The 122,026-nt window shown below is 41.3% G+C and overlaps 2 protein-coding genes across 4 annotated transcripts; one reads left to right on the forward strand and one right to left on the reverse strand.

Annotated features, from left to right (window-relative positions):
- Positions 1-17,277: 17,277 nt before the first annotated feature.
- Positions 17,278-95,972, reverse strand: GRAMD4 (GRAM domain containing 4). 3 transcript variants are annotated; one of them, XM_054178152.1, is made up of 20 exons: positions 95,683-95,972; positions 71,390-71,600; positions 61,391-61,511; positions 51,308-51,428; positions 44,256-44,317; positions 41,963-42,095; positions 41,496-41,521; positions 39,667-39,758; positions 36,159-36,250; positions 35,051-35,099; positions 33,672-33,743; positions 32,343-32,386; positions 32,136-32,245; positions 30,741-30,895; positions 25,679-25,696; positions 25,001-25,148; positions 24,474-24,567; positions 23,458-23,542; positions 21,729-21,797; positions 17,278-18,344 (listed from the first exon to the last, which is right to left on the reverse strand). In XM_054178152.1, exons 1-20 carry the CDS (start codon positions 95,709-95,711, stop codon positions 18,243-18,245), a joined length of 1,833 nt encoding a protein of 610 aa, XP_054034127.1. In that variant the 5' UTR covers positions 95,712-95,972; the 3' UTR covers positions 17,278-18,242. The 3 variants fall into 3 exon arrangements, with proteins under 3 accessions (XP_054034127.1, XP_054034129.1, XP_054034128.1); XM_054178154.1 differs by lacking the exon at positions 95,683-95,972 and adding an exon at positions 84,141-84,225; XM_054178153.1 differs by lacking the exon at positions 25,679-25,696 and having other exon boundaries at positions 95,683-95,971.
- Positions 95,973-96,141: 169 nt separating this feature from the next.
- Positions 96,142-115,674, forward strand: LOC104308941 (histone H2B 5). Its single transcript, XM_054178572.1, has 2 exons — positions 96,142-96,310; positions 112,774-115,674. Exon 2 carries the CDS (start codon positions 112,803-112,805, stop codon positions 113,181-113,183), a length of 381 nt encoding a protein of 126 aa, XP_054034547.1. The 5' UTR covers positions 96,142-96,310; positions 112,774-112,802; the 3' UTR covers positions 113,184-115,674.
- The last annotated feature ends 6,352 nt before the right edge of the window (positions 115,675-122,026 follow it).

The following is a 122,026-nucleotide window of genomic DNA, read 5'->3' on the forward strand; positions in this document are numbered from 1 at the left end:
AGATGCTCACTGATGTACCAGAAGAGAAACTCATAGACAGAATGCTCATTTTTTTCTATCACATCTGTTCCTGCATGGCTGAGCCCAGGGTTCTGATGGATAATGTGCAAAGTCTTTGAAAAACCCATTGTCCTCCATCCTAGATCTTCAGCCTTGTTCTCACCCTAGCTCCAGTACTTCTCTGCTGTATTGCAGAGACTCAGAAACTTCAGAAACCTTTTCCATGGCTAAGGACTTACAGGCCATGACCAAGGCACTTAAGCTTCTTCTAGATAAATTATATTGAGCTCTTGGCATTCTTTAAGCTTTTCCAGACTTCAAATCATTCATGCAGTACTTTTCTGAATCCTTTCCAATGTATCAACATACTCTTTAAAACAGGGATCCAAGAAGTGGTCAGTTTTCCAGTAAGGTTCTTGGTAATGCCTCACAGAGAGATAAATTCTCTTCCCACCTCTCATCAGTACTTTATTCCCATGCAGCCAAGGATTGCTTTAGCACTTTAGCCACTTGGCTAGACCGGGAGCCCACCAGCGGTCAGCCATCCATTGTGAAACCGTTTCTTGACCATTGCTTCTGAAATACAGTCTTGAGTCCCATTACCCACATGAAAATATTTCAGCAACTCAGTTCTGACTTTTGTAATTCAACTCAGTATTAAAAGGCACTTTATCCAAGGATGCCCAGATTCTCTGCCATCAGATAGCTCTGAAGGTCTGCCCTTTATCACCTACTCACTGTCCCCATTTTACAGGCAGGGCCAGTGGGGTGTATTAGCACCCAAGTTGTGAGGGCTGTTACAGGAAGAGGATCATAAGTGAGCACTTTCTTGAAATCTTGGAGAGCACACTGGGAGATTGTATTCTTACATATAATTGCTTTCTGAATCTGTCCATTAGCCAGTTTCTGAGCCTTTTGGATAGAGGTTTGTATTGCCTTGTGTACAGAGATGGGTTTTTCTTTGTAACAGAATGTCATGAGTTATCAAGTGAAATACCTTGCAGTGTCACGTTCAGCAGCGCTGTTGCTTTTATCAGTCAAACTGCATTTCAAAGGAAAAAGAAAGAAATACTGTTCTGTCTTCATTTGCCTATGCATTAAAAGAAAAAGAAAAAAAGGCAATCATCTGCAAAACCTCAGCAAATAAGAAAATATATTCAGTTATTTAAATTTTCAAAGAAAAATCTTCAGTTCATCTGCTTTGCAATATTCCTGAAAACAGAAAAGGTTTTTACTCCTTCCTGATATTCAGCAACTCCCACAACATCTGAGACAGCTAATTTCACTCTCAAGCCATTTAAAGCAGATGGATTGTAGTCATGCACAAAACTCTAATGAATAAGTAAAACTACAGTTACTTATTATATTATATAATAGCCATTTGTAAAGAACTGATCATTGAAGCAATTGAAGTTTTCAGTTAATTGCCTTTGTCTGCCTCCGTGTGCATTTACTGCCATCCAGCGCTCCTGCGAGATATGACTCTACCATCCGCCAGTAAGAGCTAAGCCAAAGCGATAATATTTGGCTCTTAAGGAATTCACTGACTACATTTGCAGAATAATGCTGCAGGTATTTTACAGCAATAAGCTGGCGCATCGCTCCGCTGAGGGAGTGTTTGAAATGCTGCGGTATTCAGCTGTGCTGACAGCTTCCTAGTGACGGGACTGATTTTCCAGCCCTGGGGGTAGGGCTCTGTCTGTCCGGGCTTGGAGGGGGCTTATTTGAGCTGCTGTTTTGCAGGTCTCATAGAGAAGCAGTGTAATGAAAAATACTCTAATTAATGGCTTGTTATGGTTTTGAGATGTTAATCTTTTGCTTGTTTTATTTTAAATCCCCTGCACACGATTGGATTTTGCATTTTGTAGCCTGCAAGTATTCAGAGAGTGTATTGCTTCTGCTTCACTGAAAGATAAAGCTCTGTACACTTGAAAAATATCTATCTTACTGGGGTGATTTTTTTTCTTTTTTTTTTTTCCCATTTTTTTTTGGGGGGGGGGTGGGGCAGGAATCAAGCTTCATATGATCTGCACACATTTGTACAATGTCCAAGAAAGTTAAACTAGCAAAGATGGGGGAAGGAAGGAAAAAGAAAAGAAAAGAAAAAAGAAAAGAAAAGAAAAGAAAAGAAAAGAAAAGAAAAGAAAAGAAAAGAAAAGAAAAGAAAAGAAAAGAAAAGAAAAGAAAAGAAAAGAAAAAAGAAAAGAAAAGAAAAGAAAAGAAAAGAAAAGAAAAGAAAAAGAAAAGAAAAGAAAAGAAAAGAAAAGAAAAGAAAAGAAAAGAAAAGAAAAGAAAAGAAAGAAAAGAAAAGAAAAAAGAAAAGAAAAGAAAAGAAAAGAAAAGAAAAGAAAAGAAAAGAAAAGAAAAGAAAAGAAAAGAAAAGAAAAGAAAAGAAAAGAAAAGAAAAGAAAAGAAAAGAAAAAAGAAAAGAAAAGAAAAGAAAAGAAAAGAAAAGAAAAGAAAAGAAAAGAAAAGAAAAGAAAAGAAAAGAAAAGAAAAGAAAAGAAAAGAAAGAAAAGAAAAGAAAAGAAAAGAAAAGAAAAGAAAAGAAAAGAAAAGAAAAGAAAAGAAAAGAAAAGAAAAGAAAAGAAAAGAAAAGAAAAGAAAAGAAAAGAAAAGAAAAGAAAAGAAAAGAAAAGAAAAGAAAAGAAAAGAAAAGAAAAGAAAAGAAAAGAAAAGAAAAGAAAAGATAAAAAGAAAAATAGTACATCATATTATACTGGGGCTGTGAGCTGCAGAATCAATCCTAATCCTGGCCAAATTGTTCACATTTTTGGAAGCTCTGTAGATACACCTTAATTTGGGTGGGTATGAGATACCTAAGTAGCTTTATGTACCCATCCATCTTCCTTTGTACTTTCGAGGTTTACCAGCTAGTCGTATTTTCCATAATCACAATGAGCTAATACATTGTGGTTAAAATTTACTTAAGAAGAAATGTGTATTTGTGTATATTAACTGATGCCTATTTTGCCACTGTATGGTTATTTAAGAAGCTGTAATACACAGCGCTCAATTACTTTGTGTGTGTGTGTGACAGAGACATTGATCCAACACTGGAACAGGCTACCCAGAGAGGTTGTAGGGTCTCAGTACTTAGTGGTATTCAAAATATGACTGAACATGGTCTGGAGCAATCTGCTGTGACTGCCTCTGCCCTAAGGAGAAGATGGACTAGACAGTATTAATTATGTTAATGAGCTAACTACTTTTTATTTTCTATTATGATAATGAACATCTAACAACACAAATATCAGCATTCATAAATACCACATACTTTAACTTCCAGAATACTGAAATAGCCAAGCACATGTGTAAGTATCAGAACAAGCCTGCTGGGATGGATATTCACATTAGGCTAAGCACATGGCAGACAAATATAGAAGCTTTACCTCTTTTAACACAACCACTGCCCTAGTATCTGTGATACAGACCATGAAGTATGTTTAAAAGTGACAAAATGAAGGTTCTATGGATACTACAAGATGCTGTGTGTCCAGGGGAGATAGAAGTGAAAACACCTTTTGGTACATCCATACATTCCCCACGTAATTCAAGTGCATGCAGTTCAGCTGCTCCATATATCCCATGTAAGTTTGGCCTCAGACTGGAAATAGATGGGATGTTATGTTCACTTCTACATCTTTGTTTAACCATGTAGGCTGGTGTAAATGAAGCCTCTTAGCTATTATGATCCAGTTGGTCCTTGTCCACCCCAGAGGAGTAGCACCCCAGAAGTCCCCACCGTTCCCAGGAGCACACATCCTGGCAGGCAGAGTGCCATGTACCTACCACAACCATTCCTTTCTCCTTGAGAAGAAAATAAAACACCTCCATAGGTCTCACTTGTGTGACAGGACAAGGGATAAACTAAAAAAGGGGTAGACTCAGACTAGCTGCAAGGAAGACTATGAGGAACTACTGAATGCAATTTTTCAGTGTTAGATTTCGTACTACAGTGTTATATTTTACTTTCAAAATCATGTTCATTAAAAATGTCTGCCTAGCATAGAGAATTTCAACTGAACCTTATAAAAACATTTTCACCTTTATAATTATTACTGATTTTTTTGTTTCTTTCAGAATAGTGAGTCAAAGGGGTTTAATGTGATTCATTTTGTTTTTCAACTGATTCTAAATCCAGATGGTTTTACAGCCTTCAAATGCCTCAAACACAGATGACAAGGAAATGCAGATCCATTCTAATAATGAAAAGCCTGTCCTGAAGACTTCCACCTTCATATAAAGAGAAACATCACAAACATATTAAAAAAAATCTCTGACAGGACTTTGCTGAGAACCTATATAGAAGACTGGAGAGCAAACTGTCATTTTTTTAATCCTCAGAAGAAAGCAAAACAATTTATTGCTGGCTTTCTTTTTTAAATTACTTTTCTTTACAGCTTAGGAAATATCATAGGTGCATAAAAGAAATGGCTTGAGCTTTGCAGCTTGTGGGAGTAGCGGGGAGGATGCTTGTTGGTATCACTTTTTTAAAGAAAAGGTAGAGTATGGTCCTACAGCTGGAGTCAGCAGTAGCTTTTCCACAGTCTCAAACTGCACCAGGGGAGTTTTAGGCTGGATATTAGGAAAAAATTCTTCACAGAGAGAGTGACTGGCCATTGGAATGGCTGCCCGGGGAGGTGGTGGAGTCACCATCATTGGAGGTATTTAGGAGGAGACTTGATGGGATGCTTGGTGCCACGGTTTAGTTGATCAGATAGTGATGGATGATAGGTTGCACACAATGATCTCAAAGGTTTCTTCCAACCTGGTTTATTCTATTCTATTCTATTCTATTCTATTCTATTCTATTCTATTCTATTCTATTCATGTGTGCCCTTGTATGTCTAAATGATACCCTTAACTCTAGGCTGGCTGCAGATTGTCCTGAATGAAGTACTGAGAGCCAAGTGAACTTTGATACTCTTTCTCACTTTGATACCCTCTGCTCACGGCTCAAAATGGAAAACTGGTTATTTAAGCCCATTTAAAAATACCAAAAGGAATATGTAACACAGGGAATGCAGCTGAAACACAGAAAATAGGTTTCCTTTTGAAGCATAAAACGAAGAATGGGTTTGTGTTTTTCCACAGATGTCTGTAAAATTAGGTAAGGAGAAACCCCCTTGCCTTTTCAGTGAGATTTTTATAGAACCATGTGAAATTACATTTCTTCTGAAGTTTTACCTAACCTATAGAATAGAATAGAATAGAATAGAATAGAATAGAATAGAATAGAATAGAATAGAATAGAATAGAATAGAATAGAATGGTGCCAGAATAGACATAAATCCCACCAAACCTAAAAGTATTAATTGGGCCTTATCTAATGTGAATGGGATCTGAGAGTCAACACAACTCCTGAAAGTAACATGGCAGAGGTAACTTCATCATACAGAAATGTGATGGCTTGCATGAGTCCTCTTTTTGAAGTCTGGAGCTGGGTACCATTACCAAACAAGTTTGTGAAGCTCACCAGAAGATTTCTATCAAAAAAAGTTTTTTTTATTTAGCATGACTATAGGTAAATGATGTGAGACACAGTCTCACCAAAGAGAGGACCCTTGGACCCTCAGTCTTTCATATATTCTCAGGAAGCTGACAAAGACCAACAGAGGTAAATTAGAGAAAGGAAAGTGTGTTGCTGCCTAATCAGCATTCCTTCCCTAGGATTTTTGGCTATGAGGTAGAAAAGCCTGAAGACTGATGTCACAGGGGGAAATGGGAGCAAAAATGACATAAAATCCTATTTCCATGGATTGCAGCTTCAAGAAAAGATACATGCTATAGGCTGCAGCTTGAAGCAGAAGCATCTAGATGCTTCCAAATTAGATGGTGATTTTTGAACAGTTTGTTCAAATTTTTATGTGTGCTTCTGTGAATATTCCATCTTGCATTAGGACAAAACAACAAATGTTGAAGAAATAAGTTTTCTCCTGGGATGAAAAACCTAATTTCTACTTGGCTGTAGAAAGTAAACAATCTGCAGTAGCTTAGAGGCTTAATTAAAAGCAGACTATACCTGTGGTAAGAACCGGCAAACATTGATATTTTAATGGCTTCTGTAAGCAATATAAAAAAAGCACAAACTGAAACAGAATCAAAAATCCACTTGACTTTGCAGTGTAAGGAGGAAAGTAATTCTGAAGATCAGCAAGGCTTTGGGACTCCAGCCTTTGATGATGGTACCCTTGGAGATAAACAAGACTAAGCCAAGCACTTAAGTGATGCACTGGATAGAAAATATTACCTTAATGAGATGTATTTTATAGAGTTGTGTGGTTTTACTACCAGGCCATGATTAAGACCTAATGAAAAACAGAAACAGAAGTGCTTCTGAGACAGGGGAAACAAAGTTTATTGCCACCATTGACCAAACAGCAAACGGGTCCAAGCTGCTTTAACAGGACTTGCCATACAGACAGGGAGCTGCTGTGACAATGCAGATGGCCACTGTGGAAAATGCAGTAACACCCAGTTGAGATTGCATGGATAGGATCTTAAAGAAAATACACTAACCCCTGCAGAGTTTAGTTTTATTTTAAAGCATTGAACCTCCTAAGAAAGGCCCTCACTTGCTGTAAGGGCTGGCTCACCATAGAAAGACATCACTGCAGTGCTAAATAGGATTCACAGTCTAGTAAGAAGGAATAATTAATAGCCTTTAACAGCAGAGCAGGAATTTGAACAGGAATATGTTTCATGTTCCATGAACAGCAAACAGTTCCTATCAAACTCTCATCCTTGCTACTGCTCTAAAACACACTCTAAGACTCATCCTATTTGTGTGAATAGTTTCTAAATGGCCCATTTGTTTAGAAGTTCCTTTTTGCTCTGCTTAATCTTCCTCCTAGAATGAGAGTCACATTTCACATTAACGGTAGCACCACAGCTCCTGGACCCTCTGCAAGCGTTGCTCTCCTTGCTGCTGCCTTCCCTTCACCAGCTTGCTATGAAGTTCATTCCACACTGATTCATAACTAGGGAGAAGATGCAATAGCAAATTCTTTCAGTCTTAATGATTTGTTCGTCTGTTAGTAACTTAAACAGAAGGGGAAGCTGGTTAATCTGGCAACAGGAAAGCTTTCCTCACTGAAACCTCACAAGCAACAAAGAACTGTTCAGTGAGCATTCCTTTGTTCTTTTGATGATTGTAATCCTCTAACAAAGATAATTCATCTGGGGTTATGTTTAAATGAAAATAAATAAACAAACAAATAAATAAATGTTCATAGTAATTTGTACCACAGTCATACAGGAGAAACCTATGGTGTTTGTCAAGAAAGATTATGATGGAAAAGCAGAACACACACAAATTATAACCAACTCTAATCCTTTTTCTCCTTTATTTTAGACAAGCTCATTCCAGGAGAACTGATTTTCTGCAGTAGCTGCCTTCACTCACAGGGCTCTGATGAACAATCAGCACTGTGCACTGAAGCATGTACTTTCAATGTGTACAGAAATTCACAGTTCAAGAAATTCCCCAGATCAACCTGGAGATGGAATAACAACGGAATTAGATGTGTTATTACAGATAGTGACCCAACACCTTCATTCTTCATCTTTCATTTACCTTTCCCTTTGCCTGCATCCAAAATGACAAGCTGAGTCTGTCTTCACTCGTTCTCTTCTGTGATACAGTGTTTGATGATATTTCTGCAGGCCAAGAATATTATTACTCTCCTTTTAATTTTGATGTTTTTCTCCCCTTGCTGTTCTCATAGAAGCCACAAATAGACGGAAGAGATAAACAAAAAATTCACAGTGTGCAGGCTTTGAATTAAAATAAAGTTCTTGCCTCCCATTTTTTTCATGTAGGAAAACACACAAAATAGACTGCATTTCTTTAGCTTTTCCAAGAGGAATCATTAGGTGATTTTGCCTTTGGCAGTGAAAGCAGCAACAATTTCAGACTGCAACAGGTGGGATAATTTTAGCATCTCTTGTTGTCTACAAAGCAAACTTTTCATCCTAACAAACTTGTCATCCTCATGAGCCTGCCACGGTGTCTTTGGTCATCGTGATCTCCAAACAGCAGCTTCACCTGCCCTGTGCTGTACAAGTCACAGTGACGGAAATCTCTGTTACACCAAAAAGAGTGAGCCAAAACATCGGTGTTTCTGGGCCGACCCAGCACCTGCAGCTGGCGCAGAACACAGCATGCTGGTTCCTGTCAGAGTGGCCAGCAGTCTGCTGGGATAGGAAGATATTCAGGTTAAATTACAAGGATTTATGAAGTCCAGCAATTTTAGTGTATCTTCACTTCCCTTCTTCAAACTACTCTGCAAGGCATTAACTTATTTCTGTGGCACTGAGGCAAGGAACATCAATGCTCTTCAGCTTGTAGAAAGTGAACCTGAAATCCACAGAAGCCTATTCATTTAATAAATGGCAAAGTATGTTGCACACACAAGTATATTCTGAGGCAAAGTAAGGAAAATGTAGCCATCTCAGTTTGGATTTGCTGAAAGCACTTGAAGCATCTGTCCTGTTGAAGATGAACCTGGCCCCAGGTCTTGGGTTAGTAAGGCATTGCTGGGCTGTGATAATGCTGGAGGAGTTTTCGGGAGCATGCTACCTGACACCCAGCTTTTCAAAGCCACGCAGGCTGTCAGCACTATGTGTTCATGAACAACTAACCACAGGTAAAGAAACAAAGGTCAATATCTAGCTGCCCTTCTCCAACACCCCCCCCACCCCCACCCCCCCCTATTTATTACAGCCAAAACCAGTGGCAGGCAGAACCTAAAGTCAGGTGCTGGGACGAGTATTTTCAGTTGTGCCTCCTGCCATGCAAAGGCTGTTGCAGCAGCTGTAAGCAGCAGCCTCCTGCCTCCAGAATTATTATTTCCTCACTTGTTGGGTGACACAGGATATCACAAGATCTTCGTATCAGATGTAAAAAATAACTTGTTCTTGAATAGCAGGTGATATATTCATATTCTAGTTCAAACTTTTTTCTTAGCAGGCAAATGAGAGGGCTTTTTTATTTAGAATGGAAAAGAATCAACCAGGTTGGAAAATACCTTTGAGATCATCGAGTCCAACCTATCATCCAACACTATCTAATCAACTAAACCATGGCACCAAGCACCCCATCCAGTCTCTTCCTAAACACCTCCAGTGATGGTGACTCCACCACCTCCCTGGGCAGCCCATTCCAATGGCCAATCTCTCTTTCTGTGAAGAACTTCTTCCTAACAACCAGCCTAAACCTCCCCTGGCGCAGCTTGAGACTGTGTCCTCTTGTTCTGGTGCTGGTTCATAAAAATACTCATAGTAACTTTACTTTAATAACCACCTTTACTTTAATATCACACCTAGGACTTCCAACTCCTCTCACATCATTCAGGTCTTAAAGGTTTATCAGCAACATCAGCAGCACAGAATTTGTCTGCATGGTGCCATCATCTCTTACTGGTGCTGCCTGAAAGCTCTTTTTGTCCTTCTGCATCAGCCACCTGCCCAGTGGGTCATCCTCCACACTCTCCTGCATAGCCATCAGTCCTGTGGAGCTCACCAGGCACTTTACATGCCAGTATTAGTAATGGCTTTCATTCATTTTAAGTCCCCTAGCAACAGCATATGGTCTAGCACGCAGCAAAGTGTCTTATGGTGAGTGCCAGGGTTGTCTCCCTGTCTATTTAGCTTTTGAGCCCTGTAGTTAATTTCTTCATCATCCTCCCTTCAGATCCCCAGTTACTTTCCCAATTCAAAGCTATTGTCCCACAAGTACAACATTATCTCTGCAGTTCTCCAACTGAAGTTCCAAGAGTGGTGAAACATGGAGTCCCATCACTCAGCTTTATAGCTGTGAGGACAAGAGCCTAAACATGTGGGGAACCAGGTTAACATCTTTAGAGACTTCCCTTCCCTAACACTAGCACAGTGGGTACAGATTCCTCACAGAGCACATTTGATGGTGTGCCAGTGACAGAGGATGTCCCTGAAGGTACTTTAATTAGTTCAAGCTGGCTTATTCTACCACAGGAGAGCACAAAGGTCTCATAGATTTATTGTCACAGAGCTCTGAGCTGATGCACCTGATAGCAGCCTGCAACAGATCTGTTTGCCATTAAATCATTAGCCGGCCACAAAAATTGAAAATAAATCCAGCTGCTGTTCACCAGACTTTGGCCATTTCGTAATCTTATGAAACACAAAAATAGCTATGCTAATGACATTGTTATGAATCCAGTGTTATTGCTAGTCATTACCATTTTAAAGTGTCTTAAATGGACTAGTAATCACCATAGCAACAAAGCAGCAGTCAGGAGGAATACTATCAAGAGAGTTCGATGTCTTTAAAGGGAGTATGGCTTTTTACATATTTTCAGTGAAATCTGGGTTTCTTCTGATTGTGAGCCTCATAACAGACCAGAGAATATGAACATTCCCATGAAAGCACTGAATATCCCCAGTCAACACCTCTTATTTATTGATGCCATGTTGCAGGGGCATAAGTAGAGAGGCAAGCAGGAATTAGTACATCAGGAAGGATCTAAGTATGCATTAGGGTAAAAAACACATTACAGAAACAAAAAGGAAATCTTGCACCTGGGAAAGCAAATAACTGGAATCTAGAAGAAGACTACAGTGTCCTGCTGTACCTCAGGCTTCTGGAGGTTTTTTTATAATGACTTTTCCCACTTCTGCCTTCTCTTTCCATAGGTAAACACTCACAGAGCCTTAAAATGACCTGTCATGTTACACACCACAGTCTGAGGTCATTATTTCAGTTGTTCCTTAGACACTGGCATCCACTGCTAAATATATTACAGATGAGATAGAAACATTTTCAAAAATCTGTGCTACTGCCTGGTTTTAGAAGTTTACATCTGTCTAAAATAAATAATGACACTGAAATAGCTATTGTCTCTTTCCTAGATTCTCCTGTTTCTGGAAAAATTGATGGCTCTCAGGAAGAAGCAAACCGAGTCAAAGAGATATAACAAAGATGTTTATTATGTTTAATAACCTTTTAATTAAATTGCCCTTTTTTTTTTTTTTTAATTTTTAACCATACTGACTCATATCTGCACATATCCCTGAAAAACTCTCAGGATAAAAATTCCTCCTGTGGTATTCATAAAAAGCCAAGTTCTTTTCTTGTTATTTTTAGGAGAATGGGTTGGCCTGCAGATGACAAATTTTCGGTTTGTTCAGCACGGATGCAGCTCCCATACCTGCCTCCAGCTTCCAAGGGGGTCCAGCTTGACTCAGTGCAGTGCTTTTCCTGTGCACGGCGCTGTCAGCAGAGCTGCAGTCCCTGAAGCAGAGTGCTTAAATGGAAGGCCCACGGCCTCCCCCGGCTGTGCTTCCTACAATGGCACAAAGAATAGATGAGCAACTAGCACCCCCTCCTCCGCTTCTTTCTGTCAGGTCTGGTTGAGGTTTTGAGAGAATGAGTGGAGAAAAAGTGAGCACTTGAAGGAGCTGCATGTAGCAGGCTAAGCACAACTCTAACAGCAGCATACCGGCTCTCTAAATGTTTGCACGGGGGGATTTTATGTAGAGCTAACTTGTGCACACAGACACTTGGTTTAGCTGTTTCTGTTCATTAACCTTTAATATTATAAACTCAGGAGTAGTCTTTAATGTTTATTGCATTTCTGTTCAAAAATTACCTTTAAAATTGATGGGCATTGCAAAACTGGAAAGGGGAACATGGAAGCAACTGTATATATCAGCTGCATTATAGGCACCAAAAATATGCCTGCAAATGCAGATGCAAGAGGAGCTAAACCAGCATGTAACAATTTGCTGTCCTAGAAAGGAGAATGTACATTGCTCTTCTCACTGCCCTCAACTCCTCTTCCAACCTTGGGGATTCTGTGATTCTGGCCTCCTGCATTGCCATTGCAGAAGGCAGGAAGCTCTTAGCTTGGTGCAAAACCAGTCAGCTTAAAAAGTTTGAGCAGGTGAGAGAGTTTAGGCTTTTCAAGGAGGTGTTTACCCAGTTGGAACTGGGGACTGGCACACCTATAGAAGCAGGCATTAAAAGGCTCCTGTCATCTATAAGTAAGGGGAAAGCTGTATGGTGCACGGCGAGTGTACATTAAGCAGCCCAGCTTGTCAGGAATATAAAATAATAAACCTACTGAAATAGTGGGAATAAATTTTAAGTATGAGTTAGCAGAGCAGCAAGTCTAGGTTGTTTGCTGAGACCATATGATTTTTTATTTCACTCTAAAGTCACCAAGCACAGCTGATATTTACCACATGGTGACCTCAAATGAGGACCGCAGTGCTCATGTTTTAAAATGGTTGTTAGGACAATATAATAAATCCACATTCTTCCCAGAAAAATCCCATATACATTTCTCGATATCTGAAGATAGCATCTCCCCTCCTTTTCCAAACACCCTTCTGAACCCTGTTTCAGGCACAGATGGTGGAAGAAGCACTAAACAGCCATCATCATTCCAATTTTGGACTGAAGCTGCTTGCCCCCGACATCCCATCTGTCCTCCCTTCCTGCAGACACCACTTCATTCTTGCACCACTCAGACCAAGTCCAGGGTTTAATTCCTCTCTGCTGTGCTTTGCTTTCCTTGGAAAGTGCCCAGAGCCACTCATCTTGCAGAAGGACTTGAGCACAGACACAGCTGCCACCACTCCAGGAGCTAGGCAGTTGGGGTTACTTATTTTGGGAAGTTGTAAGGGTCAGCACACCATGAGAAACAGTGTGAAGCTCCACCTGTTAGCAGAAGATGGCTTCCTGAGGCAGCTCTCCTGCCAGGTGAACACTGTGAGCAATAATGATGACCTGTGAAGCTTTGGGAACTTTCCTAGAGCACATCCACTAACCAACACCATACAGGTTTTTCCTGCAGACACCCAAAACACAGGGTGCTTGCAAAAAACCCTCTCTGAATACTGGACAGCTCTGCATTGATATACTAAGCCCTTCCCCCAATAAAGGTGAAGGCTACTATTATGCACATATTCCAGCAAAATGTCCCTATCACCATCCCCCCCTCAACCTTTTTTTGCAAAGAACTTTTCTTCCCAAATGCTTCTCAGACCATAAATCTGCACGTTTATAGACTTGCATGATGTTTTTAGGAATCCTTTTGTTTAGAAACAGCTCTAGTGAGTGTTATTCCTTATTCCTGTTGTGTGTCTGATTAATACCAATACTAATATTGTTATCAATATTAATGTCAACATCAATATTTGTGTCTAATGATGTTTCCAGTCAGACTAGACCATTTTTCAAAAAGCAAAAATACCTCTGTATATAGCTGTTTGATTTACAGATTTTGTGCTAGGGGCAACCCTTCCCAAATACTTCTCTGACCTAAAAAACTCAGGAGAGGATTTTTAGAAGTTCTAATTGTGAGAGGTTACAACCTCAACCCTGTGCTCAGGAGTAGCTTGGAGATACCTAAGCAAAAACTGGCTAAGGTTCAGACCTTCTCAAATACCATTTTGCAGTAGGCAGCTAGTTCTCTGTTATTCCTCTGCAAGCATGTTTTGCTTGACATAGGCTTTCAACAGAAAGAAAACTGGCTTTGTCAAGAAAAGATGGACTGCTTTTCAGTGCTCACTTAATGGTTTCAAGAAGCAGCCTCTCCTTTTAGTTGTGCAACTCATCTGGGGCAAACACGCACATCAGCTGGAGAAAATGGAAGCCACTGAGTGTTGCAGAGATAGCAATTTAGCTCCCATTTACACAAAATAGAAGATGCAAAAGATACAAGGCAGCTTTAGTGAAATGGGGATGCTGATTGACAGCTGAATGAACACAACTCTGCTCAGCTGGCCAGGAAAACCAACAGCATCCTGCTCTGTATCAGAAATATTGCGACAAGCAGAACCAGGGAAGTGCTTGTCCCCCTGTACTCAGCACTGGTGAGGCTGCACCTCAAATACTGTGTTAGTTTTGGGGCCCTCATTGCAAGAAAAACATCACGGTCCTGGAGTGGGTACAGAGATGAAGCTGGCGATGGGTCTTATGAGGAGCAGCTGAGGTAACTGGGGTAGTTTAGTCTGGACAAAAGGAGGCTGAGGGGACACCGTATCACTCTCTCCAACTACCTGAAAAGGAGGTTGTAGAGAGGTGGGTGTTGGTCTCTTCACCCTAGTAACAAGTGGTAGAACAAGAGGAAACAGCCTCAAGCTGCACCAGGGAAGGTTTAGATTTTATATTAGAAGAAGCTTCTTCACTGAAAGGGTTATCAAACACTGGAATAAGTTCCTCAGGGAGGTGATTGAATAACCATTGCTGGAGGTGTTCAAAATACAGACAGATGTGGTGCTGAGGGACACGGGCTAGCACCAGACTTGGTAGAGTTGGATAAATGGTTGGATTCTACGATCTTACAGGCCTTTTCCAATCTAAACGATTCTAAAAGCCTATAAATTAAAGTCTGTGAGAAGCATTAGCACAAAGCATTTTTAGTTTTATTTAAATAAAAATTATAATTTATACAAGACTTCCTAAACAAACAAGATTCTCTTAAAAAATTTACAGGGCAAATCATTTCATTATTTCAATTCTCCATACTGTATAAGTCTTTTGTCAAACAAAAGTTACACTGATAATGGATTATTTACAACTTCAAAATAGAGACTCAAACTTCAGACATAAAAATTTTAACACCCATTATATTTCAGTGATTAGTAGAAATTAAACATCTGCCAAAATGTACAGAATTCAATAAAAACTACCAGTGTTTTAATACAAGTTTATGTAGCCAAAAAACCAAAGTACATCCTTTATCTCTTCGTGACTGGGTAAAATCTCTCTTCTCTCTATCTGCAGAAACAGGGGTAGGGTTTTGCTGCTGGCATCCAGTGTGATGTTGCTACTAATAAATAGCTTATTTCATTCAATCTTGCCTCACAAAAGCTACAGAGCATGGAAAGGCATGATTTCATATTTCAGCTTTTTTTTGCCTTTTGAATTTCAGTGGTTACCAATAAAGAATTAAAGCAGTCAGTTTTCATCTCCCTTTTTTGTTTTGTTTTTAAAAGGGACTCAAACTAACCAATGTACTTCTTTAGAAGTTAAATCGAATTATGCACAAATGATCTAGCAATGAACCACAGGCATTAAAAGAATTGCAAATATAAACAGCAAACAGACAGACAGAATGACAAGAACATCACTTGCTGCTATTAGAAAGCAGCACTTTACATTTAGTGGCATGACCCAGCCTGTTACTAAAGCATGGCAGCTGAGACAGCAAAACTAGGTAGGAATATTGGAATTTAAGGTGAGAGCTTCACTGTAATTCTAAAAGTCAAGTATGTATTTACTCAGCGTTCATCCCCTTCTGCCCTCCAAACTTGGGAGGGTGCAGCAACAGGAAAAGCATGAGCAAATGCATGAGCAATTTCACCACGGTTACTCTCTGTCTCTGAAGTCATTATGCCACAGGAGCAGTTACTTAGCAGGAGGCTGGACAAGCCCATGTAAAGTGAACTTTGCAAGATATGTACATAGATATTTGTCTGCTATATTACAACTTGTGTGTGTTCGTTTTAACCCAGTCTGTTTTCTACATATTGGAATGGAAAAATGCTGCATTGCAGTTTGCGCTAGGTTTACTGCTTTAAGAATTGCTAACTATTAGGTTCACACTGTTAAAGTGTGGAGTACTTTCAAACAAACTTACTAGGTTTTGTAAGAAGTTTGTAATTTCTTTGCCCCCAAAAAAACCAAAACAAAACACTTCAGGAACATGTTGTATGCATGAGGCATTTCGGTCTGGTAAAAGGATGATGTTTTCTTGTCTCCTTTTCAGAAGCCTAGGTATGATTAGCTGTCGTGGCATCATCACCACAGGACCTATAGCTCCTCCAGGAACCAGAATCTAGGACAACCCTATATACTAGTGTCAATTAGTGAAGGGTGGGAGAAGGTAATAAGTGCAAGTCAACCGATTTCCTATGTAAACTGCTGTTATGATTAGAGCGAAGGTATAAATTACACTTGAAAAATGATACAAAAATAAGAAAAAGAGCATGCTCTCAGTAAAAAATATAGTCTTCTGTTTCTTCAAAAAAAAGGGATAACCTTAAACACACCCAAGGGATTTTTTTTCTTAAGACAAAACAAATGAATCTGATCAAGATTTATATAACATTAAGCAATTTTTAATGCCTATTTGTCAGTCACACTTACTGTTCAGGGAAGCTTCTAGAAAGGAAACCCAAATGATAATACAGAGCAATTACAAAAAGAGTTTAAAGTAGGTTGGATGAAAAAAATTAAGATCCAGGATTTTTATTTGAACTTAAAATCTGCATCTGTAAAGTGAAGAAACCGTACACTGCTAAGCTGGTTCCCCACCAGCTTCACTTATATTTTATGTTTCCAGGCCCTCAGTTCCACCATACCCAAGGAGGTTTTAGAAAAACACCCCTTTTCAGGCCATGTAGAGACATGTTCATGTGCTACTCTGAAGGGAGAACTCAAAAATAGAATGTTAGCCATTATTACGGATTTTCCCCCATTCTTGTTCACATTCCCACCCAGGACAGTTTTACCCCATCAGTGCTTCACTGTACAATACCCAAGCAAATCACAGTATTCAACAATATTTCTTCATATCACATTCATATTAAATTCTTCATATCATACCTCTTCCCAGCCAGACTGAAATAAGGTTTGAACAGTTTAACTGCCACCTTCTTCATTACTTCTGCGTTTATTGAGAGACTTTAATTAAAAGCTGTGTTAAGAGTTTAACATTTTTTTGTGTTTATCTCCCTTCTCCTTTCTTTCATTTTATGCCTTTCAGTATGAAGGAAAAAACCTACTGCTTTAAAGAAAAAGGAAAGAAAGATCCATCAAGTTAAGTCCCATGAGAATTTGCATCTCCATTACTTTTTGGGGAAGACATTCATATAGTGTCTGGAGACATCCATAATGTTCAACTCAAAAGATACAGCAAAGGACAAGGCATACGGGAAGGCTTGGTGTAACTCCTACTGTGCTTTCAGGAAAATGCAAATAAAATTCTAAACCTCTCAGTTGGGTGCTATTATATAAAGTATAAAAGCTATCTAAAGGTCAGTATGTGCTTGGCTGCTAAAAAGGCCTGAGAGAGTTTAGCGAAGGAGCACAGCCCTCCTGTGTCACCTGGTCGCTTGGTTTAACTGTTACTAATGTTTAATTTTGCAAAGGGAAAAAGAGCAACATATCAATGTCTCTCAAATTAAGCTCTGAAAATGAACTAGTGCTTTCAGCTGCTACATTATGGTATTTTATTACAAGGTAGCTCAAGAGAAAAGCCACACTAACAAAAAAAAAAAAAAGAAAGTCATGTCTCAGTTTCATTATTCCCACCTCCCCTAACACAAAAAGCCTGCAAATCTTTAATGCATCAACATACAAACACCTTGTACACGTAACATGTACAATAGTTGAGCCCTTCTATGTCAAGTATCTTCAGAAATACAAATATATGATGCCTAATATTTTAGGAACAACATTTTGGTGCCCTCTTTTATAAAAAGTATCCACTTGCCTTCCTTCCTCTCAGTTTGGTTAATTAAGAAAGGAAGATATAGTTACAAACTTTCTCTTCCAATTCACTGTACAAGCAATTGAAACATCTATGCAGGAAAAACTGAACCTAACCAAATTGGGAAAACAACCTTCTGCAATGCAAGAATTAGAAAGGAGTTATTTTAAGTGCAGTTATATATATGGAAATACTAGGATGATCATACTTCCTTTAATAAAGAATCTTAAGCAGAAACTGAGCTGAAAAAAGAGAATTCAAGCTGCTGCAGTCAGTCTCACATCTTGGGGAAAAGTCACTGATAAATGGTCAAATGCATCCTTGGTGATATGAGTGGAGTTAAAGCGATGAATCCATTTCATTTTGTTAGTTCTTTAAGTATCTTCCCAGCTTTTAATGTCAGTAAATAAACATTAAAAGTGCTTAATGTGCAAGGCTAATCGTGATGATAGCACTTTCACTGTTTTGTTTCATTTTATTGGTTTTGGTTGCGTTTTGGGTTGTTTGTTTTGTGTTTTTGTTGGTTTTTTGGTTTTGTGTTTTTTTTTTCCATTGTTTTTTTCTTTTAATTTTTTTTTTTACAAAACCCTTAAAAACAAACATGAAGGCATATATAAAATACACTTGATTTATGTAAGATAGAATATAAACCACCAGACAAGAAAAATTATTGCAAAATAGATGAGGATGTTCATTTTCTTTCACTACCAAGTTCTAAAATAAGAAAGTTTCCTTTAGGTCTTCTAGAATAAGATACTAGCTCTCACTACTTGATGATGCAGAGGTTATTTTCACATATTGGTTGAATATGGTCTCAAAAGCTTCATCTCTGTGTACCATGGCACCAAACACCAAAGGCTAAATGAGAGGAGAAAAAAAAAAAATCATGTCAGTCTGGAAATTAAAAATCTTCCTCTAGGTACAGCTTCGAACACATTAATAGGAACAGGAACAGTACTCAAAGTGCATTAATAAAGACATGAACTTTTTTTTTCTACTAGACTATTTTCTAAGATTTGGGGTTTTTCACTACTACTTGAAATAACCATGGCATAAAATGCATTGCACAGAGTATTAGCAATGGAGAATATTTCACCTCTCTTTCCATACAATCAGTGCATAACTTCCACCTGATACACTGCTACCTCCATTAAAGGTATTAAAAACCTTTATTAGTGCATCTTTCTTTCAGCTCACAGAACATTTATGTAGGTAGATGAACATTTTCAACTTCGTAATTAAGTACTTTTCAATATCAAACAATGATCAGAAAGCCTGGAACAATGCTTGTGTGTCTTGGAGAAATGTTATTTGTAGGTGATGTTGTTGCTGTGCCACTTTGCACCATTTTCCAAAGATCATAAAGAATGGGAGAGGTGCCTGAGGACTGAAGGAAAGCCAATGTCACTTCAAAAAGGGCAAGGAGGAGTACTCAGGAAAATACAGTCCAGTTGGCCTCACCTTCATACCTGGAAAAGTGATGGAGCAGCTCATTCTGGAGGTCACCTCTAAGCACATGGAAGACACTATAGTTATCAGGATTAGTCAGCATGGATTCACCAGGGAAAAGCATGCTTGACCAATCTGACCCTCTGGGGTGAGTACTGGGATCAGTCCTCCATCACTGGAGGTTTTCAGGAGGAGACTTGATGGGGTGCTTGGTGCCGTGGGTTAGTTGTTTGGGTGGTGTTGGATTGGTTGATGGGTTGGACGCGGTGATCTTGAAGGTCTCTTCCAACCTGGTTTATTCTATGTATTCTATATATATTCATGAATGACCTGGATGACGGCACTGAACGTGCTGTCAGCTAGTTTGCTGACAACACCAAACTGGGTGGAATGGCTGACACACCAGAGGGTTGTGCTGACATTCAGCCAGACTTGGACAGGCTGGAAAGTCAGGCAGGGAGAAATTTAATGAAGTTCAACAAGGGCAAGTGTAGAGTCTTGCACCTGGGAAAGAGCAACCCCATGTATCAGTATAGGTTGGGGACTGACCTGTTGGAGAGCAATGAAGGGGAAAAGGACCTGGGGAGTCCTAGTGGATGGACCACAAGCCAACAATGTGCTCTTGTGGCCAAGAAGGCCAGTGGTATCCTGGGTTGTATTAGAAGAGGTGTGGTCGAGAGAGGTTCTCCTCCCTCTCTACTCTGCCCTGGTAAGGACACATCTGGAATATTATTGTGTCCAGTTCTGGGCCCTTCAGCTCAAGGACAGAGAACTGCTTGAGACAGTCCAGCAGAGCCATGAAAATGATTAAGGGAGTGGAACATATTCCTTAAAAGGACAGACTGAGGGAACTGGGGCTCTAACAGATTGGAGAAGAGGAGACTAAGGGATAACCTCATGATATTTATAAATACGTAAAGGATGAGTGCCAAGAGGATGGAGCCAGGCTCTTCTCGGTGATGCCCAATGACATTTCACTGTGAGGGTAACAGAACACTGGAACAGGCTGCCCAGGGCGGGTGTGGAGTCTCCCTCTCTGGAGATATTTAAGACCCACCTGGATGGGTTTTTGTGTGATCTGGTATAGGTGATCCTGCTTTGGCACGGGTGTGGTGGACTTCATTATCTCTTGAGGTACCTTCCAGCCCCTGACATTCTGTGATAGCCTTCTGTAATGGGCTAATTAGCTAGGCAGATGAGTGGAGAGCAGTGAATGTTGTGTACCTTTACTTCAGCAAGGTTTTTTCACTGTCTCCCATAACATCCTTAAGTAAACTCAGGAAGTGTGGGGTAGATGAGTGGGCTTTGAGATGGATTGAGAACTGGCTAAAAACAGAGCTCAGGGGGCTGTGATCAGCAGTGCAGAGTCCAGCTGGAGGCCCACAGCTAGTGGTGGTCCCCAGGGGCCAGTACTGGGTCCAGTCCTGTTCAACATCATCATCAACAATCTGGATAAGGGGATGGAGTGTACCCTCAGCAAGTTTGCTGATAGTATGAATCTGGAAGGATTGGCTGATACACCAGAAGGCTGTGCCACCATTCAGCAAGATCTGGACAGACTGGAGTGTCGGGCAGAGAGAAACCTAATGAAATTCAGCAAGGACAAGTGTAGAGTCCTACACCTGGGTGGGAATAACTCCATGCACCAGTACAGGTTAGGAAAGCAGCTCCATGGAGAAGGACCTGTGAGTGCTGGTGGACCATGAGAGAGCAATGTGCCCTCGTGGGCAAGAAGGTCAGTGGTTTCCTGGGGGGCATTAAGAAGACTGTGGCCAGCAGGTCAAGGGAGGTTCTTCTCTCCCCTAGTGAGGCCTCATCTGGACTACAGTGTCTAGTTCTGGGTTCCCCAGTTCAAGAGATACAGGGAACTATTGGAGACAAACAGAGGGCTATGAGGATAATTAAGGAGAACAGAACATCTCTCTTATGAGGAAAAGCTGAGAGACCTGGGGATGTTTAGTCTGGAGAAGAGAAGGCTGAGAGGGGATCGGATCGATGTTTAAAAATACCTTATGGAAAGGCACCAACTGATGTGGGCCAGTCTCTTTTCACTGGTGCAAAGTGATAGAAGAAGGGGTAATGGATACCAACTGGGACACAGGAAGTTCTGCCTTAACATGAGGAAAAACTTCTTTACTGTGTGGGTGAAAGCACTGGAATGGGTTTGCTCAAAGAGGCTGTGGAGTCTCCTTCTCTGAAGACTTTCAAAACCCACCTGGATGATTTTCTGCTTTGAAAGTGGGGTTGGACTAGATGATCTCCAGAGGTCCCCTCCAACCCCTGCCATTCTGTGGTTAGTTTAAAACTAGGTTCAGTCACATACTAAGAAAAGCTTTGTTTGCCCAAAGCATATTTGAGGCTTAGAGAAACTTAAACCTTTAGCACCATAACACTGAAACACAAAAATTGCATCTGATGATCACACCTTTCCATCCCAAAGCCTCCTCACCCAGAAATACTCTCAAGTCATTAGCTTTTCATTCCAGACTGCACAACAGAGCAGCCCTCATGCTACTGATGAAAAGCTGCTGGGGAATGGTCAATGAGGGTAGCAGAACAGCAAAATATTTCTGAAGTGTTACAGTAAAATAGTTCAGATGCAGCAGAAGCAGCTAAATGTTGAAATTAAAGTTCTGAAGCCAAATACACAGAAAACCAGACAATTCAACTAAGAACAAACAAAACAACCACTGACAAAAGGGGGAAAAGATGAGTCTTATGTTGGTGCTAGCCAGAGAAGACAAACAGGGCATGGAGTCTAGCACAGCAATGCAGACAGAGCCAGCTACTTACTTTTTGTGTAGATGGCGTCGATACAGCAATACCCATCCCTGATCCCGGGAGAACAGAGAGCACTTTATACTAAAAAATAGAAAAACAAAACAAAACAACCCACACCATAAAACACAGATGAAAGCTATCTTAATACACTGAACAATTGCAGAAGGTGCTGAGAAGATTACACAACTTGTCACTGGTGTATCCTCCCAGCCATAACTAACAGACTCCTATATAGAAACAAGCAGCAGCCAGACACCGTTCTTTGGCCATGGAGTCATTGGGCACAGCATCACCTGTACAGTGAGATGCCCGGGGACCATGCCAGCAGCTGGTTGGTGCAGGCAGGTGGTACACCCCAGCCACATGTGCATACCTGTGTGAGAGTGTGCCTGTGAGTATCACCAAAATGTTTCCCTTGGAGTAATATTCATTCACTGGAGCAGTAAGCAGACCAGAAAAAAGTTTCTTCTTCAAAGTTAAAGACAAACAGGGTATGTATAGGTTTGCTTGGGGTTTTTGTTTGGTTGGGTTTTATTTGTCTATTTGGGAATTTTGCTTGGTTTGAGTTTTTTTTAAGGCTTTGTTGGTGTTTGGTTTTTCCATTTGTTGTGTTGTGTTTGGGAGGGAATGTTTGTTTGGTTTGGTCTGTTGTTTTGTTTGTTTCTTTTAAAGAAAGACTGTAATGCTAAGAAGGGATACAGGTGGCTGAACTGGAGAATATCCCAAAGAGGAAACAGACTCCAAATCTGGTCTGTGTTTCCCACCCTCAAATAAAACCAGGTACAATACATTTTTATGCTTGGCTACATGATCCCTTGCTTATCTTCACTAAAAACCTACACAGCTGAAGAGGACCTTCATGCCACTAAAGGCCTACTAAGCAACAAGCCAGCACTGCTTCAAGTATGATGTTATAAAATCCACAAAGAGTGAATTCCAATGGGAATGTTCAAGTTATGCATAAGTTGACTGCTTTACAAACACATGATATAAATAGAAGGAACTAATTTGAAAATCTAGAGGTACTTAAGCAGTAGACATTGGGCTGAGGTGTGTCTTTACACAGCATAATTTAATCTGTAGCACTCATGGATACAAGATGTAGAAAGCAGTAGTGTCTGTATTTTAGAACAGGACAAGCTCACAGAAGGTAACAAAATGTGACATTAAACGCCACAGAGTGATACAAGACCTCAGTAAAGCCATTAGTGACTGCAGGCTGATAAAACTCAACTGGACATTGTAGTTGTCATACTTCCAGTCATCAATTTCTTAACTCTTGTTAATGACAAGATCTCAACTAGATGAAACTCCAGCCTGATCCAGTCTTACCATTCTAAGGATTTACTTTTCTCCATGGACAATCATCTCTCATCGCTCTGAGGTAGCTACTTTGAAGATGGTGCATCAACAGTCAAACAAATTATATTACACAATTCCTGCTAATAATAAATCTTCTTAATGCCTAAACAGTTCTAGTCAATGCAGGAGTTAAGACACAACACAACTTAAAAATTAAAATTAATTCAGGAGTGTAAGAGTTTAGTAAACTACTTTGTTTTTATGCTCATAGCAAGTTTGCTTGTGCTGAGTCCAAACGGCTAAACAAACAGTTCTGGGAAATATTCCTGATCAAAGGATTACATTTTACATACAAAACAACATAAGCAGAAAAGCAAAACATGACAAGCTGAATAGAAAACCAGCTTTGCCCCCTACTTGCAACACTAAACAGACATACCTTTTGAATATCTGTTATATCCGTTAGCTTTATAACTTTATTTCTTTTAGATGAGCCGGATTTGGAGCTTTCAAAACACAAATAACTGGAAAGAAGGAAAGAAAATGTTCATTTTTTATATAGTAATCTTAAAAAAAGTTCACAAAGTTCTGTCACTTCAGAGCAAACACTCGTAAATTCTAGCAGTTGGCAAACCTGTTAGAAAGCCCAGAATCAGAGTGAAAAAACCCCAAACTTGTATTTGTATTACTGCAATGAATGGTTGAACCTGACAAGCATTTTAAAGACACTCAAGCATGTATATCCTTAAACTACTGCAATATCAAATCCAAAAAAGAAGATTAATGGAAAACACTGTGTTTGTTTCACATTATTGTGATGCAGACAAAAGCCCAGATTTCTAAATGCTAGAGTGTTCTCCATCAGTAGGTGACATTGCATACAGATGAGTTTTACTTCCACTCATTCACTCCAGGAATTTCAGTGCAAGACCCAAACGGTAGTGATAATAGTTATCCAGCACTGGGAGGCTGGCAGGTAAGCATTAACAGAAATAAAAATCAAGTACTAGTTTTGAAACCAAGGCTTGATTTTCTATTTTCTTTTTGTTGCACATTGTTTCAAGGAAGCTACACATTCAGTTTGGTTTAAAAAAAGAAAATAAAGAGTATATGGCAAATAACCACTAATCACAACTCTTCAAATACACTTAGATTTTAGGTTTCTTTTTCAGTATACATATACTTAGCCTGTAATCAACATCAAGAACTGCAGCTACTAACAACTACTATTCTCCATTGCTATACAAACCCTTTCATGCCAAGATGACATTTGTTAAATGTTACCACAGCCCAGATTCATCTCTCCCCCTCTTATGGTGCCCTTTTTTTATGTTTTAAAGCACAGGAAAAGGCATTTTTGTTTCAAAATATCATTGAAGGATTACTTCTACTTTCAAACTTTTTAGTACCTTAGGTATTTCCCTCCTAAGAAATGTGTGGAGTGCAACAACTCACTTTTCTGTGACATAAAGAACTCCATTCCTGATGTAGTCTGTGGGCATCTTCCTATCTCTGTTTATCAAGCAACAACGCCAGCCATTTTCACACACTGCAAGTCGTAACAAGAAATGTTGCTTTAAGAAAGAAACAGACGTTACCCCCCAACAGTTTCCTCATAAAACAGCAGCAAATACTGAAAATTAAACCAGATCCATGAAAACACAAGTGTTGACAAAGAAGAGCCTAAATAAGGTAGGTTTAAACATCACAACATGTTTTAACAATGGTCTTAAAAAAACCCCCAAACAACCGAAACAGAAAAAAACGCCCACAGAATTATTCCCCTTGCATTACCACACCAGGCTGTGCATTCTTTGAAAGAACTCTAAGGACAGGGAATGAAAGACACTGTCTCCATTCATCCTAATTTAAAGCAAGTCCTTTCAATCAAAAGGACTTATAGCCGTACATTGCACAGAAAGGGAATTCAACTTTAAACCTTGGAAAGCGCTCTACGACTGTAGCCTTTCGCTGCACAGTACCTGCCAAAGGACGCTCATTCTCGGACAGGTTAAAAATTTCATGGAAATTGCCCCTCTTGGTGGTATGAAAACGACTCGTGTCTTCGTCTTTGCTTATTCCAGCTGGGGCACTTGAGCCCACATAACTTCTGGATGCTGCTGTTTGAAGCTGCAGAAAAATAAACACAATTCCAAAATTTGAACAGCCACGTTTAACCTGGGGTCTTAAGAGTAACTTAGATAACTATTCTTCCTAAAATAAATAAATAAGTCTGTAATGCAAAGTTAACTTTGGAATATTGCATTAAACTACTGCTACAGCGCACAAAACTCTAATGTGCTATCTGAACATAGCCTTTCAAAGTGCCAGTCTTCGGGGAACACTGTCTGCAGGGGGGAAAGCACATGGTGCTAAATGGACCTATCTTCAAATACCACTTTACTGTAGTGAAGGGTATATGCAACTGTAGCTAAGTCACTGCACAAAGCTCCAGTTATGATAATAGAAAAACATGTAACAGTTAATACATTATCATTATTGGTCCATCTTCAAGAGACAGACAAAGCACAAAATATTACTGCACAAAGTTTAGAAAGAAAAAGAAGCAAAAAAAAGAAAAAGCCACACAAAACTGCAGAAGCTCATTATGAATACAAATACTGAAATTGAAAAGAAATGTTCCACACTAAGATCCATACCTTTTCATGCCCTGACAGCTAGCAGGAAAAGAAACAAACAACAGAAATGTGACAGTGACAAAAAGAAAAGAAAGTAGTCTATTTAACAGTATAATATATAGAATAAAACATGAACTGAGTGACACTGCCAGAACTTGCTCACAAAACAAGAGACTACACATGACAAAGGCAATTAAAAAAAGAAGTTATCAGTGGTTAGAGCACACCAGTTTATTTAGGTTGCATTAGAGCTACTGATCTTTGTTTTCACATTGCACTGAATTTTGGGTGTTGACTTGCGAAATAAAATCAGAATGGTTGTCAGCATCCTTGATGGGGGGCAAAAAAGGTAGCATGGCGTTCTCAAAACCCAGTTACCTGAGTAAAATCTACTTTTACACAGTGGATACTGCCCTAGCAAACAAGCCTTGCTTCTTGAAGAACAGAAGACAGTTTCTTTTGGAAAGTTTGCTTCCATTTTCCTTTTCAGCTTGGGAAAGGCACCATATGATTCCAAAGGCTGGCTTTTGTCACTGAAGCATTAACAGCTCTGTTCTTAGCCCTACTGTACACACAGAGTTAAACAAGTGGCAAACTGACAACATGCAGATTCAGAACTAAGCCCTTCTGAAAAGGCCTGATGCTGTCAGAGGCCAATTGGCCTCTGCTGCCTTTTTTTTTTTCCCACCTAAGTTGGCAGCATTCAACACTTTGTAGGATTAGTGCTAACAAAAGAAATCCAAAGCAAGTGAAAAAATGTGCACTGCAATTGCTGACTAGAAACCAGACTGACAACAGGCACAGCAGAGGGTATTTACTGTCCAGCTTTCAGGGCAACTGTAATAGAATGATGCTTCAGGGGAAAAGAATAAAGAAAATGGACATTGAAAGCAAATGGTTGATGATAACTGTGCTATTGCTTCAGTTACTGCCCTTCTGTGGTGTCATTAGCATCACTAAGCCTCTGGAACCAAAGAAAATAACAGCTTCTCCAACCATTTGTGTGCACATTAAAAATCAGATGAATTTTCTGAAGGCTACCTTGGACAGCTTATTTAGCAGAATATGCATGTAAACAGATGAAGCTCCATGGCCTAAAACATGAAAAATATCAGGGCAAGAAGTCCAATGCTTTTTTGTATTGGAATATGAAGTATTCCTGCTTTCTGCTACAAGGCCTCCTACCTACCCATTTTATCAGTCACAGAATGTTAAGGGTTTGAAGAGGCCTCAAAAGATCATCCAGTCCAACCTATACCAGATTACACAGGAATGCATCCACAGACATTATGAAGAGATGTTTAAAACTTCAGTACCACAAGCAGTCCAATGAATGCAGGCATGAGAAAGTTCTGCTCTTTTAGTTCTAGCCCTTCCTAACACAGGCAAATGTTTCCCCTACATTTAAAATCAGCAGCTAATTTATCCATATCCACCCAGGCTTAAGACAACCTATGGTCATTACAGCAGAAAACAAAGCATTGCATCTGATTTTGATAAGGCTTAATTCATAGCTGGGAGTGATTGGATTTGTAATGCTGGAAGAGCCCTGACTGTCTAAAATGTCACCAAAAACCTGAGCACAGGAATACCTCAAGGTATTCCTTTCCACTTGAACTGACATCAGTTTTTGGCATACTTCCTTTACCCATCAGTTACTGTTGTCAGGATTATTCTCTAAGGACATGGGGTCAGAGTGGTGGTACAAGCAATTAATTGTGTCTAGGTATATGGCATTGTGTCTAGGTTTATTGCATCACATACGCTGTTTCATGATAAGAGGCCAAAGCAAATGCACATATGCTGGCACTCATGCCTTTGGGTTCTTCCATTTCTATGGAAAAAAATCAAAACACCACCACCACAAAAATCTAAAAAGCCTTATTAATTTCTAAATTTCTGTACAGAAAAATCTATTTTCTTTTTTTACTATGAGGGTTCCAGAAATATCTCACGGGGTAGGAAATACACAGGGGTGGCATGTTGTAGTTTGAGTTGGGTGCCCCCCTGGTGCATTCACTTCCTGTGTCCAGAAGTCCAGCCCAGAGGGATGGACACAGGAAATTGTGTATTTCCTACCATAATTCTTTGCACCACTATAAGATCCAGTGCGGAGTCTGGCACTTCCTCTTTCCTTCCCTCTCCGAGACTTGGTAACTGGGGGAGAGATCTCCCGGCCATGGGCCTGATTGGGCCCAAGGCCACAGGGGGATGGGCAGTCTCAGGCCTGGCCAGCTGAGACTAGCCCAGCAGAGGGAGGGGGAAGAAGGAGCCCTGGGGGTTTTGCATGCACCCTCAGGTGGGGATGGGATCTTTCTTTGTCACTGCGCTTTGGGTTTTCTGTAACATTCACTGCTTTCTATTTAAACTTTCATCACTTTTGCAATCCGTTTGCCTGAGTCGTTATTTCTGCCTGTGGTGGGGAGGGGACCTGCCCCTAACCCATTACACGGGGTAAAAAAAGTTTGTGCAAAGTGTTGTAGTTTGAGCTGGGTGCCCCCCTGGTGCATTCACTTCCTGTGTCCAGAAGTCCAGCCCAGAGGGATGGACACAGGAAATTGTGTATTTCCTACCATAATTCTTTGCACCACTATAAGATCCAGTGCGGGGTCTGGCACTTCCTCTTTCCTTCCCTCTCCGAGACTTGGTAACTGGGGGAGAGATCTCCCGGCCATGGGCCTGATTAGGCCCAAGGCCACAGGGGGACGGGCAGTCTCAGGCCTGGCCAGCTGAGACTAGCCCAGCAGAGGGAGGGGGAAGAAGGAGCCCTGGGGGTTTTGCATGCACCCTCAGGTGGGGATGGGATCTTTCTTTGTCACTGCGCTTTGGGTTTTGTGTAACATTCACTGCTTTCTATTTAAACTTTCATCACTTTTGCAATCCGTTTGCCTGAGTCGTTATTTCTGCCTGTGGTGGGGAGGGGATCTGCCCCAATCCATTACATTTTTGGCGCCCAACGTGGGGCTGGGTAATTAAGTAATTAAGTTGATTTATTGCTTGTCTCAGCCGGAGAAACGAAATGAAGGTGCTCTGGGTTTTAGAACGTTTATTCTTCTCGGTCTGTGGCATGTTGGTCTACCGGTACTGCATCGGGTTGATGTTAGACCAGATAGGTAAATATTTAATGCGTAAAATCTATTTGTGGTTTATGCATAGGATCCAGCTGTTGTATAAACACTGTTTGGGTTTTTTTCGGCTCACTAATTACGGCAATAGAACGTCTTCCTTCCTTCGCTGTCCCTCTCGGCTGGATCTGCTTCTGGGCTTCTTGCCAAAAGATAAGATACTAACTCCCTGTGCAAGGCCTTTATTCCTTTCCTGCCCTGTTAACTGTCCTCGTCTCTTCTTCTACCTCTTTTGGGGAAGAAGGGAGGTAGGGGGTGAAGGGGGGCACAGGGGGAAGCCCCCTCTGTGGGGGGTCTGGTTTCTGGTTGAGTTTATTTGCTGTATATTCCTGTATATATTGTAAAATACCTGTATTTGTTGTGTTACATAGAATCTGTTTCCTTGTACAATATACTCTCATTTCTCCGACTGGGTTTAGCCGTGGTCTTTTTCTCAGTGGGGGAGGGAAAGCAGAGCCTTTCCTTTCAAACCACCACACACTGAGACCAGGCTGTTTTCAAAGACATTTGGAAGCAGATAATGCAGTCCTGCAAATCCTTTTCAGGCAGACGATCCAAATTTGTCAACTCTGACACAGCAGTACCAAAGTCTTGTTCTAATTGAGAAAACTTAAGCCATAAGAGATAATAATTCTGTGTAAGTTTATGGATTCAATTTCAGCAATTCAAAGCCTTTCCACTTCCAGGGCAGATCAGAGACTCTGCAAGAAGCTGCCATAACCACCACAGTATGTGAAGGACAATCTGCACATTTGGGAGGCAGGGGAACTTTTAAGTCCATCTTCCATGAGCAAGAGAAATGTGGGCTATGGACAGCTCCATCTATGTGCTTATTCACCTTTCTCATCCCTTGGAAAACAGGAGCAAGAAACTCATTTTGTGTTAGAGACTGTCTTTCCCTACTACTTCCTTCTGAAATGCCTAGATTTTGCAGCAGTTATTTTACCCCTAACGACTCCATCACCTCCAGAACCTCACATTCCTCCTTCACAGGTTAACACTCGAAGTTCATGTGTCAATCTCTTTTGGTTTCCAGTTGTGTCCTCAGGCTGAATTATTGCTATATGCTGCACATTTAGTCAGGGAACTTATTACACTACTCCGATGCTAAATGAATGCAATTGGACATTATGATAAAACGAAATTTGACTGGGGTTTTATTACAACTATTTTTATGTTTAAACTAATAAACACTGACAAATTCAGGGACAGGGAAAAGAATAAACTGCTTTTCAGCTATTACACCAGGCCCAAAACAACTTTGTAAAGACATACAAAACACAACCGTTAAAGATTTAACTATGAGATTTTAACAAAAGAAAAATTTACTGCTGGAGTACCAACATGGTGATAAAGTAATCTATCATTGCTATGTTAAAAGGTCATCCAATAAAAATAATCAAAGCACATACTGCCCAAAATCTGTAAACTACTCTATTACTTCTGCTAACGCTTATCCCATTAGTAAGATATGTATTATACTTCAGCCTTTTTAATTTCTTTTTCACTAACTGTTCTTTTCCTTTTTATTAACTGTTCTTCAATATACCCAGGCAGCTGAATTTCCACTGTAAAATTATTTCTGAAAACAGAGAAGGGGAATAACAAAAGAACTAAATTTTGACCAAAAAAAAAAAAAAAAACCACACAGAATTCGTGTTACAGAAATTGATTATGAATATTGAGTGTGTTGTTTTAGTGTATGCTTCATATGATTTCCAGCATAATTTATATACACATTTTGATAATTGATTCCTTTCTTATGAGAAACAGTATCCATATAAAAGCTGTGGATCATGATAAAATAATTATAAAAAAAAAAGAAGTAACATTGACTGTTAGGATTTAATTAACCTTCCTTTTAATGTGCTCTAGTCACTGGGGAAAAGTGAAAGGGAGAAAGGGATCCAATTTTCAGATGTTGGGAACAGAGGGATAAAAAGATTTATTACCCTTACCCGTCTTGACACTGTAGCATTAGATCTGTCTTTGAGCTGAGGATCTGTTGGGAGACTTGTCCAGATGATATAAGGAGTATCATACTTAGCTCTTAGTCTGGGGCATCGTTTGAAGATGAAATCAATAAGGAAAAACTTGATTCCAGCATAGAGTCCTGAATAAAAAGTAATCACTTCAGTACACATGTCAAAGGGGAATTAATAACATCACTATTTTGATCATGTTTTAACAAGTTCACGAATGAAACCAAATTGAGTATCTTCAGTCATAGCACTGAACCATTCTCTCAGGTTTAACATTTTGATTCTTCTTCCAAAGGCAGGAAATTATTTTTCTTTTCCTCCAATGCCCAGATTCCTTCCACCCCACCCCACCCTCTTCTAAACCACTTAATGTAGCTTCGTTTTATGCAGAACAACATTGAAATAGTCCAGACATATATGCCTTATTACCAGAAGCATTCTGAAAACATTCAACTCTGCAGCTCCTTGCAAGAATTTAAATGGCAACAGAGGGCTCTCATGTACTTCATTAAACTATCTTCCAGTATATCCTCTTATCTTATGCAGGGTATTTCCTTGAATTCTACCAGATTAAGAAGGGCTTGAAATAATCTCTCAAAACTTCACTGAATCCAATTCAGATGTCTTTCTAAGAGTCAGAGTAAAGAACATAATTCTTCAAACATTTAATTTAATTTCTGTGTCAAGTGAACCTATGTTTACATTCAAGCTAACACAGTTTGAAGTTCAGTTACATGAAAAGTAATACTCATTATACAATTACTGTAATGAAGAAAAAAAATCCCCAAGAAAACAATTCTTCGTTCACGGACATGGCTTCATATAAAGACCAGACAGTCTCATGCTGTAGCAAAAGCCTTCTTTTCCCAGTTAAGAATTTAAATATCTGCAACCTCACCCACAGAAAGCTGTTCAGTTCACCTGGCCTATCCTCCAAGTTTTACAGGTAGTCCCATCAGACCTTTAACTTTTTTCTAGCCCTGCCATCTGTGTACCTTCTATCTTGTCCCACGTATTTCATTTGCAAGGATGTACAAGCAAAAAGTAACCAAAATATAGGGCGTCCTGGAAGGAGGCCTCATAGCTGCCAGTTTGAAGATCTCTGAGACTTCAAACTGTTTGCTGTAAGGACAAGGTAACACCTCATCATAAACCCCTGCTCTTCAAGGACTGAATGCATTATCCAGCCTTTTTCTACCTTATTATGTATCCAGAGATGCTTTCCAAAATGTACATGACAAACACCAAACAATGAAAGTACTTTAAAACAATTATTTTTTTTTTAACTCTAAAATCCTCCCTCTGTAGATGACATTAAGCTTTAACACATTAAGTCTAGATTGTAACAGGTCACTTATTTATTGCATTTACCCATTGCAAGCCCAATAATCCTGTAGGGTAAAAAGCAGGATGCAATAAATGCTGCCCATAGGGCAATGTAGAGCTTCTGTGTTATTTCTGGTTGGACCCACATGAACAAGCTGCAGACAAAAAGAAATATTTTATTACTAGTATTCCAGACATGGGTCAAATCTTGTTTTAAGATGGGGAGAAAAAGACTAACATCAGATAACTTACTTTTTAATTTTTTCCAGTATGTCTGCCATCTTGCCAAAAAGGTTCTGCATAAGAAGCATCAGAATTAGAACTGAGTCCTGCATTATCTGAGGTTTTTCTGTCCACACAATAGACACCAGCAGTTACCTTACTCTGCTGCTAACAAGCAATTCCCAGAAGTGATTTTTTTAAAACTAATTTTTAGCCATTAAAGTACTTCATAATTGAGTAAATAAAAAAATAGGATAGCAATATGTGATGACTTCATCTCATTTAACCCCTTGTTCTGCAATTCGTGACTGATTGCTAGAAGTGAGGAAGCTATTTGACCTCACTGTCACAACTGGAAAGTGTTTACATCACAGCAAAGATTTTAAATTAAGCTGTCAGTCTAAGAGTTAAGCGCTTCTGTCAGTAGGTAAACAAACTGGGAGTTTCTTCTCACACTGAGTACTGAAGTCTCAGGAAGTGTTTACTGAGCTCATCAAACCTTAGACTCTCAGCTTCTTTAGAAACACACCACCAGGTATTTACCAAGTACCCTTTGCATTACTAGATTCCATGTAAATCCAGCAGCTGTTGATGGAGACATATCCCTGCACAGAACTAAGGTTATTCAGCCATCCTCTCCAACTCATTCTTGCTGTCACAGCATCTGCAAACTTCATTTTCCCAATAAATTTCCAAAGGTGTTCATATAAGCATGAGCACTACTACTAGCAGAAGGAAAATGAGCATACACAGCTGGCAAGAGAATGGTAAACTACATTCAACAGTGACACACCATGAGACATGGCACTAGGTTGCAGTTCAGCTGGGTAGTGGAGTCACTCGGCTGTTAGGATACTTCAAACTGATGGAGCTGGGAGAAAACCTGTCCTCACCCTCTCCCACAAAAGCAATAAAGGATTGGGGATTGGTAGTGTGTAAAACCGACTCTCTCAGAGATGTTGTGCAAACAAAGCTGAATTAATAGGGTCTATTCACCACAGTTCTGCAACTTGCACACTTAGGATACAGATCCATACTACAGTACACTGGTAAGATTCATAATCTGATCTATATTAGCAAAAGCCCATTCACAAATGTTAAGGGAAAAAACTGTCAGAAGCTCCTTTGTTCTTCAGACCTTGCTCAGAGCCATGACTGGAGCATCTTAACTAGTTCTCTGAAACATCATGCTGTTCCCAGAAGTTCCAAGCATCTTTCTGAGATCCTTATTGCTCACAGGTAAAGATCCCCATGTAAAGAAAATACTGCTTTTTAAAGCGTCTGTTACCACACACTGCATAACAAAGTACTTTGACCGCTTGGACTATGAATTTCCTTGTCCAAGTGCAGCACAAGTACCTGTGCCTTCTGAGCCACGTCTAGAACAAGCTGAAACTTTTCAGACACCGTCAGGTCCTCTTTTGGAGGTTCCTTGGGCAAGAAAGAGAAAATTCATTAACTTTCAGCTCAGCTAAAAATGAAACTTTACAGAACTCCTCAAGACAGCATGACCCTTCAACATTCTGACAAGTCTATGGTCCTTTCTCTCTAAACAGTCTCTGAATTTGCCAATTCAGTCTTGCTTCAGATCTACTGCTTACATCTTTCATTGATGGTTATCAAAGCTTTTTCTCCACGTTATATGTAAAAATAATTGTAAGAGCTCATGAAAGAAAGTATTTAGAGTAACCTAGTTGCAATGACTACAACCACACACTTAAACTGACCTCTTTCTTGTCTCATACAGAAATGTAGAGGGTTTTGAAGTACCTAAAACTTTATTTATTTAACTGAATTGTTGGCCTTTTATGAATAACAAAATTATCCTTGAAATAAGGCCTCATTAAGTCTTAAGAGGTTTGAAATACAAAGAACTCCGTCTGGGCCCCTCAGTTTAGGAAGGATGCTGGAATGTGTCCAGAGAAGGGCAACAAAGTTGGTGAGGGGTTTGGAACACAAGCCCTGTGAGGAGAGGCTGAGGGAACTGGGGTTGCTTAGCCTGGAGAAGAGGAGGCTCAGGGGAGACCTTATTGCTCTCTACAACTACCTGAAGGGAGGCTGTAGACAGGCAGAGGTTGGTCTCTTCTCCCAGGCAACCAGCACCAGAACAAGAGGACACAGTCTCAAGCTGCACCAGCAGAGGTTTAGGCTGGAGGTTAGGAAGAAGCTCTACACAGAGAGAGTGATTGCCCATTGGAATGGGCTGCCCGGGGAGGTGGTGGAGTCACCATCATTGGAGGTGTTCAGGAGGAGACTTGATAGGGTGCTTGGTTGCACAGTTTAGTTGATTAGGTGGGTTGGATGATAGGTTGAACACGATGATCTTGAAGGTCTCTTCCAACCTGGTTTATTCTACTCTATCCTATCCTATCCTCTCTTACATTAACACAGTGCTTCCTGCCTAAGGCATGACATGGGAGTATTTATTTTAAAAATGCTACAGAGGCAACAGAATGCAAGGCTTACTGAAGATCCCACAGGATCTAACTTGTCTCAAGCTGTTACAATAACATTTATTCCAGAAATGTCATTCAAGACTGGAATATTTTACAGTGAAACACCCAAACCTACTGCTGTTACTGAAATTTGTTTGAAATTTTAAGAGAGGAAAAAAAGCTGTAGTGTCTGTATTTGCACTTGACTCTTTCTTCCACTTACTGCTACCCACATAATCACAGAAGGTTTTGAATGTGCAATTTTTAATGCAGGCATATGGGTCAAAAGAATTAAAGACGTACCATGGGTTCAGAAACTTCAGGCACAATGCTCCACTGTATTCTCCAACCCCTAGAAGTTATGGAAACAGTTAAAGGGAGCAAGTACTACTACACCTGCCAACACAGCTTACTTGTAATGCATTAAAAAGTAACTTTCAGCAGCAAGCACTTACGGCTTTAAATAAATAACTAAATCCCCATATCCACAAAGAACCCACAAAATAATGTAAGCACAGGTGGCCAAACACAGCTTTAAAGTGATATATTTTAAATATATATATATATATATTAGCTGTGTAGATTCACAGAATCCTTGCTTGCAGGTTTTGCAATAGAAATGGATTCTGTGCACAGAGCAAATAACTACAATATTTTTTCCCAGGATTTTTTATGTGATCAAAATTATATCACCTTTTCCTGGAGCCTATTTGCTACTGGCAGTTTCCAAGTCAGAGTATCACACCGTAATCATTAAGAAATAAGAAAATCATTTTAAATTAGGCACATCAAGATTCTCCTCTCACCATTTTAAGCACCTTAAAGGTGAAACACCATCAGCCTAAAAGAGCATTTTTAAATACTCATCTTAGAACAGAAAATGTTTTGGTTTGTTGTGTTTTTGTTGTTGTTGTTCTTGTTACTGGGTTTTTTGTTTTCTTTTGTATTAAAGAGAGGCTTAATTTTCAGTAGAGAATGAATGTGTAAATGGAAGATACTTTGCATAAAGTATGCCAAGGGCCACTGAAAAAGGCAGAAGTGCTGTTTTAGGCATAGGTGAAAATTCTGTCCAGGAAAAAGCAGTAGGTTTTAATATTTAAGGTGATGTTCCCCAACTGCTTTGAATACTGCAGAGTATTTTAGAATTCTGAAGTGTTGAGGAATATATCTGAGAACATGCAGCATTCCTTTAGGACAATCCAAGTCACAGGAAATGAAGATAATTCCTTGGAACAGTCAAAAATCATAGAAATCAAGCAACAAAATAAAGTATATTAGACTCTGAATTTCACTTTGTTAAACTGAACTCACAATGTTCAAAAAGGTAACACCTTACGATTCAGTGCAAGAACAACAAAGCATCTTTCAAGCAAAGCATGACAAAAGATTAATCTAGTGCTTAAGTAAATACCTGGCTATGAGGTAATTTAGGGACAACCTCAAAATTGCTAAAAATAAGAACATGGGAATGGCCCAGCCATGCCATACAGCATTCATGTATATCTGCAGATTAAGAAGGAAGAAAAACAGAGAGATGTGGATTACAAACTGCAGCACAGTGAGCTACACAAAATACCATTTCCCACTGTACTGTTGGGTCCAGAATCACAAAAGCCAGACCAAAAAAGGTACTAAATTTTAGCAACCCCATGACAGACAATAGCACAGTATTCATGAGTGTGAAGTATAAACTGAACTAAATTTCCAGGGATGACAGTTAAATACGGCTCAGATGCTTGAGAGGATTAGTATTTTCCACACTTCATTTACATGAGGGTATAAATAAAAAATAGTAAACCTTGAAGTCTGTGAATATGCTATATAACCATGATATGGTCAGACCTCACCTAGATGAGGTGAAGCAATGGCATAGTAGAAGAGTTATAACAATTATATTGGCAGTCAGTCACTAGTGACCTCCAGGGATCAGTGTTGGGCCCAATCCTGTTTAATATCTTTACTGATGATCTGGATGTGGAGATAGAGTCCACCATTAGTAAGTTTGCAGATGACACCAAGTTGGGGGCAGGTGTCGATCTGTTAGAGGGTTAAAGGGCTCTGCAGAATGACCTCGACAGGCTGGACAGATGGGCAGAATCCCATGCAGTGCTACAGGCTGGGGTCAGAGTGGTTGGAGAGGGGCCACGCAGAAAGGGACCTGGGGGTACTGGTTGACAGCTGGCTGAACATGAGCCAGCAGTGTGCCCAGGTGGCCAAGAGGGCAAATGGCATCCTGGCCTGCATCAGAAATAGTGTGGCCAGCAGACACAGGGAAGTCATTCTGCCCCTATACTTGACACTGGTTAGTCCACACCCTGAGTACTGTGTCCAGTTCTGGGCCACTCAATTTAAGAAGGATATTGAGATACTTGAACGTGTCCAGAGAAGGGCAATGAGGCTGCTGAGAGGTCTGGAGCACAAGCCCTATGAGGAGAGGCTGAGGGAGCTGGGGTTGCTTAGCCTGGAGAAGAGGAGGCTCAGGGGAGACCTTATTGCTCTCCACAACTACCTGAAGCGGAAATGTAGCCAGGTGGGGGTTGGTCTGTTCTCCCAGGCAACCAGCACCAGAATAACAGGACACAGTCTCAAGCTGCACCAGAAGAAATTTAGGCTCAAGGTGAGGAGAAAGTTGTTCACAGAAAGAGTAATTGGCCATTGGCATGTGTTGCCCATGGAGATGGTGGAGGCACTGTCCCTGGAGGTGTTCAAAAAAAGATTGGATGTGGATTGGAGCCATGGTTTAGTTATTAGGAGGTGCTAGGTATTAGGTTGGACTTGATGATCTCTGAAGTCTTTCCCAACATGGTTGATTCTGTGATTTTGTGAATTAGCCCCCTACAAGGCAAAGAGGTAAACTCTTGCTCTATTATTTCAAGATAGCTAAATCCCAAGTTTTTACCAAGCTTAAGACGACTGCAGAAAAACAGGCCTTATTTTACCTAAAAACATAGATGAGAATTACTTCAAATAGTATTCTGTCCACTTTACAACTTCTAAAGCTACAGAGACTACTGCCTCCTTGCTGAAAGATATTAGGTTTTTCACTGGTAACTCCAAAATGAAGGATTGCTCTGGCTTCAATGTTCCAGAGCTTTCTGAGTAACAGCTGAAGATCTTTCTTTCAGCTTTTATGTGAAGAATGGGTTTGTTAGGAGAGGTGAAGGAAAAAGGAGTAGATTAGAATGGAGTGAATACAGGATGTGGAGTTCTCCTTTTCAGTATTTCTTGAGCTGTGCTGTGTAACAAAATGTTAAATAAGGGTCCGTAACTTACAGAGAGGGACCACTTAATGAAAAGGTGTGTGACATTTTCACCAAACAAGCTGTATTAGGTTTGGTAGCTGGCAGGGACTACGAGGGTAGTTTCTGTGAGAAGCTGCTAGAAGATTCCTCTGTGTATGACAGAGCTAGTGTCAGCCAGCTCCATGACAGACCCACTGCTGGCCAAGGCTGAGCTCATCAGTTATATGATAGCATATATTGGAAGGAGGAAACATTGCTGTGCAAGAGCAATTGCAGCTGAAAAGAGAAGAACATGTGAGAGAAACAACTTTGCAGACACCAAGGTCAGCAAAGAACCAAGAGGGAGGAGGTGCTAGAGGCACAGGTGCAAATGTTCCCTTATAGCCCTCGGTGAAGACCATGTGCCACAGGCTGTCCCCTTGCAGCCCACAAGTTGGTGGTGGAGTAGATATCCACCTGCAGCCCATGGAGAACCCTACAATGGAGGAAGCCCACACTGGAGCAGGTTCCTGGCAGGATCTGTAATCCCATGGAGGACCCATGTTGGAGCAGTCTGTTCCTGAAGGACTGCACTTCATGGAAAGGAAACATACAGGTGAAGTTTATAAAGAACTATAGCCAGTGGGAAGGACTCACATTGGAGAGGTTCATGGAGAACTAATACACTGGTATAAGGGAAGAGTGTGAGGAGTCCTCCTGCTGAGGAAGAAGGAGCTGCAGAGAAAACACAATGAACTGACTGCAATCTCCATTCCACATCCCCCTGCACTGCTTGGGCAGAGCAGTAGAGAAACTAGGAGTAAAACTGAGTCAAGGAATAAGGAAGGAGCAGGGATTTTATTTCTCATTATCCTACTCCCATTTGACTTATTTCCCCAAGCCAAGTCTGTTTTGCCTGTGACAGTAATTGCTGAATGATCTCTCCCTGTCCTTATCTCAACCTACTAGCTTTTCATTATATTTTCTCTCTCTCTAGATGATGAGGGCAGCAACAGAGCAGTTTTGGTGGGCACTTGGCTTCCAACTAGGGTCAACCCGCACCACACAGGTTCATTCAATTCAGCTACAGCTGCTGGTAGTAATTTCCTTTGATATAAAAAAATATTTCATGATCAAAAGACTTTATATCATTTAATTGACAACTAGAAGAAAACAAATCACAATTCTGTTAATAGTCACATCACTCTGTGGTAAGTGAACCTCCTTACAGAGCATGGGAATGGTTGAATTTAGCTCATAGACCTGATGTTTCCACATTAAATGATACTCAAATCAAGGCATTTTGTGACTCATCTCTAAGTATGATCCTAATGAATGGCAAAAATGGTGAATTTTAGTCTCTTATCAAATATAGCCACTGTCAGCATTACAACCTTAGATAACAAGAGATTTGGCAGAGGCTGAAATACCATTCAATAGGACTGAGAGACAGGAGACAAGAAACAAGAGAACAAAGCCCAGATCATTCTAAGTTATTTTAACAGTTACAGAACTATGCTACATCCCATAATGGGCGATTAAAGTGGCTTTAAAATATAATGCAAGTGGTATTTTGTGTTAAATGAAATTACACTATTTGCTGTGACTTAACTGCAGCATAACCAGTTTCAGTGGATTTCAGTAAATAGTACATTTTCTAAAAGTTCTTATTACCCCTGGAGGAACAGGATAACTTACAATAAAGGCAATAGCAGAAGTGTAGATAGAATACCAGTCTGATAAGGCAGAAAGATTCTTCACAAAATTAGTTACAGGTTTGGCACCTCTCTCTAAATAGAAACCAAGAAAAAACACAACTGTTAGAATTAGCTGTCAGTGGTTAAATTGTTTGCAGGTGACAAACAACCAAATTAGAAAATGAATAGAAATATTCAAGTCAGATAATGATAAAAATGCCTATCCAAATTAAGAAAAAGGAAACCTATCAACATAACTGAACAATTAGTTAAGTAATGGATTTCCAAAAACTAAAGTGTTAAGACAAAGGTTCTGTTTAAACACTTGAAGTACAGACAAAAGTAAACATTACCCTCTACAAAGGTACCTTGGATGCTGATACACATCTCTTCTGAGTCCTGTCCATATTACCCTGAAGACCAGTTCATCCCATGTAAACCATTGACAAACAACTTGCCACTTCTTGACCAAGCTAGGCTAACAGCAGGCTAGATCCTTGGCTGCATTTCTGCAGAAGTCTGTCTATTGGTAGCACTTCACTGCTTACTATTCCTAAAGCAAGAAACCTTGCTGCCTGAAGAAATTTGTCTCTTGCCTTTGCAGACCTTTGGTCTCACAGTAACTGCATGGGATACTAATCTGTGCTGGAAGAAGCACCATGCCCATGAGCAGATGCACACAGCCAGCCAGTGACAGCAGGAGGAGATGATCTTCAGCTCCCCAAAAATCACTTATCTATACCCTACTCTTCTAAGCTATTCCACTTGGTCAAACTAGCTAGGGGACACAAGAAAACATGAGAGCACCTTTGCTTCCTCTGCTGGGGCCCAGCAAGCTCCCGAAGCATTCACCCTCATTTTCATTACATGTCACAATTTTGGAAGGCTTTCCTTAAGACAGCTTGCATCTTGCTGTCCTAGTTTGTTTGGCTTGAAATTCAGCTATTCTCAACACACTTCCTATGCAAAGTAATTAAACAACCAGAACTAGATTTACTTGAGCATCAGCAACACAGCCAAAGCAGATGAAGTGAGTGGAAGAGAACACGCAAGGCACTGGAGGAGATCACAGACAGAAGCACTTCTTCCATCTGCTCTGTTCCATTAAGCTACACTGAACCTGCTGGGAAGGTCAGTATTTGGAATCTGCTGGTGACAAGGCTCTTGAGAGCTCCAAGCAGTAATCAGGCACCCTTGGACAAACAGAGATCAAGATTTTGTGGCTTACCTAGTGGAAATTAAGAACCACTCAAAGCTTGAATTTAATGCCTTTTTTAAAAACTATGCACTTCCACCACGGAGAACAGATCACAAGTATTCTCCCAAATGAAACTAGAATGAATACCAGTATTAGAATAAGGAGAACAAATTGACCTTACACAGAGATTACAGACCCTTGTTTCAACTTCACCTTTCCCTCTACAGTAATTTAAGAATTTGGAGCACAAATCAGACTTCTGGTTTGGGTGGGGTTTCTTTGCCTGGCAGCAACTCTTTCCTGCACAGAACTTTTGGAGAACTTACCTAATTTGTTTAACCTGTCATCTTGCATCTTCCACCTCCCAAAATAACTTATTAGCTACCCAAGAGACAGAAATGCAAGACACACTCGGGGTATGCACCATCCAATAACTTCTCCTTTGAATGCTAATAGACTTAGCAAGCAAGCTACAAAGAGCTGAGGTATCAGCATACAAACACTGTTACTTTTGCCACCGCTTATGAATCGACAGAAGTATTTCAAACCACTGTATTTTAAAACACAGCAATCCTCCCAATTACTAAGAATTAAGTTTAGTTCTAGAAAATAAAATATTTCAAAGTACTTACTTAATCTTCTCATATTTTCAGTTAATCTGAAAAATAATACATGAAAGCAACTCGTTACATAGGTAAGCAGTGCACAGCTGCATATATTCGATCCCTGAAATAGTGCTCAGTTATAAATCAGATGTTTGTGCATAAAGCTTCATTCTTGCCTGTTATGAAATATGTTTCCAGTAACTAATACAGCCTACCTGGCATCAGACCACAGTTTTTGAGAGTCCTATGACAGAACCTAGTACGTACTACCACTCTTGTTCTACATCAGACAGCATATAAATTAGAAATGTCATGTCTGGCCCTCACAAACAGCTTGAGATGGCTCTGTCCTTTAGTTTAATTACCTGTTTTGAGCATGAGTTTGCATAACACGTAAAGAGTTGTGAAATATAACAGAAAATATTAAAAACAATACAAATAAAAAAAAAGCAACTTGAAGCCAACAGTTTCTCACAATCATGCTAGACATGTACCTTCTTGCACTAAGTGGTTCTTCTGTTTCCACTGTACTCTCTTCTGGCTGAAATCTGAAGTCTTCAACATACTCCCCAAATTTGTCAAAAAACCATTTCTGGACTCTCGAACTGACTGTGTGACTACGCTTATCTACAAAAAAGAAGCACTATGTATCAAGATAATATTAAAAGACATCTTCATCCAAAGCCTGCCCCTATTCCAACACACCACGCTTCATTGGGAAGCGGACTTCACACAGCTTTCCTGTCGTTTGCCAGCACTCCTCACAGAAATTCAGTTCTGCCACTGCACAGAAACCCTGACTGCACTAAACTGAGGGCGATTCCTGCTTTGCTCTAAATATGGAACATGGAAGCATCTTATTAGCAGAAATAGAGAGTTTATTTCAACATCCTAACAAGTAAGAATTTTCAGTAAACACTGTAAAAGCATTTTCTGTTCAGGAGGTTCTTGCAAACAAGATTGCTGTATAAATCTCAGTGCTCCTACTGTGCTGAAGGGTCAGCTCTGGAACAGCAAAGGTAAAGCAGAACGCTCCTGAGCGGAGAGCAGGGCAACCACCTTCAGCCACCTGAATTTGACAGCAAAGGGAGGTGGAAACGTAAGCAAAATTCTGTAAGAGAACTTTTACTACCACTTTTGAACAATTTATAGGCTGGAATAATTGTATATGTGTGATTCTGTATATATACACACACATGCATAAAACATGCTCTTTCTTTTTTCCTAAAGCCAGGCTACAGAAATTATGCTGTATATGCCACCTTCTATAGATGGAATATATAGTCATACTACTGCCTGAGAAGTCTCATGTATAGCAAAGTGATGAAATAATGCACATTTTCTATACATCAGTTTCAGAGGAAAAATATAAGCATATATATATGGAAATATATATATATATGGAAAGAATATAAAATGGAATACAAAATGGAGTATATGGAAATAATATAAGGCTAAAATCCTTAATGTAACACAAGTGAGACCAGTTCTTCTTACAATCACTTTCTGCTTTACTCACAGCTCACAAAATCACTGCCTAGAAGGAACAGATGGACCACTCTTTGGAAAGGAAGGTCAATACAGCAATGTCTCAAAGAGGACACTGGTCACAACTATTCTAGGACCAAATTTCATACAGAACTCTGTAAAACCAAGATGATTAAATAGAGGCATGAAAGATTAACCAGTTAACTACAACAGCCAAAACTGTAATTTTAAGCATGTGACAAAAATCAACCAGTGCCCAGAAAATAGAGTCAAACTATTTATTAATGAAGGACAGTGGCATCCAGAAAAACAAAGTGACAGTTTACAGCTGACAACACTTCTGTTGGAAAACATATTCATGAAATAGTTTCTCACACCCAAGTACTTCACAAAGTGACAAGAAACAAACAACAACAAGAAAAAAAAAAGACATTGAGTATCTAAGACTGAAAAAAAGGGCAGGTAGAAAGTACTGACAACATAGGAGTAATGACTTCAAATTTAGTCTGCACATTTAAAAGTCTAAGTCCCAAGAGAAGAAATCTTAAGTGTACTGAAAGATTGAGAATCTGCCTCTTGCCTTAGTTTTTTCAGAAACTACAACATTGCTGAATTCACTGTAAGCAGTAGCTTGAGAAACATAGATGATGGTGTAGATGTCCAAAAAATGAGTTATGCTTAAGCTTATTCCTTCTCCAGAATATACTTTGTTTTAGAAAAGGAATAGGGTTAATGGCTTATAAGAGATTTTTCAGTTGAGAACAAAACAGAGTTGAGGGTGGTGAGACACTGGAACAGGTTGCCCAGGGAGGTGATAGAAACCCCATCCCTGGAATTTTTTAAGGCCAGGCTGGATATGGCTCTGAGCAACTTGGTCTAGTGCAAGGTGTCTCTGCTCATGGCAGGGGGCTGGAACTAGGATGACCCTTGTGGTCCCTTCCAACCCTGACAATTCTACGATTCTATAATTATATATTACACCTTTTTTCTTGCAAGACAAGGATCAGAAAGGCATGCAAGAATGAAGTTGTTAGGCAATAGGTTTCATTACATTCTTAAATGCTTTACAGTACGTAATTCCTTGCTTGCACATGCAAAGTCAGCTACAAAAATAAATGCAGAAACCTGTTTAGAGAGATAAGAAACTTTTCAAATTATCTTTTATATTCAGCTTCTTCAGAAACCTGCTTAAGGATCCAGCAAGTTTATGGGTAAGGTTTGGTGTTCTAAGGATCAAAAGAAAGGGGTGAAGGAAATCCAGCTGAATCAAAGTGTTAGCAGAGATCTGACCAAGATTACCTGTTCCATTGGCTTGCGCCTGTGGCTTTGCAGGTTGCTGAGCTGCACTCACCTCTTCCGTCCTACAAATAAAATAAACAATGTGAAATGCTACAGATCAAGAATTTTTTCCCTTTTAGGTAAAGGGACCACCACAACCTCCATGGTATCCATAGCTGAGGTAATGTAACTGGACAATAAAAAACCAAACTATGACAAAATTCGAAATACCAACCAAGTCAGAGAAACTCCATTCACTGGAAGGAGAGATGTGCCTTAGTCATTTCCTGTCACTGACAGCTCAACTTCGTCTTACAGCTACTACATAATTTAGTATAAAATTTCACAGAATCGCACAGATTCAGAGAACGTTAAGGGTTGGAAGGGACCTCAAAAGATCAAGTCCAATCCCTGTGCCAGAGCAGGGCCACCTAGAGCAGGTCACACAGGAACACACCCAGGTGGGTTTTGAACTTCTCCAAGTGAAGGAGACTCCACCACCATCCTGGGCAGCCTGTTCAGTGCTTTGTCACACAGTGAGAAGGTTTTTCCTTATGTTTACGTGGAACCTCCTATGCTCCATCTTGTACCTGTTGCCTTTTGTCCTATTATTGGACATCACTGAGAAGATCCTGGCTCCATCCTCCCACCTGCCCTTCCTGGATTTATGAACATTAATGAGGTCACCCCTCAGTATCCTCCAAGCTGAAGAGATGCAGCTCCTTCAGCCTTTCCTCATGAAGGAGATGTTCCATTCCCTAAATCATCTTTGTGGCTCTGCACTGGAGTCCCTCAAGCAGTTCCCTGTCCTTCTTGAGCTGAGGGGCCCAGAACTGGACAGAATGTTCCAGATGTGGCCTCACCAGGGCAGAGTACTATTAGCCACATCTCTTGTAATACACCCTAGGATGCCACTGGCTTTCTTGGCCACAAGGACTCATGCTGGCTCATGGTCATCCTGTTGTCCACCAGGACTCCCAGGTCCTTTCCCCCAGAGCTGCTGTCCAACAGATCAGCCCCCAACCTATACTGGCACAGGAGGTTGTTTTTTCCCAGATACAGGACTCTACATTTGTCCTTGTTGTATGCCATTAAATTTCTCCCCATCCAACTCTCCAGCCTGTCAAGGTCTCACTGACATAGCCTTCAGGTGTGTCAGCCACTGCTCCAATTTATTGCATGACTTAGGCATTTGAGTTGTCCATACACTGCAATGCCTGTCAGGAAAACCCTTCAGGAGCCCAAACTTTTCCTTCAGCGGCAAATAAAAAGAGATTCCATACCACAAGATAATAACCACAGTACTGGAACAAACCCACAGTTTAATGCATGAACCTTGCCATTGTTGCTGGAGTCAAACACCGCTCATCTTCAGAATGAGAGGAACAGGTGGTAAAATTATTTCAGATGTTAAGTTTTAAGCTCTTCAAATGCAGCAATAGCAACCAATATTAAAAAATACCTTTTTCAAAATTTGCAAAACTGAAATAATGGTCTGAAACCCAAAAATATTCTAAAAATGGATGGCAAGTAGCAGGCATCATTGGTCTCATCTTTCAAAATGAATCAAGAATAATATTCTCATCCATTACAAGTGAGCAGATCTTGGAAAAGACAAATGCTTTTGTCATTCTGCATACATGCAAGGCTTTAAATTACATTTGCCCTATCCACAGCCTCCAACTGCCAACTTGTCTTGAGAACACTTCATGCTTCAGTCCAAAAGTTGTCAGTTACTCATGTAAATATCCTACAGAATTTTTTTGAAGCAGCAGTTTGACAACATAACACCAGCTGCAGGAAGCTTCACTTGACAGGGATTTGTATGATTGCAAAAATTACTGCTTGAAACAAAAACATGTTGGTTATGCAATTTCTTTATCACTCGTTTATCAGACAATACAGGTGCTTTCAAACATTCCCTTCATCTTTTGCCCCTCAGGAAGGCAACCAAGTAAGATGTCAGTAAATGGGGAGTGAGAAGAGGGATGGCACTGTACTGTGCTGACTGCAAGAATAAGGACAGATATGTACTTCTCTCTCCTGACAACCCTCTAAAGTACATTACGGAAAGATCTCGCTGTTACTGCCTGCACACAGAAAAGGCTACAGAAAGAACACACTAATGTGTTCTGTCTCAACATCAGCATGCATCAATGAATAATGATTGAGAAACTACAGAACTAATTACCTCTTCCTTCCTAAGCACTCCCCATATTTAATGAGCTTTTCACATCCTTGTTCATTTTTGAAAGGAACATTTAGAAATAATTTACTGATTTATAAATTATAACTGGACATCTATCAGTGTGGAGGAGCTAAATTTGACAGTTTCTGCTTTCAAAGCCATTTTTATTCACACCCTTACAGGACTTTTTCACAATGGCTTCTCTATTTGCATCAACTCATTTCAAAAGCTGTCCAAAGTTTCCTCAGTTTGTTTTTCCTAGTTAAGGTTTAACTTTTGTTTCTGTGCCTTTCCCCCAGTTTCTATACAAACCATGAGTTCCTCATCCAAAATCTCCTCTGCTTATTATTTCCCCAACACACTTGCATCTCCTCCACTTCCAGCTCTGTCTCGCTAAAGACAGACAGAAATTAATGTAGTTAAACTTGCACAAATGATTCTATAGCAATGTCTTGTTTATCAAGCTTGTTACACCATATAGGTGAACATTTTCACCTGCATTCTGTTACTGCAACCACCTTCCACCGAAGCTGAAGACACATTTAAGTGGAAAGGAGATAGTCATTCACAAACAGGTTCACACAGACAAAAGCCAATTACTCAGCCTATTCCAGTCATGTAAAAGCACTTCAGGGGTATTACACCTGAATGACTCCAGTGACAAAGCCGAGATGGCATCCCACCACTGCCAGCCTTGAGAGCCTTCAGGCTGGGTCTTCCTTTCACATGCTGGGATATATTTTCAGAAAGAGCAAAGCGTCATTACTCCCCATGATTCTTGAGGGGAAAAAAACCAAAACCAAAACAAGAATCTCATCAAGAAGCAGTTGTGGATAGCACCTCACTGGGCTCCATCAGGTGATGGTTTGGTATTCTTGTTTTCTTTTTTGGCTAAGTCTTACTTGCCATCTGCCTGTTACTCCTTCCCCATGAAGAACCTGACCTTTACGAATCATCAGGTTAATGACAGCTCATTACTGCACCTGTGAATCAGGTTATAATTAGCCACTTCAGAGAGATATGGGCCAGGAAGCTCAGAATTCATTGTTTAGGCTTGCACACCCACTGGGAAACTCCATCTCAAAACCAGGTCATGTCAAGACCACAGACAGAGGGGAGAAACTACCTTTCTTGCAGTCTCTGAAACACTCTTCATGCCAGAGATCAGTTAAAAGGCTGGAAAACATAAATGGTCCCCACAACAATGCAGCAAAAGACAGTGTTTCAGGTTAGGAAGGCTTCCTAATCGTGGCCTGCACTGAAGAAAACAAGCTGCACTGATTCCTCTGGGACCATGCTTCCAACCCATAAAAGAGATGTAATTGGTAACATCAACAGCCCTCCTACCTGAGGCTAGGTCATGTTTATGCAACTAAAGCATTTAAAAGCACAGATTAAAACAGCCAAATGAAGAAGACAAATGTCCTTTTTTTAAAAAGGATACTGCAGTCGAGAAGCATGAATGTCAGAGTGGTTCATAATCAGCATACACTGGTATACTCAATGCTGCCCAACAGAATAGCACCAAAGCATTTTTTAGCCACAAGTATGACAAAAGTTAAGGGACTGAAAGCCATTTACCTTTAATAAATACTCTGGTTTGTGCATATTAGGCCTTGAATACAGTTGCAAGTTGAGGTGTATGCAAATGAAGACCACATCAACAACTGAGATTGCTTCCAGAGCAACCTCAAGCTGAGGCGTCTTCTCAATGGACAAAGTCAGCCATGCTCTCAACATCACATGTGGAAGACAACATCATTTAACAAGAGGCCAGGATAAGCAGCACAGAAGGAATAGTGGCTTATGCAGAAGCATTGCCTACTTGCTCCTTTTAAAAAAGACATCACAATGATACTAGTATAAAGGTCTGCTTGAGCAAGAGCTTGTTGGCAGGTGGCGTTGCAAAACTTGGTTTTGTGGGTTTTTTTTGGTTTTTTCTGTGTGATGGAGCTAGCTCACAATTTGTAAAATTAAACAGCAACACCCCACAATTTAGACTGAAAAAGCATTGCTCTCACAGACTATTCCAAATTACTTATGCATTGTTCCACTAGCAAAACTTCATAAGCTTCAATTGTCACACCAAATGTTGGGATGTCCTAAAGTGGGTCTATGGAAAACTTCAGCTGAGACCGCCATGCTTCTGAATACTCATACATACAAACAAAATCCCTAAAAATGCTTCCTGCACTCCTCTATGAAGGCACTCAGTGAAAGAAGCCCACATTATTCAGAATGAAAAAAAGCACTAGGTTATTAGCTCAAAGTTTTCTCCTTGCTGAACACTTCAAAGCATGTATTTATATAGCTACATGTACTGATCTACTGCAAATAACTTTGAAGATTGCAACTACTAAAATAATTTCTTCCTTCTTACACCCCAGCATGGGTTTCCATTAGTAGCTCACTTCTGTAAGTAAAAAGTACATGCAAACATGTTTATATGCATATCTATTTAAGGATTGTATGAAAATTTACTTGAGAAGGCAGACCGAATTTGGTTTTGTTGACATAAGCAGAGACAACTTTCTGCTCTTACTTTGCTTAATGAAATTAAGTTTCCATCGGGTGTAAATTTGCCTTATTATGTATTCGACTGTGTCAGCCAACACTTTGCCTGTAGTCCTAATTACATTTTTAAATACTTTTAAGTGCAAAAAGACAAAAAGCAGTGAAGACAACTTTCACACAATGGAGTGCAAGTGCTAAGTGGAAAAAATAGACAGCCTTATTTTTACTCTTCTGGGTAGAAACTGTGAATTTTTCAGTCTTATTTTATTTTGTTTTCACATTGTGTGTATCTGCCTGTCCCCAGAAAGGCCAGATCACCTTCCCAGTGCATGGCCACAGGGATGACTTGGGAACCAGACTCCTCCACAACAAACTCGCAGAGTCTCTGCTAAGTGTGCATGAAGCTTGGCACATTAGGTCAAAACTGCACAGACTGATTTTGCATGGAGCCAGTAACTTTGGAAAACCATCAGTGAGAAACAGTAGCTAAAAAAATCCCACTGTACTGGGAACTGAGGATAAGAGGGAAGGCCTAATTTATCTTCTCTAAAGCCTTGGTAAACCCATACTGAATACTGCATGAATTCAACCTCTTTGTCTTCAGACAAAACAGTTACAGAACAGCAACTGAACTGATGAAAGGGATGGAGTATTCTTGAGGTTGCACTGGAAAAGGTGGATTTTTTCAGAAGAGAGGAAAAGACTGGTCAATGGCAGTAAGTTAACTGAATGCTGAGCAGTTATTCACTAAATCTCAGAATTCTGTAACCATGAGGCATCCCTTGAAATTACTAAGAAATCTGTTAAAAAGGGAAGAAAATAGATTGCTTCTTTAGGTCTTTTGTAATGTATTGCCTCTATAACTTCCAGTGGTAGATAGCTCCAGCACTTTCAAGAGGCAGTTAAATATATTCACGGATAACAGGTCTGAAAACATATACTGAGAAGGCAGCAACAAACCTTCTGATACTCCTAGGGTGTTTGTGGATGCTTATGAAGAGCAGATGAGGGAACAAGGGTTCCTCAGTCAGAGAAAAGGAAACTCAGAGGAGACCTTATTGCTCTCTACAGCTATCTGAAAAGAAGCTGTAGCGGAGTGGAAGTCAGTCTCTTCTCCCAAGTTAAAAGTAATAGGAGAAGAGGAAATGACCTCAAGCTGCACCAGGGGAGGTTTAGATTGGATATTAAGAAAAAATTTCTTCTCCAAAAGGGTTGTTAAGCATTGGACCAGTCTGCCCAGGGAAGTAGATGAGTCACTATCCCTGGAGGTATTTAAAAGATTTATAGATGTGGCACGTAAGCACACAGTTTAGTGGTGGACTTGGCAGTTTAACATTTATGGTTGGACTTGGTGATCTTAAAGGTCCTTTCCAAACTATATGACCCTATGATTCTATAGGAGTAGGAGGTGAACAGGCCACAGAACTCCACTAGTCCCATATTTTTCCTGACAGCTTGACAATAAAAGCATTTTTACACTTGGAATGAGTACAAAAGGAAGCAGCAGGCTGGGAAAAGTTTGTATGGCTTTGGGAAACCTCCTACCAAAGCAAAATGTTTTGCCTGTTTGTTACTTCTCAGTAACTGGCAGTGCTCATTGCATTCAATTACCAGCTCAGCCTGCACTGTCTCCTGATGACAGTAGCTGAAAGTGATCCTACTACTTAGACAAGCCATCTTAGCTTCTACTGAGAAAGTTAACATAGGCAACTATGTATGCAACTGGTCTAAATCAATGAGGTCACCAAGCTGCTGCCAAGATCTAAAGCCCATGCAGCTGGGCAGGTTTAGAAGCCACACCATCAAATGTGATGCTTTGAATCACAAAGGTGAGTGCCCTCAAGGCTGAAAGGACTGAGGGGTATAAGGAGGCATGTTTCCATTTGTCATTGAAGCCAAAGAAGGCTCAAACTCCAGTCACTCACATTTAGGGTTGTGCTGTGGTACTGGGTTATCCTTGCTGCTTCTACAATAAGAGTAACAAGGGTTGTGCTGTGTGGGGATGACACAGATTTTTAAAAGGCAAAGCATAAGCAATGTTACGGCAAAGGTTCTGGCACTCAGTAACACATACTGCATGCTGATAATTCCAAGTGAGATCTCAGAGGAAGAGTATCAGAAAAGGTGAAGTGAAGAATACCCAAGCATCAGGACGTGTCTGTGGCTAGGGCAGTATGTGCAGTCAAGTAATTCAAGTGTAAGTGGGTGTACAAGGCGTACTTTTTCAGGAAAATATAGACAGCTCCTCTCTCTGTGAGCTACTAATTTATTTTAAGAGAATCTAGGCTGGAAATGAATGCTTTCACCAGAGCTCCTCAGAGCCAGATGAAGATCTCAAATGGCTTTCAGCTTTATAGTGAAGGTCTCTTACCTTGCTTTAAGTACTTCATTGACTTTTTGTTCTAGTTCTAATCTCCTCTGTCGCTCCTTTTCTAGCTCCTGCTTTAATGTTTCAGCATTTGTTTCTTCTCTCAGCTTCCTGAGCTCCTCCTCTGTTAATTAAGGGAAAAGAAAAAGATACAGTTACTCTGAAATATTTCTGCAAGAAAATTAAAACCTAACTATAACAGATTAGGTAGTGTGGTTTTTATCTGTGCTATACTAAATATATTCACCAGAAAAAAAAAACAAAACAAAAGAAGTAATCAAAGGCTAGAAAGAGTTCACATAAAGGACACAGCTCTACCATGTACAAAATATTTAGTTATAATTCTTAAAGTAAGGAGGAAAACAACTTTAAAGCTCTCATCAAGATACAATGTATTAAAAATAAGATCCTGGCCCAAGCTACCTTTATCTAAATAAAAAGTTATATTCTCCAAAGAAATAATCTTCAGGAAAGGCTGTCTATAGCTAAATCCAGTGGTGACAAGAAATGGACCCCAAAACAAAACAAAAAAACAACCAAATAAACACCCACACACACAAACCAAAAACAAAACCACCCCAAACTGTTATGGTGGTTCATGGTTGCTGTTGTTAGTTTTGCTTTGGGGTTTTTTTGGTTTGTTCGGGTTTTTCCCCCCCATATCAATGGGTAGAAAAGCAAAATAAACATACATTCACACAGAATTATACAATGCCACATAACCCCTATCCCGTGATTTCAGGCACCTCTGTTTCTTTACACAAATCAGATGGCCCCATTACAGAACTGAGTATCTCTTAGTTTTGTGTTGTAAGACTAGGAACTTTCCCATTTCTGAGGTTAGTGTGTCCTAATAATTTATACACACACACACATTCACATACATATATACTTTTACAACAAAATATATGCATTCTCATAACTTAAAATGAGAAATCAATATCATCCATACACATGGCTTTTTTGTGGCTAGACTTCCCCCAACCCCCCCAGCAGTATTCTTATTTATGACCAGGGTCTCTTATCACTGATCAATTTTCCCAGACAAGTATACAAGAGACAAACTGAAGACTGAATCTTTTTCTTTCAAACAAATAAACAAAAAATTCCTCTACATTGTCTCCTCCACTGGTTTTAAGCTCAATATCAACAATACATAGTGGTAAAGCAAGTGTATTTCAAGAATAGTAATTCTACTATGAATGCAGACACAGGAGTTAAGATTTTTATGTTGTTTTACAGGATTCATCTATTATGCTCCAGCCTCTTCTGTTCCTTTTTACATACAGCCATGTAAATCTTTGATAATCAGATGATTTTGGTATCTGAGCTTCTCTGACTCCAATCATGTGTTTTGAGAAGGTTTGTAGCCCCAGAACAAACGCTCAGAAGAACTGACAAATTCTCTCCCCTGTGTACGGGGCAATACCTCAAATCATTTTATCTGCTGTGAAAGTTAGGTGGTGGTAGATCATATGTAATCCTGCAGCACAGAAAGGTTTAGAGCACAGAACTAGAAGAGATGGGAAAAAGACACTAGTCAAGAGGACAGTATGACAGATTGCACCATGAGGCTACAGAGTGAATTTCACCAAACAGAAAGGAGTTCTGCCGTATCCCCACTGATGCTTTGTTAGTGACACTGGAAAAAGGAGTTGGAGCACAGAAAGTTATCCTCCAGCAACTAGAACTAAAATTTATTCCCCGAGGGTAGGGTAGAGAACTTTCACTGTTGCAGCAGGCATTGTCTCTCCTGTAAATAAATGGAAAGATACGGACATATGTATATGTCTGTATATGGACCTGTTGCTAATTACATATCCACAAAGAATTTTAAATACAAAAAGAAAACTACATTTGTAATTGGTTTATCTACCTTCAAGGGTTCACCTTGTTCCAGAACAAAAGCAGCACGCAGCTGAGGGGAAACATCTGTTGTACTCCAAATGCACTGCAGCTTGTGCAGTACCATGAAGACACCACAAAAAGTTCTCCAGACCATTAAAGGGAAAAAATTCTTCATTAAGCCCTTTTTGTTTAAAAAACAAGGAAGTGACTATGTATTGTGTATACATAAGCAAACCACAAGTTATGTAAATTAACCTCAATGCCCTTGAAAGCCTACTCAGATATTCCAGCTTCCTTAATTCCAGTTGTTCTGATTGTACTACATCATGTTCTATTAAAACCAAAACAAAACCCCCAGAAACTTGATCAGTATGAGGACAAGCAGCATCAGAGATGCAGAACTTCTTTATGCAGACATGCAGAGTTAAAGGGTACACAAGAAATGAAGCAGAACTCCTACCAAATAAAACAAAATGCAGAATCTCATCAAGGATTTTTACAGTTTCACATTTCATGGCATTTCCTAACTTTCATATACATTACTGCAATTCAAATCCACCCCACTCTGGCCCCTTCAACCCTTTAAAGCAGCATTTGTTGCTCCTTTGGCAGAAGTGTGGTCTGGCATTGCAAAACCTCCGTATTTGGTTAACTAAATGCTGTAAAGCCTACTAAACCACAGAAAACTCAAAAAGAAGGGGAAAAAAAGGTAAATAGAAAAAGTAAGTTCTTCCTTGCTCTGTCCCTTGAAATAATCTAAAATTTGGCCAAGCTGAAATGAACTTATAAAGAACACTTCTCTACCCCTGAGAGTTCCTCCTGTAAAACAACTGAAGTTGACTACAAAGAGCAAAGGTCATGGAACTTTGAGAAGAACTCAGAGGAGCATTTCAACACTGTCTCCATCTACCCAGCTTCACAGATGAGTATCCCTCCCACCCCCATGATGAGAATAGAGTGCCCCTCGGATTTCATCTTCAGACAGTGAAAATTCAAATATCACCCCACTTCCACATACACATGCAAAAGAGTAAAACATAACATGTCAAGACTCAGCTCCAAGATTAATCAGCTCCCATAATTTCCCTTCTAGGCACATCAGCCACAGCTCCCTGTCTCCTTCTGGGCAAGAAGCTTTAAAATATTACAAGAGGCTCAGGGCATGTCTTAGCTGGACATGTAAGTGATGTAAGCAGTCACTGAGCTGACCTCGTTAGAAGAGGAAGAGTCCTAACAGCTGAAAATATCTCTTGAAATACTGACAAAGAAAATGCTACCTAGCCTGGGAACTAGGCCTGGGAAACAGTAGTATCCTTGAGAAGTGCAGCTGGCCTCTCTGCAGTGCACAGCCATGTACCTAGAAACTGGAGACATCCTGAGGGACCATGGATATGCACATAATTAAGAAACTGTAACAGCAACTTATCATCTGAAAAGGTGGGGGAAAGGGAAAAACTTCCTAAGCATGTAAGAACTGCCACTGTCTGTTCTATCTGCAAGAATAGGAAAATGGTCTGGGGGGAGAAAAAAAAATGGCCTGACAAAACAGAAAACATCAACATCTACTGGCTATTCTGGATGAAAACCAGAAAAAAACCATCATCAATTAGATGCTGAAGTAGTGGAGTCCTACACCTCCTTGTTTCTCCAAGATAACAAAGATGACTTAAATCTTTATTTAAAATGAAGCTTCTCCCAGAGAGAGCTTCCTGCGCTGCACATTCTTTTCCCTTCCCAAGTAAGCTGAACTCTCTACAGAAACTTTCTAAGATACCTTGGACCCTTGCTGGAGAGGGGAAGGCTTATCCTCCCACTTCTGGGATGGCCGAGTCCACCCTGGGGGATGATTTGGCACCTTCTGAGATCTGTTTAACAAACCCGATACTGATATTATTGTGAACACACATGTCACTCTGTATACATGTATGTATACACACACATGCGCATATATAATCTATTGTAACTACTTCGGCTGCTATATTATTGATAAGTCTGCTTCACTACTGGTAAGTTTGTAGCAACCTGTAATAGTATAAACCTCCTTGGCTGCTGCCATACTATTGATTATTGCCAATAATTTTTAATAGCTTTATTTATACACACACACACACACACTTGTGCTTTTGTTTTGTTTTCATATATTGATAGTTACTAGTGGTGAATTTTGTAGTATTAGTGCAAACCAGTAAGTAAGTAGAGAAATTGAGAAAAGAATCTTCAGTATCCTTGTATGTTACAGAATCCTATCAAAGCACAGTGACAATCTCTACATACCTGCAGGCTGGGCAACCTTTTCAAGCCATTACAGCAGATGTGACTCTGAACAAGTACTTTAAAATATTTCTAATAAATTCAATTTGTGTTCAAAAGCAAGACTATATCTGGATAACACTGCACTTTTACAATAAGAGAAAAACATGAGAAAAGGCAAAAATAGTGTTACATTAACTTATGGATTACTGCACTATTAACCCTAGGAGAGTTGACCCTATAGGAAAAACCAGCATCATCTCACAAGTTACCAAGACCAACTTTATCCATTTCAGGTTTTCTATACATTCTACCCTCTATTAGGTGTAACACAACTGTCAAACCTGCACTCTAAGGACTTGATCATTTAAGTTCAAAAGCTTAACAATTCAAAGTGTTTCTTGATACCAGGTAATTGTCAGAAGACAAGTTACCAGGTATTTCATTGAATCATATGTCATCAGCCACTAGGGCAAATGAAAGCATTTTAGTTTGCTCCCCAGAATACACAAGCTTGTAAGAAATGTATTTAGTCTGGGCAAGAACAGCATCTGAGTAGCATTTAGAAATGAAGGCTGACCCATCAAGCTGGGAAGGCATGGCAGCAGGTTGGATTTCTAATTCCTCACTGCATGTGCAGTAAAGCGGATGTTTCCCTTAATGCGGGGATTGGAGGTGGATTAAAGAATCTCTTAGTAGCTGTTTTACATAACAGCATTCCTTTGTAGGCCTACAGGTACCCTGCAAAATCCTCTCCAGGGATGAAGTGACAACAAAAATAAAAATAAAATTAAAAAAAGCCCAAACAAACAACAACACCACCACCCCTCAGAACACAGGTAGAGACTATGTTTCTAGCTACCAAATAAGTTCAGTGTTAAATCCAAGAAGATGAAGTTAAAAACTAGAAATGCCAAAAAGGGTATATGCACCCTGTCATATTTACATGGGGAAACACCAGTACTTAACAAGACAAAAATAACCCCTCCACGTCTATGTTAATTATGGCAAATCTCCCAACAACCCTTTGATGATCTCTGAGGTCTTTTCCAACCTTATTGATTCTATGATTCTAAGAGGGACTTGTGCCAGTACTATCTGCTTGCAGCACAGGGACTTCCTCTGCCAGGCATGTTTCATGATGCTAGGGTGTGGAATGGCAGCCAATGTTACAGCATCACAGGGAGCATGACACTAAAACTATACAAAATATATTGTGATTACAGTTTCCTCTAAGGGCACAGCTGAAGATGCCAGTGAAAGCATTAGCTACCTAGATGGAACAGAGCTATCTACAAGCTCTGATCCACCTCAACGAGCTCTAGCAATCTGTGCTACACTGAAATTCTCTACAGCAAAAGCAAACTTCTGTTGTAATTTTTGTACCATTCAATGAATTTATTCAGTGACGAGAAGCCCTGTGTGAGCAAAGAAACCCCTGCATGGAAGAAGTAAAATCAAGAGAAAGTGCAAAAAAAATCCCAACAAACCACCACCTCACATGATCTACTACTATACACAGATCAAAATGAATTGTCCACATATTTAGCTATACAATTAATCCTCAATGAACTCATTCCTCCTTCCTCAAAAATTTTTTCCTATTGCTCTAAAAGACTCATTGTGAACTACTTTCTCTTCAGATGACCTTTCCTCAGCTATAGTGTGTAGAATAAAATAGTGTTAAAAATTTTTCAAGAGTTTTTAACTCAACCAGGCTATGGATGGGGACAAAAACTAAGACATCCAAATGCTAACCAGCTGGGAGGGGGGGCGGGAACCAACCACCCATCCCCCCCAAAAAACCCACCCCAAACAAACAAAAAGTGAAACAAACCAAGTCACCAATGAAGGAAAACTGAAGAACGAACTAGAAGCAGCTGCATTTGACAACACCTTGTTTTGTCAGTGTAATGATTTTCTTTGTGGTTAAGTCTCTTGTTTTCATGAGTTTTTCATACAGAGGAAAAAAAGCAGGGAAAGAGCAGGGAGGATTTTTCTAATAGAAAAACTGGTGTCATTAAAAGCTGAAAACAGAGAGAAATACCCTTGAGTGGATATCCTTTGCTCCCCCTTACCCTATCTTACACAGGTGTTTTGGTAGAATGGAGAAATCAAGTGGTTCAATACAAACCCCACATTTGCACTATATGCTTTCTCCAGCTCAGTCTGGCTTACCTGCACACATCAAAAAGAAAAGTGACACATCAGCTTTTGAAAACGTCATGCCAATTTGCCTAAAAAAAAAAAAAAAACAACAAGAAAAAAAAACCCAACAAAAGCTAACAGTGGATTGGGCAGATAAACAATCCTTGTTTGAAAGTCAAACAATCTCTTTTTTTTTTTCACTTGTTTTGTTTCCATCATTCTGTTGTGCCTCTCCTCTTTCAAAAGCAAAGGTCCTGTTCCAGTAGTCACAACAAGCACAGCTTCTGATGACCAATTTTTAAGTCTCTTTGCATACACCTGCAGAAGGGGAAGCAGCATGGGCCCTTTACACCAACAGGAAATAAGCTAACTCTGATGTAGAAGCAGTGGAGGGAAGGCTGTGTCTGAACCATCATCCTGCTTCCCAATGCAATTAATATTCCCCTTGCAGTCTTCTCAACAGCAGAGTTTCGCATGAAGTGTTCTTCTATTTCATGTATTGAGGGAGAGTGATTTACAAAGCATATCACATTTGACAAACTGCCAACTTGTCTAGTCTTCTCTCTCACTACTCCTGTTACATCCCACTTCAAGAGGGTGAGGTTAGGAAGAATTAAGATGTCATTAGTATGGTATGTACAAAATAGTCACGTCAACCACCAATTAGTATCTTAACATTTTTATCTAGTGTTTTCACTAGATCATTTTCCTGCAAGTATTCAAACTATCTTAAAAATCTGCTGAGACAGATCCCCTTCTCAAAACATCAAGTGGGAAGTTTTCTATTGCTAGATACACCTTTGTGAGCTTGAAAGTCATGAGAAGCACTGCTGCTCTGTGAATTTTCAGGAATTTCAGAGACTAAAAATGCCAGTAGAGTTTCAGAATCCATTAAAAATGAAGGGAACTGAATAAAACTGTCATTGCAAGAACTGTGCAAGAACTCTCAATTTCTGGCAGAAGTGAAAGGCTATAAACATTTCAGTGCTAACCAGATAAGAGAGCAGTAGGCTCCTCCAAAGCTTTCATGTTAGTAATCTGAGCAGGGAAGGGCAGGATCCACATGAGGCTCCTGCAATCTCCAGCCCAGCTATACAAAAGGGACAGGCACAGCAGGACTGACTGCTGCCTTGCCTGAGCTGTCACACTGACTCTGCAGTTTATTAAGCCAAGTTGGGCATGCAAAAAAGGTAGAAGCAAGAGCACAATCCACCTACAGGATATGGTGTGTAGGTGGCATGTGCTTGAGCTGGTGGAGGAACTAAACCAGCACAATTCTGTCACCACAATTCTGCACTTTGGTTAGTGAGCCCCACAGAAAGCCAGTGTGATGGCATATCTTCTAGGTTGAGCCCTCCAGCATTCTGTTATCTTCATGCCACCATCGTTCACATGCTTTGTGTAATGATGACAACAAATTGCACAAGCCAGGCTCAGAACAGGGACCAGCTCAGGACTGCCAATTACTGTAGCTGTTTGAGCAGGTATTTGTATTTCTGTACAGAAGAGTACATAGTACAAGTTTTTTGCTGGTCACAACCAACACCATACACTTTGCCTCTATAGTTTATCACTTCTAATACCCTAGAGCTGCCCAAACCCTGTGTATGGTTTTCTAGAGCTCTACTTTCATGAGATCAATATTCTGTTAGGTCACCTTTCTTAAAGAATCATTGGGTCACTTTTGACATAAGTGGAAGCCAGAGAGAAACCACTGTGAAGACAGTCACAAGCAAGGTTTAAAAAGGCATGAGAATGAAGAGCATGGGGAAGCAGAAATGTCAACGGGACAGAAGCACAATGCCAGCTTCTTTTGTAATGTTGGTATAAAACCCATAATTGAAATCAGCAGTTTCTTAAGTCTGTAGAGACTCCTGTCAACGCCTGCTGTACAGACTGGAATGCCAAACCCTTGTGAGAGAAGACTGTATTTCCTCCTGAAGCTTTTCATGCTCACACGGCACTTCAATTTACCAGTCTATGACTAACCCTCTCCTCTCTGTCACCTGTCTTTGGTTACTCTTAGCTGCTGCTACCGCCACCTCCCTCTTCCCTGAGCTGCTAAAATTAGCACTGCAAAAGGCTTGAACATCTTTGAATAAGAGTTAAATAATACCTCATGTAGTAACCATAGGGTGCAGGCATGCTTAGAAAGCACTTTGTGGCACAGAGACCAGAGTGCTGATATAAGTGAACAAGGCACAAACAGTAACAGGAAGGTGCAAACTCAAAAAGATACTGCCTGTCATTTTATCTTTTAAATGCAAGAGCAGAAAGCAAGTTTTTCCTTTCTTGTTTAGATACAGACAGATCTTGGAAGCACAAAAAAGCACAACTAACCTTAGCATATTAACCTAGCTGCCCCATTTCAGCAATTGCCTTCCCCACCTGAACCCTCAGCCAGCACTAAGGCAGCATTCAAGTGTGTTAAGAACAAGTTACAGTAATATACAAAGTCCATTAGAAAAAGATGATTCTGATGGTGATAGCTCCAAGACAAAGCTTTTTCCATCCCCGTGTATTCAGAGGGCCAAACTAAGCACTTTTCACTCAATAGCCTTTCAAGTCTTGTTCTGCAGAAATCCACCTCAAGAGGCATGTTCTCACCAGACCCAACAAGCACAAATTCAGCCTTCTGGTAGTACAGCTCAAAAGGAGCCATCATATTACAGAGATTAAGACCATTCCCACACAGACAAGAAAAGCAACTTTAGCCCTTTCAGCTGGAAGAGTCAGATGATCTCTCCCTTGCTTAAGACATCATTATCCATGATCCCCTCCTCCACCCCTCATCCTCCTGTTAGTCTGCAGCTTAAACCCCTTGCATTTCCAGTCACATTTTATTTACATTTACAGCTATGCAACACACTGAGCATTCCTCATTTTCACTTCTCCAGATGTTTAGATTATCTCTTCACTAAGGAAGAGATTCATCTGACATCACAGATCAAGATATTTTCCATTTACAGACAACTATTTCTCTCTAGTAACTGCTTGCTCCAGATATCCCCTTAGAAAATATATGGCAAGCTCTGAACATTAAAACAACCTTCATATTCTGAAGTTCAAAAATAACTCTTTAAAATTACCATTTTGGGAAGCAACTAAGTAAGGATTCTCTTTGACTTATTAGAGAGATCTCTACTTCTATGAAGGTAAAGGAATGCTTGCCCCCCTTTTTTCCTTTGGCTTTAATTAGCTATCCTGTCTTACAAGCCAGCAGTGCAGATCTGCTGAGATAAAATCCCCAGAATTACAAGTGCCTCCAGCCACGAATGCAAACTTTGTCTCATATATACACATATAGAAAATACAGAATCTCAAACAAATAACACTTGAAATCTAAAGATACTCTAAGGTGTATTTCTCACTAATGAATAATTCCTGTGTTGTTGAGAAGTGCTTTAAGGCCTATTACTTGTTGAAACAGCAGCCAAAGAAACGCATTGGTCACCGCTTCAGAAATCTCTTCCTTCTTATAAGTACTACTAGACAAAAACACCTACTGCAACCACATTAAGGTTGAGTTGATTCTAAGGTGTCAACACCAAGGCATAAACTACACAGCTTTTGCCACGTACTGAGGTATATTCTGAGTAATGCAATGAGGAAAAAATAAAATAAATAATCTGGGTGACCCAGAAACCTGGGGCATGCTTTTACATTCCTCATGGAGATGTGTCAGCCACATGCTATGCTATGCTATCTACACATCAGCCTATGCACTATCTGCACACCAGCACACTTCAAAATTCTGATGCCAGTTTCTGCAGTTTAGAGAAGCCTTATTTCAGCAGGCTTAAGCCATTCATTTCTGCAGAGCATGAAGTTTATACTTACGTAAAAAGTGTTTTTCCAGTAAGGCTATTTCCAGGTGACCTTTGATCTCATTCAGTCTGTCAGACTCTGTTCTGTTGAAATCCTGGACTCCTGCAGCCATGATGATGGTCCCTGGACCAGCCTAGAAGAAAGTTAGAACACACTGACAGCTCAGAGACACGTGGACTTTTTTTTTATTATTTATATATGTCAGCTTCTGGGGCAGTAAAGAATCAGTCACCTGAGAAATGTGCAAGTATCAACAACTTAGCATGCCTCTTGTTCAGCATTAAATCACCAAAATAAATGAGTGAAAGCCAATCAAATGCACAGCATCCATGCAAGTTTACAGAATGCACTTTGGCAGATCTCAGGGAGCTACAGAAAACAAAGATTCCTGCCCTCTCCGCTGCCACTACTGCCTCTGCTGTATTATCATTTAGTCTTTCTTCTGCTGATTTAAAGGATGTATTTATACTATCCCTCGCCTCTTCCCATGAAATGAATGGTCAATGTAACATACAAAATTCTGCAGTTAGCAAAAGACTTTTCTATGTATTTACTAGGCTTCTAGAAAACACATATTGTACATTATCTTCTCATGGAATCTGCAATTCTGAAGACCATGGTCTCTCTGCAAGGAAGGGTTCCATCCAGCACAGACAGGTTACTGCTGAAGGATGTCACTGGTGCCAGAAGCTCACCCTGGCAGGCCACGAGAGGGGGAAGTCAGGAGATTATCTGTCTTGACAGATTTAACAACACCCCTGAAATGATCTTAGTGCTGAAAACGCTGCAAAATGCAGAAATTAAAGAACTATTTGATTAGTTAGGAAGAGCAGTGACAACTACCACCTCCACAAAGTGAGCACAGAAAAATCTCAAGCCCACATGGCAGAAGTCAGGTGATGCTGTCTTTCTCTCATCAAGTGAGCATTTTTAGACAGCAGGGAAGAGGGTGGGTGAGGGCATCTCCTGGGTAATGGTTATTCAGGCACTCGGTGCCAACCCCATTACTTACAAAAAGTTTTTCAAAGAGAATTACAGAAGCTTCTCCAACACCTTATACTCAAAATCAAAGTCCTAGATTATAGAAGCCTACATCTAAAAAATTCTCAAAAACAAAATGGGATTTATTTACCTATCATAACTATTCCCCTCCCCTTTATCCCTGAAAACATTCAGGAATTGTATAGCTTTCAAAAGTCAGCTTGCATACATTTAACCATGACAGCTTAAATTACATACATATATAAATTCAACTAACCTACAAGAGAGCTACTTAAAAGACATTTCCTGTGTTTTGGGAAAGAGGTGCAGAAAACTCACTGAGTATTTTCCCTGCTGAGAATGATTTGCATTTTTAAGATTAACAGTGTGGAGATACCTATTAAACATCTGTTTCCTTGCTTGAGCTGAACAGATGCTGAGTTTAAGCCTCAACATTTGTCTATACAGGCAAATCAGAGCTCTGTAGCCATTTTACTGCACAGTGTTCACCTGGCACTAACTCCTCACCTGGGCTTACTCAATACAGTGCCAAGCTGAGATGCTATTTCCAGTCCCAAAAGCAACACACACCCGCATAGCACTCTGCCAACATCACTGGTCCTGATAAGGAGCAGAAGTTGTTGGCTCAGCAGCATCTCTTTGCTGCTTCCCATTTAGGAGACAGCATGAATCATGCCATAGAGAAGATGGACAGATTACAGGGTACTCCTCACACAGGAGCTGCAGCACAGCATCCTCCCCACCATGCTCCACATTTCTCACTCACACCTGCCAGAGAGGTGCAGAAACACACCATTTACAACCACTCCAGCCACTGCTGAAGAGTAACAGCTGTCTGTTTGCAGATGAGCACAGGATGACAATTAACTTCTGTGTTGATTTCTTCTCTACAGAGCTCAGTCATATTTATTTATGATGCACAATTTAGTGTTATCACTTGCCAGGCACTTGAAGAGTCCCATAGAGAATGGTGTGGCTGAAGGCAAGCAGCAGCACCCCTACAACACACTCCAGGCAGGAACAAGGGAGGCATTATTAGTTTTTAAAATGCAGATTGCTGCCCAGGCATTAATGCATGCCTTTCTGCATTGCATAGCCACATCTGGAACAAAGGGACAATCTCTGGTTCCAGCATGCAGATGGTCATATGGAGCTGTCTAAAGAAACAGGGCCACTGCTTCAACGTAAACAGATAAATAAATAAAATCATGTATGGATTAATGTGCAAGATGCTGTACCCATCAAGAATGTGCCTGTGCATCGGTCCAGTGATTAGGCAGTAACCAAGCTCCTGTCCAACCAGACCTCAGTCCCCAGATCCATGCACTGAGGAGGGGACAGGAGCACAGAGACTGAGATAAGGGAGAAGAAATGGGCTGGTATATGTCTACACATATTCAAGCTTTCATCCTCATTGAAGATACTAAAGATATTTCAGCCATAGATGAGCTACCTTTCAGAACATCTAGAGAATGTCTACATTTCCATCTAAGAACCAGCTCCACTTTTGCTGCTTCTTAGATACTATATCTTTAATGAATAATCCCAGGATACCTTGACTATCTCTTAGGAAGAAGAAAAAAGCAAAAGTTGCATAGTACTGACACCAGTGGTATGAGTCAACAAGGCTCTAAGTTTCAAAAAATCTATCTGCTAAAGCACTGGATCCAAGAAGTCCAACATCATTTGACAGATTAAAAATCATGAGGTACACATCATTAAACTAATGCAAAAGGTTACAATGATCTTCTAAGTTGGGGTGGGGAAGGATTTAAAAAATCCACTAAGTCAAAATATAAGTCTGCTTGCTAAGTATACTAAGAGTAAGATAATGTCATTATTGTAGTTGTGTAAAATACTTTAACCAGAGTAGTAATACACAAAATGATGCAAGTTTGGTGGCAAATAAAGCTTTCCAAATTACTGACATTATAATGCATTAATGAATACAAGTTAGAACTGAGTTCAGAAAATTGAGCATGTCTAGGATGGCTGTATGGGAGATATGCAAGTGCATGGTTCTCTTGTCCCAGAAGTTTTTTCTCCACACCATCACAGCTGACAAGAGGTGATAAAAAGCTAAAAAAAGATAAGAAATGAAGACTATAAAGTTGCTGAAGATCAGCTATCTAGCTCTGAATTAAAACTGTCTCACTCTGAAGTTAGCATAACTGACTCAACTTGTAAGTTAACAAAATTGTATTAATTCCAGTGTTAACTGGGTAAAGGTTTCTCCTTTCTGTTGCCTCTGTAGGCTAGTGCTAGAACTCGGGTGGGATTAACTACACGGTACTGTACAGATGCCTTTGCTTGCTTCTGACTCACAGTAAAGGCCCTGAAGGCTTCCAAAGATTTCTGCTTTTCCTTTTGCCTTTCTAGCTTTGACCGTATTTGACACGGGAGACCTCTTAAAATGTTAGCAATCACTATTGCTTAGTGAAGACCATGCACAAGGCTTGGCAGTGCCTAGGAAGCCAGCAAAACACCAGCTGAGCAGGGAGTCAGAGAGAGAGGGGTTAAAGAAAGATTTCTGATGATGACAGATTGCCTTATCAGAGTTCAGATCTGCTGTTCCAAGTCACATCGAGCTCCGGATATGAAAAACCACATCTACCACAAATGTGTTTTTTAAGCTATCTGCAGTTCACACTTTTTGTAACAGCATTTCCCAACTTGAGAGTTTTCTGCCTCTCCAAATCCTCTTCATCCTGTGAGCCCTGGTTATTTTGTTTTGTGTGCTAAGCACTGACTGCACTCTCACTGTACAGCCACAGATAAGGTCTATGCAATTTCTTAATCAAGCAGATGTGGATCTGTTCTCTCCATCTACAGCACAACACATCATCAGACAGAAAAATAATTGGCCCATTCTCTCTTTCTATTTCACTTGCACTGTCATCATATGTGGATGACTTTTCTCTAGGAATATCTAACAAAACATTGATGTCATTTCAAGTGTGTAATTCACTTAGAGAGGAGCAGTTTGCAAACACTGAGGATGGGGAGCAGCAAGGACACAGCACATTAAGCCTAGGGACATAACCATCCATTGAAGTCACTTCTCAGGGCCCAGCAGTGGCCATGACACAGAGGAGAAGTAGCTTAAATACAACATTTTAACTTGCATTCATTTGAGCAGTAAGGACAAAAAAGGTCAGACTACAATGCTTGTCTAGGGAGATGTCAGGCTCCAGAATTTCTCAGCTGATTCTTCATACATGCATTTTCTTACTGGAAGTTATGAAAGGGTTTCCAGTGCATGTTGCATTTACCTGCTGCCAGGAAAGTGAGAACCCAGCAACACTGCTCAAGAATGAAAGCATCAGCATCAATAGTTAATCCCTAGCAGCTATTCTTGAAAGCACAGCCACATTGGCAAGCTCCTAGAACAGCTATATTTTACATAAATTTAAAATAAAACTAGTGCTAGCTAGGTTCTGAGACTTTAATGTCTTAATTGCAATGTCTGCATCATGCTTTGTACCTTCCAGTCATGTTTTTATTGACATGTTGCAGGAAAAGCCAAACTGTACTGGACCAGCAATTAATGTTTTCTGTACCACAATAACTTAGATTTAATCCCTGCACACCAGTATAGAACTTGCATAAGTAGATTAGACTGCTTTCAGTACAATATGCCACATACAAGAGTGCTTTTGACTTACAATTCTCACTGTCAGGTTAGTGCAGAACCTCTGTGGGCTTAAACACAAATTATTTGTTCTTTCCCTGCTCTGTCAAAGGGGATGAGATTCCCCTCTGTACCAAGTTCATTCTTATACCTACACAGAAAACTGAACATTTTGTCCTTTAAAACAATAATAATAGGGAAATTAACAATGTACATAAATTAATCTCTAGCACAAAATGACAAGACATAATTTAAAATGAGGCAATTCAAGCCAGGACTGGCAAATACTGGGATGTTACTGAATATCTTTGCTTTAAAAAGACTACAAACCATCTACAGTAAAGAAAGAAAGGAATAAGAAATAACCTGGGAAGCAATTAAATCTTAGCAAAGAGTTAATTTGTTAACCAGCCCAGCTGTCTTGGCAATGATCTGACGGCAGTGTCCAACTACCCACAGAGACCTAAGAAAGTACCCACTCTCTAAGACGTACCTGGTAGTCAGGGAACTTCAATAGGGTGAGGGGTTAAAATACCCCACATATACATGCAAGCAGACAGCCTGTCAATTGAGATTGAGACAGTTCAAATTAGAGAGTCAATTCTCCTCAGTGATTTCTGAGAATTTAAAGGAAAACAACAAATCCTTCCAATCTCAGGACCCTCCTACCAGGAACTAGCTATATTTATTATTGAAGTAAATAGGTAAAACTCATGGTTTAAGTTAAAGAGTAAGATGACCTTATCTGACCATCCTTTCTGTTCTTCTATAGGGTGTAATTTTGCAGATGCTACTTCAGTAACACATGTGAAGTATTGAGATTAAGCCCCATCTGGGGCTGAACATTCACTTTACTTGTAGGAGGTGTGCAACAGAGGATGCTCTTCATTGCAGATAGTCAGAGCTCTGCAATCACAGGCTTGCCTGACTTTTCAAAACCTCCATTTGCAGCAAGTTTTTGGATACCCTTGGTAAGTTCAGGCACATACATAAAGAAGAGACATCTGATATGCACATTTCTAAGTGTACTACATACTACTGAGGCACACTACAGAAGGGCCATTCATATGACTGTGCTGTACTGTTCTAATAGACAGCATTCTTAAATGGCTCTGTAATAATTAATACACCAAAGGGGGGGGGGGTGGGAAGAAAGGAAAAAACAACAACAAAAAACAACCCCGAAAAAAAACCAACACGGGGTAGAGATGAAGCCTTTGCCAAGGGAATGGCTGACAGTGGAGTCATCTACATATTGAAGATGCAGAGAAGGGGACCAGGACTTAAATTTTGCATGACTATGCTGTTACAAGCCACCAATCTTGCGCTTTCAAGTCCATGAGTTCTGCACTCAGATTTTAATGGAAGCAGTGAAGCAGCTATAGTGAAAGCACAGTACAGCTCACACCTATCTGAAAAAACATGCAGCATAACTTCAGTTTATGCACAAGACTCAAACTGACTTTTCTATGCTTTTAACAGTTCCAAAGGTATTGAACAGAAAGAAACCAACAAGACTTATCTTCTTATGATCAGTGTTAACAAAACTATAATATCAAGTTGCTTACAGAGCCTGAAAAAGAAAGTCACTCTCCCTAAGCAACTAAAAACAATTCAGTCACAATTCAACCACACAATCTCAGTAAGGAACACAGGGATAATTCAGGATTGCCCTGTTCACACAATCTCAGCCACTATTTCATACTGACTTAAACATAAAAGTTTTATTTTTACCCCCAGCACCTCTGCGACACACAGGATTATTTGTTCTCCCTTCATTTTGTGGATGGGCAGCAGTGATCTCTGGGGAGCAAGTGGTAATGGCCCAAACATCCTATCTGAAATTTAGCCCTTGTAAGTCGGCCTTTTTTTGCATTCAAGTTTGCTTATTTTGCTTGTAACTCTAACACAGCTGCTGCTCTCTGGCTGTTGCAGCATCCCACTGGTTTGGAGCACCCAAAGGTGCTGAGGAACAGGACAAAGCAGTAAGTCTGATGCTGCTGCTGCTTTCCTCTCCCTTTCTCTCTGCACTTAAAGAGCTACACTCAACTGGACTTATCCCATGACAGCCTACTTAGTCTGCAATCACAGAATCAAAGAATCATTCAGGTTGGAAAAGACCCTTGAGATCATCAACTCCAACCATTAACCCTACTCTACAAAGCTCAGCCCTAAACTATATCCCCAAGCACCGCATCCGTATGACCTTTAAACACACCCAGGGATAGTGGGTGACTCAACCACCTCCCTGGGCAGCCTATTCCAGTGCTTGACCACTCTTTCTATGAAAAATGTTTTTCCTAATGTCCAGTTGAAACTTAATCCTGTTGCAGTTTGAGGCCATCCCCTCTTGTTCTATTGCTAATTATCTGTGAGAAGAGACCAGCACTAGTCTCTCTACAACATCCTTTCAGGTAGTTGTAGAGCAATGAGGTCTCTCCTCAGTCTTCTCTTTTCCAGACTAAACAGTCCCAGCTCCTTCAGTTGCTCCTCATAAGACTTATTCTGCAGGCCCTTCACCAGCTTTGCTGCCCTCCTCTGCACTTGTTCAAGCATCTCAGTATCTCTCTTGTACTGAGGTGCTCAAAACTGAGCACTATACTCAACATGTGGCCTCACCAATGCCAAGTACAGGGGGACAATCACCTTCCTACTCCTGCTGGACAGTGGGTTCCTAATACAAGCCAGAATGCCATTTACTTTCTTGACCACCTGGGCACACTGCTGGCTCATATTCAGCCACTTATTGGTTAGAACCCCCAGATCCCTTTCTGCTAGACAGCTTTCCAGTCACACTTCCCCAAGCCTGTAGCATTTTATGGGGTTGTGGTGACCCAAGTGCAGGACCTGGCATTTAGCCTTGTTGAAGCTCACACTGTTAACACTGGCCCAAAACAGCTAGAAAGCAACATGTTTCTCTTCAGATTACTTTCTCAGCACCCAGAGCTCAATAATTTGAGAAAACAGTGACCATCATCACAGCCATGTAACCGTAAGATTTCCTAACTAGTCAAATGTGGAAGGAGGATTGTTTTGGGCTATCTTTGGAAGGCTACAGGGAAGATTTGCCTTTGCTTGAATTAGAGAAAGCTATGTTTTGTCTTTGACTCTGAAAAGAATGTAAACACCTTGTAACCAAAGGAGAGAAACTAGGCAGAATTTGGTTGCATGTATTAAAATATTGTTTTGTTATTTTGACTTACTCTATGCCTTAATTACAGGCATGCCAGTAGAAAATGACTGAGATGTGACACGTGCCTTCTGATAGAGTCTATAACTTTGCTGTATAACAATGAACGTCTTCGCCTGCTTACGTCTCGTCCTGGAAGCTTTGCTCAAGGTGATTCGAACATCTACATAACAACAAATGGAAGCAGTGCAACGAGAAGAATAAAAAAAAAAAAAATAAAATCTGTATTGTAACAGTCAAAACTGTAGGTTTACTGTAGGTATTTCCTCAGTCATACCATCCTGCTCCTAAATCCTAGATAGTGTTTTCTCTATTTCTTTAAGACAGATCTTTCTGCAGCCTCTAGTTCTGCCATTCCAATCGTTCTGATTAGACACAAAGAGTAGTCCCTGCTCTTTGCACATAAATCTAATGCCTTAAGCTCAATGAAAATAAGGTAGTATTTACCTACAAAAACCACAGAAAATGCCATGTTGGAAGGGCTGCAGCACAGATTAGTTCTAGTGTACACAATACACGTATCCTAAAAAACAACAGATCGTATTCAGTAGAATAACAGTAAAGAAAGGGTGTTCAACAGACTTTCTTGTCTACAGAGCTTAAGGATTTGCATATAATAGAGTTTTTTGACTGAAAACCATTCTATCATCATTATCTGCTTGTTCCATGATTACAGGAAAAAAATTCTGTCAAAAGAGGGCCATGTAAACAAGAGTGCATTTAATACCATGCAAGCCCACTTTAATTTAAAAAAACTAATAGGATACAAGCTGCCAAACCCAAAGGAGATGGTTAAGCCCATACAGTTTGAAGTCTTTGGCTAAGATGATTGGACTGTGGATTGGGAAACAGCTAAACAGAGTTCAGAGATGCGATCAGTGGTGCAGAGTCCACTTGGAAGCCTGTGGCCAGTAGTGTTCCCCAGGGATCAGTACTAGGTCCAGGTTCTCCTCCCCCTCTACTCTGCCCTGGTGAGACCACACCTGGAATACTGTATCCAGTTTTGGGCTTCCCTAAGAGAGGGAGAGACAGGGATCTGCTGAAAAGAGTCCAACAGAGAACTACAAGGATGACTGCAGGACTTAACATCTCTCCTGTGAAGAAAGACTGAGACACCTGGGGCTGTTTAGTCTTGAGAAGAAAAAGCTGAGAGGGAATCTTATAAACATCTCTAAATATCTGAGGTGTGAGTGTCAAGATAACAGTCCCAGTCTCTTCTCACTGGTGTCCACTGATAGGATAAGGAACAGTGGGTACAAGCTAGAGCACAGGAGGCTCCACTTCAACACAAGGAGAGACTCCTTTAAGGTGAGGGTGATGGAGCACTGGAACAGGCTGCCCAGGGAAGTTGTGGGGTCTCTTTCTCTGGTGACTTTCAAAACCCACCTGGATGTCTGCCTGTGTGTCTGGCTTAGGTGATCCTGCTTTGGCAGGGGATTTGGACTCAGTGATCTCTGGAGGTCCTTTTCAACTCTGAATATTCTATGAACACTAGTGGTGACCAAGTGCCGTGTTTCTAGAACGGAGCTTTCAGACAACCTGACCACATTTTGGACATAAAAACTGCGTATTTAATTTCCAAGTAGGGTGGTAAAAATTCTAACTTTTTTTTAAACAATATTCAACTTTTCCTGAAACAGTGTATTTTAAAGAAGTAAGCCTGTTCTGTTGCTTCTGTTCACAAGCACCAGAAACTTTTAGTACCTGAAGAGTTTTGATCATCCCCTGCAGAGATGTGAACCAGCTCTATAGCATTAAGTACTACTGGATACAACACTGAAGATCAAAGTGGTGAGACTGTAATGAAGCCAGGGTAAGTCTTAACCCTACAATACTAAACAGTGTCATCTGAGCAGACCTGAGCTCCTCAGACTGCAAAGTCTTTCCTTCAGATGTGCTCATCAGTAATTCAACAAATAAATAAATACCACCCCCCCCCCAGCATTCAGAAGCCCATACTAGGTTAACAAACCTGCCAACCCACAACTTCGAAAATCAGTAGTAGGGACAAGGATCCCTAATACTGAAGCACTAACTGATCTTTACACAAAATGGATGCCTATTACTGGAAACTTTCTAGTTCACAAATCTTCAAGTGTTAAATCCAAAATACAGTAACAAAGAATTATTAATTCCTCTTATTTTTATGCCTGGCAACCATGCAACATAATGATATTTAAATACTTACAGGGTCTCTCAGCTCTTCATTGTCTCGAGTTGATGTTCGAGGTATTTTCACCGGGATTTCATCCCCACATTCAGTGTCTGAAGCATTTGGAGACTCTGCTAAATCAAGGAACTCATCTCTCTTGTGACCTCTGAACCTTATTTTGTCCAACTTCTTTAGCATGTTCAGCACTGCACTTTTCTGCTTTACCTTAACATGACGATTGGAGTCTCTGCAAGAAATGGACAAGCGTACATTAGAAAACTTGTGATAAACCTAAATACTGATCACTAACTGCTTCTAACCATCTTTCAAGGGGCTTTCTGCCATTACTGGAAAACCATGCTGCAGCTTACCTCTTCAACAGACATTTGTTTCCACAATTTAACAAATGCACAATTCGTTTTCCAGTAGTTGATAATTTACCACCCTCCTGCACTACTACAGCCTCGGTCTCAAGGGCCCAATCTGCACTGCAAAGGTTGAGAAGTCAGTTTCTAACAGGTTACTTGAAACAAAAACTGTCTGGTTGGCAAGTCCAAGTTCTTCAACTTGCTGATGCTTCTTATCAAAGACAAAAATCCACTAAGCTTCACAACCAATCCTTCAATTCCCAGAAAGCCTGCAGCAAAAGAGAGGAGGCTGTGGTGGTTTTAGGCTATGCCTTTAAAATTTAGTTACAGATTTTGAGCAGAAAAGTAGGAAAAAAAAAAGTCACTCACTATTGGGCATAAAAAGGAAAACAAAAGATTATTCTAAACAAATTCATTGGATAAATATCTACTATAAAACAGGCTGTACCAAAACAATTCTCTTTTCTATCTCTCTGTGCTTGCTTCACTTGGGAGAGACTAATCTGCTTTTCAGCTGACCTTGGCTGCATTGTTTAGTTAAGTCTAACCCATTGCTTTCTCTCTGCTCCTTTCTCTCTGGGGGGGGAGAGGTGGGGCAGCAGTGGAACGGCTTCCCTGGTCTCTGACCAGGGGGATTTTCGTGTTGTTTGGTAATTGTAAATATCTGTAGAATATTGTAAATACTGTGTATTTTGTACATAGTCATTGCATTCCATTGTTGAGTGCAGTTTTTGCTTGTAAATACAGCTTTCATTTCCTTCTGAGCTGGTCTGGCAAAGTTAAAGCTGGCAGAGAAACTTCAATCTACCACATTACAAAATATTTGGCTCCCAACGTGGGCGAATTGCTTGATTGATTCCTGCTCAGATTAAGGGGGCAAAATGAAGCTGTTTGGGGTTTTGTGATATATTCTGCTCTGACTGAATGCTGTACAAGTGGTGTATGTCAGCCATGGTTGATAAAATAGGTAGGTATTTGGCATACAACTGTTCCTTTGGTTTAAATAGAAGCTGCAAATGCTGTATGACCGCTGCTTGGGATTTCTGTGGCTAAGAAGTTATAACAACTTGACTGTAACTGTTTCTGCACAGATATATGAATTTAGTATTCCTGTTACAGAGGCTTATGTGAGCAGCTGGGACCCCAAAATGATTTATTTGCTGTGTGGGGATCTGTTATTGGCAATAATAGTTGTGTGCTTGTTGATAGATTGAGAGATATGCGCATCAAAAAGGTGTTCTATTTTTACATGTATCAGATGGAGACATCAGAGGGCTAGTTCTAATTCAAATGTGATGAGGAAGACACAGAAACAGGACAAACAGCCGGAAACAAGCAGGCAGAAGTTAACGGGAAAGCAGCTCTGAGTGAGATTGGCAGTAGTACTGGTGTTCAGCCAACAGGAGGGACAGGCGCAGCCCACAGTGCCAGTACCTAAGATGGCAGCCACAGCTTCACTGGCAGCCACTACAAAGGCAAAGCCTCTTCCACCTGCAGCAGCAGGAGCAGAAGCGAGTCCCACAGCAGCAGCAGGCCCCACAGTCCTGCAGAGACTAACATTAGGATTACAGGGACAGGCAACTCAAAAGGATGAGGATGGTGAGGATGAGGATGACATGCAGTCAGCTAATGCACCCAGACAGGAGATTAGGCCTGTAAGAAAAGATTACATTACAGGAGAAAATGAGCCAATTCTGACCTAGCTAGGAAGGTGGTACGATACAGGGGCACCTGCTTTAATGGTGAGGGACAAGTCAGCATCTCAGCTTGGAACCCTCTCGAAAAACAGTGGAATAGATAGGCATCTGCACAAGTGTCTTGGCAAGGTTTCTCTGTGGATGCACCTTTTATTGTCAGCTCTTATGAGGTACCCATCCAGCAATGATCTTCCATGGAACCCTAAGCCTTGGAACACCATGGATGAAGGAATTAAGCACTTGAGAGAGTTTGCTGTGAGAGAAGTGATGTATGGAGACCATGGTACTCTGAATCCTGATGAAATGCCTGTGGAAACAGGTCTTGCCAAAAATCTCACCAAACTTGCTCCTCCTAATTATGCTACTATTCTCGCAAGCAGAATTGTGGCAAGAAATTATGGGGGAACACCTCCCACTGTTGGCCATTTCACTGACCAAATGAGACAGTTGGAGGATAGTCTCACACATGTTTCTTTGGTCTCAGCCATTGAAACTCTGTCTGGAAAAACTTAGAATTGCATAAAAGAGCTAAAGGAGGAATTTAAAACCTCCATGTCCAAACTGGCACAAGGAGCTAATTCCAATTCTTCTTCTTCCAGATGGACACAAATTTCAGCTGTTAGAAACAGATGTCCTCCAAGGAGGCCATTCCAAAATGCTTACTGCTTCAGGCTAAGAAAACAAAGTACCTAGGGTCTATCAAAAAGGCCAACTGACATATCAGTGCAGAAGACCCAAACAACAACTAAAGATTGTTGAAATAGACAATAAGCCACATTCAAATGCACTGTCAAAATCATCCTTAAAATTACCACTACTGACAATCTTGTATATCCTTTGCCAGATTTCTATTACTCCCTTTGAGATGCAAAGAGGAATTATTTTATATTAGTAATTATTTCACAATTATTTAAAACTATCATGACCACAATTTTACTGCAAAAGAAATAGGGCAGTCAGCATTTTTGCAGACTGTGCAGGTGCCATGCCATCTGAAGTAACAAGAAATTCCCAGGACATTGCACTTCAGAGACAGCATTATGACATGAGCAATATATAAATTCTAAATCACAAATTGTACTGGGAGAAGCATTTTGTTTTTTAAAATACAATAAAATAAACTGCAATTCAAGTATATAAACTCATTGTAATGGTAGCTTTTCAAGACACTACACTGTATAATTTCTGATGTAAACCAGACCTACCAAATTAATCCAATTCAATGCTCTGTGTGTATCACAATGTATAAAAAAGGCCCCCAAATCCATTTATTACTGGTTTGCTATAAACTGCCAGAGCAGTAGCTTACTGGAGTAGCAGAACTGAACTAATTTAAAATAATAAAATAAATAGTTTTCTCTCCTACAAATTCTGTTCCCCAGCTCAGAGCATTCCATTTGTAGGGTGCTACAATGCTCTCTCAAATGAATTGTCACAGCAGTGAGAAATGGAAGCACTCATTCTTGTTACTATGGGTTTTCCCCTTATGGCAAACACTGCCCTCCTCCATTAGAAAACATGCTTAGCTTTACAGCACATCATCCTAGACACTGGTAGGAGATGAAAAATCCAAAGCAGATCTAGACATGTGTCACCAAGATTATAAATAAAAAGCAAGAAAGAAGATCCTTTTCCTACTGGCTCCCACAGCCTTTACACTTGGGGTAAACCTCACACAAACCTCTTTTCCACAGAGTTTTTCATCTCTCCCTGCAGATTCTCCACTTACCCTAACAGTCTGTCAGGGACTATTCACACCAAGTTCAGATCAGATAATTTCCTTCAATACCTGCCTTAGCCCACATCTCAGCAGAAGTTTATTAAGCACCTTTTACTTAAACACAGAAGTTTGAAACTAATATAAAGACCCTAGAGTGCAGTGGGGAGAGAAAAAAAAAAAAATCCAAACAAATAGAAAAAACAACCCACAAACCTCTTCCTTTATTAGAGACACTTAAAGCTGCAGCCTTTTCTTTAATCCTTCACTTGATCCACTTGCAGCAACTCACACCAAGGTTATTTTCCATGAACAGCTTTTCATTTATTACTTGTCAAATCTAAGTCAAAAATAGAAACACTTCTTGCTCATTCATTGACTATTTGATGAAGAAACTTGTCAGCTATCACAACCAGAAATATCTCTAGGCCCTACTATTAATAGCAACTACAGAACAAATGCTATCAGGGAAGTTTAAACCTCTGATAAGTACCAGCACAACTGTGCTCCCTTCCATCTGAAAGATTTCCATCTATGTTCAACCACTTTTACATACTATGCAAGTCAAATCCACAGCAAAGCAGTTGTAAATCAAACCCTTTTGTTCACCATCCATTCTGTCACTGCTAATGATACAGCTATTTGAAAAAATGATTATCACACATGAGTCCATATGAACAGTGGACAAGCACGCTTCCAAGCCTTCCCCATTGCCCTTGTGGATGGAGCAGTTAACTCAAAGCTGCATAAGAGTATTGCTGCCCTGAGCAGAACTAGGAGTCCTCAGCTTCTCCTGTTAAAGTCATGTTTATCCACTACTCCCCAAAGACCAGGACTGCTTCTGGGCCTCTTTTTATAGTCTGGCATATACAGCACTTCGATGGATGTTTCAAAGCCTGAATTCAGTCTTCCCCTTAGTGTGGACTCAAATTTACAGATCACACAAAAGTAGTGAGAAGAAACAAAAACATCTTGAGAGTCTCTAACTCTTCTCTTCAAAGCTCTGCCTTCAGGCAACAAAGAATGAAAGACCCCCAAGGCCAGTGAAAAGTCCCAGCAGTGTAACTGCCTAGGCTGGACATTGTTTGGGGACACAAAGTTCTAAATTCCAGTCTTCTCCTAAAATGGTTCATGCATTTCAGCCCAAGGTCACAGAACAACCTGGCCAGCAGACAAACTCATTAACACTTGTTTTTTTTTTGAACCAGTAAAACTGATGCAGCTACCTTAAGTGGATTTATCACCTAGTCTTTTACAAATGCCAACCTTTCTTTAAAGTACTAACATATCACTAAAGAAAGTCATCTTAAATTCTGTAATACAGAGCCTAAAAAAAGAAGGTGATGTCAGTGTCGATATTCTTAAGGTATTATTTAGCAGGTTGGTGCTTAGAAAAGGAAATAGTAAATAATCATTTTCCTAGACATTTAAATGCTTTAACAAGCTGTTATACAAAAATATCTGCTCAGTTATAATATTTTTAGACAAAATTAATATTGTTTTTGTTATTTGGCTCCCAGATTACTTACAGTTACATTAACCTAAGCAAAAACTTAAGCTTACCATCAAGCTCCTATAGAAACTCATTATCTGGCCTCCAGCCAAATGCACCATCTAAAACAGGCCTTTTATATCAGCAGCTTCCTCTTGCAAATACTACTTCTTTCTTTTTTTTTTCAATAAGGATCAATAAATGTGGAGACATTTTGTCAGTTTCTCAACAGGTTTTGTATTATATGAGACTTCAGTGAAATTTAGATTATTTTTTAGGAAGCTTTTCCTAAACCTTAAGAGCAGAATCTGACCTAGAATCAAATTTCTTGTAAAATATAGTAATTAAGTATCAAAATACTTGGTCTACCACAACAGCTATTCATTTCCTCACCCTCTCCCAACTACACATCCACATCCTGGACTCAGCCTGGAACTTACAGCTGAACTAGCTGTTTCTAGTAGCTTCCCAGACCAGCAACATCCAACTAACGTGCAGTTTTGCACATGCAGAACCCAAGAATGAAAATACAGACCTACATCTTCTGTTGCCCTCAAACTAATCATTAAAGAAAATGTGAAATAACAAAAATAAAATATTGTTAATCCTGTGTGTTGTAAACACTCATTTCACAACACTGTCATACATGCTCTGCTCTTGCACGAGCGTTGAAGAGGCTGGGATGCAGAAGAGAGGAGAGAAATCAGGGAAGGGCAGCAGTCAGTGTATCGCAGCTGTCTGAAATCCACCTTAACTTGCCCCAGGTTCTCCTGCAAGTGGGTTATAGGTTTTGGTTTCTGTTGACGCATTTAGTTTTTATACAAGAATACACAGAATATATGTACACAGCTTGGTAGACCAGGCAGAAATTGAACAGCTAAACCTTCACATGTGCTTTCACAGTATCACAGTATAACTAAGGTTGGAAGAGACCCCAAGGAACATTGAGTCCAACCTGGAGAAAGGATTCTGCTTTGCAATCCAGCATTTCAGTTTTCCTTAACTCTCAGCAAAATGCAAACCTGACGGACAAAGTCCAACAACATAGCCCCAGTAAGTGTTTATCTGGAGCCCAGGGGAAAAAAAACCCAGCAAAACCAAAAAGTGACATCATGGATGAATTTCATCTCAGGTCAAAATGGCCATAGAAGATTACAACACAGCAAAGTAACCCTCAAAGCACCTGTGTTCCTTTTGATAGAAAAACAGCATTTCAGAAAGTTGAAGATGACATTGGAGTTGAAGCAAATCTAGCTTAGCCTTCTCATCTTTACACTCCATCTCCTTCACATCCTCCTTTCAATCTCAAAATGTCTTTCTGCAGGAGCCCAAGGTAAGAGCACTGTCTGGTACCCAAGAAAAGCCAGGCTCTGTGTGGATACTGACACAGTGTCAACACTGGGATGTTTTGGTCTCGTTATGAGCAAGGTATGGTACAGACAGAGGAAAGTAACAGGATTACATTATTACTTCTTCACTGAAATACTCCTCTGTATTATTATACAGGAGTTGACAGGAGAGCAAGAAAACAGCAAGATATACTCAGGCCATCAGCATACCAGCTGATACCGAAAACAAAGCTTGGAGTGTGTTTTTTTTCTGAACATGTCTAACTAAAACTGAAAGCTTCAGTAAATGTATCTAAGCCTACAACAGATTTACAGTCCAGCTCTATAGACTGCTCTCTGGAAAGTTCTCTCTTTCTATGTGATTTTTTTTTTTCACCCCAATTTCTCATTTTAAGAGACAGATTCTCATCTCAAGTCACTGTATGAACATTTTGTACTTATTAATATTTAAGAAACTAACCAGAGAAAGATCAACCGACTACACTTGAGAGCCCCTTGTCTGCTCAGCTTTTCTTCCCCGTCACACACATCTTCCAAACTGCTTTCCAGAAGGCTCATGTCTTACTCATAGCATCTCTTCTTGAGCAACAGGAAATGGTTTTATATAGAGGAAAGGGATGCCTTTTCAAAAAACTTTACATCAAGATCAGCTTAAGCCATTTAAGCACACAGAAGGGACACAAGCCTCAGTCAACACAGCCTTTTCAGGAACAGTGCCCATGTGAGACTTCAATCACCCAGGATTAAGCAGTATGTTTTCTGTATAGATTGATATAATTATTTCTTATTGTAATCCAAGATACAGCAATACTTTGAGTCAGGTGGACTGGTCAAGAGCAGCTTACAAACACTCGCCAAGTTACAAGTGTTGTGCAAGTGCCCTCAAATTCTGACACCCACAAACACGCAGGGCCTGACCTTCAGAGCCGAGTTCTCCCTATGCTCAACCTATCACAGGTTCATCTTGGAATTAGTCACTACCTTAGCATCACAGTCTGGTAAAGACTTCCTCCAGCTACGTCATTCTTGGCCCCAGGGTCATGCTATGACGTGATGCATATACAGAGCCAACTGTTCTCTGGTTTTGAGTAACAGCTACTAAAGGCTCCAAATTCTTTCAGGGTCAGGAGTCCTTAAAACTCTAGGTATAGATTAGACTGGACAGGGATAGACTAGGGGAATAGATTTTTTGGGGTATTTTGTATGAGAAATTACATCATCAGTGAGGCTACCTATGTTTCGAGAAATATTATGCTTAGCAATTGAGGCTTATTTTTTCCCTGAGTTTAAAAGGAGATGAACAAAAGAAAATCCCACTAGAATCACCTCCTCTGCATTACAAACTGCTGGCAGAAGCAATATTTCATTAACACAGATCAGAAACAAGCAGAAATTTTTGTTTCAGTGTTTCAGGCTTAATTAGATGCAGATATTAATTAAGCATCAACTCTGAAACAATTTAAAGTTGTCCACTGACTGAGGGAAGGAGGGGAGAAAAAAAGAACAAGTGAAAGGCTGTGTAACATGCACTATGGTACAACACAGGGACTGGAGACAGAAGTTCAACATGCCAGTCTTGACTGCCAGGGGTAATGTTGTCACAGCAACCATAATGCAGCTCCATGAATATACATTACGCTAAAATCTCTTTTTTTCCAAAAGAGACTAAATGTCATTCAGCTCACAACATGAAGCTGCATGGGAGATGAAACAGGGGTTTACAATAAGAAAAATCTCCAGCTCGGCTGCTGCAGACAGGAGGGGTTGTGGGAAGAGAAGGAAGACAGAACATGGCATCATGGGGCTGTAGGATGCCTCAGCCAGAGGGCACCTCAGATATATTCAGCAAACATTTTAAGGCAGAGGTTCTCAAAATGAGCTTCTCAATCCCTGCAAAGTTTCAGACCTGCGCAAAAGGAAAATTGTGGGTGGAGGGGCTAAAAAAAAAGTCCAGACACGAAAACAAACAGCTCCAAACAATACACATGTACCAATACAGGTCACAAACCAGTACATAAAGAAACAAAGTCAAGGGTAGTGATTATTTCAGCTGAGTAGCTATGGGAGTTGTACTTTGTACTTAATCCTCCACTTAATGTTATACCAGAAACATACCTCCAAACCACTTCCCCAAATGTGATGACACACTGTCTTTCTTCATGATGCCTAAAATTAGCAAGCTTCCTTAAATTAATTCCTCTGTAAACTCCTAAATTGTGAATTTTAACTCCAAAAAATGATAAAGCTCATTTTTCACTCAAAACACCTGTGTGGGGAGCAGGGGGGGAAACTTTTACTATGCCATCAGCAGAGCACACCAGAAACCCTGCATTAAAATGAGTGTGTCTGCAGAAAGAAGCTCAAGCAGCGCACACAGAGTGGAGGATTTATCAGTTCAAGACAGTGAGCAGTTAATCAGCATTGGTGTCTGTCAGCTACTCTACCTAGCACTGGGAGATGAGTAGCATGTCATTACAGCAAAAAAAATAACGTATCACCCTCCAAGTGAACCCCTCCCTTCCTGGTCACCCACTGGGTTGCATCCCCTCACTGCATAACTATTATGACCACAGATAAGCCCAGCCAAATCTGAAGCCCACTTGAGCACAAGCCGATACCAAAAGGATCAGCCCTGTTAATTTCTGCCATGGCCTTCATATCACTTGACCACTCATGCAGTTTACCAGCTTGTTGCTGATGCAACTAATTTTTATGTTTGTTTTCTGGCAAGGTCAGTCTAATGAGAGCAGACAGCTATGCAGCCTCACTTGTGGTTGTACAAGCTAATAGAGCTGTCCTGCCTCCTGCACAAAAAATGTTTCTGATCACAGACATAGGGAGAATACATCCTTTAACAGCAGTCACTTGCACTTAAATCAGGTTAAATGACTACAAAGGTCCACCCTGAAGATAGGGTTTATGAAGCTGCTATGATGCACATTTCTGAAACTGGTCACACACCAGAGCTTCAGTCCCACCTTCTAAAAGGATGGGGGAAGAGCTTATCACAGCTTGGCATTGACAAAAGGCCTTTTTCTGGTTCCTCGCTCTGAATTTTGTCTACTAGTGAGGGAGCTGCAAGTTAAGACAGGAAGATGAGCATCAGCAGCTCAGCAAGAACCTTCACGTGCAAGACAGTTGAGGTCTGGCTGCAAGAAAGCAGGGCACAGAGGAAACACTGCCGTAAGTAAGCACCACAAGTCCTGCCCATAAAAAAACCCAGAGAGACATGGGGTGACAGATTGAGGGAAGGAGAAAACATGACTAACATAGGCCAAGATTAGGCTATCATTGCATACACCTCTTGACGTTCAAACATAAGTGTAAGAAGCCTAGCTTGACATAGCCTTCAGAATGAAGTTGGGCTTTAACGATCTGCTTTAAAAACAAACATTGAGTCAGAAATCCATGTACTAGCATTCTGATTAATAAGTTTATTACGGAAGGTGAACACTGTTTATAAAGTGTAAGTCCTACCAACCCTAAAGAATTTTAATTCTACTCCTTCAAGTGAAAAAAGGCAAGTTATTAAGGCCAGCGCAGCTATACCTGTTTGATGCTGACTGTGTTTTTCACAATCTCAACAAGCATGGACATCATGACAAACACAGATAAATCAGATAATAGAGATACTGATAAAAAGAGACATTGTGGAAATTAACCATAATCCAGGCTTAGAATAAGACACTTTCAGAACAACCTTCCAAGGTCCCCATAGAATGGCTTGGACCTAGCAAGCATTTCTTTGAGGAGGCCCTCAACAGCAGAAAAATACTCCATCTGCTCAGGAGGACTGCTCATAGCTCACCCAGCAACCTTCAGAAACTGAACCAAGGTATACAACAAGGTGTAGTTTTGAAGAGTGACTACGCTGGGGTTTTTTGGGGTGGGGTTGGGTTTTTTTTAATAAAGATTTCACATTGCCCATCATTAAACAACAAAACACACACAAAACAAAAACACAACAAAAAACAAACAAGATAACTAAGAAGTACACACTTCAGACAGGACACAGCTCACAGCTAACCTAATCTCTGCTGACCTCCATGCAGAGCACATACCCACACTGAGCAAAGCCATAAAACATAAAGTAGTTACTCCAGTTAAGTTTCCCATGCATGCTTGTCTTTTCTCCCAAATTTTATTACTTCATTAAACCAATTTTGTTTTGCAAACAAAACCAGAATAACTCACCACTTAAAACGCTCAACATTGACGCAAATTAATTCCAGCCAGCAATCTTAACCCGCTCATCTCCAGACACATGCAGAGCAGTTCAGCTCTTCTCCTTTGTCAGCATAGCATACGTGGCTGCATGCATGACTGACAAGAGGAACTGGGAGGAAAGATGGAGACAGGTATCCATATTCTATTAGCAATTTTGAAGCGTCCTTAAATCATACATAGACTTGAGGAAAAGTAAACAAAAAAATCCACAATTTCAAGAAAACAAATGGTGTTTTAAGTGTATAAGGAAGGTACAAAGCCTCTTCAAAGCATGTAAACCAGCCAACTGAGGCTATTACCATAAACTATCCCAGTTCTTACTAATTTGCCCATATATGTAGGAAATTAACATTAATGGTGCTTGTTATATCCTACTGCCTCATAACTGTAGGTGGCCCAAAAAAGAAAATTAGAGGCAGGAGTTAACAGCTACATTTCTGAAGTAGCCTGAAGAGACTGAAACAAGGTATCTCAGAGGAAGTCTTTATATAAACCAGGACATACCAACATCCCCAGCACCCCTGTTCTGCCAAGGAGGAACCTGATGTTGGCAGCACCACTAAAGTTAAGTGGTATTTCCCCCAAGAGAAGCTAACTCCTCTCTTGATAGTGTCACATGAGCAAGGGTTCCACTGTATTTCAACAGAGAATGTACTGGACTCAAGGAAGAGGCAGAAAAAAAAATGTTATGCTTTTTGATCCCAAACACTGGATCACGTGTGAATCCAGTGGTTTTCACACTTAATGGATCAGCTCTTCAGTTTACAAACAAAGTGCTCTGTTTCAAAATAAAGTATTTTCTTGTCACAAAAGACCAGAAATACACCATGAAACCTACCAGGCTGCTAAGATGATACAAAACCCAGTAACCCTAAATAACAACCCGGCACATTGCTGAGCCTTCACACTTGAAATTAACACAAAGATAGCAGGATAGTTTAATAACAAAGTGAAAAGAAAACATAGGAGAAGAAATAAGATTACTTCAGTCATCATTTCAATCAGACAAAGCAACTAAAAAGCCAGCTACAGGATGGCATTTACATCTGCCTCTAAGACTGGGATGAAGGCCAGAATTACACTACTTGAGCTGACGGGTTTGTTTATGCAATGGCACTTCAGTTAGCAATGATAAAGGTCTAAAGGTTGAAGCACTTTAAGAAAAAGAGCAATAAACATACAGTATATCTTAGCAATTATTGTTGGGGTGGGGATGGAAGGGGCACACCCTCACCTGCTCCACCAGCCCACTTCACCTGTGCTCATTACAAAACTTCCTAAATTCACAAAGGAGATTTCTGCAGACATCCGACTTTTCTTTGTCCTGCCACTCCTAAGAAATTGTTTGGGCTTGCAAGGCAAAGCTGGAGAGAAGACAGGGGTGCCTCATGGCAGGGCTGTGAGGTCACATCAGCAGCTTAAGCCCAGAAACTACCCACAGATCTCCAGGAAAAAAAAAAAATAATAATAGTCCATATCCTACTGATAGTCCTGCCAAACACTTCTATTTATTGTAGAATACAAAAATCTTCAGAAACTAAACAGCAGCTTTAATCAAGGACTGTTCTGGGTTTTGTTGCTGTGCTCCACAGCATACCCTTCATTAGCCCTTCAATAGCTGTATTGCAATAGTGTTAGGATATATAATTGTTTTCCTTTATTATAAACAATATGGCAATATTAATCAAAATATTAGTAACCTTTATTAATATGGAAATTGCCAAACATATCAGAAGGTTTGACATACGGTTAGAATATATTTACAGTGGGAAGGTACGGTATTTGGGCAACTACAACAATTGGAACAATTTTATGCAAACCAGGAGGCACTACCAGAAAGAGAATACCCCGGGAGTGAAATGGCACTCGACCACAGTGGGGGCATGGAGACTCAACAAGAACAGTTATGCCAAAGAGGCAGTTAATTAATTACTCACAGCTGGTTGTACACAGGTAGGGAGTGCTGCTGCTGTGTATTAGAGGCTTTGGGGCGCTCTCATGCGCCAGGCACGGCAGGCCGCCAGCAGGAACGCCACGCGGTCTTCAATGGCTGGTCTGGCTTCAGCGGACAGCGTGCTGTTAGCGACACTTCTTCGCAACGGACACGGCAAAATCCTGGTCACAAGGGGAAGCAGGCTTGGTTCTGACCCCTAAACTCGTGGCTTCTCTGGTAGCGTGCGGTGTATATGCTCGTGGCTTTATCCCAGGCGCTGGACCAGGCAACTCGAGACAGTTTCAAGCCAGGCAAGGTCCAAGCGGGTTCAAGCATGCAAGGCTTGAGCAAGGCAAAGGCAAGGGTAAGCAAGGCACAGGCAACTAGAAATCAGCCTGTATATAAATCTTGCCCAAGAATGATTGGACCAATAGGGCATGAAACCAGCACATAGTTACCCAATGGGAAGGAGTTCTGCCAGGCTGTGGCCAGAACACATGCCCTTACCACAGATACACGGTTGTTTACCAGACATGCATGGTCCTGTCCCCTTTGTTCCACTTCCTGCGTTACCCTGGCTTTTTGCAGGAAGGAGGGGGAAGGAGGAGACCATGTCTAGACGCCTTAGTGTCTTTCTGGGTTTGTGCTGGGGCCGTTTGGCTCTATCATGACAAATAAGCAGACTGAAATACACAAAGAGCTACAACCACTCTTTCAGAAGAGGCAGCCACACAACCCAGAAGACACGAAAGCAAGTTTTCCTGAACTAGAAGACTGTTTCCCAGTTTGCAGAACAGCCTCTAGGTGCCCAGGAATCATGATAAGCTGGGTCAAATTTGTGTACAACCAGTCATAACACTTTTGACTAAGAGCTCACACATTTACAGAAAAAAGCCTCTAGATTTTGTATGTAAGTTAACAAGGAAGAAGAGGTCAGACTACTTCACGCCGGTGTTCTCACATGAGGGTGCATACAAGAGCCTGTGGAGGATAGAATTTGTCTCCCTTCAAGAATGACAGGGCTACTGAATCTCATGCAACTGAGTACCTTTAAATAAAGACACATTCTTTAGCTGACTGGCTATCATGTGAGCTTTCCTTTCTACCTTGCTAGGCAGAGAGCTTTACTCTCCCCAAGGTGCAGTAATAATACTCACATTACTAGTTATGACTGCATTTTGCAAAAAAACTTCTACTTTAAGAGTTGAATCTACTGTTTAATCTTTATTTAAAACTAAGAAGTTATTTCAAATCATCAACTTTTAGGAAAGAAAATCTGCATCATGATCTACTTCAAGACTTGGGGTCTGGCATTTCCTCCACCAGAAACCTATGTGCTTCCTTAGCACCATTTTTCAACTTGTATTTCAGATAACAACCAACCTGTGGTCATACAATCATCTTCAAGATCCAACTCCCTCTTAGAGTTTCCAGTAAGTATTTAACTAAGGTTTTTATCTACTTTTCTTCTGACTTTACAAGAAGTATTAACTTCATTAACAATCAAACTGCTGAATGAAAAAAACCTCTAGAAAATGACAGTCTAACTAAAAAAAAAAGGCAGACACCTTTTTTGTGTCAATCCATTCTTGTGCTGTACTTTCATATTAGCACTCAGATAATATCATGAGCTTTCAGACAGCTGAAAAGAAAGCAACCTTCAAGGTAAAATAAATACAGTTTCCTTGAGACAGTAAGGAGTACAAACTGCATGGAAAGATCTTCCATGACTTAACAAAGACAAAATGTCACCAACAATAGTCTAATGAGTCACAAACAGCTTAATACTTAAAAGTTTTATCTCTAAATGAAAGAATATTTACGTGATTTCAAAGTATTAGCAAAAAGCCCAGAAAACTAGTTTTGAAGAGATCCCATAGTATCCATCCAGAATAGCTGTATGCATGCAAGTGAAATCCAAAACAGAGGCTGCACACAACCAGGCTTGCATTTTACCAGGAAAAAAAAGATTGAAAATGCCAGTCATTGTTTCTTGTTCAAAAAGCATATGCTGTCCCTGCTCGGCTTGAACAGAGGGCTGCCAAGGGCCAGAGAGCTTTACCAGGCAAATTCAAACTGCTGAACAAAGTGAGCTCTACATTTCTCCTATAAAATATTCCAAGAAATGGCATTTCTGCCTCACTTGTTTTCAATGTGTTGTTGTAGATGGTAAGTGATACGGCATTAGAGGAAATTGTTGTTGGCCAAGCTCTCAAAATGGGGAAAAGTTGCTACTGGAAGAAACAGGAAAAAAGCAGAATTAGCTTTAGAAAAGTGTTACTTGCTGTAAAAATGTTTCTTAATACAGTTTTCTAGGGAAGTCAGAACTATTATTCACTTTGGCTGGTTATTCTCATAATTGAAAGCAAAAAGAAAAGCTGTTGAATGCATGTGCCTTGATCAATCCTATAAGCAGCTGTGGTAGGGAAGGAAGGCAAAAATCCTTCAACATAGGCCCAGACTCTTTAATAAGCATCAAAAGCTATATATTGAGATATTTTTTTTCCCAGAGAAACAAAGCCAGGACTAGATCCAGGTAATCAGAAATAAACCACAGACCTAATTTTTACAGTGCTCTTAATGTTAGTTTTAATTACTGAAAGTTTCCAGGAAGCTCTCACAGCTGAAGAAAATCTTGTAGCAGCTGGCAGTTCTCTTAAAGGATCAATATGCCCAGCCAGGTGCTCCATGGCTCTTTGGATATTACATTCCTCATTGTACAATTCCAGGTGATCGCATAGAGCTGCTGAGATCATAGAGGTTTACACAAAACAGAACCATACTACATTTTCGTAGACAAGGTGGTCTCAGGTACTTGGTGATACCTTTAGGGTTGCCTTGCAGATTAGCCCTTTAAGAAGAATGTGAAGGTCATAGATAAAAGCACTGCAGAAGTGCAAAAAATTGATCAAAGTGGAATAATGCCTAGAGGTGGTTTAATGCTTTGAAAAGTCAGACTGCCTAAAGAACATAGTTATACAGACTCCATTTATTCCTGTTTCTTGTGATAGTATGATCCCTGCAAGCTGACATGAGACTTGGAAGTTTACAGAGCTGGGATTTACTATTATCTCATGATCACAGTACAAATCACCCTAATGCTAGTCAAATGAGGATGTTTTGGATGTGTGCTGCTCTCAAGTTCCACACTTCACATCTACCTCTGCCTCATACAAACAAGATGGCAGCTGCTCAGAATCAAACCTCTCAGCTACATGCAGAAAGAATCAGCAGCCAGGATCTTCAAAGATAGTACTTGCAGATAACTCCCTCAGCATCACTCCCTGTCTCACAAAGGAAAAGGTGAGCAAATGGAAAGATGAAGAAAGCCTCAAAAGGGAGTTCAGAAATACAATGCAGGACTATACATCATCTTGCACCTTGATTTTGAATCAGGTAGCCAAAATAATGTTCATCAAGGGCCATGCAAGTGCAAGGAACATCACTCTGAAGGTGCAGTGCATTTCACCTTTGAGTGCTGAACATGGTATTTTTTCTGTTGCAACACATGGTATCTTGTTGCAATAACTGTGCATCTTACAAATGCACATCTTACCCAGGCTACCATTCCCTTCACTCCAGAATGGGATTATGGGTATTTTCAGACTGGTCTCCTCTTTGCTGCTCACATCTCCAAGGTTCAAATTTCTAAGGCTCAAATTGAGCATGCCGCTCTCTAGCCTATCCAGAAAGCATGAACTCACTCAGTTTCTGGCTGCATGTTGTCCCTGGAACAAAACCCACTACTGATAGAGGTCAAAACTTACTACTGGTAGTGGTCCCACAACTACAGGATTGTGCAGAGAAGTAGCTTGTGCCCCAAGCACAGAACTGTACAGTTCTCTAGACTCATATCTGGAGTAAACTGAGTCACCAATCCTGGGTATGTTTAAAGGTCATTTGGATACGGTGCTTAGAAATATGGTTTAGGGGAGAACCTTGTAGTAGGGTTATTGGTTGGACTTGCTGATCCTGAGGGTCTTTTCCAACCTGAATGTTTCTGTGATTCTGTGAATTTAGACATCCACATCAATCCTAATATAACTAGGAGGGCCCCTGAATTCTAGTCACAAACATCACCTGGCCCTACCAAAAGATCCTTATTCAGCTCATAGCACAACATCATGGACTATGCATGGCATTCAAACTATATTTTAAGAGATCCTTCTCTAGAGGATCACATTTCCCCATCCCTGTGGCTGCAACACTGCTTAAATACTGATGAAAGTTATAAATCTACACACCTCTCTAACCCTGCTACATTTCCCCAGGAATTACAACACATCAGCTTTGAAAAGTGCAGCAAGTTATTTTAAAAAGCAGTTGCTGTGCACACCTGGGAATGCAGAGATGAGATCCAGAGAGGGGAAGAAAAACATGCAAACCATTTCCTGAATGTGTAAGGAACGTGGACCCTCAAGTAGTGAAATCCAGTGAGAGGCTGGATGACTTTTTTTTGAAGATAGCTCTGGAGTTAAAACTCCTAAGAATCTCTTCTGCATGCACATTTCTAACTTGAAGCAGCTGTTTTTCAAAATTGAAGCTAATGATAAAACTTCAGGTTGTGAAATAAACTCTGCTTTGAACATGTAAAGATGCTTGTGTATCCTTCCCTGGTACTAATTTTCAGACTCTGAGAATTGGTTGGTTTCCAAACCAGTGAAGTTGAAGTGCATAAGTACATAAGTAATCCAATACCTGAAATTAATATTGAAGGAACAAATGACTTCTATAACATGGTAAAAAATGCCCAGCATTAGTAATGCCAGATACTAACACAAACTGCTGACAGTCCTATCAAGACCCTCCGATAAGACAGTTTTAGCAGTTGGAAACTAATTGCACTCAGTCACTAATTGCATGCATTGGGCCAGCATGGAGTGCATGGCTTTGTTCTCTTTAATTAAGGTAAGTATAAACCTCTCCTATTATGCAGTTACTTTCAGGGAAGTACTATGGAAATGTAAAATGTGTCTATTAACCATTATATTTGAACATACAGAAGGCAAACAACTGCTAGCTGCATTTTCCAAGTAATTTTGCAATACTCTTAAGACATCCTAAAAAACATCCTAACCAACTAAGCACATCTAAGGTATATGGGAGGGGACACTCAATAGTTAATAAATGAGTGTCCCTTCCCATTGAGTTTGATGACAATTTCAAGGATAAAGTGGTATTTTGTGCTTTATGATTTTTTTCTTGTTTTCCTGTCTCCTTCCCCATCCAGGAGCAGCATTACACTAATAGCATTACACCTGAAATGTTGACCTAAAAATAAAAACCTTGTTTACAACTTCTATACTTAACATCCACTACAGTTACTATAAGCGCATACAAAACAGATGTGGTAGAATAAGGAAGCATCAGAACTTCACTCAGTTTACAGACAGCTGCTCACCTTCAGGCATGTCACAAGGGAAATGCAGCTGTACAAAGTGTCCAGCCCCGCTGGAGTATAACACAAAATAGGATGGCTGCTGCAGAACCAAACCAGCCCCCAGCAAGGATATGCCCTCACATAAGTAACCAAGCATTCACACAAAACTGACAGAAGCTGTTTAAGACAGCAGTCCATATGAACACAAATACCCATGAAACTCAGCATCTAATGATTACACTTAGTAGGCATATGTAGTCAAACCTAGTCATAAATCCCTTAAACACAAGTCAAAGTTCTCAAACCTGCATGGATGGGATCAGGAAAATACTGAAGTACTTGTAGGGTTTTTTTTAAGAAGAAACATGAGCTCTTGCTCAGTGAAGCTGCAACAATGACTTCCTGTACCACAGTGACCTCTCAGACCGGCACCCTAAAATTAATGCTCAAATTTTATTTTAGAAGTTTCTCATTTTTACAGCAATGTGGAAATGTGAAGCCATAGCTGGAGTACTGTGTCCAGTTCTGGGACTGCCAGTACAAGAACCACAGTGAAAGTCCAACAAAAGGGCCACAGAGGGGTTGGAGCAAAATGTGAGCAAAGGTTGAGGGAGCTGGGTCTGTTCAGTTCTGAAAAGAGAAGGCTCAAGGTAAGGGGAGGGATGCAGTTGTCTTATAAATGCACATGAACACCCGCAGGAGTGTGCAAAGACACTGAAGTCAGACTCTTGCCAGTGGAGCCCAGTAAAAGGACCAGGGGCAATGGGCACAAACTGAAGTCCATCTGAACATCAGGAAACACTTTTTTCTACAGTGAGGATGAGCAAGCACAGGTTGCCCAGGAAGGTAGCGGAGCCTTTACTCTTAGATAGTCAAAAGCCACTTAGGTTGGGCCTTGGCAATCTCGTTTAGATAGCCCTGCTTGAGCAGGGGGGTGGATCTAATGACCTCCAGAGGTCCCTTTCAACCCCAACCACTCTGTGATTCTGGGAAACAGACTAGATTTCTTCAGTTACTGAGACACTTAAAACAAGTTTTACTCTAAGTTTGATGCATTCCTGTATCTACATTCTTCACAGGCTATCACAAAACTGCATTAACTTCGGATTTGTCAGAAGCTGCAATTAACTGGAATTTCAATTTCCATTAAGATGCAGACACAGCTTTTAAACTAAAAAAAAAAAAAAAAAAAAAAGAAATTTTAATCATTCTTAAGGAATGTTTAGAAAATACCACTGCAGGGGTGGGGAGGAAGAGGGAGACATGGTTTCCTGATCAACACAGGGAATATTAAATACACACAGTAGGACAAGATGCAAATAATTTTTCTCACACACACAAAAAGGAAAATAATTGCATCATTTAAGCACCTCTGAAGATCTGGTCTTGTAAGCCATGGAATTCAACTTATTGCTTCCAGAACGTGCACCAAGATAAAGGATTGGATGTAAAATAGAGGACTGGAAAACCAGCAAGAGCAGTCCTAATCACAGGTATAGTGATTTTGGTTTGCAAATAGTAACTGTTCTTTCAGTTTAGTCAAGGTAAGAAGATTTAGTCTGCAAAAGAAACTGTACTATTATGGTGAAGGAAAAACATCCAGAACATCCTTTGTGAAGACTGCAAAGCCTGTTAATATTTATGAAATCTGGCTTCAAAGACTCCTTCATTTTCTTATGCTGCAATAAAAAGCAGCACTAACTCACTGAATTTTAAGGCGAGTTCACCGCTTAACAATAACCCTCCCAGGAAAAGGCTTAACTTCTTTGGTTTTTGTATGTTTGTATCCCCCATATCAGTAACAATGACCACGAGATGAAAAAAGACATTTTGCATTTCATAGAAACAGTAGATCAGGTTGCTCAAGGCCTCATCCAGGCTGGCCTCAAACACCTCCAGGGAGTGAGTATCCACAACCTCCCCGGGCAACCTGTTCCAGCATCTCACCACACAAAGAATTTCTTTCTAATATCCCGTATAAACCTACCCTGCAATCCATTCCTTCTTATCCTATTGCAACAAGCCCTTGTAAAAAGTCCCTTCCCAGCTTTTTTGTAAGCCCCCTTTGGGTACTGGAAAGACGAAAACACATGAACACCAGAAGCACCCAACATTATGACTGAAAGGCTTATGTTTGATGGCTGTACTTCTCTGCGCAGATTACTTCATGGATTATCCTGCCACCATGCAAAAGCCAGGGCAGTGGGCAGAGACAGAATCTCTGTTGGAAGTCTCTAATTAAGCATTTGCTGTCAACAGCTTTCTCTCCTTTAAAATTCTGTGTTATAAAACAACACGTTAGAGGAAGTCATTGTTCCTAGCATGGATGCTGCCATGCAGATGTTTAGTTGAGAAAATTCTGTGTAGGGAGGAAAAAAAAGAAGAAAGGGAAATAGTGTTACAGGGTAAATCTAGAACATTGCATATTTTGTTTCAGCCTGACATAGTGAGGCTTGGACAAGAGAGGCTCCAATCTGGGAGAGTACCTTTTTCTAAGCATAACATTCGAGTATTTTAGCAATAGCCATGGCTTTGGGGACCGACTCAAGTACTGTGTCAAGTTTTGGAGTCCTCACTACAAGACACATATTGAGGTGCTGGACAAAATCCAGAGAAGAGCTACAGAGATGGTGAAGGATCTGGAGAAGAGGTCTTATGAGGCACAGGTGAGGGAACTGGGATTGTTTAGACTGCAAAAAAGGGAGTCTGAGGGGAGATCTTCTCGCTCTCTAACTGGCCTGAAAGGAGGTTGTAGTAAGGTGGTTGTCAGTTTCTTCTTCCTACTAACAAGTAACAGGATGAGAGGAATGGCCTCAGATTACACCACAGGAGGTATTCATTGGATATTAGAATAAAATTCTTTGCTGAAAAGATTATCAAATACTGGAATAGGTGCCTGAATCACCATCCCTGGAGATTTTAAAAGATGCATACATGTGGTGCCAAGGGACATGATGTAGCACCAGACTTAGCAGAGTTGGATAATGATTGGACTGGATGACCTTAAAGGTCTTTTCCAAAGTGATTCTATGATTCTCTTACTTCAAAATTACAAAGTTTCACTGATAAGCCTGATAAATACTGGAGGTAAAGAAAGGCAGGAAGAGATCAGGACAAGCCACTGAATAGCTACATAGGTTTAATCTAAAAAAATTCAACAAAGCATTCCTTCATTCAAGCATTCCTGAATAGCATTTATTTTTCACACCTATAAGAAACAAAACATTGGCAAATGTGATCTGCTACTCCTTAAATAAAAATACAGTCACTGTAAAACTGTTAATGGACCATAAATTACACAAAACACAGTCTCCTATCTTTGAGAATCCCTATGGTAGTAACTGAATCAAAAAACAATGCACAACTTTTCAAAAGGCATAATGAAGTGAAATGGGGTCTTTGTTAGTTTTCCAAAGACCCATCATTGCTATGAGGGTTAAACAGTCAGTGCTTCTCCTTAGTTTTGAAGTCACAACACATACATATAGTATCATATATATGTACATCATATGTATCCACAATGTTCCAGAAGCATGTAAATGCAGTGCTTCAGAATATAGTTTCGTGGTCTTGATAGCTGGATTACAACCAGACTTGATGATCTTGGTGGTCTTTTCCAAACCTCTTGATTCTATACCCCAGGTCTACCTGACCTTTAACAGCAGTACTAATCATTTCTCAGACACTGCAGAAGTACCCTTACCAAAATAAAACATTCAAGTAGGCGGGGATTCCCAGGTCTTAAACAATACTGAACCTCATTCACATGTGATATTGCCTCAGCCATTCACTCTTATAACAGACTTCAGTTCCTACAAGTTTTGAATATCACATGTCAGGAGGAGAATGAGTAGGGGCAGGAAAGAATTTCTGCACTGGCTACCTGTTGTAAATCACCAGGTACTAGTTTCCAGCCAAGGAGACAGCAGGGCTATGCATCAGCCCTGATTTTGTTTCTTCAATTAAGATCTCCTCTCTGCAAGCCCCTTTATAACCAGGTCCCTTCAAAGAGCAGAGCTAGAACAGGCTTTTCACTGCTGCTGCTCTTAATTCCTCCCTCCCCCACAGGTGCTGATGTCAGGTCACCAGGCCACAGCAATGCTGATAAGGTGGGCAGGCAGACCAGGAAGGCAAGCAAAGATGGCCTTCACCTAGAGCAGAGGCTATACCACTCCAAGAAGCGGAACACATATGTTCAAGCGGCAGCAGTAGCCTCCCTCACACCATTTGACCCAGGATGGGCTGACCAGGTTTGACCAGTCCACAGTTAAAAGAGAAAAAAACTCAAGCCCATCAATCTGACACTTCAGCTCAGGTTAGTCCCTCCTGCCACTGGCCAAAACCATCTCTAAGAGCTTACCAGCAGAGCTGGAAACATGACATGGCTCATCTTCAATTCAGTCTGGCATCTCAGCCCGAAGCCACCTTTATTATGACAAAGGGATGAACCAAACATACTTGTGGCCACCATATGAAAAACACTGAAATATAACACAGGCTTTCAGGGCCTGGGCATTTCAGGTCAATTAATTTTATATAGTTTCACAGCCAGTGAATTGAGTGTCAGCCTCAGAAGAACACAGACGAGGACTGAGAAAAGCCCTCCCCCCTTTTTTTAATAACTAGGTAAGGCATTTTAAAAAAATTAAGACAGCTCATATCTCTAATTCTGAGGAATGAAACTACTTCTCACATGTTAAAAATGAAAATAGGATACTACCACATAACGCAGAGCACAGGCACCTGGGATTCCTTACTGTATTAAATACTTCCTCTCCCCACCCACATATCAACCAATACAGGAAACGTGATACCCATGAACTTGTCCATCATTCATTCCACATTCACACAAGCTTAACAGTATCACAACCACTCAAGCTAAAACTCTGCAGCTGCAGTAATGAAGCATGACACAAAACCATGACAAAAAGCTGTTGTTTTCCAATTTGCCCCATAGGTGTATTTAAGCCCAGTGATAACACACAGAAGCACACAGGGGGCTCATGAAATATGTGCACACCTACAAGAACTTTTCTGAAGGAGTCCAGGTTGACAGCTTGGACTGTAGAATAGCCATTTACCCAGCACCACAGCTCTGCCATCCTCAGTCTGCTTGAAAGTAAGCTGTCCAGTAGCATTTCTTTGCTCCTATTCCCCCAACATCCCTGCACCTCATCACTCCACACCAAGATAAATCCAGGCACTACACACTTTGAGAGAGTGGTACCTTATTGGCTACTATTTAATATGAACGTGTGGCCAGGCCCTAATCCAGTAAGTCTCAGCTAAAGCTCAGGAAGCAAACCCCACAACATAAACAACGTTCCCAGGTCCTATTTCCGAATCAAACACCTCTATGGCCGAAGGAAGAGGTATAGGAGTGTGATGCAGGTCGCACTGCTCCCTGCCTCGCCAACAGATCCCTGCCAAGATCAAAGCCAACTGCACGGCAGCGTGAAGACGAGAAGCAGGTCTGGCGAGGACAGCGTACCAGCAGCTGCAACACGGTCCCCAAGACGACAACTTGAGAGACCAGCTAGGACGAGCTGCGTCTGTACATAACGATGTGACCTTTACCAGGTTCACTGCCACCCTTCACACGTTGTGTTTACTACAGTCTGTGACTCCAGGCTTTGCGCTTCACCTGGGTGGAGGTGGTGTTGCAACACCTGTCCACGCAGCCCCGTGTCAGAGGGACGCGGGAAGGAGAGCAGAGCTGCTCCGTCACCTCGGGAGGGGGCTGCCAGGCACCTTGTGTGCCCACCGGGACGGTCTATAGTTTTCCGCAAACGTAAGAAGGCCCAGAAAGGCTGAGCCACCGGCCGAGCTCCTCAGTGGCTTCCCTCGTACCATCCCCCGTCTGCCCTCTTTCCCCCCAGCCCCGAGAAAAGTGAACAAAAGACGACCCCCTCTCGGGGGTCCTCATCCCAGAGAGAGGCGGGCTCTGCGCGGCGCGAGGCACCACGCCCCGCACGCAGCCCTGCCCCGGGCTGAGGGTCGTGCCTGGCCACCAGCCCGCACGGCCAGCGAGTCCCCGTCGCTCCGGCCCGAGGAGGTCGGTACTACTATGAGAACAGAGAGGGTTGGATCCAGTATATACAAAAATCAATATTCCACATACAGCCTACACAAGCACACACAGGAGGCGGCCCGCCGGGGCACTCACCCTGCTCGTAAATCGGAGCAAACTCTCATTCACGCTCCCCGCGGTGCCCAGGCCGCCGGAGCCAGGCGACGCCCCGAGAGCCGCCGGTCGCTGGCCTTGCGCTGGGCCGGGCCAGGCGCCGCAGGGGCCGGGCGCGCCCTCTCAGTCCCGGACAAAGCGCTGCACCCCTGCCCGCTGCGGGCGACGGCGGCAGCAGGTGCCCCTCCGCTGGCGCCCCTGAGGCCGTGCCGACCGTCCTGCGCAGCCGCTGCCGCCGCAGCGCCCAAGCTGTTCGCCGGGGCCGCGCAGCGCGCCCGCCCCGCCCCCGGGGGCCCCACGGCGGGAGCCCGCAGAGGCGGGGCGGGCGGGGCCGGCCTGTGGGCGGCCTCACGGGCGGAGTGGCCCATAGGAGTGCGGCGGCGCAGAGGGAGGTGTCCTATCGGTCCCACCCGGGCTGCAGCTCCTGCAGCTGGTGGCGGGTACCGTGGTCTGCCCGGTGCGGCGTTCGCAGGCTCTGCGCGGAGCGACAACGAGCGAGCAAACCCCCCTCCCCCTTCCCCCCAGTCTCGCCGCCTCGCCCGGTGTGTACCTGCCCTGCGCCGTGCCGGCGCCTGGAGCTCGCCTGCGGAGGAGTCCAGACGCCTAGCAGGCAAGATCCACCATACTGTGCTGGCGGTAATGGTGCAGTGTGCGCTGCCCTCTGCTATAGGCACTGCACACCGGCGCAGTCCGCAGCGGGGCTGCGCTCTCAGTGCGCTGTTCGTTCCGCAGCCGGTACCGTGATGCAGAGAACGGGTGGCGGTAGCGGGCGTTGCGGCTGGTCTTGAGCCCAGCAGGATCCGGTCGTGCTGCGGGCGTGACTGGTACACGGGCAGGGAAGCAGCTTTGCCGTAGCAATTAGGAGTCGCATCGCCGGCGCTAATTGAGCTTTGGTTCACTGTGTGCTGAAGGCGAAGCACATTCCCGAACCTAGGCAAAGCGGTGGCAGGGCCAGGGGCTGCAGTCCAGCGTGGGGCACCCGCCTCCGGGGTCTGCGCTGGGCCAGGCTGGCCGTCCGCAGCCTTACCACAAACACGCTGATAAACTCGGGCCCACAGGCAAGCAAGGGTCGTTCCTGTGTATATCAACACTGTGTCAACGCTATGTACGTTTGTTAATTATTTAGTAAGCATATGGGGCTGCATAACATTGTTCATGCACAGTTTGTTGTGTTTTGCACTGCTTATTGATAACCCTGAGCTTAAGAAGTGCAGAATGTGTATGCCGTAAGAAACCCTTTTTCTTCTCATTATTCTCATGTATCTTCTGGGCATAGTGTTGTAGGAACTGCCTAACAGAGTGGCTGTCATGCAGTGTAAGCAATATTACACAATTCTCTAACAGATTTGTCCACCTCAGCGTGTGCCTCTAGTGCAATAGAGATGAGCCATAGTCTTCTACGCGGCATTCTCCAGTGAGCCCTTGGAGGGAATGGCTTAGGGTCCACTGCATTTCTCTGGCAAATTTTCCTTTGTGCAGGGTGGTACATTCTGCACTCACCAGTGTTCTATTTCACATCATCTCATGCCCTTTGTGTGCTGGCTTTGTAAATCTCTTCTTTTTTGAGATCAAGAATTTATGAATCAAAAGATGGGGGAGTGGAGCCATGTGGAGGCTGAGTCAGATTGTGGAAAAGGAAAGCCAAGTGAGAGTGTGCAATTGCATATCACATTTACAAACAGTTTCATTCATCTCCATATGTTGCTCCTGTTACTACTAATAAAGCTGGTTTCTCATACTGGTGCTGCCCTTGGAACACTGATCTTCCTGGGTTTTTTTACTCTATAGCCTCCTTAGTACTTGTGTTATACTGTGTTATTTTCCCAACTATGTTTTTATTACACTGAAGACATTAATAACAGAAAAAAAATCTGATAATTTCCCATACCCTCTTCCTTTGTTCCTATTATTCAATGTGCAAAGGAATGATAGATTATCTACCAGAAGCAATTTTTTCCCCTCTACATTGGTAAGATTTCCTAATTACAAAACCAAAAAAGAAAAAAAGATCTTTCCCTGAGCACTCACCCCTTTCTGCTTCCTATTTTTGCTCATCCCACTAATGATACCCAATGCTATCACAGTAATTTTGGAGCTGCAGGAAATCTAGCTTTGTCTACTGAATGATTTCTACACAAGCTTGTATAGGGAAAGGAAGCCAGAAAGCAAAGCCTGCTTTAGGCATAATGGTGTCAGAGGTTTTCTTCTTTGCTAGGGATGTGTAACCTTGGAGTGTACAGTAATTTCATTAACACTGGGAGAGAAGGAGAAGGAAAAAAATATTGTATTGGAAAAAAATAAGGTGTTTCTTTTAGGTGTAAAATCAAAGTGGTGATTTCAGTGACCTTCATTATTTCTATTTTAGACAAAAGGCAGCAACTTAGTACAGGAGTATCATTTGTCTTCCTCTCACCTCATCCTTTGTTCTCCTTGGGTTTAGCCTGTCACTTCCCAGGGTTTGACTGTTCCTCAGTGGGGCAGCAGCACCTCTCACCCGTGACTCAGAAGTGCTGAACAAGCAGGTGATATTTTTCTCCAGCTGCTTATTTCACAACTTCTCTGCTGTGCAAAGTTTTTCTCTTGCTTTCTGTCTTTATCTGTCTGTCTTTTCTGCCTCTCTGTCTCTCTCTTTCTTCTTAGGACCCTCTAAGTTTTTCTTCTGTGTCCTATGCTTCAGTATTTCTGTTTTGCCAAACAATTTACTTTACCCTCCCCCTTCTCTATATTTTTTGTCTGCTTTTGCCTTTTCTCTCATTTTTGTGCCCTGTCATATATCTTCTCATTTCCCCCTGCCGCCCTCCCCCCCCCCTTTTTTTTTCTCTCATGGTTTTTATACCCTGTCTTGCATTCTCTTTCCTGACATTTCACTTCATTCTACTGTCCTATTCTACCTTCCTCTTGCCATTTTTTCTCCGTATGTCCTTTGGTCATAGTCCTCACCCGTCCTTCCTCTTGACTTATATTTACATATGTGCAAATGTACCTGTGTGTGCATATATACATATTTATTTATATGTATGAGGGGTTGTCTATACATATATATGGGGGGTGTTCTGTACACACACAGGTATGTATGTGTGCAAGTATGTGTATCTCTGCTCTGCTCCAGCTCTTCTGTTCACTAGATGAACAAAGGACAGATGCATGCTGATAGTCTGATCCTTTTCTCAGCACCTGAAATACACTGCTCCTGCCCATCCTCAAACACATGTATTGGGTAGATTGAAAAATTAAGTATTTGGGAAATGTTCCTAAATTCAGAAGTGAACATGAGAAAGCAGCTTGCTCAAGCTGCATTGTGAGCAAAACAGTGATAGTGCTCCCACTGAGAGTACCAGAGGGTGCTTGTAAGCACTCTGGACCCAAATAAGTCTGTTTTTTAGTAGTGAAAAGTCTATAATTATGCACCTCTCTGCAGCTATTGGGAGACAAATGCTTTTCCCCTCATCAGAGCTAAGTCTCTCTGAAAAGGGCTCTGTGTGGGGTGAGGCTGGGATCTCAGCTTGTCAGCTTCCCTTTTTTTCTGAGGCTGGAGGGAGAGGAGAAAGCTGTGACTGTAGAATCATATGCATTGGGTGGGAGATGGAAGAATAAATGCATAACCCAAAAATATTGCATTAACCTTAGAGGGTGGAGTTGTTTAATAATATTTCCCTTTGACTTTCACTGACTACAAACAGCATCATTAGGGATCAAGGGCAAATGTTACATTTTGCTATTTAAATAACTCCTAGTTTTTAAAAGATCTTATTTAATAATTACACTTTTTTTTTCGTCTTTCAAAACGCATACTACTAACTCACTGGTATGAAAACAGCTCCATCCCACGGATTCCACCTCTGCTTTCTGGCAGCTTACCTGACTCATAAAGAGTGGGGGATTTTACATGCCACCTACATCAACTCAACATTTTCCTTTGTGGGGAGAGTTAATCACCACCCTTGTCATATTATTTTGCCGACCTTATTGAAGATATGATTTGTCACGGGGGAGTCTTTGTCTTATCAGGGGTATGGGTTGGAAGGGACCTCTGGAGATCACCTAGTCAATTCTCTCTGCTAATGCAGGTGCACAGGTTGTTGGGAGCTACAGAGAGGACATGCAGAAAGTGAGGGGAAGCTTAGGCAGATGACAGCTTTCTTACAGAATGTGGGGAGGGGGGCTGAAGTTTTTGCAAAATTCAGAAACCTGACCTCCTGTTACAAGGTGACCCACTTAGTGGGTGAAGGAAAGGCTGTGGATGTTATCTGCCTTGACTTTAGTAAAGCTTTTGGCATTGTTCCCCACAGCATTCCCCTGGAGAAACTTCTCATGGCCTGGATGGGTATATGGTTCTCTGAATAAAAGCTTAGTGGGATGGCTAGGTCTAAGAGTGGTGGGGAATGAAGTTAAATCGAGTTGGTGGCTGGTCACAAGTGGTGTTCCCCAGGGCTCAATACTGGGGCCTGTTCTTTTTTATACCTTTATCAGAAATATGGATGAAGGGATCAAGGGCACCCTCACTAGGTTTGCAGACAACACCAATTTAGGCCAGAATGTTGATCTGCTAGACAGTAGGGAGACTCTACAGAGGAATCAATGGGCAAAAGTCAGTTGTATGAGGTTCAGCAAGGCCAAGTGCCAGGTCTTACACTTGGGTCACAATAGCACCATACAATGCTACAGGCATGGGAAAGAATGGCTAGAAAGCTGCCCAGCAGAAAAGGACCTGGGCATGCTGGCTGAGAGCTGGCTGAACATGAGCCAGCAGTGTGTTCAGGTGGCCAAGAAGACCAACAGCATTCTGGCCTGTGTCAGGAATAGTGTGGCCAGCCTGAGTAGGCATGTGATTGTTCTCTTGTATTCAGCACTGGTAAGGCCACATCTCAATTACTGTTTTGTGTTCATCACTACAAGAAAGATTGTGGTGCTGGAATGTATCCAGAGAAGAGCAAAAAAGGTGGCGAAGGGTCTAGAGCACAAGTTCTGTGAGATGCTCCTCATAGAGGGTATAGGGTTGTTTGGCCTGGAGAAAAGGAGGATAAGGATCTCCAAGTAACTGACAGGAGGTTATAGCAAGGTACAGCTCGGTCTATTCTCCCAAGTAATAAGTGACAGGATGAGAGGAAGTGCCTTCAAGTTGGACCAGGGGAGATTTAGGGTGGACATTAGGAAAAATGTCTTCACTGAAAGGGTTGTAAAGCATTGGAATAGTCTGCCTAGGGAAGAGGTGGAATCACCATCCCTGGAGGTATTTAAAAGACGTGCAGATTTGGCACTGAGAGACATAGTTTAGTGGTGACCTACAAGTGTAGGGCTAGCAGTTGGACTGTATGATTTTAAAGATTGCTTCTAATCAAATCTTTCTATTATTCTATGATAATGTACAGTGAGGCCATTGTAATAAGGTTTTCTTTGCTATTTGTTAAAAATTGGTGTTTACCGCACAATCATGGAAGGGATAGTTTCTGTTTGCAGGGGATTCATCTCTCACATGAGATGTGCCATCTAGAGAGTTGAGATTCATCAGCTGAAGAGAACCATACCCCAGATAATCATTACAGGGAGTATGCACTGAGGAAGAAGTTGTGAGGTTGTAGCCACAGTGATAAAGGATTTAAGAGGAAAAAGTTTGTATTAAACTAACAGAGAGAGTCAGGAAAAACAGGCATACTTTTACACATACAACATTTCTCCTTGTAATCTGTCCCTATAGCCTGTGTGATCTTATCTATTGTGATGAGAGAGATTGTAAGTAGTAGGCTGGTATTTGTGAAGCAGGAAATGCTACATTAAAGAAGACAGGAAGATGTGAATGAGAACAAAACATGAACATGGCAAGACAATAAATGCAATGTGCGTAGGAGACAGTGGAAGAAGGGTGTGAGGAATCATAGAATGGTACGGGTTGGAAGGGACCTCTAGAGATCACCTAGCCAAATCTCTCTGCTAATGCAGGTGCACAGGTTGTTGGGAGCTACAGAGAGGACATGTGGAAAGTGAGAGGAAGCTTGAGCAGAAAAGTACGTGATGTTTTTGCAAGAAGTTCTTGAAATGCGGTACAGGGAGGACAGAAAGTTAAGAAGAGCTCAACACTTAGTGTGAAGGATGGCCAGGGAAAGTATTTGTTAAGAGTCCTCACTTCTCTCACCAGGGCAGGCAGAATCAAGGAATGGGAAGGAAAGGGAAAAACCTAAATAACTGATCTAAGCCACTGACAAATGTGAATGAAGGAAGGGTGGGGAAGTTCCTGTCATGTTGACAGAAAGGGATAAGTCCTCCAATTGGGTTTTCTGTGGGACATGGAAAATGTTTGAGTAACAAGTGGGGTGCTACAAGTCAGAAGAGAGGGAACAGCCTATCAGGAACAAGCTAAGTCTTCCCGATACAAATATATGAGTTATTTCCATTGTTGATGTGTGTAAGCCTTAAAATGCATTGAAGATACAGCAGCTCTGTCCTGAAGATATATGAACGCTGCAACTGTCTCACCTTTCCTGTTACACCTTGCACTTTCTCCTATGCCAGAATTAATCCCATATGCTCTCCTCTCCTGCACTCTGGGTCCTCGGTCCAGCTCTGATTGTCCTACTTATCGATTGTCCCTGTGATAACTGGAGCATAACTTGAGATAAGGACTCGGGAGCTACTGGCAAATATGTGCTGCTTGAAGCAAAGGTACTAATGAGCTTTGTGGAGAGTGTGTGCTGAGAAAGGCACCAGCAGGAGAGAAGAGCAAAGGGTGAGCACTTCATCTGAAGAAGAAACAGATTGGGACACCATCACAGTGAGGAAGATAAAGGTGTGGAAGCCTCAGGAAGAAAGGTAGTGTAGGAGGATGGAGGCACTAATAGTCAAAAATAACAGTATGATACAGATAATGTGGCACTCCACTGGCATTTTAAACCTGCTGTCTTTGTAAACCTTTCTGTGTTTTGAAAAGCTGTATACTGAATTGTTCTATTTGCTACTGACTAGCCAGGAGCACTGGCTTTTTGAGGCTGTCATTTTGTCCAGCAACCCTCATTTTCTTTACTGTGGATCTAGTGGCTGTAACCGAGTCTTCAGCAGAGAGCTCTTTGCACCCTGCCTGACATAAATATTGATGTATCCCCAATTATGCTTTGATTTCTCTAGAAGTAAGATGGCCTTTTTTAGCTTGTATCAGTATCAGACTAGCCCATGTGATAATGATTTTTTTTCTATGTTTTTGGAGAATTGCAAGTTTTCCAACTCCATGGCTGTTCCAAGTAATGTGTTAGTCTGTGTACAAGGCTGGATGGGACTAAGTGGCAGCAAACGTGCCAAGGCTTTGGACCTCCTGGTACTTGTAGTGGCTGTGAGAGAAAGGAAGAAAGAAGGAACACTGAATAAAGGACAGAGAATTATGGAGGATATCTGTGCAGTAACAGAGCAACATAGAACAGAAAGATGTTGTCTCTTTATGTAGAGCAGTTTATTGCTACAGCCGTATCTTTGAATTGCATTTTTTTTTAATAAATCAGATTTTTGTCTTTGAAATACATAATATACGAGTTTCTTAATCTTTCTCCCCACCTCTGTTGCCTTCATTCCCTCACTTCCAAGTAAGACTGCAAGTGAGGTTCTTTATTTGGACCAGTGCTGTTCAATATTTTCATCGATCATACTGGTAGTGAGATTGAGTGCACTCTCAGCAGAGTTGCAGATGATACCATGCTGAGTGGTGCAGTTGATAAGTGTGAAGGATGGGATGCCATTCAGAGGAACCTGGATGGGCTGGAAAGGTGAGCTGAGAAGAACCTCAAGTGATTTAATGAAGCAAAGTGTAAAGTCCTGTACCTAGGTCAGGGTAGTCCTTGATATCAATATAGGCTGGAGGATGATGAAGTTGGGAGCAGCCCTGCAGAAAAGGAATTGGGGATGCTGCTGGATGAGGAGCTGAACATGAGCCAACAATGAGCACTTGAAGCCCAGAAGGCCAGTACTAGAATACTATGTCCACCTCCCAAGCCCTCAACACAGGAAGGACATGGACCCGATAGAGCAGGTCCAGAAAAGGGCCACATAAATGATCAGGGGGCTGGAACACCTCTGCTATAAGGACAGGATGAGGGAGCTGGGGTTCAGCTCTAGGGAGACCCAATAGCAGCCTTCCAGTACCTGAAGGAGACCTATACAAGAAGTCTGGAGAGGGTCTGTTAAAGGCCTGTAGCAATAGGATGAGGGGCAGTGGTTTTAAGTGAGAGAAGAGTAGATTAGATTGGATGTTAGGAAAAAGTTTTTTACAATGAGGGTGGTGGAACACTGGAACAGGTTGCCCAGGGAGGTAGTTGAGGCCCCATCCCTGGAGATATTCAAGGTCAGTCTTGACAAGGCTCTGAGCAACCTCTAGTGGAGGATGTCCCTGCTCAGTGCAGGGGGGGATTGGACTAGATGACCTTTGTAGGTTCTTTCTAACACAAACCATTCTATGCTTCTATGATCTCTAGTATAAATTTATCCATGAACATTTTAAAACAGCTTACTGTCAGTTCTTGTGTGAGAGTTTACTTTTGCCTTCAATAACTCTTATGTCCTTAGTGCTCACTCCTATCTATTTCTGGAGAGTAGCCAGCTCCCTGCTTTGGGGGAGCTTTGCTGTATTGTCCCAGCTGTGCTTTTCTCCTCTGCTTCCACCTAAGAGGGTCTCCATTTTCCTGCTTTGTACAGTGATGACCTCTAATGCTCAGAGGACTCTCCGCCTGTGGTAATGTGATCTAGTGGCTGCAGCAGAGAAAGGTGTCAGCAGTTCTGGATCGTATTCCACATCCGGTTATTGAACAATGTGAGATTTGGGGAAGGACATTTATCTTTGTTTCCCTGCAGGCTCCAGTAATAGTCACACATCTCCATTTTACAGTAAAATTGCTATTACTATGCCAAATTAATTATTAATACACACATTACAATATTTTTCAGTATCCTGTAGCAATGAAATCTGACTGTGTGCCACTCACTGCACATTAGTTTGTGGCATGACGCGTATGTGTGTTACCCATAACTCCTGCATCTACACTCCATATTCCCAGATACACATAATCCTTTCATATAATCCTGGCTTTTTCATTAATTGCATGCTTCCCAGTAATATTTTTTAATATTTTCAGTACTTGCTGAAATGTAAGTAATGTAACTGGGAAATAATGATTGAAGTTAGTGACTGTCATTTAGAAGGAAAATTGATCATGACTGATTAGAGCTGCACAGATCATGTCTTCACCTGGGTCTTTCTCATGCAGTGGGAGAGGTGTTGATACTGCCCAGATCTGTTGAGCAAATGTGCATTAGACCAATATACATCACACAAAAGCTGTTGATAAGTTCTGTTGGGCTTATTTCACCCATGCCATTAAGGACATGTGGTAGCACTTCTACTGTGTTACACCCATCACACCACTCATTAGGCATCGCATTAAGACTCATAAGCCTTAATGACCTTCTATCTTGAGTCTAATTTGTGAACAAAGCTTTCCACTTCAGCGTAGTTTTATATCTACACATATTATTCCCAGTCAGCATAGTATGAAAGGGGAAATATTTTGGGGTATGATATCCAATTGTTTTTCAGAAACTTCCTGAAATCTGAGGATGGAGCATGTAGAAGGAAGAGGTGCCACCCTTCTCTGCATCGGTTCCCACATAACTGCTGCCTTAACTCAGGAGCAGCCCTCCTGGGACTGCGTTACCTCCTTCTCCCACCCACTGTGGCCTGCAGGTGTTGGGCCTTAGCTTCTCTCATACTTTTGTCTGTGGCTGAATTAGTGCATTTTTAATAGATGCTTTTTCAGCACCAATGAAAATAGCTTGCTTAAATGCCATAGCAGTTCTCTAGGCTTATTATCACTACTGATTGAGAGACCATGGCAGCACTGTAGGAGCCATTTAAATAGCAAACTCTTCAGGTTTATGGATTTCTGCTTTTTTTCAGAAAAATTGAAATGATGAGATCAAAGATCAAGTAATTTTCATTTTTTATATGTAATGGAGCAATTTATTTTGAATCCATACTTTGTTTTCAATAGCATAGGACATCAGGAATAAGTAAAGTGCCTTTCTGACGTGTAATGGATCATTATAGTATCACAGTCCCCAGTCACCTATGATTTTTATTCTCACACTCATCTCCAATAGCCTGTACTTCGCAAATCAAGATAGGTAGAATGTGTGATGCTAACGAGTAGCAGAGCTGCTGTGATGTCTTGCTTGAAACTTGGAGTGGTACATTGTGCTGCAGTTCATGTTGTTAAGGTTTTCAGGTACTGATAAAACCCCAGGAAGGGAGTGAGCCTGGTTGTGTTCTCTGTTGGACTGTGTCAGTACTGAGGACTTCCACTTTGTGGCAAAGCTGTCTGGAGTGGAATTGTAGTAAAGCTGGTACTGGGTAAATGTTTAGTGAGTATTGATCTATACAAAACATCGTTTCTCCTTTTTGCATTTATTAGATCCTGTTGGTCAAGCATGTAGATTTGAGAGATTCCAGAGAGCTTAGATAATGGGTACATTACATGAAGAGCAAATGAAAGTCATGCTGAAGCTTTTTAAAGTATTCATTTTTGCACAATAAAAAAAAAAATGAAAATAATAAATTATAAAATGTGGAGTCTGATCTATACAGTGTACTGACTCCTGGATTTCAGTGGAAATCAATGTTGACTGTTGGTGCTAAGCATCTCTAAACATCATGTGTCTGGTTTCAGACCTAGGTTAAACCTCCACTGACTTCAGGTACTCCTTTAATCAGAGTAAGGACAGAAGTATTTAGCCTCCTGACAGTCATTCTTCTTGCAGTGCTGTGTCACTGTGTTGCCCTGCTTGATTCATGGATATAAATTTCTTTTCTTTAAAAATCCAGTGTGCCTTCTCTGCATGGACAGAAGTAGCACAAGAAATTACAGCTGTTGCTGGTGATTAAAATTGTGTTTCCTAAGGTCACAAATGGAAATGGCAGGAAAGAAAAGAGGAAAGATTACTGTAAGAGGTATCCTGTACTGAACTCCCAAGCAACATGTTAAGACAAGCAATGATAAGGATCAGTCAAAGAGCCAGTGTATTTCAGTGCTCTGTTCTGCTTGTATTGTAAAGAAATCTGAAGATCCCTTCATACATAGTGTATCTGTTTTGGGGAGTGTGTTTGTAGCATTTCTGCCTCTGTTAAGGGGGAGTGATCACCTTCAGTTTTAACATATTTTTCAAGGTCCAATATGCAAAGCATGAATCTTTTCCCTAGAAAAACTGCATGTGTGTGTCCAAGGTTAAATATTAGCCATTAAAATGAGAGCTCTACAGGAGCAATCGTATGGAGTACAGCACAGCATGTGGGATTGGGGATGAGGCCTTATTACTGATACTGGATTACCTGGGAGGAAACCCGGCATCCCCAAAACTGATCTCTGCACCCCTCCACCATTGGAAAAAATCAGGCATTTCAGACTAGTGTACCTTATTCTAGGAAATTCTCCTCCTCGTTACTTCAGAGCAAATATTACCTCATCATCACATGCTAGGCAACATACCAAGAGAAAAATTCTTTCCAGTCCAAAATATTACTATCAATTTTTGCACATGAGGCAGCATCACCGATGTCTCACAATGAAATGTTCATGCTTCTGATCTACTTTACTACCTAAGGCAGAGGTTGCTACCAAATAACCATAAAATATCTGCTTGTTTTCTCAGCTATTGCAGTTTAAAGGCACTTACCAGATGAGCAAATTCTGGTTTAGTAAATTCCAGGTAGATAGCTGTACGTTATAAAAAGGAGAAAATTTAGAGAAATATACTATTCTGACAACAGTGATTTACTGACATCTGCTAATTTGTAAACTGTATTTACCAGACCTGCTGTCTGTGCTCTTCCAAGCATTTCAGAGCAGATGAAGCCATTAGAAAACCTTTCTTTTTGGTGGTAACATTCTCTAATTTGTTGTCTTTCTTTGTGTTTCAGAGAGAGCAAAACAAAAAGCAGCAGCAAATTTTACTTTACATTTCTTGACCTGTAGGATTAAACCCAACTTGTGGTTGTTTTTTCTTGGTTTTGTTTTATTTTATTTTATTTTATTTTATACAGCAAGAAAAACTAAAGAAAGGGACAATAATTGGACAGAACTAACAGAACACTCCTATTTAAGGGGCATAATAAACAGCAAATGCCTGCTGGCTCTCATTTGCTCTAGCAAGGATGAAAATAGATCATCAGAAGATTAGCAAATATCAGAATATCAGATATCCTGAAGAATGAGAGCTTGAGTTTTTTCTACAAACACTATTTTTTTTCACCAAGACCTCCAAAGAACAAAGTGCTGATTCTAAAATGTAAATGTTATGGCTGATTATGAAATTACAGCAAGGGAGCAGCCCAGTGGGCATGGGGATTTGTGATGGATGCTACAGAGCTCATCACAGCAAGGACAGTTTTTAATAGAAAAAAAGAAGGGGAAAATTCATGTGCTGTTTCCACCCCTGCATGGGGAGAGAGCCAAGAAAAAGAGCTAATAGTCCACCCATGCTCACCCATGCACACTGCTGGCGTTGATCCTACAGACTCAGCAGCAAGGCCAAAAATGAACAAAAATGCTGTGGGAGCTTCCCTGCCTCTCTCTCTCCCTCCATCAATATATCAGGGCTGTGGAAAACAAAGACAGCATCAGGCTTCACGTGGGATTTCTCAACAGGACTCCTCTTTCATCTCAGATCTGAGAGACTGTAGTGATTTGTATCTTCGAATACATCTTCAGTTCATTTTCCTTTTAATGATGCTGAAGAAAGGGATGTCAACACAAATGAAGATGTATCTGTCACTGCTTTGGTTTCTAGCAGCAGGCAGGCTGATGTTTGGAGGTGGCTAGAAAAAATACTGTGATTTGTTTTGGTGTTGGTTTTCTAAAGAAGGGGAAAAAATGCCAGCACTGATAACTGATTGACTCAGAGCATAGAAAACCATAAAGAAAATATGCTCAAAGATTTTCTTCAAAAGCATGAGACCGTTGAAATGTCACTCTGAGGCTTCAGAGTGGCTCCTCTTGCGTGGCCATACCCTGTGTCCCAGAAACCTTGATGACTTGGATGTGGAGATGAGCACTATCTACCCTTGTTAGGAGGTTTTGTGGGATGTTTTGGGTACAGTATCCTGTGAGAAATGTCCATCAGAGGAACACAGTCCACAGAGGATGTTCTAGGTAAGAAGTACCCAGGTTCAGTCTCTAAGAGTCACAGAGTGACTTAGGCTGGAGGTGCCTCTGGAGAACATGTAGTCCAGCTCACAGCAGAGCTGGCAGCCACGGGTTGATCAGGGCCATATCCAGTAGGATTTTGAGTACCTCCACAGATGGAGACCCTGCAACCTCTCTGAGCAACTTGTGCCAGAACTTGTTCACACTCACAGCAGAGAAGCGAATCATGATTACAACACTTCCAAACTCAAAAACTAATTATTATTAACCTTTTCACCCTTTTTTGTTTGGCTTGGGGTTTTTCTGTGGTGTGGGGTTTTGGCAGGATTTGTGTTTGGCTTTTGTTGTTGGTTTGTTTGTTTTTTGGGAGGAGATTGGCTAGCTGGGGTCTTTTTATGAAAAAAAGAAACTCTTTTCATTAAAAGAAACCATGTTTTTAAAGGTCCCCTGTTTTTTCCTCAACAAACTGTGCATATTAGCATGAACACTTTGGGAATAATCCCACTACTTCTTTCTTCACACCAGAGCAGCATCTGCCTGTGGATTGCCTTGCACTGTTGGTAGAACAGTTTGTGATACTGTTGACCATTATTAACATTATTTATTTAGCACCTGGCAAATGGAGCCAGACTCTTTGTGCTAGGCACTGCACAAACAAACTGGAAGGAAGATAACTTGTTCTCAAATAAGGTGTTCTTTACCTGTTAAACAGTAGGCTGCAAAGAAGTGGGTGGAGGGAAGCAAGAACACCAAAGCTTTTGTGCTAATCTCTGAACTTTAAAATGGCTTCCTTCATCATGGCTATTTGTGGGAGGAGAGCAAGATCCTTGCCATGCTACCTGAGGGTGTTAGGTAGACAGACAGAGATGTTCTACAGGTGTGACCTTCTCTGGAGACGTGAAATTACTCTGGTGCCTGCTGGGCTCTGTATTCATCCTTTAAAAGCTGCAGTACAAATGCCTTTATCAATTAATTCATATTTTAGAAGGACACACTTTATAAAAAGCCTAAGAAATAGCAATTTACATTTTTCAGTTGTGGTGGTTTTCTGCCAGAAAATTAGCTCAAAAGAAAAGAAGCAAGTGCACCGTTACTTCTTCTCTTGGAAAAATGCCTTTCCATTGAAAACACCTATTTTTGTGCCTGCAAACAAGAGCAGTGTGTGATTTCTTTTCCAGATATTGCTTCCCAAGTTGAGAAAGAGAGGAAGAAAAATCATGGTTTTACCAGAGGGAGAAGATACCGTGTTTAAAGTGGCAGATGTCAGAGTTTTGAAGGGTGTCCAGGACATTTAGGGCAGTCTAATGCTTGTTCTCATAAATGCCTACACTGAGAAGAATGCCCAGGAAGATTAAGAAAGTAGGTGAGGTGTCAGAGTTCAGAGTCAAGCACATATCACATGAAAATCGTGTTATTTGGAGATTTTAAAGACAATGTAGAAATTTATCTAGAAGAGCATACCTGGGTACTCCATCCTCAAAACAAAGCATGGAGCTCTGGAGGCTCCTTCCAGCCGCACATTCTTGGCATTTCTGTAATACTGTTTATTCATACACTCAAAATGAGAATTTTGCCATGCCAAGTCTCAGAGTCCACTTTGGTCAGCTTTTGATACTTTTGTTCATTTGTCCTTTCCTTTTCATTTCCATTTTACCTTTTTTCCCCCTTTTCCTTTCTTTTTTCCCTTTCCTTTTCCTCTTCCTTTTCCCTTTCCCCTTCCCCTTTTTCTTCTTGTACTCCACACATGGTGTTAAGTTACTAGTTATGTCAGGGATTTAAGGGAGATTTGCATGTATTTACCCAGTTTTGGCTGGTGTTTTTTCTTTAATACTTGTTTAAGTATGAACAGTTTGAGGGCTTGGTGTAGTGAGGAGTTAGTGGTGTCTTTGCAACCTGCTACATGAAGTTTTGCTGTATGCTGGTCTATTACACCTAGTTAGACAAAACCCCATTTTGGAATGACAACCTACTTATTTTTGCAAGATGAAAGAAAGGAAACTTGAATGGGTCTCGCAGGCCTCACAAAGGAAAAATTCCTATTAGTAGCAAGGAAGAAACTTCATTACTTGAGCAAGAACTCAGTGCTAATGGTACTGGTGCCAACTTTTGCTTCTAGCCAGGCAGGCATTTTGGAAGGCTGTGGTGGACATACTCTCTCACTGCTTCCTAGCATCCTAAGCAGAGCCAACCTGCCGTTGCAGCTGAGTGTACCCCCACTTGAAATGCCCTTTGCCTAACACTGCCCAGATCATGTGGCTGCCAGAGCCTATCACTGGTACCCTGTCAGATAAAGCAGCCAGCAGTGACCCTAGTGCTTGCAGCAGGCGGAAGGTGGCATCTCACATTCTGAGGACTTGCTGCCACAGAGGTTTCTCACATGGTTTGGTAGCAGGAGCTAGTATCCACAAAGATGTGGGCACACAAATCCAGGATTAGCATCAAAGATGTCTGCAACTGGAAACTTCTTAGAGACTTGGCTGCCTGTCTGTCTTTGTTTGCAGATGCAACCAACAGCAGAGAAGCCAGGCCATGGTGCAGGGTGGCATCTCATTCCTTCCCAAGGAGAGGCAGGACTGAGCATGCAGCCATTGCTTTGGCACAGGCACAGTTTGGGTCTCTTTCTGATGCTCTGTGCGTGCAGACCATATGTTACATCCCAGCTTCCTCTTTCCTGTTTATTGCTATTCGTTTTCCCATGTGCCATTTTCCCTGAAGCTCTTTCTTCACTTCTAGTCTTTCTTGCCCAACAGACTGCAGTTCCAAGGTCATCTTCAAAAGAGGTACAGATCAATCCCTGAGGTGATGCTGGAAGCTGATCCTCCAGCAAAGACTGGAGAAGCCTTGCCTTTCAAGGGAGTTCTCAAAGTGTCCTCTGAAACACAAAGCCATTTACTAGGTTATGACATAGTTATTCCTTTGACCCACATAGTAAAGCAGATGTAAATGTGTAGTTTTATGGGAGGCAGCCAGTTTTATGACAGGTTTAAGTACTGTCTTTTTGTTACTGCACTTCTGGAGGACAGTAATTGGCTGCAGATTTGGGCTCTGCAGGTTGGCCTCTGATGAAGAGAAACTCGGGGAGGATGAGGCATCTGTGATGTGAAGTGGCCAGCAGAGGCTCACTCTCACTCAAAAGCAGAAAGCACTAAACAGCAGGAAACTATTTCAGTCTGTGTAGCTTCTCTCCATCAACACATAGCCCAAAAGCCCTTTGACTGTTTCCTCTTGTCCACATTCCTGCTTCTTTGCCAGGTGATTCCTGCCTCTTTCTGAGCTTTTCTCCTCTCTGGTGTTTTTGCTAGCCAGCGTGAATACTGAGAGATTCCCGTTGCTCAGCTAGCTAGCATAAACCCATACATTTTATATATTCCATTGCAATACATGATGTAAAACAATAGCCACAGAAATGCAAGCACCCACAAAGTAAACTTTCACCTCCATGCCAAGGAAAAAAAGGGTCTATTCAAGACAGTAATAACCATGTAAAATAATTATGACTAATCTTACATAAAAGTGGCTTCAGTGATACTTAGCCAGTTTCCAGCCTATTCCAGCAAGATTTAATTTAATCCATGCTGGAGTTAGTGTTTTCTTTGGGACTGCAATGTTTTTTCTCAATGGTTTTCTCCAGCCCCTATTTACTGAGTAGATGCCAGGTAGGTCTGGGACCAGTGATGTTTTCAAGGCTGATATTATGGGGATTTGAGCAGAAAACAAAGAAAACCTATACACAAAATAGAGCAGTTCTCAACGGAAGCTCAAAAATGCTAGCATGGGGTCATGGGGTGTTTGTCTCAGATTCAGAGATGTTGCTTGTCTCTGATTCACTCTTTCATCTGTCAGTAAAACTATACGGTAGAAGGACAAAAAGGAATTTGATTTTTTTGGTGTCCTTTCCAAGCAGCTCCAAGATACAGAGGAAGAGCTCTCAGGATGCCAGAGCCAGCGAAGTCCACCTCTGCCCCTAAAAAGGGCTCCAAGAAAGCTGTGACAAAGACCCAGAAGAAAGGCGATAAGAAGCGACACAAGAGCAGGAAAGAGAGCTACTCCATTTACGTCTACAAAGTGCTGAAGCAGGTCCACCCTGACACTGGCATCTCCTCCAAGGCCATGGGCATCATGAACTCTTTCGTCAACGACATCTTTGAGCGCATTGCTGGAGAAGCATCCCGCCTGGCCCATTACAACAAGCGCTCTACCATCACCTCCCGGGAGATCCAGACAGCTGTGCGCCTGCTGCTCCCAGGAGAGCTGGCCAAGCATGCCGTCTCAGAGGGCACCAAAGCTGTCACCAAGTACACAAGCTCCAAGTAGCCATATATCAACTCTCCAATGGGACCATCAAGCACTGGACCCTCTGCGCAAGCACAGGTGGGTGGCCACGGTCTGGGTAAACATCACAGCTATTATCCACAGCAATTTACAGCCTTGGGATGGGCATGAGAAGCTGTCTGGTGGAAGATGAAACAGTGATCTGGATGTCAGCTGATTTTCATAGTCTGTTTGGGACATGCAGTGGGTTCAGCAAGGCTGGTGAAGGAGGCCTTTGTTTTCACACCTCATCTGAAGAACGGACTGACATCCAAACTCTCCTCTATGCTTGGCAAACATGCATGTTTGGTTGGCACTGTCAGGAGAGACTGGCAGCAGCAACACAGTGATGCCATTTCTGAAGTCTTGCTGTTTAGCTGCTTTCTCACAGTCATCCAAGATGGGCACTGAGGAGTCAGCGCTGGTATCCTCTCCCTCATAGACTGGATCCGTCCTGGTGTGCAGTGGCACAGCCCACCCTGTGCTGGCAGAAGCAGCATCAACTGTAACTGGGCATGAGCTGTGGAATAAAATCTACATTGATTCAACAGCTATCTGTGCTTGACAGACTGTTTTCAAGAGCAAGCCTGGCAGGCACGTAGATGCCCAGGATGATACCAAGCGCTATTCCTCCTTGTCACTCACATTGGATGAGACATCAAACAGACTGAGGGTGCTGGCACTGGAGCTGTCTGCTGCCTCTCACCTTGTGCCAAAGCAGAGGAATGGGCAAGGTGGGAATGCTGGGGCTGGGTTGCTACCTTCCCCAGCTACTGTTTTGTCTGGTTTAAGGACTTGGTTTGGTCTGCAAGACATTGCTGATTCTGCTGCTTTTCAGAGACTATTCCTGCCTTGACGCTGCCTGGGTTCCCCAAGACAGAGTGGTCCCTGTGGGAATCCCCTCTCCTGTGAGTGCTAGGGTGGTGCAGAACAAACAGCACAGAGGTATCAGGAGGGGACTGAGGATTTGGAAAGGCGTGGAGTGGGAACAGAGGTGGTTAATGCAGAGCTCACTGTGGGCAATTCACTTGGTCCTGCCTTGCCTGCTTTACTCACCAATTAGAAAGCAAAACCAAAAACTGGGGCTGGATGGATATATAGGGATGCTTGCCTACACCCCAGTAATACTTTAAATATTAAATCATTTTAAACCATGTCTGATACTCTCCACATCTTTTTAAGTCCACAACAAGGTAAGCAATAATAAAATCCTGATAAAAGCCATAGAGATTAGTGGAGGAATGTCTTGGTTACAAGTTTATCTTGCCCAAACTGCTGGATAGCATGTGTAGAACTGGTGTGAAGTTGAAGCTTCCTACTCAAAATACAAAATTAGCCCTCAAAAAAATAACAAAATCTCTGGTAGGCAGTAATGCTCAGATAAAAATTATTCATGTCTAAAATAACAACTGCTTTCTGCAGCTTATTCTGTAAATAAAAAGGGCTGGAAAGAAACAAGATCCAGAACTAAGTGCAGGTTCTTCCAGACTCCAAGACCTTTCTTTTAACTGAAAGGTAAATTCATACCCCAAAATAGCAACCTTGCAGTCCATTTCTCACTTTCTCCTATGTTTATCTCTATCCTGTTTCTTTACACTTTGAGTGATGGGGACTCTTGCAAATTTATGTTGCTTCTGGAGCTGTAGGACTATGTTTTTATAACAGTGTTGCCGTCATTTTCCAGTTGGTTTGAGGAAAGGTCCACGTGGAGGTGCTCAACCAAGAGAATCTCAGAAACCACATGGCAGCACTGGGGGTCATGTGGTCTCTGTGGAAGAGAAAACGTCAAGTTGCTTACGGGCTGCTTCCATCTCCCTTGTTTCAGTTTGAACACCCCATAAAGGAGCTTTCCCACCAGACTTTGCTCATTGATAGCACACAACCATGTTTCATACTCTAATGCCATCAGGAATCCCTAGCAATGTCTTTCAGAAAGAGCAAAATCTGGGTGTCAGCATCCACAATGCGCAGCTCCCAGCAGCAGCAGCTGTACTTGGTAGCATTTATATCCTGCATGGCTTGGGTAGGATGCTTTGGAGGTGACAGCTTAGCACTTCCTTTTGTTTTCCAATCAAATTGTCAAGATCAGATAAAAAAGATGAAAATGTGTGTGTGCAGTAGGCCTAGAGCCATTGTCCTTGGCTCTTTTCCCACCAGAAATCAGAGAGCAGATGATGCAGAAGAGGAATATAGGGAATATAGGGAATGAAGAGGAATATAGAGAATGAAGAGCTAGCTGGCAACACTGCAGCTTTTTCCTCCCATCTCTATGATCTTCAGGTTAGCATTCATCCCATGAGGGAGTCCTCCTGAAGGTAGGAGTTCAGAATGGCATCAATCCACTCCAGTACAAGCAGTGTGTACAAGCCAGGCTTACCTGGCACAGCTTCTAAATCCTCACTCTTTTGAGCAGACCAAAATCCTGCTCTACTGTCTACAGGCTGCAGAAAGTGGAGAAAATAAAATGAGATGTTGTCCCTCCATGGTCTCCTGGGCAGCTAGCTCAGGCAGCTAGGGACAAGGCTGGGTATTCAGACAAGAGCTGCTGTCATCATACTCATACAGTACTGGTCTCATTTTCTTCTGCTACTGTTGCCACTCTCCATTTTGGGAAATTATTTCAGACAGAGGAGAAATGGCAATTTAAGGCTATAAAAATACATGGAAGGTTTAAAGGGGATTTTTATATTGTCTTAAGTCAAGTGACTGAGATTGGTCATGCTCATCCATTTATAGTTCAGGCTGTCCTTTCACACATGATTTGCTCTTCACTCTCCCTTTGTATCATTTGTTTTCTTGCCCCTAACAGTGTGGATCACAGTGCTGAGGAACTGATCCAGGTTAAAATGAACCAGGTTAAAAAGCTTTGTTTTAACCCAGGTCTGGTGCCTGCTCTGATCTGTCACTGTTGTACAGACATTTGTGCCATCCAAGGGAAGGGCTAATCAGACACATCCCATTTCTGCAGATCCCAGAGGACTCAACTGTTACACAAATAAAAAAGAAACAGACTGGGAAGGGGATTCTGTTCCCATGCAGCCACCCAGCTGCAGTGGTTGAGGGTTCTTGCTCAGCAGGCTAAAAGCATGAGGTACACCCTTCCCACAGCTGCCTGCTGCTGTACAGGAGTATGGTCACAGCAGTTTAATAGGAATCACTTTGGCTGTGATGAGCTTGGAGTAAGCCTTAATATAGTACAGGCAACAGAAAAAGGTCTACAGGGTCAAGTATCAGATGTCCATTCAGTAACCTGAGGTGTGACATATTGCAGAGTTCCCTGGTAAGGGGATTTGCTGTAGAAGATGAGTTCTACACTTCAAGATTTTTGCTTTTGAGAAACATAGACCTCCATCTCTGGTATTGAAAAATGTTTTTAAAACTAAGACAATATACCAAGCCCAACTATTCCTACCCAGAAGCATTCTTGTGTTTTGCTAATTAAGCAAAAACAATCAACTGGAGATTGGAAGATGGAAAAGGAAGCTGAAAAGGAGTAATGTAGCCTCGATATTAACCTCACATTAACACCATGGACATCACTGCACTAAGTTAATTGTTTTCATGTACATTTTAAGAGATAAAATTAGCTGTTACAGATCTAGTCCTGATTTTCTACCCTGCTTCCCTAGAAGGGCTTAAAATCTATCCACCCTTTACAGCAGAGCTCAGTCTACAGAACTGAGTGGCCGTGTGCATGGAGGTTTGCTCCTGCTCAGGGCAGACAGGTCTTTAGTCAAGCACGGGGAAAACTAATGACAAGTGTGGAGGATGAGTCTGTCCTGGACAGAGCTGTATGCCTTAGGAAGGAATGCCTGAGCTGAGACCACAGAAGAGCCCTGCCCAGAGAAGCCATGTGTCTGTATGTCCTTCTGTCCTGGTGACAGGCAGCCTTGTGGAGGTAGCCCCAAGTTCTGGCCACCCCTGGAGTCAAGCCTGGCATGGTCTTTGCAGAGCCCCAAGCATTTGTCCCATCATAGCATTTCCTGACGGTTTACATCCAGACCAAATTGGTTACAGAGAAGGGTGGAATGAGAACTATTACAATCACTTGCTGCCAGAGTTTTTCGAGTTCCCTGGGACCAGCACCTGGGGAGCAACCCCTCATGCTTGCTCTCCATGCATGGTATTTTGTGGGCTTATGTACACAGTTTTTCTGACAGTGTTACATTAATTATGATCTATGTTATATTACTGCTGTTGAATGAGCTATCATACAGCTAATTACCTGTTTTCTGTTAAATGTATAAATAAAATGTAAATGCCAACATGTTGAAAGTCAGATGAGATCCACCTGTCTGGATGTCTTTGCTTCTGCTCTAAAACCAGGGTCCCTTCAAGCCCTACCTTTCTCTATCATATTTCCTCCAGACCTGGGGTGAGAGCATCCACCCTTCCAGCTGAAATGGAAGCTGGCTGGTCCTGGCAGAGGGTCAGTCATAAAAAACAGCAGCCTCTCATTGAGGGGACGTCATGGGCTGCCACTGAGACCTGATGGGGTGTCACTCTCCCCAGTTATTTGCACAGCATGAGCACATGTGTGTTTTCAAGCCCTTCCAGTAAGCTTGCCCCGGGCAGAATCAAGTACTCTGCCTAGTACCAATCCTCTGACTCCCAAGGTATGACACTTTTGACTTCCACAGATTAAGAACTGTGAGATTGTCTGGTTAGAAAATTGTTTTGTACACATTCAGGATTACCATTTATCTGAATTAACAATTGCTGCCACTAGAAACAGAAACATCTTTTCTTGGCCTGTGGGATGTTTATAGACAACAAACATGGAATAAGATGTAGCATCTGAAAACCCCAGGAAGGAAAAATCCTCCTTGTAATGAATGATCGGTAAATACACTCAAGTGAAACACTTACCTGCTGGACATAAGCATCATAATGCACTCATTGGAGTGGGAAATATATGTGCCACAATAGAAGCTGTGTGCTGGAGAAACAAGCCAAGACTTCAGGTACAGCATGTATCAGAAATCAGAGCTTAGAAGATTTGGAGTCTGTTTAAAGGCAGGTTCATAAGCTTAATGTAATTGGGGAAAGGCTGTACCTGGAGAAAACAAACCTTTGTAACTGACTGAGCTGAAGGCTGCCCAGAGAGGTTGTGGAGTCTCCTTCTCCAGAGACTTTCAAAACCCACCTAGGTGCATTCCTGTTCAGACTGCCATACGTGACCCTGCTTTGGCAGGGGGGTTGGACTCAATGATCTCTTGAGGTCCCTTCCAACCTCTAATGTACTATGATGCTGTGATTTCTTTCCAAAGAAATAAATTATGCTACTTCTTAAGCCAATTTCCATTTTGATACCCCTTTGCAGAGCTGACACCTCAACCTCAGGAAGAGCCATAATCTATTGTTGTTCTCCTTCAAGAGGTTGGGTGATAACTAATTTTTTTTTTTTTTAATTATTCAGTTATAATTTTGAAATTATTAGCTGGTTATTCAAAGAACAGTAGCTGGATCTAGGTAACACATAGTTAAAGCTGCTGGCAGAACCAGATGCAAGAACTGAGGAGCATTTAAAAGTAACTGTGAAAGAGCAAGGTTTAAAAATAAGTAAAAGGAGCAACAATTCATGCAACAAGCAGCCCACCTATTGAGCCCTTTGCCAGCGAATGTTGGAGATGTTACAGTTTGGTTCAAGAACATATTAAGAGAAATCCACTGAGAGTTGCTAAAAGCTATGTTGAAAAATATTAGAGACTGGGGGAATAGAACTGTTGATGTTGGAAGAGACCTTTGAGATCATCAAGTCCAACTGCTTGCCTAGAGTTCACAGTCGCACTACTACTGCTAAGCTACTACCACTAAATCATGTCTCTAAGCACCTGTTTTAGGGGAAATGAAAACAAAGCAATGAGAGATCTGTGCAACCATCCTCTTGGGCAGATGTGAAGCAGCTAAAAAGGTTTCCCAAGGACTGGAGTGGACAGTTTCAGAGCAAAAAGGAAATACATATGGAAATGCATTGGCAACCATTGATGTCAGGGTAAAATGTAATTTTGCAATCTGTGTGGACATAATCTCCCTTCTTAGCACCCAGCTCAGCTCCTGGGATCATGCAGTGAGCTCAGAGGGTTGTGATCATCAGTGCAGAGTTTAGTTGGAGGCCTGTAGCTAGTGGTGTTCCCCAGGAGTCAGTGCTGGGTTCAGTCCTGTTAATCATCAACAATGAAGGGAAGGAGTGAGCCTTCAGCAAATTTGCTGACAGTATGAAAATAATAGGATTGGCTGACACCCTGACAGATTATGCTGTCATTCAGTGAGACCTGAACAGACTGGAGAGTTGAGCAGAGTGGAACCTCAGGTTGTTCACCCAGGGCAAGTGTAGGGTCCTGCACCTGGGGAGGAATAATCCCCTTCACTAGTACAAATGAGGGGTTGATCTGCTGGAAAACTGCTCCAGGAAAAAGGCCCTGCAAGTGCTATTGGACAAAAAGTTCACCATGAGCTAGAAATGTGCTTTTATGACCAAGAAGGCAAATGGTCTCCCGGGGTGCACTAAGGAGAGTGTGACCAGCAGCAGATTGAGGGTGGTTCTCCTCTGATGCTTAGCAGAAAGCATAAAAGAAATTCTTTTATCTTCCTTTCCTGCATGGCCCCTACACTTGCCTTGGTGGTGGAGCATGTTAGCCTGGCCTACATGAAAGATGTAAGAGATGTTTTGTTTCTAAAATAGTTAGAGTTAATAAACACAGATGGTGTGAGAAAGAGAGAGGAATGGAGCTTCTGTTTTCTCATATAAAGGAAAACTGTTCTCAAAAACATTTCTCATTTTGTCCCTCGAAGCAATTGATTTAAAAAAAAAAAAAAAGCAGAATTTTCTGCCTTTTAATGTCCATAATGATAATTCCCCCCCAAAAAAAATCTCTTGCAGAATTCATTCAGAAAAAAAGAATTCTTGCAGATTTAACTGTCTTCTAAAGATAGAACATTGTAATAGTAATAGAAATATGACTGATAAGAATGTGGAAGGAATGGCAATGGTTGAGTGTGAGAGACTAAAAGGGACAGGAGACTATAAGTAAATGCTGTAAGAGAGGTGGGTCCTGCGAAGACCTCAGCAAGGAACCCACATTTTTGGTGGAAGAAGATGGACGCATGCATCCTGGTGTCTGCATGCTGGTCAGACAGCTTGGACACATGTGGCTGGTGAGTATGTGGCTATGAGAACATGAATGTGAGTGAAATCGGTACTGCTTTTGTGGGATAACTGCCTAGCTTACCATGAGGCAGGAAGGCAAGTTGATTTAGCACTCTTTGGGACCAAGGTCATTTACAATCAGCAGGTGTTTGTGTTAAGTGACGATCTGTGGAGCTCACCTGCCAAAGAGCTGGATGAGTGAGTCTTATGAAGATACGACAGCCCTGTTTTGGTTAAAACTGATGAAGCAGAGCTCTAATAACTTAAACAGCCAACTTCAAAATAGATTTTGAGAGATGGCTTGCCCAAACCAAGACCTTTGTCTAATTAACTGCAATTTTAATATTAAAGTTAACACCCCTCAGTATGCTAACGAGCAAAACTGAGTACATCCTAAATATATATGACTATGTTATGCAACTCTCCTCCCAAGTCATGCTAAATGTCGCCTCGAAGACAGGGACACCCTGAGCTAGGGTGTAAAAGTCAAGAGAAGAACATCTCTCAGGGGAGTGTAGCAGCTGCAACAGGTGTGTGCAGGGGCACTGCACCAGCACTTGTGCAGGGACACCAGAACCAGCATGCTCGAGGACAGTCAAAAGGATGTGCACCTTTTCCTCCACCCAAGACAGGAATATCTTTCTTGGTAAGAGCAGCACCTTCAGTATACAGCTTGGCTTTTGCTGCTAGAGCTATTGCAAGGGTTTGCATCTCTGTCTCCATTGGATGTCACCCACAATTTATTAACCCGAGGTCCTCTTGCAGTCAGTACCTTTATCACTGGCAATCCCAAATCTGTTGTACCTGTCATTTTAATAAATTAAACCACTTGATTGTTCTAGCTTTCTGAACTTGTGTCACAGAAAGTCTTTATAGGGGCACTTGAGGGAGAGGCAAATATTAATTTTGCCGAATTGTTTGAGCAAGGGTCCTGGGCTCTGAGACAGGCAGACATTGGGATCTTCCCCATAACGCAACAATAATTGGTGTAGTTGACAGGATTGCCGTGGATACACTGCTACGAGAATTCGAGTTTGCACCATCCCCAGAAGGAGTAGAATGGGCAGTAAAATTTTGTAAAGATAAGAATAAAGTGGTAGAGTAGATAGAATCATAGAATCAATAAGGTTGGAAAAGACCTCAGAGATCATCAAGTCCAACCTATTACCCAACACCTCATGACTAACTAAACCATGGTTTCAATTGCCACGTCCAATCCCTTTTTGAACACCTCCAGGGATGGTGAGTCCTCCACCTCTCTGGGCAGCACATTCCAATGGCCAACAACTCTCTCTGTGAAGAACTTTCTCTTCACCTGGATTCTAAACTTCCCCTGGTGCAGCTTGAGACTGTGTCCTCTTGTTCTGGTGCTGGTTGCCTGGGAGAAGAGACCAACGCCCACCTGGCTAAAACTTCCTTTCAGGTAATTGTAGAGAGCAATAAGGTCTCCCCTGAGCCTCCTCTTCTCCATGCTAAACAATCCCAGCTCCCTCAGCCTCTCCTCGCAGGGCCTCTCAGCAGCCTCGTTGCCCTTCTCTGGACATGATCAAATGTCTCGATGTCCATCTTAAATTGAGGGGCCCAGAACTGGACACAGTACTCAAGGTGTGCCCTAACCAGTGCTGAATATAGGGGCAGAATGACCTGCCTGCTTCTGCTGGCCACACTATTCTTGATGCAGGCCAGGATGCCATTG

Source organism: Dryobates pubescens, chromosome Z, assembly GCF_014839835.1.
Source record: "Dryobates pubescens isolate bDryPub1 chromosome Z, bDryPub1.pri, whole genome shotgun sequence".
In the NCBI taxonomy this organism is placed as follows: domain Eukaryota; kingdom Metazoa; phylum Chordata; class Aves; order Piciformes; family Picidae; genus Dryobates; species Dryobates pubescens.

Excerpts from the sequence above, each read along its gene's own strand:
- GRAMD4 (XM_054178152.1), bottom strand. The coding sequence starts at position 95,711 with ATGAGAGTTTGCTCCGATTTACGAGCAGG. Across the intron at positions 71,601-95,682 it reads TGCTCCGATTTACGAGCAGG|AGACTCCAATCGTCATGTTA; the intron begins GTGAGTGCCCCG and ends CATTTCTTGCAG. Across the intron at positions 23,543-24,473 it reads GTTCTTTATGTCACAGAAAA|TTATTTGTGTTTTGAAAGCT; the intron begins GTGAGTTGTTGC and ends CCTTCTTTCCAG.
- LOC104308941 (XM_054178572.1), top strand. The coding sequence starts at position 112,803 with ATGCCAGAGCCAGCGAAGTCCACCTCTGCCCCTAAAAAGGGCTCCAAG.